Genomic DNA, 130,727 nt, shown 5'->3' with positions numbered 1-130,727 from the left:
ATTCATGCTCAAGGCTTTCCTCAAAATATGTTCCACATTCCTCCACATTACATGCCCATACCATGATAGCCGCCTTCCACACAACTTCTCGGCTATCGGTGTCACTTTCAAACTTCCTCTTATGTACTCATTCCTTACTCTATCCATTCACGTAACACCACATATTCCTCTCAGCATTCTCATCTCCGCAACATGCAATTGTCTTTCAGTCATCCCTTTTGTAGCTCAATACTCTGATCCATATAGAACAGCCATACAATATAAAAGAAATATTACAACGTTAATTTTTCAATTACTTTCAATTAAAATAATAGTATTTTATCCAGTTACGTATGTTTTGTTACATATGTGTTTTTTTTTTAATTTAGCCGTTCGGTACATGCATGGTCTCTATCACACTGAATATATTGTATTGCCAGTGATGTGCGTGTTTATAATTAGATTATGTAATGCCACACAGGATAATACATTCTAATACGCCATCTCATGTCGCATTCAATACGTAACATGCATGGTTGAGTTACAAATTAAGTGACTTTCTAACACAACCAGCTGAAGATAATTACAGATTATGAAAAGAGTTCGTTTCTAAATTCAAATATAATAATCCCACGCCGTATGTCATTAATAAAAGATTATTATCGAATCATGAATGATTATATTATATTTCGTTATTTATTTACGAATTCATTATTATTGATTTTTAATTAAAATATCATGAATATTTTATTAAATATTAGGTTATTTATTTGCATATGGCAACCCATTTATCGTCCTGGCATTTCTGACAGTCGACTCTGCAGCACCAGTGGAAGGTGCAGTTGCACGGTTTGATGCTGGACTTTCTGATGAGTGCGTGTCCTCTCCCGCAGCAGAGTAGGTCACAGGAACCTGTCCGGGACGTTCTGCCAATACGGCATACGCGTCCTGATGTTCCAGCAGAGTCCATTTTGGGGTCGACTTCGCAAAAACTAGGAGATCTACGGACAGAAACGTATTTTATTATTAAGAAGTGGTCTTTTCATGGAAAATGCTGCTAATTTTGTTAAATTCTAAATACACTGAACATGCCCCAAAATAACTAAAGCTGAACCATTGCTGTTTTGTTGAAATTTTGGGTACTTTTGGTAACTACTATTTGTATCATAAGTATTTTCGATCATCTTTTTATATTATTAGTGTTTCCCTGTGCATCTTGTCTGTTGGATGTTCTAAATAAATCAACGAATGGAAACAATATCTTTATATGTGTTTGTTAAGTAACACTTACTTTTCTAAGAACAACAAACTCGTCTTCGGAGCTGGTCTTGCTCGACTTCGCCTTCTACCTCGTGGTCTACCTCGGAGTATTGACGGATCGTTATTCAATTCCTCTTGAGCCACGATAAGTGCCTATCATAATATAAAAAAACAGATTAGTCAGTTAAACATTCACAGTGTTATGAATTACAGTACACCTAAAAAATTAAAGTCTTAAATTTTATTTCTATATTCTATAAGAATATACCATAATATAATATATAAATGTAATTTGTATATTAATTGTATTTAATATTACACTTTGTAATGGGAGGGAACATTAAGCGATGTGTTCAGAGTCAAACTCGGAGTAATCTTCTATGAATTCATGTGCTTTTTTTCACTCAGATTTTATGTTGTGGTCAGCAGCGAAGGAAGATATCCACCCGCATTATGATTAATTTTGTAAGCACATATATTGATTTATTAAAAGGTCAAAATTACTACTGATCATAAGGGCTTTAGAAAGTTTAACTGGATAGATACCAGTAACTATCGACTAATCAGTTATCCAATGCTAATGTTTTGTTATGTTTTAGTATGTTTCGAAGTGTGGTAAGCTATTGGAAATATTAGCACAAGAAATATAACATTCTACATTTGGAAATTGTATTTTTACAGTGAAAGCAATGTTTTATACTTCCTAGTTTTTGAAACGATGACCACCAGGAACTGTATGGCCTAGTTACCAGTCCGTTTACTTGGTGGTAGGGCTTTGTGCAAGCCCGTCTGGGTAGGTACCACCCACTCATCAGATATTCTACCACCAAATAACAGTACTCAGTATTGTTGTGTTCCGGTTTGAAGGGTGAGTGAGCCAGTGTAACTACAGGCACAAGGGACATAACATCTTAGTTCCCAAGGTTGGTAGCACATTGACGATGTAAGGAATAGTTAATATTTCTTACAGCATCATTGTTTATGGGTGATGGTGACCACTTACCATCAGGTGGCCCATATGCTCGCCATATCCGCCAACCTATACCATAAAAAAGCCTTCGTTTCTTAAATGAAATAACATAATACCTTTCGGTACTGTCGTTTGATGCTCGAAGCCACAACCCTGAAATCTGGTGCGGCCCGCCAGCACGTCCGCAATTGACAGCTCCCGGATAGACCGTGACATTTACAGCGTACCTCCATGTGCGAGGCTAATATCTAAAAAGAATAGTTGTTAATTAATAGAAATGAAATATTATACTTATTCCCAAACGGTAATACAATTACATACTTCATTGCACAATGTATTTAGAACTTATTATATTTTTAAGTATTCCTATCATGAAAGATGGTAAAATAAATTCTGTATGTTCTGTATTCTGTATCTTTGAAAGTGGTAAATTTAAGAACTGATTCAGTTAGTTTTTAATTTATTAAAGTTTCTGTGTATACAGGTGGAAATATGACAATGATTGTTAGAGATATAGGAAAGAGAATGCCTACTGGAATCTTTACTGGCGTTATATTACCAATATTAGCGTAATGTAAATCCCTTGCCCGTGGGACGAGATCATTAATTTCTACAGCGACAGCTAACAAAAATGATGAATTCGAGTAATCCCGATACGTGATCGCATATTTGGCACAATTACGCGATCGAGCCACCCACCTCTAGTTCATAACATTTACATAATTAAACGCCTCACTGCAATCACTCTGACGTCTTAATTTCGCGATTGCCGCCGGCGAACAATTTCCCAAATTGAGTCGGAGCAAAAATTCAAATAAATCGGTGTGCCGGACCGCCTTTCGATCCTGCAGGCCTTAATAACGTGGTATTAAGAGCGCCCGCGATAGAATTCGCCACCCAAGACGTCTGTAATACGTCGTAATGAAGCCGGAATATTAAAAATGGCCCCGAACCGCTTATTATGTTCTCACCTCGGCGGGCGGTTCGTGAAATACGGCGGGCTAATATGGGGCCCGGAGCGGCATCGGTCCGGGCCGCGCGCCGCCTCAATAGCTTAATAGTGGCGCTATCTACAACACTTTAGGATCATTTCAAGCGACTATCTAAATTAAATTGAACCTCAAATAAACGCTTGAGAAACCAATACGTTTTTCTTACATAATAAATTGCTTTGTCGACTGTGGGTGGTAGACTTATAAACTTAATCCTGTTTTATGTTTTGGAATTATTTGTCCACTCTCAAGTCGAGTAACTAATTAAATTAAAAGTATATTGTGAGAAAAACTGGAACATTTTTATAAGTATATAAAGCGTGTTGTTTACGACGAAGTTTCATCGCTTTAAATGCGACTATTAAAAGATTTAAAGGTAAAATATTTGTTTACATCTCGTTAATGGACGTATTAACGCATTAACTCGTGTTGCTTTAAGGCGGCAGACTAAATATGATGTCATTAAAAACTGGGTGAGCACCTCGGTAGCAAAAACTAGACAAATAATGACAGATTGAGGCTAACGTATCATTACGTACAATAGCCCTAATTAAAATACGTTCTCTAGTATGTAATTTTGTGTTATGTGAGTTTATAAATAACATAATACCTAGAGGTGACTTTGTCTGGAGGTTAGTATTATCATAAATTTATCATTATTTAAATCTTTAAGACATGCGTGAGTTGTCGTTACTTAAAGTAAGATTACATATATTTTATTTGGATTGTTATTTATTGTTAGTAAATAAATATAGTTTTATGTATATATATATATATATAGGTAGGCGGTGGTAGGAAGAGAATGGTGATAAGTGTTCACTATCGCTCTCAGACAATGGCAGTGTAAAAAATATTAGCCATTCTTTGCATCATTATTGCTCCACAAATCTTGGGGACTAAGATTTTAAGTGTACGGGTTGTTGTGAAAAAGAAACAATTTTTTTAAATAAAACTAAGAGACTCATTGAAAAAGAGAGTTACTCTGGATTAAAAACTGAAAGATAAAATGTTATTTGTCGAACAACGGGATTTATCAATTTCAGCTTATAAGTGATTTCATATTAGCTTGACGGCGTTTCCGTCCTATATCAGGTTGACAAGCTGTCAACCTAGCGAAGCGTCATTGTCGTTGGAGGCGAGCAGCCATCTTAAAAACGAGACGGCGCCCGTTTACCACACTTATGACGAATCGCTGTGATTGCCGCCATATTGCCGTTTTGTTTAAACTATTTTAGTTGATTTTTATGTGAAAGTGCTGTGTATTTGAACTATTCCTGTGACTACAGTGATTATTAAATTGTAATTAACATTTTGGACTGGATCGTTTATTTTACCACGCCCATCTACCCGCTCTAAATAAAATGAGTTCTGGTGACGGCCCTTCTTCTGGTGAAAGCCCTCCTGGCCTTTCATCAGAAGTGGGATTCGATGGTGCTCAAGTTGAGTGTCAACGGACAAAATCGGATGCCGAAAAGTTACTAAGCACTATGGAGGCGTTGTTATCTCGGGTTCTTGCAAGTCAGCAAACACCAACTGCTAACACTACTCATTCTACGCAATTGCTACCTTTTAATCCAGACGACGAAGAATCTGACGTTAAGGCTTGGTGCAATATAACCAAAGCTATCGTTCTTAAGAAAAATTTAAACGGAATAGACTTGCTCATGGCCCTTACCAGCGCCTTGAAAGGACGAGCTGCAGCCTGCATTACTAAAGTGAATATAAACGAAATTACCTGGACCGTGGTCAAGCAATGTCTACTGGCGAAATTTTCAAAACCAAAGTTGCCGCAGGATTACTTCGACGACAAATTACGATTTCAAATCGCTGCCAAAGAAACAGCTTCCGAATCTGCACTACGTCTGTGGAGCTTGATTGAACGGATTCCGAAGTGCACGATGCCTGAAGAAGTAGTTACTGGATTTGTGATATCAGTGTAAAAAAGGATGGACTTATACGTCGCGAATTAAATGCTCACAATATTACGACTCGCACTCAACTATTTCGAGTACTCGGAGGTGTGTCCTTAAAACGCCAATCGGATGGTGGTGAAGATACCAGTAAGCCTGAGATCAAGTGTTTCCGGTCAGTTGAAAGATTCTCAGGCAGATGCAGCTTCTGTGGAATAAGAGGACATCGCTTCGCAGACTGTCGAAAACGTCGTGACAACTTCGGATCTGCATCTCAAGAGGTACCGAGCTCGTCACAAACATTGGAAAACAACTTCCGTGTCTTGCTACACTTGTGGAAAAAAAGGACACGTGACAACTAACTGTCCTGACAAGAAGAATGGAAGCAAGACTGCGGTCAAAGAGGTCCAACATTGTGAGCACCGTCCCTCCAGGGGGACTTTGAAAACATCATCCGGTGAGTCTGTCCCTTTTTTATTTGATAGTGGATCATCTTGTTCGCTTTTAAAAGAAAGTTATTGCAATAAACTTTTGGGTACTGCGCGTAAAGACGTTGTTTATCTTACCGTGGTATCGGTGGTAATGATCTGCTATGTACTACACAAATTCTAAGTGAGGTTGAAATCGGTGCTCTTTCACGTAGTACCAGATTGCAACATATCAAATCCTATTATAATTGGCAGATATATTTTTGATTTAGGGTTATGTGTTAAAATTGACAGTGATAATCTTGTTATATATGCCAAAGAACAATCAAATTTTTGTAATAAATCGGATCCTTTAGATTTATATCAAATTAATACAGATTTACAAGGATGTAATAAGGATATGTTGATTTCAATTTTAAGAAAATATTCTGATAATTTTATCGAAGGTACACCGACTAAACCAGTTAAGACAGGAGTATTTGAGATAATTTTGGTAGACCCTCAAAAAGTAGTGTATAGACGTCCTAACAAACGCGCACCTATAGAGAAACAAATAATTAAGGAATAAGTCAAAAAATTGTTAGATGCTGGAGTTATCCAAGAGAGTTCCTCTCCTTTTGCAAGCCCGATTGTCCTCGTTAAAAAGAAGGACAATTCGTTTAGGCTTTGTGTAGATTATAGGGAGTTAAACTCTAATACTGTATCGATAACAATAATGCGGTTCGCTTGGATGTCGATTTGATTAGGGAGGATGCTTCGATAAATATTCAGAAAGCTGCTGAATCTGAAACTGTTAGATTTAACCACGGTCGCGCAAAAATTAAACCATTTTCTAAAGGTGATTACGTGTTCATTAAAAACAACGAACGCAATAAAACTAAATTGGATAGGAAATTCAGAGGTCCTTTCGTAATTACAGAAGTTTTAAATAATGATCGTTACGAACTTAAAAGCATAGCAGGTAGTTCCAATCTAGTTCTTAAATACTTTCACGAGAATTTGCGCGCAGTGCCCCAGGGACATATCGGATCACTAGAAATCGCGACTAGTCTTTTGAATGAGGATGAGGCCGAGACGGCGTCGGATAATGAAGACAATATATTAGGCTTTAATAATGAGAACGAGTCATTAGACCGTCTAGACACCTTGACCGTATGCTCGGATACCGCTTCCGCGGACTCACGTACTATGTCAGCCAACTCAGACACAGTGAGTGCTCATTCAGACCCCGAAACGTGGGACGTTATTAACGAAGTTAAAATACATTGAAACAAGACAATTCACCATCATAGGTAGGTATTTGTCTACATACTATACTTACTGCCAGGTGTTGAATGTGTAATGTACGTCGTGAATATTTTGAGTATTTAGAAATTTGTTTGATTAGATGATGAACTTCTTAGTCCCAGAGAGTAGACGAAATTTGTCGTCCGAGCCTCACCCATGCAGAGGGTCAGCTTGTCATGTGATGAACCTAGCATCATCTGACGAAAATTGTCGTCCGAGTCGGGTCCATTACGCTGACTGGGCTGGCTTGTCCTGGATGATTGCTAGTTATAAGTGAGACGAAAAGCGTCGTCCGGGCCAAATTCTGCCAAGGATTGGCTTGTCTGGTTATTCGTAAAGACGAAAGGTGTCGTCCGAGTCATATCCTGTCAAGGATTGGCTTGTCTGGCTATTCGTAAAGACGAAAGATGTCGTCCAGGTCATATCTTGGATGAGGTAGACCTGTCATGTTTAAATATGTGAAGTGTGGTGTCAGAGACATATTTTAGATAGAACATTAAAATTTAGGTTCATATTTTCAAACGATTGGTCTATCTGTGGTGCTGAGTAGTTGATAAATAGCATTAAGTCAGGATGAACGAGCAGATTACGCAGTTAACTTAATTTGTTTCAGATTAAACGCCCGTGGACGGTCGAATGTCAGTCTGGCCGTGACGGCGTTTCCGTCCTATATCAGGTTGACAAGCTGTCAACCTAGCGAAGCGTCATTGTCGTTGGAGGCGAGCAGCCATCTTAAAAACGAGACGGCGCCCGTTTACCACACTTATGACGAATCGCTGTGATTGCCGCCATATTGCCGTTTTGTTTAAACTATTTTAGTTGATTTTTATGTGAAAGTGCTGTGTATTTGAACTATTCCTGTGACTACAGTGATTATTAAATTGTAATTAACATTTTGGACTGGATCGTTTATTTTACCACGCCCATCTACCCGCTCTAAATAAAATGAGTTCTGGTGACGGCCCTTCTTCTGGTGAAAGCCCTCCTGGCCTTTCAAGCTGATGTCAATATAATACAACATTCTTGTATAATTTTTTGTCCTGTTAATTAAAAAATAAGAATTATAGGCTAAAGTTTTTGATAAGCAACGTAGACGTCTTTTAATATACTTATGAGTACATACTGAAATAATCATTGTATTAAATAAAAAAATTGAATTATTTTTATCAAATAAACATTTGTCATTATTAGTGTACTTTTCCCCTCGCTTGCGTGGGTTTCACTAATACTTTGTTTTGCTACGTTCCGGTTTGAACTTGGGTAAGCCAGTGTAATTACAATGAGGGCCTAAATAATGACTCCAATGGTTGAAATCGCATCGATGCAAGAACTGGTTTATGTGACAGTGACAGTCTATAGGCGTAAGTGACCACTTACCATCAAGAGGTACTACATTCGTCAGCCAACCACAAAAAAAATTATCAAGTATTTTCGTCAAGTGTTGCCATACAAAATTTCACGCTCGTATATTAACGATTAAAATATATAATAATCGATGTTTTTAAAGTCTAAATTAATTAATTAAAAAAAGGAATGAATATAAATGGGTAATGAAATAATAGAAGTAAATTAATTTTTTTAATGATTGAAACCAATATTATAAGCAAAACAAAAGCATCGTGCATACATCACGTGGGTCCACGATAAGCTAAGTACTGGCCAGTTTTATCTAAATAAAAAAAAAATAGTAGCTGAATTAAAACTTGCACTCGCGTTATCGTTTATTTAAGTGAAGTAGTTCGACGTGAATCAGAGGTTAATCTGTGGGACGATTAGTGAGTGACTAACGCTAATCGGTTTAAGATGGCCGTAGCTAATCCGACGAGACTTAGCTATTGGTGAAATCGCACACGACGTTCTCGTAACTACGTCGATAAATTTTTGTTCTATATCATTGAAATATTTTATTCAGAACTGGTTGCAGCCTGTGGCTTTACTCGTTTTACGGGTTTAGTTGTCATGTGTTAGGCAAAAAAGTAGCCTATGTCGTTCTTTGGAGTTCAAATTGTACCGAATTTCATCAAATTCGGTCTATTGATTTGAAAGGTAACAGACAGACTTTCGCATTTGTAATATTAGTATTGAACGCTTCCCGCTTCGATACACTTGGGAGATATCTTTCCCTATATTATATTTCCATTGCTAATTTCACTAAAGTCCTTTAAAATCGAACTTGATTTAAAAAACTAAAAATACTATGTTTTACATTTAATACGACATTGTATATTACGTAAAGGTTTGTATCGCCACGCAAAACCGTAAACATATAATTGTCACCTATATCGCATTACCGAAGACTTAGAAAAATATTCCGAGGTCGCGATTGCGGGGGATGATTGTATGTTTTAAATAAAGTAAATTCATTAACTGTTATGTCACACACGTTTTAATCGAATCAATTCATGTTAGTTTATTTATTTATTTAATGCTTTATTGTAAAAAATATAACTAAAGGCAAAAATGTCCCACAGTTATACCTGCACTCCCTTTGAGAAGATTTGGAGCTAATCACTATACTGATACAATAAGGGTTAGTTTACAAATTTGCAATTTGTACAATTTCGAGCCATGAGAAGCACCTGAATCTGGTGGTCCGTTAACCGAACTCTTCTTGGTCATTGCTGACTTTCCCTCCAATCCAATTTTGCGACTGATAGAATAAAGAGTACATCTGTGTTTTTCTCACGCATTTGCACCATAATGTGTCGCGACTTGGCTGATCTCCATTGAGAATGGGTGCAGTATTTGAAACCAGATTTCTTTGTCAGGGATTGAGGACTAAAGTATCCCTAGATTAGAAACACCTCTAAGCATTTCGAACATTTTACCATAAATTTAATTAGTTAAACTGCAATGCTAATTAAATAATTTGCAAGATTTAATCTTCAAATGTAAGCTGAAATTTTGATGCCGATTTTTTCGTTAATATTTAGATTTTTATTTCCATATTAAACTTAATTACCTATTTCTTTCCACTTTTTAATATTAGTAAATAATAATTAGTTATTATTGTAATCCCGACCTGAACTACCAATAGTTAACATATCAGCGATTACAAAATACATTTCAATGAAGAAGTTAAAATTAAAAGGGAAAATCAATACGAAGATCTTCGAAAAATGAACAATACGTCGTCGTCGGATCGATTTTTTGTAACATAATTATCACCTCGGCTCTCTAATGTGGTACCTAATTTCTAGTGTGGGTTGATGCGAGATCTTTTATAGGCCCGCTGCAGGGAGACAATGGGGTCACATCACACCGTTACTCTATCGTAAGTTATAAAAACATTTTAATATTATATTATGTTTTGTTCGTTACACATAAAATCTAGTAGGTAATTGAATTGATACGAACTCCTTTACTATTTTAGTTTATATTTGTAAATCCGATTTAGGTTATGTAGCATGTTACTAACATATTATTTAACTAAATTTCGCTAATTTATCCAAGATAATATCCGTAAAACAATGCGTTAAATTGTAAGTATTATGTTACAGTTCATAATATTTCGATGGTTTCGGTCAACATTGATTCCGACACAAGTTCTTGTAATGAAGGCTGTTAAATTTGAAGCGTTTTTAATATAAGTGTGAAATAGTTGGATTGAATTTTATTTGAAATTGATTGTGTGTATCGCTTAATTAAAAATTTAAGAATCAACATGTACATATATTTTTATTTTGTGGTAGGATGAGACGGAAAGTGACTACGCACATCTCAGCATTGAAAAGACTGCAGTTGTTAATTAATAAATATGTATAAAGCATACCTGTGAAATTATCTGTTGGGTACTTTATATACTCATAGTCATTTATATTAGTCATAACACTGATTAATATAATTTTAATAATATTTGTTAGTCGAAGATTATATCAATGTATTAACCACGTTTTGGATTATAAGAGCCTGATTATAAAATTAAGTAAATTATTAAATATTGAGTACAGACAACATAAAAAATGAAAAAAATGATCGACATTTTAATCTTACAAACATGTCATGTAATAAAAAAATCCGTAAATTTAATAGATAGTTAAGATTAAAGAACATGACTATAACTCTAATTATAAAACATTAAAAACAATTAGAACATGAAAACATAACTAATCTATACTTAAATGTTCGTTCACAAGATTAAGTGAATGTTACGCAACGGTGTAAATGCGGCCGATTTTATTTTGACATTAATAAAAATATCATCAGGGGTTATTATAACCGAGCGTGTCTAACAGATCTCTGGGATGCTGTTAATTATGTGGCCACAATACGAAATCTAAAATGCCGATGGAACGTTCGAGTGGGGTCGGGGACCACCGGGTAAGTGGTAGGGTCACGTTTAACTTTATTATTACCAGATTACGATGCAATTAGAGATGGTAAGCCCAATGTTTATATAGATTTACGTAAATACATACTTAATATATATTTGTATTAAATAATGTACTGAAGTATATAAGTTTTGCCGTAACAAAGTAAAGTAACAGCCTGTGAATTTCCCACTGCTGGGATAAGGCCTCCTCTTCTATTAAGGAGAGGGTTTGGAACATACCACGCTGTTCCAATGCGGGTTGGTGGAATGCACATGTGGCAGAATTTCGATGAAATTAGATACATGCAGGTTCCTCCATTCCTCACGATGTTTTCCTTCACGCCGAGCACGAGATGATTTATAAACACAAATTAAGCACATATATATAGTGGTGCTTGCCTGGATTTGAATGCGCAATCATCGGTTAAGATGCACGCGTTCTAACCACTGGGCCATCTCAGCTCTCCGAACCACCGAAGTTTTGCTGAACATTTTGATAATTTAAATGATGATTCTGTTTTGTTTTGTGATGATATTGCTGGGTGAAATGATTTTTCACTTATAGCGTATAGCTTCTAAAATTTAGCGTCGCTTTGAGTATTATACTTTAATGCAGTTTTTATTGCAATTGTATTTTAATACATCTTAATTAAGAAGACTAAAGTCTACAGTTTCGAAATTACAACTAACAACACAAATTAATTTCGAATTTGTAATAGCCGCCCGTCCCGCCTTCACACGGATGGACATAAGACTTTTTTGTTTTTTTACTTTTTTTCAAATACTTTTTGTTATTTTTTTTTAACTTTTTTAAAGATACCACTTTATCTATTTATACTTACAATCTGAATCTGTTCATCGTTTCTTTTATTCAAGTAACGTAGATCTATAAAAAAATAATATGCTCCCCATACTATGTTTTATTATATCTCAAAGGAATTAGACAATGTTTTCCATGAAAACTCCTTAGCGGCTTGATTTTTCCAACATTTTTAACAATTGTCTTTCTATTTCTACTTATTTACACAAAACGTTAATAATTTATATACTTAAACCTTCCTTATGAATTACTCTGTCTATTCATGAGAATCGCATGAAAATCCATCCAGTAGTTTTGGAATTTATCGAGAATTTACAGACAGACAGACGCGGCCGTTTTGTTTTATAGTATGTAGTGATAAGCAATACAACATTCTAAATTACAATTATATCAAACGAACATTTAAAATATAAATCTTACACAGAGATAAAATCCACATGTGACCTTTTAAAACGTAACAATATTGTATATGCTTATCTATATTTTAATATCAACAGCGATATATCAATAATATCCCTAGGCAATCGGTAGAACGCATAAAATAGTATAGATCGTTAAATAACGTTGAAGCAACATTGTATTCCTATCGTAAGTTTTGACTTTATTTTATAGCGACCACAGTGGGAGTCGTTAAATGTCAAAATAAAATACGTGTTAATAGTAAATTATGAAATGAACTAATTAAGCAGTCCAGTGTTGCCCGCTTTCTAATTAAACAAAACCAACTAACTAGAGTATTATGGGACGCTATTACATATTACTAGTATATTATAGATTACAGTAGTTATTTATTAATAATTATAATCTGCATATATTCTTAACACAATATAAGTAAACTAATTTCTTTCTTATGAACGTTTGATCAGGAATTATTATTCTAGAATATATAATTAATATATTTTTTTAGCACATATTAACTATTAATCAACTGGTTTGTTTTGTTATACATAATAATTTTATATTTTGTACGGACGACAGACGATGTAGTCTTATCAAAAAATAATAATAAATATATGTCAACATATGAATTTTAAGAATTAGTATGGCTATTTATTTAAATAGGTGTAACATTTTGTTTTAAAACGAGAATCAAATTAACTTTATTATATGCGTGTTGAATTCTATATAAAATGTTTATTTTCCATAAAACAAACATAATTTTAATTTTAATATTACTATGAAGCGAGGTTGCCTAATGTCGTTATTTTAGCTACCGTTTAAAAGGCTGTCATTCGTTAATTAACAATACTAAATAAGCTAATTTGTTGCCACCATAGACGGCTATGAAATACATTTTACGAGGATTATCTAATTATATAGAGGAAATATTTACACGGTTTTAAATCTTGATGCCTTTTAAATATATTATTAAATAGGTAATTTTTTGTTTGTTAATTTTACAAGTTAATTTAAAACATCTGTTCATTATGTGCTGTTAAAGAGTTATATTTGGTATTGTTGTATAGTTTAGAGCTATCATTTAAATATATAAGGGTTAACGTAGATCTGGAAATGAGAAGAAATCTCCCTGAAAATGAAGATGATGGGGTTCTTCAGGCCGATTTTGGCACTGTGCACAATAGTGCGAACCATTTGCGCAAGCACAGGTGCTCTTCCTTGCTCACTCTTTATCGAATAGGATGGTGACATGGAAGGTCCCCACTACGAGGACTAAACTACATTTGGGAATTTCTTGACAAAAGTAATCCAATACCTAAATTTATATAAATAAAAGCGAAATACCGCTCACTGATTAGTCAAGTGATCTCCGAAACTATAACACCTACAAACTTGAATTTTATCAGGTAGGGTCCTTGTAAGTTGTAGGTATCTGTTAAGACCGGATTTTCTGACACACCACCTCTAATGGGGGTAAAACAGGGGATGAGAGATTATCGGATCGATTCGGGATTAACAATACAGGATCTTTGAATCTGATTTGTTGAATCAACGAGCCAATTAAATAGACGAAAACAACTATTGAAATTTAAATAATACCAACATTTTTACACTGCAATATTAAAGTACAATTAAATTAAATATAGCTATAAATGTCACCAGACGCGTTTAAACAAAGCACCAATATAAACACCCGACTCCAACCTTATAATTAACTACTATAAACGAATAACAAATTAAACAATTTGTACCAACATTTGTGTTCGTATTATAAAAAACCATCCAACTCGAATTAAATTGAATTAATCGTAAATCCTAATAACCAAGCGCGAGACATGGTATGCGGCTTTAATGTCAGATTTTGTTACGGACAGGAATATAATAACCACCAACGTTTCTATGAATTAACAAAAGGAACAATCATTCTTACGGCATTGACTTTAGGGTGATATTCCTTTCGTTATAATTTCATCAAACGCACGTGTTATTTGGCGATGTCGTGTTTAAGATCTCTATGACATTATTATTATTAGGCGGAAGGCCTATTAAATAATTCAAAGTAATCCGGTACCGCGGAGCAAGTATTTTGGCTTAGCTGTCGGTCGACGATGATAGTCGGACGGTAGATTTGTAAGCTGACAAATCACTCCCTGGCATGTTTATGTGACGGCCACACAGTCAACAGTCGATAATATTAGTACGGTTGACTCCTTAAATCTTTATTTATTATTGCAAATTTATATGTAGGGAATAACATTGTTTGTTTATAAATAAATACATAGTATTTTTAAAATGAATAAAATGATATTATTAGTTCTTAAGTATATGGTGACTTTTAGTATTATTATCATCTAGCTGTGTCCGTGATTTTTTACGAGTTTGAATTTAACAAAAAAAAAAAATTAACTAAGGTACTCCTTACTATATCAGTTATCTGCCTGTGAAAGTCCCGTCAAAATCGGTTCAGCTGTTCCAGAGATTAACCGGAACAACCAAAAAGACAAAAGTTGTAAAAAAGGTTATTTTGGTATACGTAACGTGTAACCAATTATACATACATATGCATTGAGTAAGAAAAGGCTATTTTAATATTACAAATATGTATAGATGTACATACTACCACCACCCAGGAAGGGGAGAGCCCACTACGAGTGAACGAAGATTATAATATTTAATTATATATCTGCAATATATACCTACTGATTTTATGACTTGTATAACAAATACAGTACAGGTGGTATTTAGTCTGAGAATTAAAACGGATAACTTTTTTCAATTATTCCTTAATTTCTTTGATTTCCTTTGGAAATATTTAAGTATAATTTAACGGGACTTACAGCATAGGAACAGATAACTTATATATTACGTTTGTATGATTCGCTTTTGGCGCTATCTTTGGGAAAATATATATTTTAGCCAAATAACAGTAGTCAGTATTGTTGTGTTCCGGTTTGAAGGGTGAGTGAGTCAGTGTAACTACAGGCACCAGGGACATAACATCTCAATTCCCAAGGTTGGTGGCACATTGACGATGTAAAGAATAGTTAATATTTATTACAGCGTCATTGTCTATGGGTGATGGAGACCACTAACCATCAGGTGGCCCATATGCTCGTCCGCCAACCTATACCATAAAAAAAAGTTTAACAGCATTTAATTTTTCTGTATGTTTCCTTACATTTTTCAAGACAAGTATACAATTTGCAGTTTCCCTGTAATCGGTTACGCCTTTTATTTTCTAAAGTATAAAACTGGGAAGTCACAAAGCAAGAATAAATAGGGAAATTCTAGATCAACTTGCGTCATTTTAGACTGAATTAATTACCTCAATTAGCAAAAACCCTTTTGTTTTTTAATATATAGTGACTTGCTTCGCTAGTGTGAAATTTATTAATGAAGAATATATAATTATATACTTAATATATCTCTCGATAAAATACGTACTTAAATATAGTTATACCCTTATAAAGTACTTAAATAACATTGTTTTAATTTAATTAAGCGTATATATTATCATTTGTAGAGTATCTTCGTAAAACTCGCACGCAATTGAATATAAAGGAGATGTATTCTCTCGTTCTACTAGTTTCAGTCGGTTTAATACTAAGTTCCATATTGCTTTCTGCCTATCTCCGTAACGAGTAGGATTCCGTGGAATGGGAACCTTCAAAAATAAAATTATGATATATTAATTTATATTTATTATATTCCTAAGCTTCGTAAACTAAGTAACTCCGCGAGATTTTTCAGTTACAATAGACTGCATTTGTATTTGTGTACTTTTTATTCTCGATTGAAAATTTCCATAATGACCAACATCGGTTCGGAAGATATTATTTATTACAACATGGAATTTTAGAATGTTCTTTTACGTCACAGAACCTTTTATTTTTCGTGGGCCGACTTACTCTTGCCTATTTCTTTTACCGGTAATTTAAAAGATGTTTACAATATTTGCGCACGTTTTACACATATGGGATATTTTATTAATGTATAACTTTTGATAATAATTATTTTTATTTTACGAGACTCAGTTATTTTTTGTCAGGTCACACATGAATTTTACATTCGCTGCCGTATTATGGTATGCATTCAATGTTGTTAAACGCATATAATATCGCTTCGTAAATAAACAATTAGCAAAAAACTTGAGCGGCACTCATGAGATGTAGGAAAACGAATGAGATACTTGAATTACTTTTAATATTTGTGTCTTCAAGGAGCTTTAAAACCATTGATGATACGGTTAATTTACCGACAAAAGACGAGTACTACACTACCAAAGATAATTATGTATTTTTAATTACACTCTCGTAATTTATATTCGAAATAAAAGGTCCGTTGTTTGAAGCAAAAAGCTAGTCACGTTACGTCCGTAGCTAGTTTTCTATTTATATTTTACGTTATAACTTTATGCCGATGCATCAACGGACCACCCACAAGGGTCATTACCATACCCCGCCCATTTACGGCGCTTCAAATCGAACTAAATATGTATTTTAACTCATTTCACATCCCTAACGGCTATTCGAAACACCTTGGACATACCATCGTCCCACTTGAAGTCATAAAAGGTTAATTAGTTCCAAAATCACAGGTCAAATTATATGAATATTGATAAAGGAATTTCATTAATTCTACAACATCATTAGTTTGTATGCTTTAACTGTGGTTTAATAAAATCAAAATAGTTTTATTCATGTTTATATTCAAGAATAAAGATTTATGTTGTGATAACTGCATGGTCACACGTAAGTACTTTTATTTTTATTTTGGTACGTTGGATTAAATAATTCTCTCTCGGCATTTCAAAAATTTATTAAGTCCATTTGGCTAGTTAGTAGAAAATTAACTTAGGTAGTTTTTAAATTTGTAAATTTGCTAATTAGAAAATTAGAACGTTCATTGATGAGATTGAAGATTTTTTTCAAAACTTACAGTAAATCTTGTTCGTATATCATATAGACAGCTTATACTTGTATTTTAATGAGTCCAGGACTTAAATTCTATATAATGTATTGTATATAGTACGTATTGAATTTGTTTTTTGAGAATTTTTTACGGAGAAATCCTCATTCTCAAGACGAAGTTTGGAAGTTGGTGGAAATTGGAAATTACACTATCGTGCCTCCATATCATCACTCTATTGGATTATAAAAGTGACGTATGTATTTGTATATACGACTACTAATACACTATATATACTTGTTGACACTTAGAGAGCACGTAAAAGAAGTCTTGAAATATCATCATTCGACTACTAAGACAATATATATACTTGTTAAAACTTCTGTCATCGTAACTATGAGAGATATTGCAAAAATATGCCCTTCTCTGTTTTATACCTGTTATAATTTTATAAATAAATTTCTGTTAAACTTATTCAAATTGACACCTCGCCAAAAATACGCATGCGTTCGAAATTAAAAATATCTTTTCTATTAATTCATTCGTTCAATTTATTAATTAAGTTAATTCTAGTTTGAGACATCAAAAGTTTGAACGTTCATTACGTATTCACCCCTTCGATGATCAAACTGATGTTATGCAGTGCTGCATCTAATAAAGACATTGAAGAGTCGTCAGCTTCAAGTGACGTCATTTCACTCTTTGTCGTTCCCTTCTGTCTGATGACATCAAAACTCCTTCAGATCAACCCTCGTTTCAGACAACGTTTTTCGATAATTTCCATAAAATTTGTATTTCGAATAAAGAAATTTAAAAGCGCTTTTTTTTCCAATTTCAAAAAGTATAAAACAAATTAATTTAATTACATACATTTATTGCTCAGTTACAGTCAATTTCATTGATAAGAGCCGTGGATTAAAAGTCGGGAATTACTTTTTTTTTTATAAAGTAAACTAACCAGGATATAGGACACTTATCCTGTGTTCACAGGAATTTTTATATAATGCTATAATCGTTTAAAGCTTTTAGTAAAACACATTAAGTGACGATATTTTTGATAAAAAGTTGGATGTAAAAATTCGAATTGCGTATAATAAGTAAAATTTGTATCTAAACGATGATTTTAATGCAGGATATATAAAATGTAATTGTTATTAATTAATTAATGTATTATCTGTATAAAAGAGTATTTACTGAATATATTGTACTTTATTTTTAATAAAAAAATTATTTCCTTACAAAATATCTAATTAAAATTGCTTCTGAGATCGTAGTAGTGAAATATAAAGAATGTCTTAAAGAATTAAAATGAAATCATTTTCTTTCTATTTTTCTTTCTATATTTGAATTTTCTTTGTATAATTTAAAGAAGTGAGCTGGGCTGGAAGTATTATTAAAATTGTCGCGTTAGCAACATAAATAAACCTTTCCGTTATAGTTTATGCCAACGTCCAGGAATCTTGATCTTTGTTAAGAAAAAAAGATTAAAAAGTTTATGAAACGATATAAAAATGTATTATATAAGGTACTAGAATAAAATTTTATTATATAAGGTACTAGATGTCGCCTGCGGCTTCGCTCGCGTTTAAGGGAATTGATTAGTCAAGGAATAGGCAAAAAATGTAGCCTTCCTTGAAGTTCAAGTTTGGTTCACATCAAATTTCATCAAATTCGGTTCACCGGTTTGGTCGTGAAAGAGCGACAGACAGATAAACAGAGTTATTTTCACATTTATAATATTAATATAGAAAATATATATTACAAGTGCTTCAGCTACATTGGGATCAGAGTAATGTATGTGATGTTTCATATTTATTATTTATTTATTATTATTAACTGCAGAGCACAAAAAAAGGTTCTCATGAAATTTTCGAATCTCATCGGACAGCTGAGTTATTGTCGAGACACAGATTTTCACAGATTTTAATTTTATCATAGATTATATAAGGTATATAAATTAACTTACAGATCTCCCAGCGTTGTTGTTATGCACGTTTATCTTCGACTGTAGATCATCAACTTGCTCTCGGATGTCCAGAAACTTCTTCGAGAATTCGACACCATACGCCAAGTTATGGGAGCAACCGCTCCATTCCCACTTGTTCGCTCTAGCTCGCCCTCGGTCATGGGAGGCACGATAGCCGAGAGGGTCGCAGCCACAAGAGAGCAAGCGGCCTTGTGCGCAGGCGCGTGCAATAGAGTGTGCCACTCCCGCTGCTGTCAACGCGTACAGGAAGGCTGTCTCACGGAAACCTGTTGAATAATTAATTACTTAAATAACCTTAAGATCTATTTTAGTGTGCTCAGTATGAACGATATTTTGCTTTACCGATTGACAATAACATATTGCGTCGCAATTATTTGATGTTTAGATTCAAAAGGTACTAAGAGCTTAAGACTTGATAAAGGAATGAATTTGAAAACTGACGAAGGTTTTCTTATTCTGACTGTACATAAAAAAAAAAAAATTTTTTTGCAATTAAACACTTTAAAAACATATTGATATAAATATCAAGTGAAAAGATAAGATAAGTTTTCTACAAAAAATAATTACACGCTTATAGAATCGAATGCGAAACGATGTCTTGCCCCACGTTATCATCGCGACGCATCTGTTATAATATCAGCTATGCTTTCTCGTTCACCGCTCCGATCTCCGGAACGCGGACGTCGCGATCTCCATTTATCTATTTTATTGCAATAAATTAAATAGAACCATTCGAGATGCAAAGATAAGCTATTGGACTCGAACAATGTAATCTTTTAACCATAAAGATAGCGATTTGCATTCGACATCGGTCGGATGCGACCCGTACTTAGTTAATTGTATTCGGCTGTAAGTTAGTCGGGCTAATAATGCGCTATTCCTGCTATTTCATTGTATCGAACTCAATGGATCGCTGTGTCGTAGACATCGTTGCGATTTTAAAAGCTATACTCGTTCAATGGGCAATTATTGTGTTGTAATTACGCAGTCACCTAAGATAGATTAACGTTCTAATATACATACTTGTGTTTTATTAGCGGTACTTTGACTGGGTGTTGAAATCAGCTACATTTAATGTACAGTGTAGACTTAAATAAATAATAAATAAATATTGGACGACATCACATATTACTCTGATTCCAATGCAAGTAGCTAAAGCACTTGTGTTATGGAAAATCAGAAGTACCGACGGTACCAAAAACACCCTGACCCAAGACAACATAGACAACTAATGAACTTATTCTACATCGACTAGGCCGCGAATCGAACCCGGGACCTCGGAGTGGCGAACTCATGAAAACCTCCGTGATCGAGTAGTGTATACATACACTACTCGATCACGGAGGTCACCATATTTATAATAAGTTTTATAGTGCTGGCAAGACTGCCAATACTGTACTATAAGAGGGTACCACCCAACAGTAATTCTACCGCCTTATATCAACTTCACTTAATTAAGTTACCTACCACTTCTTCTGAAATTATCTGCATGGGAGCAGCTTAGTAGAATAAGCTCTAAACCTTCTTTCTCCTCAAAGGAAGAACAGCCCTTTTAATATTCAATTTCAAAGTGAATGGTCAATTGTTTTTAGTTTGTCAAATCGAACCGTTTTATTACATTGAAATTTTCTCACGATACCTACCCAATATTATCTGACTTAGTCGATGAATCGAATAAGAATCGATTAAATTAATTCGATTGTGGCAAGTGGTTAATACTGCTACGTTATCTGTAGAGATTAGTGGGTGCAGAGCCTAATTGAGAAGGAGATACCGCTGATTGAAATAATGACTATTTTATTTTTGATATTTGATTCTGTAAAAAGACGAGTTATCCTTATAATGATTTAAGAGGCCCTTAAAAACATTTAATATGACACTTCATTCCACTCATCTGTTTTTATTAGTTAAAATCTTCGTTAATCGACTCGACTTATTATTTTATATAAAATTGGTAGAAAGGCTCACAAATGGTCCACCATATGATAAGTGATTACTGCCAATAAACATTGGCACTCTGAGAAATATTAACCATCCCTTACAGGGTCACTGACCTAGGGAATTAAGATATGTTCCTTTAGATACTTTGGCTCAATCACTCCTCAAACCTAATCATAAGAATACTGATTGCTCTTTGGCGGTAGAATATGAGATCAGTGTCAGTAGTCAGTTCTATCTGAGCTGAGATGGCCCAGTGGTTAGAACGCGTGCGTCTTAACCGATGATTACAGGTTAACCCAGGCAAGAACTACTATATGTATATGTGCTTAATTTGTGTTTATAATTCATCTTGTGTTCGGCGGTAAAGAAAATCATGAGGCAACCTGCATGTGTATAATTTCATCGAAATCCTGCCTTATGTGCATTCCACCAACCCGCATTGGAACAGCGTGGTGGAATATGTTCCAAACCCTTTCGTTAATGGAAGGGGAGGCCTTATCTCAGCAGTAGGAAATTTATGGCCGTTACAGTTCTATCTCAAAGTATACACCTGACGTTGGCTTATAGAACATGTAGGTATAATTTAAATTTAAACATTTATTTCTAGCACAATATATGTTCACAATTTAACGATGACATCCATATTTTGTTGCAAAATATCGTTGAAACAAATCAACGCAAAACTTTTTGTCACGCGCATCTGTAAGCGCATGAAAATGTATAAAACTTTTAAAATATATCCGTCTCGGTTTTAGATCGGCCAACCTCGCAAAAACGAACAGCGCATGATTTAGAATGATTCACGTATAATAATATGATAATCATTATAAATCAACCATTATCTCTGGACTGATCGTTCGTCAGATGAATTAATACGTCCTTATAATGCAAGGCCCCTTTATATATGTAGCACTTTTACGAGAAATCAATTAGCATAGTTTTAATCAAGAAAAACCTTCGACGTAAATCTGAACTCAGTAACGAGCCAATGAATAGGGGACCTATTCCGTGTCACAATTTAGTTTCCTTATTTAAATTCTTAAAAGATTTAAGTCGATCGTATGAATTTTCACTTAACAACGGAATCGTTCGAGATGTAAACGAGTGATAGTTTATATTATATTGGTTCTAAATCATTAAAGCTAGCCAATAAGTCGTTCGATATAAACGACCCGCTACACTATCAATCGGAATTGACTACAGTCGGACGAATGTTACGGTGTGCAAGCCAAGTAGGGTAATGTTATTGTTTATTTATAAACTTGCCCGGCTTTTTCCAGTGACCGGTGACAAATTTATATTTGTCGATCGTTGGAGACGCGATGAAACAGATACGATACGATTTATAATATCGAGTTTGACGATACCAAGACAAGGGCAGGTTATACGCTACGAGAATCTAGCGTGTGACGAATTAGGCGTTGGAGGATTTGTTCTTTTTTTTTCTTGACTATAACAAAAGAGTTTAGTAAATAAACTTAACCGTTTACAATATTCGTCAAATATGATTCGTAAGATAATACTTATGTAATTTGCTTAAGGATATTTATCGTTACAAGGTATTGTTGTATAATTATGAAAATTTGACTATTTTTTTTATTTTAATCATAATAGTTCTCTTATGGAAAATTATTTGTAACCGACTTCAAAAAGAAGGAGGTTATCAATTTGTCTGTATTTTGTTTTTTTTTTTAAACCTCATATTTTTTGGCTTGCCTGCTATTTTTTTTGTTTGAAAGCTAGTTTGTCTAAAATATATCTTGAAAATGTAATCATTATTTCTTTACTTTTCAGTTCATAATAATTTAACTTTAAATAATTTTGTTTAAAGTCGTTCTTTTTTTTATTAAAATGTTTACTTATCAAATTGATTATAAACCAATGACGTTTATTTAATCTCAATTTATTTGTCTCTAGAATTGCGTGATCGTATTGATCGGCGTCTCTTTATTGTGTGATAATTTAATTGCTTGTTTATGCTGCTCGTTAAAGGATAATATGTTTGTGTATTAAAATCGTAAACTAAATGTGATGTATACCAGTGTGAATTGATACTTTATGTATTGTCGCTATTATTTGAAACAGATGGAAGAATTATTCGACGTATTCAATTATTTATTACCGTTTAATTTAATATAATAAAAACAAGTATTGTATTTACAATATCCTTAATCGTATGATTTAATATATTTATTCACTGATACATTGTTTCTTAATAAGGCTGGGTTTTACCAACTCGTTGGTATTCATTCGTTTTAGTTCAGAGTTTCAGCTACCACGAATAATTGCGAAATATTTTGTGTGCTTTAGTTTGTGAGTACTTTCATATATATATATGCAAATATAATATGGATTGTTAGCTTGTCTAAATTTCATTATGTCACATCAATCTAGGGAACGTCGGTGAAGAAAAACATCGTGAAAATACCTGCACACTAAATACGTGTCTAATTTCATAGAAATTCTGCCACTAGTGTATTCCACCAACACGTATTGAAACGGCGTGATGGAATATGTTGCAAACCTTCTCTCCAATGGGATAGGACGGAGGATCTTAGCCCATCAGTAGGAGATTTACAGGCTGTTGTTAACTGTGCTGGTGTTGTATAGTAGCTGATAGCTTAAGGAATTCCAAAGTTAAGTGCTTTAGTCTCTCAGTACAAATCTATTGTTGAAGTTAAAACTGTTACGAACACCGTTATGAGTTTTTCTTGTTAGGTTTAAAATCTGCTTGTCATTGTTATGCTGAGATATTTTCGCATCGATTATTGGTTACTGACCTGGATTATAATATAATCGTGTACCTTACATAATCACTAATGATTTCGGGTAAAACAAAATGACAATTAAATATCTGTTTGGACTAATTAATGTAATAGCTACATTATGTATGTGCGACTTTTTTTAAATATAACAGTATTAAAAAGGAATAACAAAAAATCCCCAGACACACACACAATACACACTAATAATGCGTGTAAACGCAAATTATATGTGAAATAAGTTCTACCTATCATCATTGTTCTACCTGTTATTATCTATACATACATATAATAAAATTGAAGTGTCCGTTTGTAATAAATAACCGCTTTTCAGTAATTGCATATGTATGTGTACACGGTACATACACCAACAACATATTTTTTTACAATTTTTTCAAGTCTTTGGTCTGGCTAATCTCTGGAACGGCTGGACCAATTTTGACGGAACCTTCACTCGCAGATAGCTAATGTAACGAGGATTAACAATGATAACTTTTTGTAAAATTAAAATGAGCATGAAGTCGCAGACACAGCTCGCGTTATAGTGGCTGTTGTAACCCTAGAGAAGCTTATTTTTTACGAATACATTGTATCTTTATTAATTTGTTATATATATATATATTTATGTACTTTATTTTATCTCATAGAATTTGTTGTTTATTTTAAATTTGGTAATAGTTTATACAAGTATTTTTAGTCTACCTCCTCTCCGTAGATCAAAGGCTTGAAGAGATTCCCTATTGGGATAAGCCTTTGTACACATCAAATTACTTGCGCAGTTAAGTTTGCTGTTTGCAACGTTATCTGTGTATAATAAAGAAATATACATCAACAACATCTTCCAATAAATAATTAAGCTATAACCGATTTATCGTATCATTTTATCATTAAAATGAATAAGGCTCAAAATCGCTCGATCGCTTTTAAATACTCTAATGAATTCCATTATTCATTTGTAACTTTTTTTTTATCGAATGCCCTGAATTTCGAACGGGTGACAGATTTTAAATTCTTCCCTTACACTTGTGGCCCCGTCCTTTTTGCTCGCATACGCTTCAATAATGCATGACATGTAATTATTTTCGATAAAAGTTGTGAACGAAAAACTGCTGCCGATTTACGACACGATTTCTGCAAGTGAAATTTTGTCCTCGTATAATTTCGAACGAATGATAAATAACGTGCTTTTAACATAATGTTTAGGTGTAATACTTCATGTACGTTCTCATATTTGGGCGTATTGACGTTTTAGACGTCGTTCGGTATCGGTGGACAGTCGAGAACAAAAACAAGTAACGCTATTCTAGTGTACAGGTGAGTGGAGAGCGCGTCAAGACCGCAGCGCCACCTCGGTTCCTCGAATCGCGGATTAAATTGGCAAATCACCATGCGGGCCATGTACGGCAACTGGGCGCCGGACAGCAAAAAAAACTTACATCGCTCCTAAGTAAATACAAATTTTAATTATCATATTGAACGTTTTATTTTCATGTTCGATTCTTTATTTAAAAATGTATAGTCGAATGTGGACATTTATTTAATGGGATGCGCATATTGATTGGTTTTTCCGATAGCCCCGGCGGTGGTCGCTTTTTCCGTGTCGTGTAACATGGTTTTTGAGGCGCGCTGCTGTGCCGCTGTCGCGCCCACGCTCGCGAACATCTCGCTAATTTACGATTCTCCTCTTTGTTATTGTAAAGTAGTTTTTCGTTACGATTCTCGCTTCCAGCTCTAAGGGCTATAAATTTGGTGCCAAAAATGAATGAACACACGTTTACTTTGCTGATTTCGCAAACGAATTTCACTTTATATGGTAAATATATTCTTGTTAGAATTTTTGTTTTATTTTGATGTAGTTTATTAAGACCTCCCTGGTTGTTTGTTTAAATAGTATCGTATCATTAGAAATGTATTTATTACGAAATCCAATCGTTTGTAATTACGGATACATGAGACGTAACACTTTGGGTTTTATGATTGTTTTTAGGCAGATAACTCACTGGTGGTAAGACTGTGGAAATCTTTTGGGTATGTACCATCACAATCAGCAATTCTTGAAGCTGATAATCTTAAACATATACGGGGTCAGAAGAGGTTGATACTTTTTATAGAATGTCTCGTGATCGTACTTACCACTTAACATCAAATCGTCATTTTTTGCGACTAATAAGAAATAAATAAAATTTTAACAAAAAGAAAAACCGACTTCAAACAAAACACTATTTTGAAACAAATAAAAATGTACTAAAAAGTAATAAAAATAATTGAATATTTAACATATTTTTGAGAGTCCTCCTAGGTAAAATGAAATAAAAATATTAGACTACTTAAAAGTCGATTTACGATTATATAACGTAGTTATAGTTATTGTTATATTTGGAGCCGGTGTCAGCCACGGGTACACGATTCAACAATCAAAAGAAAGAAGCGATACGAGCCTCTTGATTGACCCAGTATAATATCGTATAAAAGGTAATTTGTAAGAAACATATTTCTTAAAGTATTCTCGTATTGTTTTTTGACAGATATAGTGTAGGTTGGCTGACACCGACTCCAAATATAGCAATAATTATAACTACATTATATAATCGTAAATCGACTTTTAAGTAGTCTAATATTTTTATTTCATTTTACCTAGGAGGACTCTCAAAAATATGTTAAATATTCAATTATTTTTATTACTTTTTAGTACATTTTTATTTGTTTCAAAATAGTGTTTTGTTTGAAGTCGGTTTTTCTTTTTGTTAAAATTTTATTTATTTTTTGATTTTAAGTGAAGCTGATGTTGACTAACTAATTTTTTTTAATATGGATAGATTAAGCGTTCCGTTTATATGAGTCAGAAACTACTTCGAGGACAATTTCAAAGGAAACTTGCGAATAAAGCAAAAATAGACTTTCGAAAATGCGGATTTAATACGTCACGCGGCGTAAACTACAAGGATCCCTCGAAAGAGCTGTAATCTAAAACTATATTTCGTACATCATATGACATCACATCACATACACAAAATTTGATTAAAGATAGTAAGAAATTCTGCCCCATATCGCACCCTAACTGCGAGCCGTATAGGAGTTCCATCACTACATAGTATAAAACAAAGTCGCTTTCTCTGTCCCTATATCTTTAAATCTACGCAACGGATTTTGATGCGGTTTTTTTTAAAAGATAGTGTCATTCAAGGGGAAGGTTTGTGTATATAATACATGAACAATATAGTAAAGAAACACTGATAATTTTAGAAGTTTACGATGTGATGTCGTATATAAACAAATTCTGTAGTATATTTAGTATCAGTATTGCACCCGTGCGAAGCCGGGGTGGGTAGCTAGTTGATTATAATATTCGACTATGATAATTACATAAACATAACCACATTACGGAAGGTGACTCAAATATCCAAATAACCTATAAATAAAAGATTCGACCGAGTATCGCTAACGTGCTCCTCAGAATTGTTCCGTTCCCTTCCGTTCCGTTACTTTGTCATGGATCCTGTGCTCAGAACCTTACCAAAGTTTCACCAAATTACCCTTGAAGTATATATTTTATAATAAGAAAGAATTATCAAAATTGGTTAACGTGATTTTCAGTTATTCACCTATTTGTCGCGCATATACATAATGCAAATTTAAGACTTATGTCGTTTTCACATGGATTCCATCATCGGAAAAAAAAAATAAGTAAAAAGTTATGAGGTAACAAACATAAAAAAAAAAAAAAAAAAAAAAAAAAGTACAGACGAATTGATAACCTCCTCCTTTTGGAAGTCGGTTGAAAATAGCTCATATATTATAAATTAATAAGTAAAGTATATACAGTAATTTCTTGCAGTGAGTCTTTGCTCCTAAGTTTGAATTAAAATGATTTTACTAAAAGTGTCATCTGTAAATAATATAATAGTTTAAACCAGTTTATCGTCAGAAATAAAATGAACATTATGCATATGTATATAAGGGTTATTTTGTATAAAAACATAGACATATTTAATTGTATTGGGCTTACCTAATACGTGTATTGTTTATTATAAACGTTGTTACTAATGGATTTATTTCTACAAACGCATATTCAATCAATTATCAATGGATAATTAAATACAATACAAATTGATTATTTTAAAGTAAAGTATGAAGTAAAAATAGTAAATAATTTACAAGGTTTAATTGATGAAAAAAAATTAAGCATCATATTCGCATCGTTAAAACCTCCATTAATTAGAATTTAAGCTAAGAAAAGGTTTTGGTCCAATTAAAGCTTGTAAGTTACCTGGGCGTTGCGAATCGCTAATCGCCGAAACCATATACAAACCACGGTTACAGGTCTTTGAGTTGCTTATGTAAATTAGATATTTTAACTTGACTTTACTCGTTAAGTAATACCATTTATTTAGGGACCATCACCAGTCACTACACTTCACACAACAACAGCCTGTAAATTCCCACTGCAGGGCTAAAGGCCTCCTCTCCCTTTGAGGAGAAGGTTTTGGAACATATTCCCCACGCTGTTCCAATGCAGGTTGGTGGAATACACATGTGGCAGAATTTCTATGAAATTTGTCACATGCAGCTTTCTTCACGATGTTTTCCTTCACCGCTAAGCACGAGATGTATTATAAAGACAAATTAAGCACATTAATCAGCGGTGCTTGCCTGGATTTGAACCCACAATCATCGGTTAAGATGCACGCGTTCACCACTGGGCCATCTCGACACTTCACACGTTATACATAAAAAACATATTTATTTATAAGATTTTAAATTAACATGGTTATTTCTATTATTAAAGTTATTCATTTCGGGTTATTTACCGTGTTTTTTATTTTTTCTGGTTCACGATATATTCACGTAGATAATGTCGAAATATCGAGCTCCACCGAACAAAAATAAAAAACATGGTAAATATCCCGAAATTAATAACTTAAGTAATATTTATATTTAATATAAAGTGTGCGGCCCTTTAAGACGGTCACAACAAGTATTTATAGGTATAATACCTATGCAGGTAATTTTATAATACTAAAATACTACTATTATTTATTTACTACATTTCATTTAAAAAATAACGTAATAATTATTATAATTAAGAAGTTCATCAGTAAGTATAATTCATCACGTTAGTAATACGCAGTAAAATAAATTTAATAAAAAAGTGAAGAGACTTAGCAAATTACAATAACTTAAAAAAATGTATTTACTAATAAATTAAATAGTAGTAATAACTATAATAGAAACGCTATTAAACTCCATTAATCACACTTAATATCATTGGTGTCAATTTAATATTGTCAGTACGTTACCTTACTTAAACAATAAGATTTAACATATAATATAAGTCGTATGAGATTTGGGTGACCACGGATAAAGATGATGGGAACGTAATAGCGAAAAAAAAGCTCGTGAAAAATAAGTTATTTATTTTACTTAAGTAAGCGATTCAAAATTTCTGCAACATCACTGCGCTCGAGTTAATTAACCCTCAAAAGCGGCCTTAATCCCACGGAACAAAGCTAAATAAAAAAACCACTACACGTCACGTCCGAAATGAAGTGCGGGGTAGTGGTGTATTTTGGACAAATTCATATTTTTATGGGACCTCTTTTGTATTGTTTCTCACAGCTCAGAACGGTCTGAAGAAGCACATACAACACCGATTGAGATTTTATCATGCCCATTAGATGGTCGGGCTAAGTCGCCGTATACACATTTCGACACGTCTACTTCTTATTTAAGCCCTTAACATGTTATTTTAGGGCGTTGATTGCATATCTTTTTTAATTTTAACGTAATTAAAGCTGCTGACACAAAAATGAACAGCTCGGAATCGAACAGAATAACTATTGCACGTTTATATAAAGAAGATGTCAATTTGTCCTGAAAAAGTTCCCACGACATGCCGACAGATAAGTGGGCTTATAACGAAACATCTCGTTTTTGCGGCATCATAATCATATTTTGCCGTCGCTACTTCGTCACCTGTTGACACGTGGTTGATATAAAATGCCAATAAATGTCACGTTTTTATAAAACATCCGGCTCGCGTATTCAGGTCACGTGCGCTCGCGCCGCCGTCAGATTTGTATCGAGGCATGCGCGCCAACTCGCCACCCTGACTGGCACGGAGCGCCATTCTCTCATGTCATACCGTCGACATTAGACTCGTCGTCTGACATGTGCTCTTATCTGACTTCCCATCGACGACTATTAACGCTCGAGGCGAAAACATTTTCCAACAATCGTCTCATTAGCTCGACAAAGGTCATAAAATCGTCCACATTGTACCAGCGTCACGTACAATACAAGCGCTAACAACGTGTGGACGATCACGTGGAAGCGAAACGAATCCTGCCGTCTATCCTGAATTCCATCCTTCCAGTTCTTTCATCGATGTATCTACACGATCGGCTAAAAAAATCCAACGGTCCGAATTCATTATTATCTTTCTTCGACGATCATTGATCGCCATTATCCTAGTTAAAAGCCTCTCTTGATTTGTTCTTCGTTTTTTTTTGGTTTCGTTCATCCGACGACGTTTCAATCGGGACTCTAACAAAAGGCATGTTAAGAAAGATGTTTAAGAGTTTAGCTACGCTATTTTTTCATTATTTTTCAATTTAAACGGAATCGTGTCGTTGAAGGGCCGGAAGGTGTCGTTACGGAGTATTACCAATACTAATAGTGTTCAATCCATTGAACAATGGAACTGGTAACACATATAAAGGTAATCCTTGTCGACTTTATGTTTTATTGTTTGTGTAACAATTCACGTCACATTAAAGATTTACTTTGAACGTTTCACCTCATGGTATAAAAGGTCAAAATAAAATTTGTGCATCTGTACAAGTACGAGGAGAATCCAGTTACTTTGAGTTCAGACAATTCCAGTTAAAATATTAATTGGTAAAGTCGGCGGGGCGCGGGGCAGGCTCGCCCGGACGGACCCACACGTAGCGTGAAATCGCGGGGCGCGGGAGCGGCCACACCTGGCCACCAAGGCCTGTCTTATTATTTGTTATCTCCCATCCTCCATGCTCGTAAATTTCCACGTCAACGTGTGCGATGATTGTGGAAAAAATAAGATCGACAAAGCCTTTTCACACTCAGAGATATAGACATAAAGACTTACAGCGATCAGTAAATACCGCAAGAACATAATGCGGTCGGTCCCTTCGTCCGGTGGGTCTTAATATGCGTGTATAATTTTTCGTCGTAATAAATTCGGATTGTAATAGCCGATCGCGATTGGTTTGAATGTTTAGTTGCATTTATTTTAATAAAATTTTCATCTCAACTTTGGGACTGGTCTGGTAATATGTTGATTGTTGCCACCTACGTCTTCTCAATGAATCGTACAGTCACTCGCGAGCCATTTGCGACAAAGTTATATAAATAAGTGATTTTATTGGCGTTTTGAAGGTTTTATTACGCGAGATAATTAAACAATCAGCTTTGTGGGAGGTTGCTTCGAACTGCAGCAACATTTTGGTTAATGTCACTTGAAACTCTTGTCGTGTTTGCAAAATTAATTTTTAAAATATTCCACACTTCGTTTAAGTTTAATATTTTATAAATAACATAGTACCGATTAAGTTAAATAATTAAATTGAATGATTTTAAGAACATAAATATTTTTAGCGTAAAATAAAACGATATAATCTTTATAAAGTAAGTTTTCGTCAAGGTCAAGAAAAAACTTGTGAGGAACCTTGTACGTGTCGGATGAAAATCTGCCAAATATTTATCTACCAATCAAATTTGGATCAGCCTCGTAGCCTTGAAGTATGCTCTTCAAAAGGACAGGAAGCCTTAGTGCACCAGTGCAGCAAATACAAGCTGTTACTTTACTTTTTAAATTGTTTTTATGTACTCACCTCTTTTCATAATGCCACTGGCATGGGGATTGGAACTTTTTGTTAACAGACTAGAGCAGTTCCATCTGTGCCATCGGAATTGGTGCTGGCATTCCTTGACCGCCATTTGTAGACCTTCGAAAGCAATAGCCGCTGTGTCAGGAGACCCGTGGCACACGGTTCTCTGTTCTCTGGTTAAGCCGCCAATCAGACGGCACGTGAGGCTTGAACTCAGCTTGAGCTGGTGAGCGAGAATGCTATCTCTGGAACTGCAAAGAATATTAATAAGAATATAAATATTTCATATTTAAGTTCAATGTATTTTACATCTAATATAATTAAAGAATTAATATATCAAACTAACTGCTCGACCCCACTTCGAGCGGGTACAATTAATATCAAGTTATTCCTTTCATCTCCCCTTAAAAGTTTCCAAATATATTTTCTTATCAGATGGTTGCGTTACAAAATAAATCCATGTACCAATTTTCTTCCTTCTGTACTCAAAAGTTTTGGCTCTGTGTATCAAAACACTTAAATCTACTACGTTTAAGATACTGACTAATTCTATAGTATCAAAACTCTATAGAAATGGAATAAAACGTATATAAAAATATCTGCTCTCATACGATAGAAATATATATAACAGTAAAACCATTTTATAACAAGATATTTTCTTAACTACGTAAAGACGTATAAAGTTCAATATATTGTTATTTATTTATCAATTTAATATATCCAGCATTTCTTGATAAAAAATTAAGTCAGGTTCAAGTATGAAATTAATATGAAACAAATTGACATATTATTATGATATTGTAACTTTTATCATATGTTTACATAATTAATCAGAAGGTTATTTATCTTACGTAATATCTTGTTAATTTCATTAATTTATATTTACGGAAATAACCGTTAATTGGATGCTTATTAATGTCGTTGTAATTAATTTATTTCGAACAGATGCTATCACACGAGCCTAAAATACTTTAATAATGAAATAATTTGTATTCGCTCCCGACTTCGAACAAATATTTTTAAAATATTTCACTGTGGAATTATTTAGGGGATTTTAATTAATATTTTCGTATGGCAGAGCTTGTTCGAAATTCGGAGGGAATTCTCCGTAAATATTATCGAAATAGTTCATGTTTATTAAAATTAGTATTGTTCGAGCTAGATTTGGGAATTCTGTTTATTTGCCTTACTAAATAAAGGAACAGACAACTATGAAAATTATTAAAGAATCTAAACTATACAGTGATATAAATTTATTACAATGGCTCGGTTTTATGGTTTACTAGTTAGTTATTTATCCATACATATAATAATATTGGAGTTTCTGTTTGTAATATCAAAACCTCATAATGCCTCATAATGCATATGTATGTATACAAGGTACATATACCAAACTAACATTTGCTACAATTTTTGTCTATCTGTTCATTCCGGCTAATCTCTGGAACAAGTGGACCTATTTTAACGGGACGTTTAATGGCAGATAGCTGATGTAATAAGTAGTAACTTAGGCTACAACAATCACTTTTTGTAATATTCAAACACTCACGATGTCGCGGGCACATCTAGTATTAGTATTATAAATGTATATCTACTTGTATATCTATGAATGTACACGGTCCAAATACTGTACCGATTTGGATTAAATTTGAAATAAAGAACTATTTTATGAAACATGACGAAAAACACCTTCAACGCGAGAGAACCAGACGGCGTCAACTAGTGTTATTAATATTAATATATTTATGAATATAACATATATTAATGAGTTATATTCCCATGGTGTTTTGAAATGGTCACATAAAAAATATAAGTTTATGATTTAAGTTTTCGAGATTAGCGTTAACCCACAAACAGTATTTTATATAAGAGATAACAGATGCCCTATATATTAACAAATCGTGACACTTTTTGTCACGTTCACGCTTTGAAGGCGTATAAACGTTGATCTGATGACATCCTTCTACGTGATTCGACACTTTACGTTTTTTCACTCGAGAATAAATGTAACTACAGTCGAAAATTACGTCAAAGCGATTTTAAGAAGAGATAGTAAAAGTTTTCACTTTCATTAAGAAGTTATATCCTTATGAACTAAATTAGGAGTTAACAAATACTTGCTACATTATGTTAATTATTATTGTTGTTATTTAAACATCACATTTATTCTCGTAGTATAAGCCATTTCTTTTATACCAGATTTTAGAATGTTTTCCAAAGGTAGGTAGGAATTCCATTACATAGAGACTATCGTTGTTATTTATCACGATGAATATAAAAGTAAATGATTTAGACATATGTCATGATACTTCTATTCAATCCCTCTATTCAATCAAAAAGTTAAGAATTTCATTTGTGCTCAATTATAATTGTATATTTTAATGTATATATAATGTTTTTATTTTCTTTTATATAATTTTAGTTTAAATAATGTTTAATTTATATTTTCAATAATATGCAAGTTGAGACTACCTTTAAATAGTTAAAAAGTTATTTTGATAATTTTGAAATGTTATTTATTTTTCATGTGATATTGTATCTACTGTTGGTTGTCCTAAAAAAAATAAAACTATTTAATTGATTGAGAAAATGATCAATGTTACTCAATTTTTTTTCGTTTAGTACATTTCTAAGCCATATAAATATTTATCAATTAAAAATTTCCTTTACAATCAACGTTTGTGTATCGCGATTTGCAATAAATATTCATTTAAATAAGTGAAATAAATCGACATTTAAGCAGATGTATAAGTATTAATATATATTGTAATGTATGTTTGAAATCTTTAAATATAGTAAAACCTCGTTAATCTTGGAAAAAATGATATAATATTTCGTTACCTTTTAACCAACTTAATTTCTTATTTTTTCTTAGATTGTGGCTTGATATGTTTATAAAAAGTAAATATTTTGGTTACCGATGGTTATCCGATATAAATTACATTATTATCTATGTGATTCTTTTACATAAGTTCGATACCAAAAAAAAGTGACATTAGTTGTAAATACTATGTATATAAAAATTAATTATATAATTAGTGTTGGTTTTTTATACATCATTGCGTTCATATTCAATTGCAAGAGAAGTTAGATATCTTTCAAATAAGCCAGTGACCGTTATAAGTCTCAGTTATTAGTTATTAATAAGTATAAAAAATATGTTATTCCATCTTCTGTTCCTATTAATACTTAATTCGTCACGTGATATATCCTTGTAATCTATTACTTGTTCAAAGTTAATAGCAATACGGTACAGTACAGTGCTCATCATATGCCATATTCTATTTACAAACAGCAATGATTCGTACATAGTGTTCTGTTCCGGTTTGAAAGGTGAGTAAGCCAGTGTATCTACAGGTATTATTCATACAGCTTCGTTCTCAATGCTAGTGATACAGTACTAATATGAATGATGAAATTATTATTATTAATAATGTTACATACACCTAAGGGTAGTTGTGATGAGTTATTGTTAGATAACCTATTTGTCAGTCCGCATACTTTTATGAGAACTCTATTTTTAAATCTGATATTATAGAGCAAAATGTCTCTAGAATAAGGTGAAGTTATCTGTTAAATATTTTATAAATATTTCAATTTGATTTTAAGTTACAACTTGTTTTTTAATAATTTGGCTTACCCAGCCACTAAATGCCTTAAGATTTTTTTTTAACTTGAATTATAATATTAATATACATTAATTATTGCTATTTAAAATATAACATTAATTTCATAAACAATTTTCATAAGAAATAGAGCAAAAAAATAATTTATTTTAAAATGCTAATTACTTACATGTATGTAATTTAGAAAAAAAACGCTCACAAACTAACATATGAAAATTATTCAAGAAACATATTTTAATTATTTACCGGTAATTACGTTTTATATATCATATATGAAAATCTACGAATTTTATTTCTAATTTCAAAACCGGACAAGTAATACTATTTTTTTGCTTCATTTGTTGCGATGAAAAAAACATAATTATAATAACTGCATATGTCGGATGAAAATCTGCCAAATCAACCCGTGGTGCGAATCTGGTAGAGGAAGGTCTAAACCATTAAAAAAGAAAATGATTCTTTAATGTACATCTAACCTACGAATGTATTTTTAAACTTGATTTATTTAAGATTTCAATTTTAAAAATATATTAGATGTAATTGTTTAGTTATTAAATCTTATAATTGTACTAATACTAGATTATAAAGTAAATATTGTATTACTAACACTATATGGGCTAGTCGCGAAGTAAAGTTTCATTTATAGTTAGTCGTATTAGACGTTATTTGAATGCCAGCAATATCTTTATGTCAATGGAGCAGTTCACAACGATAGTACTTTCTCATTTTTTTTTAATTTAAATATGTACATCACATACATTACTCTGATCCCAATATAAGTAGCTGAAGCACTTGTGTTATGAAAATCAGAAGTAACGACGGTACTACAAACACCCAGAGCCAAGACAACATAGAAAACTAATGGTAATCTACATCGACTCGGCCGGGAATCGAACCCGGGACCTCAGAGTGGCGTACCCATGAAAACCGGTCTACACACCACTCGACCATGGAGGTCGTCATTTGTGATGAAAGCTTCAATTTACACAACGTTTACAGAGTTTGATTGTCGTATGAAGATAGTTCAAGATTTGCTTTTGTTCTTAGTTCCGCTTAAAAAGGCTTTATAAGTTACAATTCTGTATTTAAGTTATTTTGAGGTGCGTACGTCTATTTAACTTCTAAGAACATGTACCATCTGTTATCAGTTAATTTTATTTTAAAGTGGTCAAGACGAACTTTTGAGTGCTATGAGGGTTCCGTGGACGTGTTATTATTTACTGTCATATTTATATGTCGTAGAGTCAAAGTAAATATTTAATTTTTAAATTAAGAATTCTATTTAAAAATTAAAAAAACTCTTTATTTACGTAAGGTCTTATAAGCAATATCGAATCATTGTACTACAGATTCAAATTAAGTATTATTTCTGAATGTAGGATGTACCTAGTTGAGTACTTATTTAATGAATGAATTATGAAATTAATGATAATTTAATTGTAAATTTAAAATGAAACTAATAAATATAAGCAGCTAATTACTTTGTTATGAAGTTAATTTCATATATCTATAGTCAACTATCTACGTGTTTATATAAAAACGTATATTTAAAAAAAAAGGTCTTAGACACATACCTTATTTGTTATTATTGGTAATCAAACTTGTTACCTTTTGTTAGTAAGTCAATTACACCAAGTTTAATACTTGTCGTAATATATCTCTTCGTTTTATTCACTTAATACTTATAAAATTCAAATATTTACCGTCACTGTGTTCTGTACGAAAATTAAAAATAAAATCTAATTTAATTGTATCCAATGGTAATATCATATGGAATACGGAACACTAAAAGTGTTAGTAACAAAAGTCAAACAGCGTTTTCCGTCTTTACATAACTGTGTAACTTATCTTAACTCCTTCCCACGCTCAGAGAATGCCGGTTTCATTAAAGGGTTGGGAAGACGAATAACCGACGTTTAATGATCTTAATGATACGCACCCGCCGTCATTATTATCATTGTCGTATCATTTTTGCATTGCGATGCATTTATTTTTATTAAAATTTAACACCTCGTTCGAGTGTGCTTTTGTATAAATAGTTTGTGTTAATGACTCGCTTTAAGTGCTTGAAAAAGTGACGGTATTTTAAGTATTAAATATCGATGAATAGATTATAAGCGCTTTCTGCTTAAGTGTAAATTAAATAAATATTGGACAACATCACATACATTACTCTGATCCCAATGTAATAGCTAAAGCACTTGTGTTTTGAAAAATCAGAAGTAATGACGGTACCACAAACACCCAGACACAATACAGCCTCGAAAAGTAATGATAATCTACATCGACTCGGAAATCGAACCTGCGACCTCGGAGAGGCGTAAGTATGAAAACCGATTTACACACCCCACGGAGGTCGTCAAATTAATTTCTTAAGAATTTCGTTGTGATATTTTTAAACATTTTTTTTTGTGCCATAAATAAAACTAGATATTTTATTTATCACATTGTTGTTATTTTATGTTTTTATCAAATATTTTTTTATATATTTACCGATAAACGTCAGAATGTAAAGATTATACCGTTAGTTTATGTTGAGTGCTTATAACGTAATTAAAATTAATTAGTGTAAACTATCTGTGTTTAATATTAATAAATATCATGTTGATGATAGTGCGTGTGTGTAAATAATAAATATTACACTATTATAATACTATATTCAACTATTATATCAGATTATTCGTTATTATCGGAGAAAGGTCTGCTGTCAGCTTTATATGCTTCTCTCGTATTTATTTCGAGAAATCCATTGGAGAAGATCAAAAATACACCGGGAATTGGACTCGCAATCCCATATGCTGTAGCCGTACAAGATAGCCAATAATCCAATCAGGCAGTTATACATTTCCAACTATTAATGGATGTATCGATTCATATACATATATTGCTTTCATGTTATTGTTTCCGTAATATCAAAAGTAATGGTGATTTGACGTGTTTATATTTGCGATATCTTTGTGTAGTTGGGTAAGCTAGTTTTTCCGCGCTACTTTGTCACGCAGAAGGGAATTAACCGATGCAGCTAACAGCTTTTTCCGACAAGTCGTTAAACCCGGTGATCCAATTAAAACTCCGAGCTGAGCTTAATATAATTGCTTCGAAAATTCCTACCGACGAGATAAAAACAATAATTTCGTGCTTTAAGACCACGCCAGTAAAAAAATAATAAATCTGATGTCGGAGTCGGGCTGATGAAATGCTACGATACTCATTCAGAAAGGTTATTTCAATACAAATTACAGCTACTTGCGTTGCTTCTCTCTGCGTGCCGACAATTCTGCAAATACTTTTCTCTTCTCTAACCCGAGGATGCATAAAGACTTCACCGAAATCCTCCACTACGAAAAGCGACCCTATAAACCTTCACTTAAGAACCAAAGTGCAATAATATTATACGAAGTTACGCTCTTACGATACTCGGGGTCTACGGTCTGATTGAAATTCCGTGTACCAACAATGTGTACTCTTGCTTTATACGTATTTGCTCGGTTTATTATCTACTCTACGGCACATACAATTTGTATATCCGTTAAAAGTGTTACCAATATATGCAATTAGTTATAGATAAAAGATTTTCTGTATCAATGGTTAAATATATTAGTCAAGATAAAGGTTTTTGTAGCGAGAACCTTATAAGGTGAAATGGCATGGAAGCATTATTCTATTTTTATTACAATACGTTTGTATTTAAAACGCTTGATACAATCTATTACGCGAATGATCAAACAACAACAAGAACAATAGCCTGTATTTCCCAGTGCTGGGTTAGGGCTCCTTTCCACTTGAGGAGAAGATTTGGAACATATTCCACCACGATGTTCCAGTACGGGTTACACATGTGGCAGAATTTCAATGAAATTAGACAGATAGATTTCCTCGCGATGTGTTTCTTCAATGCTGAGCACAAGATAATCTGTAAGCACTTGAATATTCAGCGGTGCTTGCCTGGGTTTGAACCCGCAATCGTCGGTTAAGATGCATGCGTTCTAACCACTGGTCCATCGAACGAGAAAGCGCTTTTGTAAATTTTGATATGCGGAAATTAAAAAAATATATCTTAATTACATATGAATTATTTACATTTATGATTTAAATAAGTATATAGGAATCATAATTATAAGTAGCTATAGATCTGAATCACGAATGCGTGGAATGGTGGTAGGAATGCCCGCAACATTTCCCCGTTGAATAGCAAGTCTGATTGCCAAAATGGGGGAAAATTAACCAATCACTATTATATTAACAGAACAAAGACATTTGAAAATATATATCGTAGAAATGTATCTAAATTCATATCATAAATGTGGGAGTAAATCTGCCTGTCTCTCCTTCACAATAAAATCGCTGTATCGAATTTGGTGGTTTTTGGTATGAAACAAACTCTCAAAAACTTTTTTGCTTTACATATGACAACTAACCCCTACTACTAATACACCTATATAGTAAAGAAAGATACAATTTTGATATATTCTAAGCCTACGTAGTGTTTTTGTCCAAGATACAATTTTATCATTTCAATTGTGACTTGACAATTAGATACTAAGTTCTTAATCGTCTTACAGAATAGATCATGGGTTCAATTCGTATATCTCATGTTATACATATACATATATATCCGATACAATTTCAACAGTACTGAAACTGACTCGTTTTTAATAGAATAGGAAAACGGGATTGTAAATAAAGTGAAATTTGTAGTTAGAATTGGCCTGTTCACCACAATAACGCCCCCCCCCCCCCTCCAACTGGAATCAATCAGAATAACTAATAAAAGAATTGTTGTATTCGTTTTTACCTTAGTCATATCACCCACACTAAGAGATTTTGTAAGTATAAGTGTTACTCACACTAAATTTGTGGTGGGGCGCGCCCTCGTGTGTTAATAGATGTTTATAGCGAACAAATATCGGTTATATTGTAAATTAATTGATTATTTATTCAATAACATTGTAAATAATGAACGTGCCCGTTTTGATCGGTTGATTAATTAATTATTTACTTGAGCACTACGTCACGGATCTTCTGACTACAAAAATGACTTCATTATTTATTAAGTCATTTTGTAACGATAAAAATAGATTTGTCATTTTAATTATTTTTACAAGAATAATACTAATATAACCAAAATGTACTGTATACTTTATACGGCTGATATATATATTTTTTTAATTTACTTAGTATAGTACTCAGGCAATAATCTGTAACATACCTGCTTTAAGAATCTATGTGATCTATGATTAAATATATATGTACGATAATATAACCAGTTATAACCAGATTACTGTATAACAGCCAATTTGTTTATTTATTTTTTTAACAGACTTGAATTCCTATTATGTTCAAAAATATTTCTTGCATTTTTGTCTTTTAAATTAAAAAAAAAACGACTAACCAAAGAGGTCGAATGAATCTCCTTATATTAGACTTGCTCACTGCACGTAGAGTTTTAACACACTGATAGTGTATCAGTATATTTTTAATAACATATAAATAACAAACAACTATTCTAACCTATGTAAAGCATACTCACATATATTTATATTTAATGCATCTGTTTTATTGTTGAGTCAAGGTGTTGAATCAAGGTCGGCTATCTTCCAACAAATATAGTTCATTTGTATGATTACTAGGCGTTAGTACAATAATGTTTTTTCAGTTAATAATGTTTCTTAATTTGATAACACAATCATTCTATTTTTAAATTTTTGAAGGATTGTACCATCTCGACTCGGACTGATATGGTGCTAGGTACGTTCCAAATTCAAATTGAAAATATTTTTGTACAAATAGATAAAAAAAGAGTGATGACATATATTTTTTTTAATTTTACATAACGAGGCAAACCCTTTAACTTTGGCGTGTGGCGTACTTTCTTTATTATGTTTTTCAGTTATATCATTATCACATTTCATTGTGTAGGTAATATAGATTATTAAAACATTTTTGTTATATTCAATTGAATAAAAACTTATGTACATAGGTTCGAAATGAGGATTTTTTATACATTAATTATAACTATAAACAAACAATAAAAAGGCTTTATATTGTTGTTTGAAATTAATTATATTGCAGGATATGAAATAAATTGTATATCTACTAAGCTTTAACGAATGTGTGCATAGTCATGAACGAACGTCATAGTTATTTAAAAAAATATGAGTTATTTAAAAATAGAGTAGGTAAGCGGATTTGTTCTTATTTCAAATTATAAAAATGTATTTATCACTTGTCGCGACTTGTTTTTGTTTTTTTTTATGTATATTGTATAAATAAACGTATTAAATACCGAATACTGTAATTTGTGATTCTACCATTACATTGAGTGTGCAGCTATGCTCCTAAATACCATATGATTAGAATTAATATTGTATCAATTTTTTTCTTATTCGGTTCGAACAATTCCAATTTTAAATTCACAACAACTGATAGTAACATATAATAAAGATAAGACTCGAAATATTAAATAGAACTTGTTCGAAAAATATTGGAATATGCGATGATAATTAAAATAAAAAAATGAAGATGGTATTTCACTGTGGGTCGGTTTATACTTTAGAGATGATCGTTCAAGTATCAAGACTGTTTTTATAGAATAAAGCTATACTTTGAAGTGTGACTTAAGACGACATGAGAATACTAAATACATTATTAATAAGTAAGTCTTAAGATTTATTAGACGGATAATTTCAAGAGAACTGTTCGCTGAAGGCAATAGCAATTCAATCGCTTACGTTTCGTTAGCGTGCCTTTGCCGATGTGTAATCAATATTCATAGTTATTTACAGATAAAGAAAATCTGGATACGATGGTCATTTGTTTAAATGGTATTCATTTAAAAAAAAATCCTATATTCAATTTTTTTTTTAAACTTGTTCTGGAATAAGTAGCAGACGAAGTGATGAGGTTTGTGAAGTAAAAAGTTTTTAATGTTAATAAAAAAATTGATTTGAATAAACGTATTCAATTTCATAATATAAAAAAAAAATGTTTAAATGAATACATGAAATCATTAAATAAGCTTGACTAAATAATTTGAGACTAAGTCTATGTGTGATCTTATTATTTTCATATATTTCGGCTATTTTAAAATAGTTCAGAAAATATCTTAAATTTTTAATATACAAGTATGTGCATGGTATATATAAATATCAAATCGCTATTTACATTACAATCACGTTAATAAATACTATTTGGAAATAAATGATTGTATCTTAAATATATGAAAGTAAAAAAATAGTAATACGTTGTCAAACGCTGTTTCTTTTTCTATACAAAAAAAAACTAAAATCATAGACCATCCAGCTAGAAGTAAATCCGTTGACTGAATATCAATCACACAGCAAACAGGCCGACGATTATGCGGCCACGTGCAGTGGCATATCGAGACGCATTTACATACTCAGTAAATCTCCGCGCTATTGGGTGGCCCGACAAATGATTGTCACCTTTTAAATTTGCATTCATTACCATGCATTATTATTACACTATCATTATTCATTAGGCGGCTGTTGCCTACTTAGGCGAGTTTTGCATGATTAGTGTCGTGATGTTTTAGTTACGTATTCATTGCGACGCCCCTATCTGTCTGAAGCTTATTGTCATTGCTATGTACGATTAAGTCGAGTAGGCGGATATAAGCCTAATTACCTTGCCTTTAGAACGAATATTGCGTATATTATCGCCTAATTTAAGCTATCACTGTGTACACACTGGTAGTTTAACGCATAATGTGTTATTGTATCGAATGTGTATTTATAAATATATTTCACTCACCTCGCCATTTTGAAAAATAATAACAGCATAAAATATATGGATGTCGTATGCGTTTTGGGCATTCTGTGTTTTTCATCGACATTAACTTTCAGTTTTTTCATGTTGGCAGCACTACATCTTCTATTTTAGGGTTCATCGTTTACGATGATCACTCAAAATCGCCCGCGAAAATATCGCCTCAAAACACGATACGGATCGAAGCACAAAATGTCATTTGCTCACTCAATTCCATTCGGATATCTTAAAACCGGTTCGAATGCATCGTTCAAAATTTTGCCATAGTTGCAAAAAGCGTTAACTCCGTATCGAAAGTCAATTAAAACGGCGATAACTCGTCCGATTACGGTCGTTAGGAGCGACGCTAATTAGACGAATGGCTCGATTCGATCTGTCGCCGTCCTGGCCGAGGTTTAGGTATTCGATTCGTTTCACCACTTTTTCGCATGATCGTATTAAAACGTTTGTTTACGTCGGTAGCAGGCCGTCGGCGCGGTGCCGTCGGCTTGTCTATAGAGCGTTGGCGGACGCGTTCGAGCGCGTGGGTCTCGAGGCGTGTTCTTCGCGCCGCCCAGACGTCGAGAAAAAAGTTAGAGGGGCGTGCGGACGCCTACCGGCTCCACCTACTCTCATTATCCTTGTTTACGCAATTATTACTCGATATTTCGGCAGAAAACTGTTACACTGATGAGTATTAGGCGGCCGTGTGTTCACAAAGAGGTCTCGTTTGACAGTGGCACGTTGGACGCAATCCCTGCCTATATAAAATGCCGCCCCACGCGTTTTATTCCCGACCATGGGAAACGATATCCCGTTGTTATTGGTTTTTAGATTTTAGATTGTTTTGTTACGAAATTCATTCGATTGTATCTGTTGCATCGCTCGTGGCGTGTTTGCCGAATAGATTTATTCGATTTTTTTTTTCGTACAATTATTAAATAGGCAAACTTTTAATTATGAATAGATATAGTTATTCAAAAATATATTAAATATAAATCACTACATGCACTAAGTACATTGAGGAGAACACTTAAATCTTGCATCCGTTAAAATGCTGCTATAAATCGTAGTAGGTTAACCTACTTTTGATAGTAAGTACATTTTTTTTTTCCTTAATACATTTTATATAATTCTTTCAATGTAACTACATTAATCACTGGCAAATCAATTAAATTGAAGTATATTATTAAATATAAGTATCTGGCAAGTATTATAAAAACTAATCGTTCTAAATGACATGGTTGACAAATAGCCGGGTTAAGATAGATCGTTGAATGATCGAGAGGGTAGCTGTCTATTGAAAGTGACCGGAGGGCGAAGGGCAGAACCCTTCATTAGGGTGAAATAGTCGCGTGCGCATTGAATAATATGCAAATAACATGTCGCATTAACCGAAAACATTAAAATAGGTAAGTACTTAATTATGATGTATTGATAAATTGGGTTTTATATAAATTGAAATACTTATAGATATAGATAAGTTGTCAAATCTATAATAATATTATATATGTGAAAGTAACTCTGTCTGTCTGTCTGACACAATTTCAGGATCAAACCGTTGAATCAAATTTCATGAAATTTGCTATGAACCAAAAATTAACTCCAAGAAAGGGCATAGGATACTTTTTTGCCTAACACATGACAACCAACACTTTAAAACGCGAGGGAAACCGCGGGTGTGTACTAGTATAATAGGTCTATATCGATAAAAATATCGCTAACTATACATATATACTCTCCCTAAGGGATAAACCGATGTCACTTCTAGTAAACTACGCCGTTTAAGTTTTAGATTTATTATATTTAGATTTTGTAGTGTGACACACTAAGACAATACAGTGTCACACTACAAAATAAATAAACAATAAAGCCAACTTTACTATCTTAATATGTGTGACACAAACGCGATATACAAATGTGCATTTATCATATTCAGCTGTGCCCGCGACTTCGTACGCGTTTGAAATTAACAAAAAAAAAAAATTGTAGTCTAAGTTACTCCTTATTATATCCGCCAATGAAAGTCCGTCAAAATCGGTCCAGCCGTTCCAAAGATTAGCCTGAACAAACAGACATATTAATATATATATATATATTGGTATAAGTACCCTATATACATACATATGCATTGAGTAAAAAAAGGGCTATTTAATATTATAAACAGACACTCCTAAATATTATTAACCGGTTAAATAACTAAATGCTGTTTTTGCATACAAACAAATAGTTTAGGTACTATTGATATCCAATCTACCTCATCTACCCGATAAGGCTTAAAAGACCTGCGAATCGGATTCCGAGACAGAATTAATTATCCAGGCTGTATAGCAGTGTAGTGTTAAGCAAACGTGATGACATTACTGCTAAGTAAAATCCAGACAGCTGAGGTAAGCCCGCAATGGGTTTATGTGTTTTATTTATCCACTGACACTGACTTACAAAACGTGTTATCTTGAATAGATTTTATAATAGTATCCTTTCCTTATTCCTTACAATATAAAACGGAGTATAAAACAAAGTCGCTTACAGCTGTTTGTCGCTATGTATGCTTTGATCTTTAAAATTACGCAACGGATTTTGATGCGATTTTTTTTAATAGATAGATTTATTCAAGAGGAAGGTTTATATGTATAATATATGTACAATATAGTAAAGAAATACAGATAATTTTAGAGGTTTCTAAAGTGACGTCGTTAAGCCCCGATCCCCACTAGATATAACAGTTAGTAGTAGTATGTAATAGTTTAGCATACATTATAAAGTCATAAAAAAAGTCATTCAGATATTCTTACTATGAATTCGTATTTAAAATTATATAAGTTTTGCTTATAAACAAAACTTCACGAAGCTTTTAGTACCTACCTATATTATTGTGTTTCAATAATTTTATCCGTGTACTTAAATACACGATTTTGTGCACATTTAGGTATTATATTTATAAATGAAATTATTATACGAAACAGCGAAAGAATACTTTAGCTGTGATTAGCTCTGTTACATACGGTTGCTTATGCGCGGTCAGGGAGGTATGATAATGAACGCGCTTTGATCTGCCACGCGCCTCTCCACTTGAGAGCTCTTCCGTACTGAAATTGGTTTTATTTGCTGGTTCCGATTGATTCTGAGTTTTTTTGTGATGTTAAATCTGTTTATACTTTATTTTTACGTATTGTGTAATTGATTTTAGGCATATTTTTTTTTGTAAAATTTTTGAATGAGTTTCATTTTTATATTGCTAGGAAATCAGATTAATATACCGCCAGAACGAAAATCCAAAATCAAAAAAAGACTATAAAACAATAAAGTACAAACTTTATATTGTTTAACGTGACCCAATTATTTTAGTGTTAATTATTTATGTATACCAAAATTATGGAGAGAGTTTGTCATTTGATTGTTGCAGTCTTTGACCACACACGGTTATGGTACGTCCTTGATTCTATTCCGACCTTCCAACTTTCCAACTATAGGATACGGGAACTGAGGGACAATTCTACTTATTTATAGAGATAATAAAACGTTTCAGATCAAGGCAAGATTTAGCTAGGACAACTACCCTGGATCCACAGGAGTGTAGCCTCCAAAAAACAAAAGAGGTTCGAAACGAGTTAAAATTCTAATATTAATTTTAATGTTTATGTTTAGATATTTCCATGCAGTAAAATTCATATAATATTACTAATATTGATACGAATGAAATTGTTCAAATTAATTTGTAAAATAATAATTAATGGCCTACATTCAGTTGCCAAGGGTCTCTAATCCTTTGTGGCCCCATGGCAACCAGGCCTCAAAATCCGGTCCTGTTCCCGATTATATTCTGATCGAACAAGTGCATCGTCTTAAAATAAGAGGAAAACAGCTGAATGTCCAATATTTCATTTCGATTTGATTGCAATAAAGTAAAACATTGGTCAACAAAAGAAGCTCATATCTCCACTGAAACCGTATTACCATACAGACGTAAGTTCCGTATTACACATAGTCAATGCAAGCGATTTAAATCATTGTGCAATAATAATAATATCCAGGAAAATATAACAGCAACCAAAACTATTGATGTCTCTCGACAAATCCATACATTATCGTCTACAAGTTTATAAATTCAATTGAAATTCATCGTATGACGTATCACACAATCGTGGGGTTTATCCAACCTTACTTGTTACTTAGCATGTCCATTAGACTTGACAAAACTTCTATAGAACTAGTTGGAGCTATAAACCTCTGGTGGTCATTGGACAACATTTATTGCCCTATAAAATCTGTCGGTTATCATAAATGATAATATTAATAACGCAAGACTTTTAAGGCGAATACCTTTTTAAAAGTAATAATTATTTAGAAATATACAACCTTATTTAATTTATTTTTTAATATTTATAAGTAATATATGTACATATGTTTGTGAAGATTATCAATAAACTGTTTAATTTTATTATCTTTTGTATTGATGTGAGCACTAGCAATGATAATAACTGTACAGCCGCGAGGGAAAACTAAAAATACGGGAACCTCTTTGAAGGAAATGAATACTTTGTCTGTGCAAATGGTGAATAAGTTATTACTACTAATAAAATATGATATACGTCAAAGTGTCCCGGAGAATCAATTGGAAATGTATTTTCCGTGTATATCGACAAATATTTTATGAATAATATTAGTTACGTTAGTTAAGATGTAGATGTGGTAAGGATTATACCTACTGGAGAATTTTGCTAATATTAAAAAAATGTAATAAAATTTAGATGTATTTTAATTATGACGGTTTTTTCTGTGGACTAAGGGTCGGTATCGATCCAAGAGGCAATCTCTCAAATCGGCCCAATTACGGCAGAAGTAATGAGACATCAAAAATTCCAAATGTGTAAACAATTGTGTGTGTGTTGTGTGAATTCCCAATACATGCATTTATATGTAAGTATACATATATGTTCATAAGTAGATCACATTGGTTAATGGTCACCTGATGGACCTTAGCTATATTTAACAATTCCTTCCTTTTACAAATCGCTACTAAGCTTGTAAACTGAAATATTCTTTTCCTTGTGGTACTACTTACACACACAACCAGACTAAGCAAGTCAGCTACTGCAAGTGAGTAGAATCTACAAAATCAATGGATTCGTACTTACTTCGTAATTCCATTTAAATTTTTGTACAAATTGTTATCGGTTTATAAATGTAAATTAAAAAAAATACAATTCGAAATTCGAACAGTTCGATATATTTTATTTTTTAATTATTGAACTCACCCTTAAACAACATGAGCACAAAGTACGCGGCCACTTACACAAATACGCTAATAACCGAATGTGTACCGTTATGTTTAGTGTATTTTAGTGTTTTATGTGTGGATTTAACAACAAATAACGTGTAAGTAACACGGTATATGTTTATTAATTAGTATTAATTCGTTCTTTGTGTTTGCTTTTATGTATCATGCCTTTAAAGTCTAGTATTTGCGTATGTGGGTTTATATACATCCTACTTGCTAATGTACGTGTGAATCTATGTAGTTTGTTTGTCCCCTTTTGATATATTAGGAACGTATAGTTTTAGACGTAGATTAGATATAGTTAGGTTAGGTTATTATTCGTTCACATTTCATTGAGCTTCGATAACAAAATATTCATATAAGTAGACAGTATTTTACGGAATAGACAAAAGTTTTATAAGTGCAATATATAAGGCTGTTTAATTGTTAAAGCTGTAATCTCTTACAGGCAATCTTTGGACAGTTATATATGTATTGCATTTAAAATTAATAAGAATATATTTAATGTAGTTAATATATATTTTTCTTATAAGAAGTAGGTATATATGAGCGCGGAAGCGGAGAAGATCATCTGATGCCTGACATGCCTTTGATGACTTTCCACATAAAAAAATCCAGGTAATTCTAACGGCTAACGTTTTATTAAACATTTTAAAGGTGAAGAAACGTATTTATCTATTGGTAACAAAATGAGGATTTTTTTTAAAGAAAAAACCACCGAAAGTAAATTATTTCTCGTAATTTCAATAATAATTATATTAGTCACGTTTAAAATGTGGTCTGGTGTTATTAGAGTTATAATGAATCAGCTTTAATCTTAAAATCGTTTTACTAATAATACACTAGGTATTTAATTTCAGTGTAATTTTCGGCAGAGTTACTTTGCCATAATGACGTCATCGCTTGCAACATCTCTATATGTTAAAACGATGACTAAACGTAGTTTCCAGATACCTGTAACTATTTATTAAATGCGGCCGATTGTCCGCAATGAATACCTATTGTCTGTCATTAGCTCGTAAACACTGGTGTTTAAATAAATTTCCTCGAGACTGCCGTGGAGGCTGTCTGAGTTGCCAGTTCGAAAATTCCCTTATTTGTGTTTTGTTTCGCAATCATTGCGTAGAGGATTAATCATGTCATCTATTTTGTAGTTATCCTTTTAATACTTACCAGTTTAATACTAAGATATTCATTTTATTAATAGCCATTGGCTATATTACCTACTATATTTTAATTACTAAAATACGAAATTTAAAAAAAAATAATTTCGTTGAAATGAGGTTTGTACTACTCTGAGTAACTTTTGCTTGTTGATTGTTACTTATTTTATTCCATATTTGAAAAATACTAATTTTAATAGCATTAAATGCTTAAATATATATACACAAATATGAACTAAAACTAGTTACTGTATAAATCTTTGCCGCGTGGAATGGTGGCAAGAATGCTAGCTTCATTTCCCCGTTGAATCGCAATTCCGATCCTCTGGGCAAAAAATTTATTCCCTATTTAAATAATTATTTGAGTTTATTTTTTCACATTTGAAATGGAACAAAGATTGAAATCAAAAATCGAAAATCGAATTGTTGATTTAAAAAATAAACATGACAAGGTAGTAAGAACAAAAATATATAAAATAAAAAACAGTCTGTTTAATCGAAGTAAATTTATTCATGGCAACACTGTAACTGAAACGCCAATATCAAGTTTGTTCAAATGTTGCACAACAGCGCTGGGAGCTACTGTCATGGATCATTTTCTGTTATTATCAATTACTTTGTGAACGTCTCGCAGCTACGCCATTTGATGGGAAACAATGCGCCATGTATTTGTATTGCAAATGCCAAGAAACTCATATTACTTTGTATTTTATCTTACAAATTGACTTTTGGTTTTGATTTCAATTTTGTATTAATAATAATCCTTTGATTATATATAGGCAAACAACAAAGCAACAGTGGGCAACAGTTGTCCTCTATGTACGTGTACATTTTTAAATAACAACAGTCGTATGACGTTTTGTGAGCATCAAGCGATGATATAAACAAATACATTGCATTAAAATATGATATTGAGCAAGTAAAAGTACCATTAAAATTTGTCCTGACCGGGTATCGAACTCTTTTTTTATGGTATAGGTTGGCGGACGAGCATATGGGCCACCTGATGGTAAGTGGTCACCATCACCCATAGACAGTGACGCTGTAAGAAATATTAACTATTCCTTACATCTTCAATGTGCCACCAACCATGGGAACTAATATTTTATGTCCCTTGTGCCTGTAGTTACACTGGCTCAATCACCCTCCAAACCGGAACACAACAGTACTGAGTACTGTTATTTGGCGGTAGAATAACTGGTGAGTGGGTAGTACCTACCCAGACGGGCTTGCACAAAGCCCTGCCACCAAGATCGCATTCTAAGTATAAAACAAATCAGGGGACAAATAATAATTGTATTAACATGATTCGGCATTTAAGATACGGTGATATCCGTCAATAAATATACCCAATTGAAATAAAAAATTAATATTCCCATAGAATTGTTTTAACGATAATTAAAAAACACTTTAATTATGTTAACAAGGGACATAATATAAACCAAATAAAGTTAAATTCCTTTTAAATTTTATTACTAAAAACTAATGTAGTGAATTAATTTCCATACATTACTATATATTTCACACTATTAACATGTTCAAATAATATTAAAACCATAAAATATCATGGCCGTCGTCTCATCAACACAAAATTCTCATAAGCTAACGCTAATTACAGTAAAGATTGTTGAAACGACGCGACGCTACACACAGGCTCAATTAGAAAACTTTAGGGGGCCATATAAAAGGACTATAAATCAGCGAAGGGTCGATACCATGGATAAGGGAGCGCGCACACTGTGCAAATAAACGCGAAACGTATAAACTGCTTAGTTTTTTTACGGTAATATTTTTTGTATTTAAGGAGATTATTCATTTATTTAAAGTGTTTTGGTAGTCGTCAGCTTTTAGAAATAATAAATATGGATGTGTTCTTCCGTGAAATGCTAGCTTTATACCAATTTTCATCAAGGCGAGTAGACAAGACATCAGCTGTCAAAGCGAATTTGACAGGAAGAATGTCAATAATAACGTTAACTGTGAATGTGCTAATAAGCAACTCTTACTCTTTGTTTTGATTGGCGTGCTATAAAAAAGATTGATTAACAATATTTTCCTTCATCCACGACAAGGTATTTCTTGTCCACTTTTCATAAAGATCGTCGAAAACTGACTGTGACAGTTACTACTCAGTATTAGACTCTTGACCTTGATTTTTTATTTCTACGTTATCTACTAGTCATATACGAAAATCATCTTCTATACAAGAGCGATCCATTCTAGAATGCATCATCGTTCATTGTTAGATTTTCTTACGTGTATGTGTTTTTGTGTTTTGTAGAAATACTCTGCATCAGAAACAATGAACACCAATTTGCCTTTTAAATGTTACTCTACTGGAAAGTAATTAAAGTCATATTTACCTATAAGTTATGCATAGGTATAATAAATAATTGTATATATTATATAGTAATATTTCTTTATTTATGTACATTCGCTCTAATTCTACACGGTTCTTCGGATCATTATAGTCGGACGCTATAGCTCCGGTGTGCGGGCCAGCTTACCGAGCCGAGGTCTCGTTAGTAAGTGCATGAGACATTTCACATGGGCTAATTGCGACCATTTTACCCATCTTGATAAACTGCCTGCGTCCGTATGATTTACATTTGCAGATGCGTCGTTTTTATGCTCAGTGTGCGTTGATTTCGTATTTAACTGTTCCGTTTTGATTGAAAGGATATTGTACTTAATATAAATGCAGTTAAGGGTGGTATTAAAATAATGGCTTTGTGGTATTTGAGTTTATTTGAGGGTGTACGTACTGTGTGATTATCTTGTGGGCATTTTCTATGAAGTGTTTACAAATTCAAATTTAGAACATATCTTAGTTTATTAAAAATGACGATCTTCTAGTACACATATACACATACGCCCACAAACAAACGTGGCGATTTTTACTAATTGGTATAAAGTCAATTACAAATACATCGTCAAAAATAAAACAACAAATTAATTACATTTAGGTTACAATAAAGATGTATCGATAAACCATAGAATGTTTCATTAATAATCGACTTTTTAAAAGTGCAGCATTATTTACTAACAGACTGAAATAAATACATCGTACCGCTTCATGCCTACGCCCACATCTACAGCAAACTAATCACTAAATCCACGGGAATCGAATACACCGATTATTATCGTACATTAGCATTCTACACTCGGTGCGCTGCAAAGATAATTGAATAGGCTCTGAGCTAGCGAATAGACAAGCCATTTCATTAAATATTTTTACGGCGTACTGCATCGATAATTTGTTGATACACGATTGTATGATAATATATAGTATTATCATCGAATGGCCATCATATACTAGTTCTTTATCAATTCTAAGGCCCGGTGTTAATCACGGAACAGAAAGAAATGGAAGTGGCGTGTTACGTTGGAAAAAAACTTGATTTCTTTTGAGTTGCAGTGGAATACGTTAATTTGTTACTTCCCTTATTTATTACTTGCGACCCGCCCGGCCTTGCGCGGGTGTAATGTTGATACTATATTACAGAATATGTTCATTTACGATGTCACATAAGAAACTTTCAGCCAAAATTGTCAGCGTTTCTTTACTATATTGTCCATGTATTATATACAAAAATCCTCTCGAAACACTCTATCTATTAAAAGTCTGTATCAAAATCCGTTGCGTGATTTGAAAGATCTAAGCATACATAGAAACAGACAGCGTTAAGCGACCTTGTTTTATTCTATGTAAAAATATATGTATAGAAGTTTATTTTGTTTTTTATCTGTCTTTGCGTGTGACTACGTATTTCATAGTGCACTTTATTCGATACGGAATAGGGGTTAGAATTGATACGTGGGTCTTTCTGTTGGACCCCTTGATATCACAGATGAATGCTTGATTTTTGTTACTGATTCAAACTAGTGGCTCGCCCGCGAAAATTCCCGTTTATTCAGCAGTTTTTTAGGAATTGCGAAACTTATAAAATACTTTTTTATAATTTAATGTCCTGTCCTCGTCATGTCGTAACGTGCGCGCGCCTCCATACATATTCACGGACTTGACAAGAGTGACGAAACAGTCACCGTGACAAAAGTTACCAGTGCGCGCTAGTTGTAACACATGATAACTAGTCTTCAATAAATAAATATCAAATGTTCCTTTAAAATATCCCATAACACTTTAATTTCGTTATTAAGTCGAAATAAAACGGCTATTTAACGCTGAAGTATAATTACGACCAGCTCTTATATAAAAGTAGGTAGTCAAGTGCGTTGAGATAAGCAGTTAACCATAAATCTGTCCTGGCTAAGCTCTCGTTGAAAAGCAATTTATTGACGTAACTCAACACCATAGTCGATTGCTTAATGTGAGTCTGTATCTATACTAATATTATAAAGAGGAAAGATTTGTTTGTTTGTAATCAATAAACAACTTAAACCGATTTTTGTAATTATTTCACCATTAGTTAAAGTGATTGTTTATTGTATAAGATTTAAGCTTGAAATGATTTGTAATGTAAGTCGAAGGAAAAGCGTTATTGCGCTATTTTATTCGCGTGTGCGACTGTACGTTTAAAGAATTGAATATGCGTGGTTTATCTTACATAGGCCAAACAAAGAGAAGTATCGGTACCAGGGTCAAGGAACACATAGGAGATGTCAAAAATAGGCGTTCTTCAAAGTCTGCAGTCTGTGAACATGCTCTGGATAAACCTAACCATTTTATCCGATTTGATAAACCACAGATCCTCGCTAAAGAACACAGATTCATTCCTAGAATGATACGTGAGGCTATTAAAATTCAAAAACACCCGAACTTCAATAGAGAAGATGGTTGGAGACTTTCTAAGACCTGGGATCCACTTATTAAAAATTTAAAATCCCAAATCCAACAGACTGCAAGACCTAAAGATACAGTTAGTGCCTTCTGCGTGCAACCGGAACGTTACTCAAGACACCAATTGAGAAATCGTTGGCGGTAGTTGTTAATAATATTTCCTTTGTTCTTCAAATAGACAAATGTCACCTTAGTCTACCCGTGACCACGAACGCTGTAAAGTGCTCGAAACGTCGGGATGTCCAAAATAATTAATATACGCGATTAAAATCCGTAATAACTAGTTTTATTTAAATGTGTAATAATCGCGAAAATTTAAGACAACATTAAGTTCGAAATGACTTCGGATTATCCGATTGTTACGGATAGTTTCAGTTACGGATATTAGATTATTTATAAATGAAAATTGCATTCATATATTTGATTTGATTTGTCGGTAGATTTCTATGAAGAGAAGTTGCGATCAGAGTTAGTATATTATAAAATTGTACGTAGTTATGTATACAGTTGTCCTTTTACAGGTAATTCAGTGCTAGGGTCAAAAGGAAAGAAGTTCTGTATCTTGAAAATTTCAGTACTTATTTATTAACAAGCATTTATTACGTTCACATGTTTGTATGCAACTGTTAACTTAACCAGGTGGTCTGATTACTTAAAGAAAATATGTGACCGTGTGCGGAAAGAGGAGAATTGGGAGCTTAGGCGTACCTTAGGAGTGACCTATGTGCAGAAGGGGATGTCGATTGGCTGGTGATAACGACGAAATTGCAACTGATCCTAACCACTATCCTTATATCGTTTGACTGAGCTGAATTTATGCAAACCTATTTGTCCTAGTGACAATATTTACACACTATTGGTACCGACACAAAAATATTATGTCTTTGGGTTCTTACTTATGTGTCAGTTGATTTGACTTTTGTTATAAAGATTTTGTAGTAAAAACTTCGCTTTGTTCGCTTAGTAAATAGAAGATTTTTTTTATTATTCAACAGATTAAATATTCTGGTCGTTAAGTAAGTTTATTTTTAATTCTAACATCGAATTAATATGAATATATCCGTTTATTTTTTTTATATTACAGTAATGTTAATAAAAATAAAAGAAAAAGTAAGTTAGCATAAAAATATTCTCAACGACAATATAATCTTAAAGATTAACAAGGATATCTAAAAAAAAAAAAAGAAATTGTTAGATAAAATGAACACAACTAAAATACCAATGCAAGTATGTATTTATACATATATATGTGTTTCACGAAGCATCGACATCGATGTAATAAGAAAACATTCAACTTATAATCAATTTATCAAACAGAATCGCTTACTAAGTTTCATTAAGTGCTTATATAAATTAATCAAGTACCAAGATCTAGTCACTATAAGCATTCAATGTCTTTTAAGCAGCCAGCAACATATATCAAGACCGTTCGTGATACTACATCAATCGAGCGCAGACAGGGCGTTCAGTATAATTTGTCAGTGGTATCGATACTATCCATTTATCGACAATCGATAGGTTTATCGAGTTAATCGATCTAATTTCGTCAGTTCGATCGGTGAGCGATGGAGGTCGCTGTGGGAACGCCACCGTAGATGCGTAGTCATTCCAGTTGCCAAAGACTAAGCAAGATATAAGTAACAGATATGTCTTTTGTTTAATCACTTGTCAATTAGTTGAGCTAAATAATATTTATAAATAGGACGCAATATACACAAACTGGGTTGGTTAGTTAATCTAAACTTTAACGTTAGTTTAATAATTATTAAAATTAAATTGCTTGTTATTCAAATAGGTACCTACGTCAATTTAGATTGTTTGTATTATATAAAGTACAAATCTATCATATTTATTATTAATTAGTTACTATTGGGTACTTGACGTGACTTCTTTGCATCAGTATGAATTGTATGAACGTACCATTAAATAGATATCATAAAAAATGTTTGTCTCTCAGAGTTAAGACAAAGTTAGACATGAAACAATAGTAATTATGATTAATGATGTTTGTGATTATTTTATTATTGCGACCACCAGCGAGATATCCGCCTAGAATATTTGGATTGTGGTTTAATTACCTCCTATTGTGGTCAGTGATTCGAATCTATTGTGAGCACGATTACCTATATGGTATACATATATACGTGTATGTAATTTTATATGTAGAGTTATGAAACAAGCTAATGAGTGGATACTACAAACTCTTCAGAAGTTTGTTTAATATCTTTGATAACAATTGTGTCTTCAGTGTTTAGATCGTTATCTCTGCGAAGAATCTAAAATTATCATTTAAATCTAAATAAATACTTTAGATGTAAGACCTTTTTTGTGAAAAAACATCGACACGCCAAGAACATCGAAATGGAACGCAGTAATCTCTGAAGTATACAGCCATACTTCGTATGGAATTTTAGCGTCCAGAAATTTCTACAATCGCAGTTCGGAATTTGAAATTGAAAAAGCGGGAAATTAGGCAATCGAATGCGGGGGCGTTGGGCGTGCCGGGGCGTGGCTTGGCCCTTTCGGAGGTGCTTTATCGTGCCATATCGTAACCAAATAACAATGTAAGGTGTTTTAACACGTAGCGATTGGATTTATTGCTAGATGATATTTTATTTATCGCAATAAATTCCATTGAATTTGAAGGTAATATATTTACTCTTAGACATTTAGTGCCTCTCGTGCTGTTTCTCGTATCAACTAGAAACTACCAAATTAGACACAAAATTATGAAAAAAAAATTGACGTATTCGAATTTCAAATTATGTTTAAATATGTATGATAATAGTTGATTTACAGTTTTATGTAGACTACGAATTACTACTTATTATTTATTAAAAATACAATGTATTATTAATATATAAAGACTTAAACACTTTTCCAATGGATAATAAAAATATCGGCAATGATACGCAAATATACATTATGACGCGTCAAAATCACTTTGTCTCAACGTCGATGACGAGAACGATCTCAGAGAACGCTCCAGATACTATCGGTAATATGCACAAACTTATCTTTACGTATCATTGAATTCTATTCAAAGGGAATACGGTTCAAAATCCTTTATTCGCGACGGTATCGATTGTTGTTGGTAAATTAATGTGTCAATCGCCCCTCCTTCGAGAGGTGCGTTATTAATAATCATGTCTATGTGGCCGTGAGAATCGCCCCATCTCAGAGCATCACATCTCAAGTGAGTAGCTATTCTTTTTCTCGAGATTACATATTATAAGGTTATTGAAGGTTTTGCTACGCGCTTATGTAATTAATTTTATTTTATTTTCGTCGTCGGATGGGAATTAGATGAGTCATTGGATGTTCTATGAATTCCTTTTGTTGTGAACGGTTTTTGTTGTGGTTATGTTCTGTTGATGGTTTGGTCTTTGGTTAAACAATGATAAAATGTAAGATTTATGAAATGAATAACCAAGATGGTCCATTAGCTACAACACGTACATCGTAATTGATGGTTGCGGGTTCAATCCAGGCAAGCACCACTTCATCTTAGGCTTATATAATATGACTTATGTCAATGAATTTCTGCCACATGTTTAATCGCCATCCTGCATTTGATTATCGTGGTGGTGGCGTGGTGGTAAGCTCCAAAGTTTCTCCTCGAACATAGAATAGTCTTTGAGTGGTACATGTGTTAGGTCACGTCGTCAAAGAAAACCAAAATATTAGCTCAAATAGAGGGATTTCATAGCTATTAAAGTATTTCACTATCCATCTTCTTGCTCCATTAAATATCAATCGGTTATAATAGTACACAACAGAGCTATACTGTGAATAGGAAAAAGGCTAAACAGCAGCGATTACGTTTCAATCCAATGAAAGTAACAATTTGTAAAAACAAACGCTGTAATTAAAGATTCTGTTACCAGATACTTATAACATTCTGTTACAGTTAAGTGAGTTTCACATAAACAGTGGCAATAAATAAACTTATATGTCAGTGTGAAAGCGGCTTAATGACATAGTGTAAAAAAAAATTGCAAATGACGCACATCAAGATCCGGGCACTATTAAATATAACCTACCTACATTTTTTGTGCCATAATTAAAATTTCCAAAAAGCACAAATGAATCATCAATAAAATTCATTATTCATATCTGAAAGCCCCTGAAATGACTAATCGTAAGCCTACAGACATCAATGACTAATTTAATATAATTTCACACTGAATCTGAGGCCGCCCTAAAATGCCGCTACTGTATACAAAACATACGTACAATTTATATTTAATCCAATAAAAAAATTCTCATAAGTAATATCATACAAGTTTCTATAAAATAATAAAAACGCGTTGTGTTAATTAATTTGTTTAATTATATCTAATTAAAAACAAGTATTTAATCACACCTCGATCAAAGATAAAATAACTGTTAATATGAATTTAAATAATTTAACATAAAACATTTCAATATTAATACATAATTATCAGTAATTTAGGAAGTGTCTACCATTTATCTATATCGAATAAAATAATAAAGATATCGCATTGATATAGGAAATCCAACGTGGTCTTAAAAAAGTTATACACAAAAAAGGTTTTGCGCGATTTTAGCCACCAGTTTAAGGCTATTAGCTATACATTAAGAGGGAAATTATATCGATTCTTGAGCTTACATTCCGATGAAATTGGTAATGATAACATCTCCGGGTCATTAGGACCGTGTGAAGAACTGAACATCCGATCTTGCGGACCGTATCGTGTAAATCGCTAATTGAAACTATTACAAAGAAAAGGTTCTCGAACGAACGCCTGTTTAATAATTCAATTAATTATGTATTATTTTAAGATACGATATAATTATTGTGGGATACAAAGAAGCTAAGCAAGTTATCTCAGGTAAATAATTTACCTATAGTGTATTTTTGTTTTGACCCTTTTTACTTTAAATACTTCGATGGTCTATTCAGTTTGTAAAATGCAGATTTCAATGTTCAACAACAACAACAACGGCCTGTAAATTACCCAATGCTTGTCTAAGACCTCCTCTTCCTTTTGGGAGAAGGTTTGGACTGTATTCCACCACGCTGCTTCAATGCGGTTTCGTGGATTCACATATGGCAGAATTTCGTTGAAATTAGACATATGTAGGTTTCCTTACGATGTTTCTCCGTGTATGGGATGAATTATAAACACAAAGTAAGCACATAAAAATTCTGTGGTGCTTGCCTGGGTTTGAACCCGCCATTTTCGGTTAAGATGTTGCGTTCTAACTATTGAGCCATCTCGTCTTGTGTAGTCAGTTAGAAATTATAGAAATTTCCTGTCAAAATATTGATGGTAAAACGTGTTGTTGTTTTTCGAAAATCAAGCGAAAATTCGTAGGTGAATTGTAAGGTTTTGAATCCGCAGACTTCGGTTAAGATATTCATTACGACAACATACTGTACAATATCGACCATGTACAGAGGTATGTTAATTTAAGAAGCTGGTAAGAGTGATTAGACCACTATTTTGATCAAAAAACGTATTTGTGAAATGCTTGAGAGAATTTGGCATGCTCATTCTGATCGCATGCTTATTTAAACTAAAAGCGTCAAAATTTCGCCTTATATGAATGAATAAGTATTATGCGTATGTGTGTAAGCTTAATGAAAGAATAATTTTAGAATTAGCATGAAAGCAGTACCTTAGAAAATGTTAATATTGTACGAATAAAACATAGCCCGAAAGAATCTGTAATTCGGCAGTAGGTATCTAAATACTTTTATTGATTTTAGAGCATTGTGATATCTTGTTAAGGTATTCATTTTATATATTAGTATTCATTTACCGTTAAACAACTACTGAACTGATGCGTTTCGTTTTGCAGAATAAAGACATGAGGTCGTAGTTCCCAAGGTTAATGGCGCATTGATGATGTTAAATACCATCTGACAGCACCAATGTCTATAGCGGTGGTTGGTAACGATTTACTTTACGATTTATAAGCTGCTTATCTTCTAGCACATCTACCTAATACAAAAAAGTCAGCTGTAAAGTATATATAATATTTACATACACCCTTTTTATTTGATGAAGTGATTTTAGCTTACCGTTTCTAGAGTAATGGCAGTGTACATAAATTATGCTCACTATCACTGTTTATGGACAAAGTGGTCCATTTATCGTCGTTAGGCCCATTTCATCACCTTTTTTACTCATATAAATTAGATAAACATGATTTTAGTGCGACACCACATTAAATGTCCGGTTACACGCACGTTCCGCGTTTACCTACTTATAGAAACCTGTTTGCGCATTTAAGCGCGTGCATATAGACGGTAGCTCGCGCAAACTCGAAATAGCTGTTAGAGAAATCGCTAAATTTATTTTTCCAAGTCTAATAAAATGGATTCGTGTGTACATAAAAATAAAATAAATTAAAAGTGTATACAATGTAGTATTTCAGTTTTTAATCATTATTGATGAGCACACCGTGTTATAGCTTTATAGCAACATCTGCAGGCTGAATCAGTCATATGGAGATTTTCCATTTCTTTTGTAGGAACACAATGCGGTAGGCATTGTAGGTATAGAAGAGAATGAAAAAAGCGAAGATGGAAAATTCTAACTGTCTGTTTAATGTACTTTGTCTTGGCAGAGGTTGTTGGTGAAGTTTCTATTTTTAACCAATTTTATTTGAACATAGAAGTAAGAAATATGTATTTTGCACTATCGATATATTTCAATGCCAATATTTGAATAATCTAAGTTACGAAACTATTACAATAATTGTGATAATGCCAATATAAAAAAATTGAAACGACCTATTTTGTATACGACTTTCTATAACTATTGTGTATATTATTAGATTATATCACATACTTGTAATTATAAGTTGCACTTACTACTTAAGAATTTATGTTGATGTACCTTATAATTATACGCCACTAAGGTACTTCTACGGAATTACCCGAACCTAAGAATTCGTCCGTATTAATGGACGACGAACGACCGCTATAGTTAGGGCATGGTCCTAGGAACTGCCATCACCATGCCCCAGAGGATGAAAAATCAGAGGCCTTGTAAGAATTAATAACTCGATAAATAAATAGACTGTGTATTGTATCCCTATTTAATAAATTAAATAAAAACTTTAAGCGTCGTGAATCGTCTGATGAAATCTAGCCCCATTTATTAATTTTATCGCTTGACACCTCATTCTGTTGCCACTTATCAGCCACTAAACCTATACGATTTACTTTCAAAATCACATTAATGTCAGACTTGGAAACTTCTGCTTTATGTAAAGTGCATTGATAATAATCGGAGCCATTCTCAGGTGGATGAGCGAGATGGGTATACGTTTTTCTTTGAGTGCGAGTGAAACAGATGACTTTGAATAGAAACATCAAAATTTTACAGCGTTTTTATTGCGCTTACGCCGATCAGTGTTTACGTGTAAGCGTCCGGTACAGTTTCGGTCCGTAGTGGTGCAGGTGGAGTTTTAGTTCGAATATTGAGGTAGGTACGCAGTTCTAAACGCGTTTGAATATATTATATATTCGAAACATATGATAATATTAACATATGATCTAAAAGTATGATTAAAACTTATATGTAAATGATACAAATATACCTCTAAGCAAATGTTATTTTTGAAATATTTCAGATTCATATACGGTAAACGATTTTGATTTGATATTGGCAAACGATACCTCACTATTATATTCCGCACACTGTCTCGTTCTAGTTAGATGAACTATACAAAAAACTTTTTTTTAAATGACTAATCCACTAAAATAAACAACTTTATCAAACTTTCTCATTTCTTGAGGAGTTTTGTAGGCTTTCCCATCACGATGCTTCAATTTATCGATAGAAACCAGTAGCAAAATATTATTCCGTACCTGTAGTTTACAATTTGCAATCTTTTATTCAGATTCTCGTGTGTTAACCATTGGGTCATCTCGGCTCCTTGCTGGCGAGACTAGAAATAGTTATGACGAATATATAAGTAAGTAGTATTATAAGATGGTCATCAAAATCGATTCCGAGACTCCTTTAAGTATTTTTGTCTATTCCCCGATATTTCCATTAAAGCTTTCTACGTACACTGAAAAAAAAAATCTTAAATGCATATTCACGGCTGTAAAAATATTAGCCACTTACAACTTATAACGACCCCTGTCACTTTTAGGCTTATTCTAAAATGCTACTCTGGAATTCAGAAGTTATACTACTTTAGTGTAGAAGCAATACCTTCTACTTTCAGCTCCTTTAATAAAAGGAGCGAAAATTAAATAAGAAGAATGTATTACTTTGTAGGTCCTCGATAAAAAAATAGTATTAAATGTTACTAACCCTTTCCGTCATCCTATAAATTATTTTCACTCGAGCGTCCGTAGCACTGCTGGTGTAGTGGTATCATGCAAGATTCCCATTCTTGCGACCCGGGTTCGATTCCCGGGCAGTGCATGTATTTTTTCTATATACTTTTACCGTTTATGTTTAATTTTTATTTTTTTACATTACAGCTATTTTCTATACTGTATATAATAAATATTCAAACCAACCTTTCGCTAGAGGTCATAAATGTCATAATTGAACTTTGAAGTTTACCCTTTCAAGTGTCCTGTCCATATATCCCTATGTATGCTTAAATCTTTAAAACTACACAACGGATTAAGATGTGGTTTGGTTGTGGTTTTAGTAGATAGAGTGATTCGAGAAAGTTTTTATATATAATACATGGACAATTTAGTAAAGAAGCACTGATCATTTTAGAAGTTTTTTTTTTATGTTATAGGTTGGCGGACGAGCATATGGGCCACCTGATGGAAAGTGGTCACCATCACCCATAGACAATGACACTGTAAGATATATTACCTTACATCGTCAATGGGCCACCAACCTTGGGAACTAAAATGTTATGTCCCTTGTGCTGTAGTTACAAGTTTTAAGTTTCTACTATGATGTCATATCATTGCACCCGTGCGAAGCCGGGGCGGGTCGCTAGTATCTTATAAAAGTATGATTACTTAATTTAACCATAAAAATGTTTTATTTTTACTAGTCTAGTTTCATTATACAATTTTTTATTAGACATCAACGTTATAAGGCAAAGGCAAACGTCAGAGGCACTTACTCATTTATCTTGACAAAATACCAATCGTATTTCAAGTGTGATCGCGGTAGGTTGACATGGGAATCGAACCGCTTACAAGCGCCAAAAATGCCACCGAACATTCCAACATAACTATGGGAACTTAACAAATTAGGCAAATACATTTTGGCATATTTTCTCAAATGTGACTCATTGGAGAAAAAGATACATGAATATATGTGTATGTATATACTTAAAGATGTGTTAAGTTAAATACTTGGTGGTAGGGCTTTGTGCAAGCCCGTCTGAGTAGGTACCACCCACTCATCAATATTCTACTGCCAAATAACATTACTCAATATTGTTGTGTTCCGGTTTGAAAGGTGAGTGAGCCAGTGTAATTACAGGCACAAGGGACATAACATCTTAGTTCCCAAGGTTAGTGGCACATTGACGATGTAAGGAATAGTTATTATTTCTTACAGATTCATTGTCTATGGGTGATGGTGACCACTTACAATCAGGTGGCCCATATGCTCGTCCGCCAACCTATACCATAAAAAAAGTTAAATAACGGTTCATCTGAAGAAATCATTTTTCTAGTACAGCAGCTCTTCTGCTAGAGACAAGCCGTTGATCACGTTCTTCTATTAGAATATTATAGTACCAGTAAAGAAATATTCGTTATTATTATGCTACGGTTTCAAAAGGAATGAGATAGTTTAACTACAGACACAAATACATTATTAAAAAAGAGTAACTACTGGGTTGCTTGTCTATTCTCTTCGGTAGAAACTACTTTCCGAACGGGTGGTAGCTTCACTTAATTGTAAAATGATGATTCAAAAGTGCTTGTAAAAGCCTACTTGAATAAAGTTTATTTTGATTTGATTTGATTAATTCCTTAAGTTGATGATGCACTGAAGATGTAAGGTTATAAGTATATTTACAGTGGCAACATCTAAGGGTGGTGGTGACCAATAGCCTTTTTAATAGTCTGCCTGTTAATTGTGATAATTAAAAGAACATGGCTATTACCGAAACTTTCGACACACAATTTTAATACTTCACAAATTTTAGTCATTCATTTTGAAGCTTCATGCTTAATTGGAGAGAAATTCATTGGCGTTCGTTATTTCGATAGTGAAAATATTTTTTTGTTCAGGAAAAATTAAATGATCGGAATATTTTGAAGACTTGTTATTTGCCAACATTGTACGTACGTTACTTAAGTTATATACAAATAAAATGTTTCATATATCTGATACATTATTTTGAATTATAGTGATTCGCTTATTACCATCATATGGCGTACTCTTTTTTATCGTGATAACACGGAAATCATACAAAATATGACATGAAATATCTTATATGACGAATGCAAAGTTTCCTACTGTGTCTAATATGACAGCGAGTTTAAAAGCTTAATTTCTTTATTACAAATTAAAAAAAAAAAAACGTTTACTCATATTTCACTGCGCGAGCGTTTAAGGTGACCAGTCGTTCTTGGTTTTATTAAATAACCTCGCGTAATCAACTCGGTTTAACACCATTGTTTAAATACAACTAATTAAGTAACTCATTTCACCGCGAACTGGAGCTAATAAAATATTATGTTATTATGAAATTACTGTTTGAAGTTTGTGACTGAACAGCTTTTAAACTTTCCGAACGAAAGTTTTACCTGGATACGCTTAATTGGAATATATAAAATCCATAATCCAAGACAGATTAACTGGCAAATAAAAATCATACTGGTTTAAAGTTAATACCAAAATTCAATTGCAAACCGATATCTTCGGTCAAAATTAATGTTCTAAAGAACATATAGGTTTCAAACTTGGGAAATATATTATAATAAATAACGGGATGGGAAGTATGTGATGAATAGCAGACAGCATTTGTGTATCCGTCTAGACCAAAGCAGTCTGCTGAAATTATCCCTGCAAATTGCTTGGCATTGGACTTCTAGGATAACTCGTCTTCGCATATACATTAACATTTTCAAATAAAGGAAAATGACCAAAAAGCCTTTTTGTTTTATAATATTTTTTTTTTAATAAATAGTTATGTCAATGACCCCTCCCTCTTTAGAAGCTATCTTCCCATCATAACAGTTTCAAGAAAATACCTTTTGAAATTACGTAGATAACAAATGATTTTAAAAACAGTGATAACATTTATTTGAGATTATATACATTTGTCTACAAGCCTCTATACTAAAAACTTTGTATCGAGATAAGTTGAATTATATCATTTTAATTGAGTTCAATACATTAAATATAAGGGACTATCCACAAACAACTTTCGCACCATCAAAGAACAATAACTCGTAAACATTTATCACCCGTTACAAATGGACATTTTTCAAAAGGCACTAATTATTTCCACAATCCGTTCAAATCACAAAAACAATTGATTTGACGCCGCTTTTTCACTTTGAGTCCGTTATTATTGCGATTTATTTTAATGCGATTCGATGTGAAAACTACTCGTTATATTATTCTTATGTTATAAAAATTATATGACAATTAAAACTATGTACAAAAAACCGGTGCTGTGTTTTGTTACTTTTTGTTTATATCGATTTGCGTTTGACAAACACAGTTGATGGTAAATCATTATCACTACATAGGATAAAATAAAGTCGCTTACCGCTGTCTGTCCCTATGTATGCTTAGATCTTTAAAATCAACCAACGGGTTTTGATACGGTTATTTTTAATAGATAGGTTGATTCAAGAAGAAGATTTATAGGTATAGTAAAGTAAAGTAACATCCTGTAAATTTCCCACTGCTGGTATAAGGCCTTCTCTTCCATTAAGGAGAGAGTTTGGAATATATTCCACCACGCTGTTCCAATGCGGGTTGGTGGAATGCACATGTGGAAGAATTTCGATGAAATTAGACACATGCAGGTTTCCTCACGATGTTTTCCTTTACCTCCGAGCATGAGATGAATTATAAATACAAATTAAGCACATATGTATAGTGATGCTTGCCTGGGTTTGAACCCGCAATCATCGGTAAAGATGCACGCGTTCTAACCACTGGGCCATCTCAGCTTATTATATATGTATAATACATGCACAATATTGGAGAGAAAGACTGATAATTTTAGAGGTTATGCCGTAATTTAGTACCATATTATCCGTTATCATATTGCACTCGTGCGAGGCCGGGCGGGTCTCTAGTATTTTTAATGACACAAAACGCGATTTCCTAAAAGATACCTATCCATCACAGATTGCCGTTTTGTAATGCTCAAGAAACACAAACATTGCAACTAATTATCACATCATAACTCAAGCTTATGAACATAATTGTTTTGTGCATTTGACTGGCACTCTTATAATCATCATTTTTATTCAAGAAAGTTACGTAAGTTTGAAATATTAAAAAGATGTATCATGAGAAAATTGAGTATGTTTACGAAAACTAAAATGAAATTAATACATACGCAAAAAAATGTTCCGATATCGCCCGCCGGTATAATTTGCGAGCATGTATGGACGTGTTTAAACTAGTACGAATTAGACAATTTCTGAGCGCAAATTTATTATTAACATTCAACTTGTTTTAGATTTATAAAAATGAAGTTTATAATTAGAAAAAAATATTAAATACGGTATTCCGGTATTTAAGCGAGAAGGTTTGTTCCTGACTTATTCCAAATTTAAATTCTCACTCAAAATAACGAAAGAATACATCTGTATATTTATTTATCTAATCTAAAGTAACCGATTAAATGTTATAAGCGAAAGTGACAGCTGCGTCCCGTTGTCCTGGCGTTTTTACACCAGTCTGACCGCACCTTAACACCTCGACACGTATCGCGTTGCAGTTTTTCTCACAATCATCTTGCTGAGAATATACTTTATGAACGTACAATATTATGATACAATATCAATTACTCTGTATCTTTTCTTTTAATGGCCCTTATTTGGTTCATAAAAGAAAAAGCAAGTAAGACATCAGGTAAGATGAATTCGTAATGGATTCTCCTATGACAGATGGAATTTATTTTTTGCTCGACTATCGGGTCTCAGCATTATGGTCTGTCTATAATGTTACAACTCTATAATTTTCATAAAAATATAGACTCGCTTTAAAATAACTTAGTGTTAATTGATGTTTTATGCCACACACACACACATAAAAAATAATATAGGTATAAGCACACCCGTTAATATCTGTAGATTTGGATGATTAACTGTTACTGTTATATTTCTTACTAGTATTTAATAATTAAAGTTATTAAACATAACTGTTATAATAAAATAAATAAACAATTAAACAAATTCATCATTTAATGGTTATGAATTAATGGGTTTTAATTAATTACAAATTGTATAAAGAAAAGAGAAATTTTGAGGGACCTCTTCGGTTGAAACGAAGTTGCATTCGTTATACATTTTGTGTTAATTAACAGATACGATGAAATATATACTTATTTATATCAATTTAATATACTTTATAAAATTAAAACAATCATAAAATTAATATAATAAATATAGTTAAAAAGAAAAGGGAGGAAGGTTAATGGGACATAACGCTTTCGCCTGGATAATTACCGGAGACTCATTAGATATTCTAATGCAAAGCAATACATACTTTATATTGTCCTGTTCCAGTTTAAAGAGTAAGTGAGCCAATGGCTCAGGCACAGGGGACATAACACCTTAGTTCCCAAGGTTGGTGGCGCATTGATGCTGTAAGAAATAGTTAATATTTATTATAGCGCCATTGTCGAGCGATAGCGCCTCACTAGTACTTCATATATCATAATAAAAAAAAACGTGCATTTTGGCTGATTGTAAGTTAAAAAAACCATGCTCAGCTCTAAAAGAAACATTCTGCACGTATTTCTACTAACCCGTATTAAAACACCGCAGTTAAACAAGCTGCTACATAAATTATCAAATTTAGTTTTATAAATGTATGTTTGACCACTATTATTTCCTACACTGTAATGCATTAGTTAAATTAAATCTTTACTAATAATATAAATGTTATAAATTCTATTAATCTGTCTCTTGCTCATTTACAGCCAAACCACTGAAATTAGTTTAATAAAATTTGGTATAAAGCAAGCCTAAGGCCTGGCGACCCTCAAAATGCGTGCGAAGCCTCGAAGATCACTATGGCTACAAATTAAGCGAACATCAAATTCAAAAACGCTTACTTGAATATTAAAATCAAAAATCAAAATGAAAACGTACTTTATTAAGCTATATTAATTGAAGCTACCACCGATTCCGAATCGGTGGTAGCTTGTTGTATGTAGGAGGAACCGGCAAGAAACTTAATGTTACTATTTTTCAACATTTAATAATACAAAGTCATAATATATTATCCCCTTACCAGTTAGAATAAACGCATTGCATCCACTGAGCTATAGGGATTCCCGAGGATCAATATGACGTATAAATTATTCTAACGTTAAAATATTCGATACTATCTCAACTGTTCGTCCATTAAACTATCCGCAGTCAATATCCTTTCTACTTGCGTCATTATAAGTCACAATTCATTAGGTTTTTCGTCAAGCTCACGATTTCAATAGGGATGTCGAGTGTCCGCTATCGCAGATATCGACATCGAGATCTAAGATCATTATCGACTTATTCCTGCACAGTCACTTGACTGGGGTGGCATCATGTCTCATTGTATTACATCTATCTAGTACCACATTAAGCGTTTAATGTATGGAATTTAATTTCTAAAACCTGCGTCGGGTCAAAACGACAGGTTGTTTTATTAACCGTAATGGCGTTTAAGACGTTTGGTTTAGATTACAGATTATGACATTGCTCGTAAGTTGAAAGCTAATCAAAATGTTTTAATCGATGACGCGATAAGATCAGTGATGTGCCTATTACACTAACTCGTTTATCGATAATGTTGTTTTATAATCGTACTTCTTCATTTACAAGGATTGATATTTCATGTCTTTATTTAGAAAATAGATTTTAAATATTTTTAAGCCTTCAATTGTAAAGTGTATAACTGTTCTAATTAATAATACAATTTCTGAAAAACGAAACCATAGTAGGTATATAATATAACACTGATATAAAAAACATATAAATATGTTTAAATAAAAGTCGGGATTTCATGAATATCAAATATATTTCCTTGTAAATAATTATTAGACTAATAAATTGCAACTAGTATATTACGTTAATAAATAGAATTTAAATATTTCAAGTTGATCAATGATTCAATTTTGTTGCCATTTTAGAAATTCCATCATCGTCACTTATATAATTTATTTAAACATTTTTAATCTGCTTTTTATTTAATATATACTTGTTAAAATACGGAAAATCAAATTAAAAGTTTTATCTCAATTTTATCGGATATATTATCAGAGGCAACACTATTTATGGACCTCCGAGGTATTTTCGATATCATAGAGAATGTTGACATGAAATATTCAAAGGTGAATGAATTCTTTGCATTACTTTAATTGATTTGTATGATATATCTTGTTAAGTGAGCTTCTATTAATTGGTATCGGATTCCTGGTTAAGATACAATTCATATAAAAATATTAATAAAAATTCTTTTGAAATCGTAAATTTAATTTTTATGATGATAGATCACTTGTATATGTAACTGTTAACTTTAAGTGGGGTGTTATGGAGTTATTGATTTTTAATCGACTCGTGAACTTTAGTTTTTTTTACGGAATTTGACGAAGGCTTACATTCAAAATCCGAAAAATAATTATTCGTTTCAAATAAAGAATTATGTAGCATGTAATTACTAAAACTTTTTTTTTAAATGTGTGTATAATATTTTTATACCGTACCATTAATTTGAATGTTTATAGTGTAATGAGCAATTTGAAAAGACCATAGCTTGTTCCTAAACTGTCTGTAATTGGGGTCGTTACCTTAATTAAGCCATTATAATATAAAAATCATAAATATATAACCGCTTACATAATTCTCTTAACTACCGATACCCTTCAACATATCGATGTCTCGTAAAACTGACCATCAAACATCGATACGAATGCCGATCATTCGATTAGTTAGTTTTACGGTTGAGAAGCAAAAAACGTTGAGCGTTAAGTTCGACATCGGAATCGTTTTAACTCGAGAGCACTCCGTTTGTTTTGTTTGCGCGGGAGTGTTGGCCCTTTGCATTCTAGGGCTAGCAAGTGGGCTATTTAGTTTGTCGTGACAAGTGCCGTCGGTATTATGTGAAGGCTTATGCTTGAAAAAAATATAAGATCGATTTTTAATTGATTTAAATTTTTATCGATATAGTTCAAAAATGTGAATTCGTAGATTATTGTTATTAGCTATATCGACTCGTTATACGTCGTAACAGATTTTCAACGGTCATAAATCTGTTTGAAATTGGAACAATTTAAATAAATACATTTACAATAACGTTTTAAACTATACGTGAAATGAAACAGTATGGTTATATTTTTTTAACGATATAATTGAAATTACCCATAACTGCCAATTGGATCGTACTCAATCAATGAAAAAAAAATCATTTCTAGAACTGAAAATAATAAATGACTATTATGGTCTTTAATTAAATAACATATTTGAAAATTGTTAAAATCAGTTATAAATATAGTACAAGTCGATATGGCCTAGTGGTTGATGATTTAAAAATTTAACAGAGAATTGAGGGTTCGAACCCAAGCTCTACTGAAATTTCATTGAGACATTATCCCAATGGTGGGACATATACAGAGTGTTACTTTTATGTAACCTATGTATATAGAATATGATCTAAGATTATTATGTAACCGCAATGTAAACGGGATCTCAAATAACTTTATGAAGTATCTAGAAAACAGCTGTTTATAATCACCTGAAGCTCAAACATGAAAGCACTTCTGACGGAACGAGATATTGTTTTATTTGATAACATCCTTTGTCGAATACTTTTCAAACAATTGTTATGAATACTTTGATGTTTCATAAAGACGAGATGAATATTCTTTTGAAAGTTATATTGTAAACATTTGGCATTTCGTAATGGATTCCCGCTAATGGTGCGTTTGCACTGACATAGTTGGCAATATCTGTGTTTGCAACTGTTTTAAATTTTTCAGTATGTCGTCAACAATTACATAATAGTGGATTGGGCGGGGCGCTTAGCGATGTTATAAGTCGCAGTTTCGAACTTGACCTATTGGGTTATTCGTCTCTACTTCTTTTAAAGCTTAAGATGATAAGAATTTAAAATAAGAAGTTACAAGTGTTATCTAAAAAAAAATCAATACAACAAATTTGTTTTACAAATCACTATAAGCCTAATAATACTATAAGTGTGAAATTATATATACATTTTCGTACCTACACCTAGTAAAAGCTTTAATTTTCATTGTAGGACATTAAAATTGGGAATGGTCAGTATTATCTAAGAAAAAATCAATACAATAAATTTGTTTCACAAATTACTGTAAGCCTAATAATATTCTAAATGTGAAATTATATATACTTATATTCGTTTTCACGTTAAAACGGAAAGACGGCTACTGCTGATATTTGAAATAGACATAGCTTATTTATTCCTTGCACAAATAGGCTTAAAAGAATCAATTAAATCGCTCTTCAATAGATAAAGTAACAATGAAAAATATCAAGCTGTAACCTTTTACAGATCAACAAATTCATGACTTTAATTGATTTTATTTGAATATCGAATTTATAATTTACATCAAATATCTGCTAAAAAAAGAATGAAAGTAAAATAATTAGTAAATGTTTATTATATTTATAAATTCTTTCAAATAGATGTTCAAATAAAACCTAATAGTTTTTACTATAATATTATCCGTACAAGTTTAGGAAAGCGTGCCGCGGCAATAAATATATACAATGTTTATAATTAAGAATGCTTTTGACATTAATAGGGTAATAAAGGTATTTATCAGTTAAACGGGTTTTACACATTTCAAACTATTATACTCGTTCGGTAATCTTGATACTTAATAGAATGAGAAGTTAAAACAGATTTCATGTAAGTAATTTTCAGACGTTTTTCTAAATGTTTCTTAATAGTGTAATTTCCGTGAATAAAATAACTATGATTTAATATATATAACGTCAAAAGTACAAATTAAGTATTGACCTGATTGTACGATTGACAGTATACATGACCTAAGGCGAAGATGGGAATCCGTACAAACATTTTACTTTATAATTAATATCAAGCACCATTATAAAATCGAGATGGCCCATTGGTTAGAACGCGTGCATCTTAACCGATGATTGCGGGTTCAAACCCAGGCAAGCACCGCTGATTCATGTGCTTAATTTGTCTTTATAATTCATCTCGTGCTCAGCGGTGAAGGAAAACACCGTGAGGAAACCTGCATGTGACAAATTTCATAGAAATTGTGCCACATGTGTATTCTACCAACCCGCATTGGAACAGCCTAGTGGAATATGTTCCAAACCTTCTGCTCAAAGGGAGAGGAGGCCTTTAGCCCAACAGTTGTAAATTCCCACTGTTTCCCATTATAAAATTAATATCATTTCGTTTACCAATTTATACTAAAATTTCATAATTCGAATACAGGATCTTAAAAACGTACTTGTCATTTAAGCAACTTAGGACCAATCACATGCGATGCTAGAAACCCTCGAACAACCTACCAGTAGAATTAACTAAAAATAATGGTGTCGGAACAATCTGCCAAAAATATCACTAAATTAGTTTATTTTTAGTATTACAATTGATACTTTGATAAAAATTACTTTATTTACGAAAACGAATATCTTATTTTGTCACTCATAAAATAATGTCTAAAATAATAAGTAGTTAAAAGCTATTCGATACATTTTTTTGTTACCGACCTAAATATATGCAAAAAATTACTCCGGTGAACAGTCACTTGTCGAATTTGGCATCGCTTTTCTGAAACAGCACACTGCTGACGTTTGCACTCGATGTATCAATTAATACGAATTAATAACAGCCGATTTGGTACCACGACACCCATGTGGATATGGACCGGACACCAAAAACTCGATCACCAAACTGACGTATATTAATAATTTTTGTTAAACTTATAATTTATCAATCCGTATAAATATTATTGGAACACGTATCGAATTTAATACAGCGCTTTAGTATAATGCTGTGTTGCTTTTTTTGTTTTTTTTTTTTTTATATTATTATTGGTGCACAAGTTAATTCTGCCCAATTTTGTCTCCCACACTAAATCGGTTGTAGTGATCGGATTATGGTGATCGCGTTTGACTTTAGTCATTGGCATTTTAAAGTGTATCGATTTCTCAAATTGCCAAAGCTCTGCCAACCATGAGATCAAAGTGATTTTTTTTATCTACACTTACTCATTCACCCTTCAATTATTCAAAATAGTTTGTGAAGTAACTCCTGCATCTAAGGAGTAACTCCTGCATGGAAGAAATGTCAAAAGTTTAAATAAGCTTTAAAAACAAAACGTTTCAGTAGGAAAACTGTTTCACTTCTGATACGTGTACTGAATATTTTAATGTTTTAGTTTGTTTATTCTTCTATAAACACTTTAAAAAACTATTAATTAAATAAATAAACGACACTAATCATACATAAGATGATAACTTTTTTTATATAAATAATAACAATAATGTAGAAATTAAAATAAACTCTACATACAATAATCACTATGGAAGTTAATTTGACTTAATTCAAACAAAATGAACTAGTTACTGCACTGATTAGTGAATTAACAGATGATTTGATTCCTTACTTCCTATTTAACGTCTCACGGTGTAGGTGAGAAGCAGGTGTAAGTACTGAGACTGTTTGTTTAACACAATTAGTTTCGCACGTGTTGTACTTCGCTATTAATAGACGAAGCTATCCCTTGTCCATCACTCCGATATCGTGTTAGATCTGTTTCGTATTAGTAGCTATTCGATTTTCGAAAAATATGCAGCCTATTAAACTGCTGTTTATAATGTCGATCAAATTTACAATTACCAGGCTTTCCTGATGGTATAATTAAAGGGGCTAATTATAACTCACACGATTGTTACAAGCAAAGATCTTTCGAAGAACTAGTTTTATAATTATGTTATTCTAAATTCAAATATTTTTTTTTGTTTCGTGTTTTTGTTTTGTTTCAATTAAAACATTATACTGCGTTTATCTTAATAACAACAAACGTATATGGTCTCCGTTTTGTAAAATAAAAACGAAACGAAAAATAAAAACCAAAAGCATCTGTTAACGTTCCAAGAGTTTATTGATGTCATATCGAGAGAACAACGTTTTGATACGAATTTAATTATACCCAAAACTAGATTATCAAAAACTCGTTCATTAATCGCTAAAGCGCATACCCGTATATCAGATCGCCCACGCGTGTGGTCGCAGTATCCCCACCTTAGTATTTCTAATCACGCGAAGCCTAATCCGCTAAATATTAGCCAAAATAGCGCGAAAATCGTTTTGCGCTGCGCGTGCGGCGGGGTGGGCACAGGTGAACGTCAGTCCGCGCCGCGATCTCCCGCCGACAGGGATCCACGCACGCAACACCGCGAAATTTCGGAACCGTATCGAAAATCGAACGATATTCGTTCTATGTACGAGATCGATATATCGTATATGACTCGATTAGTTATTATACATGAGGTATAATAAATGCATGAGGTGCTGCCACAGTTAGGGCCTCGGTGTAGGCTAGTGATGTCCCGAGAGCAATGCGGCCGGTCCTCATAGCCGCCTGCCTACTGCTGCTTGCGCCCATCACCGACTCTTGGTGGTGAGTCTGTTGAAGATAATAGTGTCACTCGCCCTTATAAATAGTTTAAATTGTTAGCGCGTTGAGAATTTCTCGAAAAGCATGCTGCTACGTGATTGAAGTTAGATTGCATCAAGGATGCTGCGTAGCGAGATTTATGAATACGGGGGTATATTCTCGTGTTATTGCCTTTTTACTAGATTAAAGTAAAGATTATGTTGTGTATTGCATGAAAAAAGGCAATGCGGTATTATTTTATATTGAGAAATCAGATCATTCGAACCGGTAATTTTGTGAAATATGCACGAATTATTTAACGTAAAACCAGGGAAGTTAATATGAAGCGATCTTAAATGCAATTCCTCTATATTATCTATAAATCTAAATAATTATAAAAACTTATTTAATTTGACGTGATATAATTAATCAAATTAAAAAAAAAAATAGATAAACGATATGACTTTCCATTAAGACATATAATAAATGTTCTATAATATATTTTTAAATTTCGAATGACATTTAACACGTATCGTATTAATGGCAAAGATTTTTTTATTTGGTCGAAGCATTAAAATTGCAGTTATACATAATTATAGGCTAAGCACCTTTTTATGGAGTCTTGATTATAATGTTAACTGAATTGATGGTTACTTACAAATATAAACGTGAATTTTAAATTTAACTTTAATACGTTTAGTGAGATCTTATCTCTTATTTAATAATATTAGTTAATGCTTTAGGCAATGGATAGGTCAAACGTTACTGGGATTAATATTTCTAAATTAACTTTTAGGAACAGTCTGTCGTTATGATGACGTGATCTGAAAGTTCTTTTACCAAATTTCGTATATTATTTTGGGTATTGTGCAGACGCTGAGGTCCTCTGTCTCGCCCGTTTCTTATGATCTTTTCTCCTGCCAATTCTTGGTGATTTCATCAAAAAGAGATTGAGAAAGAGCAATTACAAGAACAAGAAGCGAGAATTGAAAGTGTTAGAATTTTTGTTATAATTATTTAAAATTATAAGGTGTCAGCTTTCTATTAATCTACATAAAGGTATGAACATTAGATAATAAAAAAATAGAGGTATTTCTTATTAATACGATATACTAAGAATCTTTCGACGGCCGATCATCAATTCACACGCATTTGTTCCGGGCGCCAAAACAAAATGTCAGGAGTTAATGAACAATATACGCGCTTAGTCTGCCCGTCACCCAAGAACTTATAAACATAGAACTAGACAAGCAGCAGACGTACTACACTTCGTTGCTTGCATCTATTACAAAATCATCTCACACACAGCCAACGGCTTACTTCCTTTCAAATATTTTTTTAAAGAAAAAATAAAACTGAATTTTTTTCGTTCGTGATTCGAAATTCAAAATTTGACATCTCTAATATACATTATTGCTTAACTTTTCTTTTTTTTTTTTTGAATAAACTTTAGCTCACTTAGCATATCCCTTTATTACATTCCTGGCACTTGTGAAACTTTAAGTATGAAAAATAAGATATGAGTTATGTTATTAGTGTTTTTAATAAATTTATCTTCGTACTTATTACCACGGCTGACATGCGTAGCATAAGTGTTAGTATTCTTCACCAGCAAGATAAGCCAGTATTATTCCACTGCCGGACGTAGGCCTCCGAAATGAGCGCCACTGAGTCCAATCTTCGGCTCTTCTCAACCACGTTCTATTGGCCGCCTTCCGTACATCATCACTTCCAATGTACCACAGTTCATCCCGCACTACTCTTGCCAATTCACGGTCTCTACTCTAGAACCTTCTTGCCCCAGCGGCTATCAGTTCTTTTACAGATATGATCGGCCCACTGTCAGTTCAGCTAACTAACCCTCTGAGCTATTTCGACCACCTTCATTCTCTGCTGGATGTTATTACTCTATAAGAAGACCTAAGATTCCGACGTCTTGGGTTTAAGCTACGCAGGGCGTTACATTTTCATTGTACTTTTATGTCAAAGCATCCTCAACACAGACTTAATGTCTGGATAATTATTATCAGTGCGGTCCCGTGCTCTAGAAAACATAGAAAGGTCTTTATACATCTGCTTTTTTCTAATTGTGCCAGATTTACGGTCTCATGTTATGAGTATATTATATATGTATATTATAACATATTTTGCACTCTTGTGTAGTCTTCATACATAATTGCCCTGATAGTCGAAAACGGGCAAGAGGATATGAGCCTCCTAACTTTTAAATTCACCTGGCTCTAAGACCCTTTGACATATATTTCGAGTAAAGGTGATGATAACAAAGTTTTGCATCTTGAAGCTGATTTTGTTACACTGTCGGTCTTTTGACCTTTTTCACATACTTACCTCAGAACGATGTGAAACGGTTTATTTCGAATTTAATTAAAAAATTCTGATGATAATATTTTGCTTCTTCACTGCCTTCGAGAGTTTGACCATTTGACGTGTAACTTTTTATAAAATACAAATTTACCAACAAAACATTGGTTCCTTAAGAAATATTACAACAACGATTCTAAGCATCACCAATGCACCTCCAACTTTTGGCACTTAGATTTTATGTGCCTTGTGCCTGCAGTTACCCTGGCTTATTCTTAAATCCAACCTTTGGGGCTAAGATTTGTTGTGTCTTGTGCCTTCAGTCACACAAGCTTCAAACATGAACGTAATTCACAATTCAAACTTGAACGCAACAATATCTACTGAGTATCGTTGTTTGGCGCTAGGATGATGGTGGATGGTGACTGACGAATGGTCTTATCATCATGTTTACGACATTAGCCCCTTTCAATCGATAGCGCCTTTAAATCAAATTACATATACATGGTAATGCTTTCGTCTTACAGAGTTCGATTGTAAGAGGCTAACTGTTAAGCTACTACTCAGGGTGGCACAGCTTGAACTGATAAATCAGTGGAGCCCCGTGGAATAAAGTGCATTATTTAATATTGAAATAGTTTAATTTATATATCATTAAGTTAAGATCATTGAACTATAGGGGTCCACTTTTATCAGTTCAGATTGTGGCGGGAATCTTTTATAGCTAACAAAGAAAACACAATTTAAAATGTACTTACTCGTATATTATTGCAAACCTTTTGTTTTACAATTACACACGCCTCGTATATTGTTGTACACGTTTTATATTCTTAAGTTTTAACTGCGATTTTTACAAGTTTACAACAATAACCACCAAAGATGAACTTCCGAAGTTGACGCCATCCAGAATAATCATTTAACTTGCCCGCCAAGAAAAGAATTGGCGGCAACCGGAAGATTGTCTTTGGTATTACCATTTACAAAAATACATTACTTGCAGATTATTTATCACGTATTACCCAAAATATCCTAGATATTTAATAGATTATTTAACAATTGCTAACAGTCGGCCATCCAATTTAAGTAGGACGACCTCGTACTACAGAACTGACTTTAATGTACATACATGTTTTAGTTGCTTAATATTTGTTATAGTTACATAGACACAATATTTTTGATGTTTTTTGAAACACTAGCAAATAGGGCAATAAACAAAGGCCATCAAAGCACAATATTAAACGTATACATAATAAGAATACACATTAAAGGGAAAATTAAATTTTACACATTATAAATGCATTTTTAGTTGATAACAGACCAAATTTTTATTTAATGTCAAATAAATGTAATGAATTAGACTATTTAATTGACAACAGGCCCACTACGTCCTGAATGCCATAACATAAACATTGGGTTGACAACAGGCCCCACTACGTCCTGAATGCCATAACATAAACATTAGGTTGACAACAGGCCCCACTACGTCCTGAATGCCATAACATAAACATTAGGTTGACAACAGGCCCCACTACGTCCTGAATGCCATAACATAAACATTAGGTTGACAACAGGCCCCACTACGTCCTGAATGCCATAATATAAACATTAGGTTGACAACAGGCCCCACTACGTCCTGAATGCCATAACATAAACATTAGGTTGACAACAGGCCCCACTACGTCCTGAATGCCATAACATAAACATTAGGTTGACAACAGGCCCCACTACGTCCTGAATGCCATAATATAATCATTATTTTGACAACAGGCCCCACTACGTCCTGAATGCCAATGACCTTCCGCGTTGCATAGGTAATGTTTGGATTCTATATAACGTGTATTAATTAATTATTTTAAAATAGTATCTAAATTAGCGATATTCTGACTGTAACATGACTTACTACGCGGAGGGTTATATTATTTAATATGGACGAAATGTTACTGTGGATAAAATGTTAATAAGTAATTCATTGAGTTAATCAGTGTCACTAATATCACTAGACGATGACATGTCTTCGGTATGAGGCCTCTTAAAATTAAGCCAAGGAGCAATTTTATCTATAGACACGATTGTGGTAAAGCGTCGACCACATTTTCTCGTTAGTGGAGTGTCTTCCACTTGAAAACGGTCATGGTCTAGAATAGCCGTAATTTTGTAAGGGCCCTGAAATCGCGGTACTAACTTTTTACTTTGTCCAGTGGCTGGTACCTGTCGTTCTACCCTAACTAAATCGCCCACTTGGAAATCAACGGGCTGACATCTTTTTTTGTCATATGTGTTTTTCTGTTGTTTTTGATATGAGTCAACGTAAGTTTTCATTTCCTCTCTAATTTCGGATCTATCCCTTTTTAAATTATTATCAATGTCTTCGGATAATTCATTTTGTAATCTGCTGTCATTTTCTCCTAAGGGTCTTATACCGAACAACGCTTCGGCAGGACTACGATTAATGCCCTTATTGAGAGTGTTATTCATACCCCATTGGACTTCGGGCAGGAGTTCATCCCATTTATTGTCCGATGTTCCCACGCACTTGGCCGTAAGAGCATCAACAATAACTCTATTGTATCTTTCTACCTGCCCGTTGGCCCGGGGCGTAGCAACGGCGTTAAGTATATGTTTGACGCCCTTGTCAAACATATACTTTTTGAAGGATGTACTTGTAAATGACGTACCACGATCAGATATTAGTCTTCTTGGTACCCCAAATAACCCAAAATATTCTTTCAATACCTTTATAGAAGTATGAGATTTAGTATTCCTAACTGGTTTTAGGAAAATAAATCGAGTAAATGCGTCGATTATAACCAGTATGTGTATATTTCCCCGACTACTGCGGACAAATGGTCCCACATGGTCCACATGGATTGTATCGAAAGGGATGTCGACTTTCTTTATAGGATGCAAAAACCCTGGCTGCTTACCTCCCCTTGATTTGGCGTATGTACATTCCAAACATGAATGGACATATTTTTTGACAAATTTCCTCATCTTAGGGAACCAGTAAGCAGCCATGATCTTTTCTAAGGTTTTGTCAAAACAGAAATGGCCAACATCATCATGGTTCTGCTTGACAATCTGCCAACGAACACCTTTCGGCACAACCCACCTGTCTCCCTGTGGCGTAACTCTAAATAACCTATCACCCTTTAACTTGTAATTGGTTTTTATATCCATCACATTATCTAAGTCTGAGTTTTTGAGAATGCCAACAATCCTTTGAATTTCAGAATCTGCACTCTGAACAGTTACTAGCCAGTCTGATTGGGATCCCTTAATTGCGGAAATTTCAAAAACCTTATTAGGGGAACCATGTATTGGATTCCGACTTAGAGCATCGACATGCGCCATAGCCGCACCCGGCCTGTAGTCAATACTAAGATTAAACTCCTGCATTTGTTCCCACCACCGTGCGACTCGTGGGATCATATCTTTCTTTTGAAAGGTTGCGCGTAAGGAATTGCAGTCAGTTATAACCTTGAACGGGATGCCAATAAGATAAACCCTAAATTTCTGCAGGGCTGATACGACTGCGAGTGTTTCCAAGTCGTATGACGAGTAATTTTGCTCTTCAGGTGTTGTCTGTCTACTGTAGTAGGCAACGGGTTTTAGAACATCATTATCGTCACGTTGCAGTAGAATACCGCCAAGTCCTAGCTTACACGCATCCGTGTGCACTTCAGTCTGAGCTTTCGAATTGTAAAGAGCCAAGGTCGGTTTCGTTATTAACTTCTCCTTCAAAGTCCTAAAAGCAACTTCCTGCTCTGCTCCCCAAATCCAGGCCATATCCTTTCTTAGAAGATTTGTCAAAGGTTTAGCAATTATAGAGAACCCAGGTACAAATCTTCGAAAGAAACTAGCTAGCCCCAAGAATTGGCGAACGTTATGCTGACTGGTGGGGACAGGAAACTTCTCAACGGCTTCAATTTTTTTTGAACCAGGCCTAATACCCTCACTGGACACCTCAAAGCCCAGATAATCGACGGACTGTCCAAAAAACACGCATTTAGGTAGTTTGAGGGTAAGGCCTGCGTTAGAAAACAACATCAGAGTATTTTCTAATCGTGCTAAACCTTCAGCAAAGTCTTTAGCGGGGATTATTACATCGTCTAAGTATGCTAGAGCTTCTTTATGACGTGAAGAACCTAATACCTGATTCATGATGCGCTGAAACGTAGCCGGCGCGTTTGCTAGACCGAAAGGCATTCTATTAAATTCGAAATGTCCATCCGGTGTAACAAATGCAGTCTTGTACCTATCCGCTTCACAAATCGGTACTTGATAATAGCCGGAGGCTAAATCTAGTGTTGTATAAAAACGATGTCCCGAAAGAACATCTAATTGATCGTCTATAAGCGGCATGGGATAGTTTTCCTTAACTGTGCGCTTATTGAGGGCACGGTAGTCGATGCAAAGTCTATATTCACCCGTCTTTTTGCGAACAAGAACCACAGGGCTGGCGTAAGGTGACGTAGAGGGACGAATTATCCCATTATCTAACAATTCGGTGATCATGTCTCGAACTACACCCTTTTCGTGAATTGCTAACCTATACGGCCTGTAAACCACAGGGTCGTTGTCATTCAACGTTATGGACATTTCACCGACCGATGTGGTACCTAGTTCAGCTAAGTTAAAAGCAAAACATTTTCTGTACTTATTCAACAAGGCTACCAGTTGCTCCCTTTGAGATCGAGTGACTTGTTCACCAACGCGGACGTTTTCAATATCGATCTCCAACATTGCTTGTTCATTTACAGTTGACACTCGCATTGAGTGAGAGGAAGGGACTTTAGTGTCTTCATTAGCTACACGGGCCCGTGCCAATAAAGAACCCCCTTTTAATGTAACTGGCTGGCCCTTTGCTACGTTTACTACCAGTTTCCCTACTCCCCCTCTATCAACTTGAAATAACCCAGAATATACTGAATAGGTCGCGTTAGACTTCAATCTTAGACCACCTTCAACATATACATCTCCAACAAATGATGAATCTGTGTATATATCAATAATCGTAAGTCCGGAAATTACAACGTCATCTTTACAGAACAACTTTATCTTTTCGCTGGTTATGTCATCGCTTGTTTCGTTTAACATAAGTAACTGTTCATTATTTTTGTAGACAACCACATGTGGTTGTTCTGTGAAGGACTGTCCTATCATAAGGGGTACATCCATGGCACAGTCTGGAACTATATAAAGATCTACGTCACCCTCTATCTGATCAATAACAACACTAACTCTACACCGCCCTAATGCGTGAACGACAGAACCACCAAACCCCTTTAATGATGGTAGTGAGTCAGTATAGACTTGTTTATTTATGGTTTTAAAATCAATCTCCCTAATCATACAGCATTCACTGCCGAAATCAATAAACGCCCTAAACGGTATGCCGTCCACTTCGATCGTTTTCATATATTTACTCCCTGGACTATCAGTATTAGCCACGCAGCAGCGAACTGTTTTATCAGTGGCTGCTGGTGTTGTTACTTTAGAATAGCATTGTTCTGCATCGTGACCCAGCTTTGAACACTTAGAACATTTCTTTATAGGTAAGGTGCACTGAGAGGAAACGTGGCCATCTTGTTTACAGTTATAACAACGCGGCTTATTAGTTCGAGCTACAGTTTCGTGAGATCTCGTATTAATTGTATTTTTAGCTACTTTACGATCAGGAACTGGTTTTATATTTCGGGTGTTACGTAGGTATGCCAATAGCTTATCAGGATCATTGAATTGAGCTGCTTCAGCTCCTAATCGTATAGAACGATCGTCTATGCCGTGTAAAATACATTCAACAGCTAGCCTACCCGTTATTGGTTCGTTAACCCTATTAACGAGCGCTACTTTGTCGTAAAAATACTCCTCAAGCGAATCCCCGAAACGCGCTCGTCGGGCAAGCATGTCGCTAAGCATCTGTCCATAATTCTCCTTAGATGGAAAAGCTGCTAACAACTTTGCTTGCCACTCCTCCCAAGAAAACAGAACCGATGTCAAGCCCTCGTACCACCTCTGAGCTAGTCCCCGTAACTTAGGTAAAGCATAATGTACTAATTGCTTTTCAGACCATCCGTATATAGATGAACATTCATTAACTTTATGTAGCCACATAATCATGGTTTGTTCTTTCTTCGCGGGGTCGAACTCAGGGATGGTATTGTGCATATTTCCTATCTTATCTAAAGAATCATTACGCCCTAACGATTTCAATGCAGTAAGCAATAACTTAAAGTTATTACCGTCGGTAGTGGAAGAAGGCGACTCATATTTCTCCTTAGTGCTAACCTCTGGCTGTTTCGATCGACTGCGCGTACGTTGACTCGCCTGCCTGCGTGAACGGCGGCTCGTCCGGCTACGTGAACGGCGGCTCGCTCGGCTGCGTGAACGGCGGCTCGCTCGGCTGCGTGAACGGCGGCTCGCTCGGCTGCGCGAACGACGGCTCGCCCGGCTGCGCGTACGGTGGTTCGCCTGGCTGCCTGAACGGCGGCTCACGCGGCTGCGTGAGCGGCGGCTCGCTCGGCTGCGCGAACGGTGGCTCGCCCGGCTGCGTGAGCGGCGGCTCGCCCGGCTGCGCGTACGGTGGTTCGCCTGGCTGCGTGAGCGGCGGCTCGCGCGGCTGCGCGAACGGTGGCTCGCCCGGTTGCGTGAACGGCGGCTCGCTCGGCTATGCGAACGTCGGCTCGCCTGGCTGCGTGAACGGCGGCTCGTCCGGCTGCGTGAACGGCGGCTCGTTCCGCTGTGCTGACGCGATGCTCTGTGCATTGCCGGCCGCCTCTCAGGACTGTGCGACCGCAACGCGCCTCCGGTGGGTCGCGAGGGAGAGTACAAACCCAATGGACCGGAAACGTCTTCCACTGGAATTTTGAAAAAAATCTCGAACAGTTTATCTATCAAAATAAATATTGAACAAATTAGTAAGTACAAACAATTAAACAATGGTTGTAATTATTGATATATGTGTCACATTAAGTATTACTGTTATAATAAAAGCTGTGTGCTAGTTACATTAATTAGTTTCATTTAGTTATCCATCTAAATCATTTGTACACTATTTAATCTCAAAATCAAACTAGCAGTCTTGAGAATGAATGTCTTTCGCAATCAATACACTCTTCAATCGAGTGAGCAATATGTAATTTGATTTATGTCAAAAAAAAAATGTATAATTTCAAATGTAAGTAAACCATATTAAAGAAAAAAAAGAAAAGAAAAAAAAAACAAGACGTTCGTTTGTTCTTAAATTCGTTTAACATCCCAGAATTAACAATAGGTTCATATCCCACTTCTGAAATGTTTACGACATTAGCCCCTTTCAATCGATAGCGCCTTTAAATCAAATTACATATACATGGTAATGCTTTCGTCTTACAGAGTTCGATTGTAAGAGGCTAACTGTTAAGCTACTACTCAGGGTGGCACAGCTTGAACTGATAAATCAGTGGAGCCCCGTGGAATAAAGTGCATTATTTAATATTGAAATAGTTTAATTTATATATCATTAAGTTAAGATCATTGAACTATAGGGGTCCACTTTTATCAGTTCAGATTGTGGCGGGAATCTTTTATAGCTAACAAAGAAAACACAATTTAAAATGTACTTACTCGTATATTATTGCAAACCTTTTGTTTTACAATTACACACGCCTCGTATATTGTTGTACACGTTTTATATTCTTAAGTTTTAACTGCGATTTTTACAAGTTTACAACAATAACCACCAAAGATGAACTTCCGAAGTTGACGCCATCCAGAATAATCATTTAACTTGCCCGCCAAGAAAAGAATTGGCGGCAACCGGAAGATTGTCTTTGGTATTACCATTTACAAAAATACATTACTTGCAGATTATTTATCACGTATTACCCAAAATATCCTAGATATTTAATAGATTATTTAACAATTGCTAACAATCATGATAATTTGATTAGAGAATCTTTCAAGTATCAAATAAATACTGAAAGAATAAAAAGTTTACGAATCGCGACTTTTTTATTTTCCGGCGATAACAGAACGTTACCTCTTCGTTTTCGAAATTTGAAATATATTTTCGATGAAGTATTTTTTTTTATATACCTACCTACGTAGACTTTTATTTTCGATAAATAGATCGCTTAGCGTTCGAAATTTGAAATACATATATTTTCGATGTAGTATTTTTTTTTTCTGATATACGTAGACTTTTATTTTCGATAAACAGATCGCTTAGCGTTCGAAATTTGAAATATATTTTCGATGTAGTATTTTTTTTCTGATATACGTAGACTTTTATTTTCGATAAATAGATCGCTTAGCGTTCGAAATTTGAAATACATTTTCGTTGTGTTTCTGATATATGTATTATTTTCCGTTCTCGTTTTCCATTAATGTTTGTCGATCTCGGTAAAACTATTTCCACGCTCCTTTATGAAGCATCGCTCCATTAATCTGATTAATGTTTAAATTAAATGTAGCAATCAACGCTGTGTCACTTTATTTTTAAAACAGAATTAATTTGTTTTTAGATTACGATAAAATGGTAATGTATACTGGTATTATAAAAAATAGCGATCTGGAAGTCTGTAAATTGAACCTACATTTTATAAAATGTTGTTAAATTATTTTTAATATGAAAATAATGTATTTATTTCGCTTGACTGGGATATATACATATACTACATTTGTCAAAATGGTTCTTATGATTTTTTTGAATATAAAGCTTGAATTTCAGGAATTAAGATTTTCATACTTCAAATATTCGGTGAATACTTAAGAAACTTAAAAAATATAGCAGTTACTTTTAATTTAGCAAAGGTTTTAAGCGTGGAAAAATTAAGATTTCTTTACTTCTTATGCGAAAAAAAATGTGTTGTGCTTCATTTTCATTTATAGCCATATTTAATAACTTATTCCTGTATTATAGAGCTTTGCTTGTATTTTTTATAGATTTCCAACTATCAATTGAAACATATTTAAACGCCTTTATTTTTTAAGCCTATTTTCTTTAGCTAATTCAAGTAAGCAAATGAGGAAAACAAAGAGGAAATTTGTATATGTCATTTTTTAAATATTTATTTTTAAATCGACAAGTTTATTAAACAAAATTATCAGCAAAAACGAATCACTAGGCTGTTCAGAGACATTTGTCAAACAAATTAGATAAATAAAACGATATACTGAATATGTCATATGCAGACAGAGTCCAGTGAAGTTTATTACACAGGTGTACAGATAAGGATCAGATTTGATAATAATTTAAAGCTTAATTATAAAATATTTTCATGAATATCTCTATATATCTAGAATAAATAATATTGTTGCATTTAATTAAAGACAATTACGATCGCTCCGATCAATATTTCAGCCGTTATCGTTTTAGAATCGATACAAAAACAAAGCAAAAAGTACACATTATGGTCTTTTAAATTACAACTATATTAAGATATTCCATTAAATTACTTCCAAAGCGATATGCAGCTTGTACTGGTTTTCAACGTTTTGATAGAAATGTCCCTTTTTTTGTTAAAAACCGGAACCAAATTCATTAAATATAATTTTCTATGTTAGAAATTTTTGCTAATATATTTACATTATATTTATATATTTAAAAAACTCATATTTTCTTAGTCTGTCAGTGTAATCAATTTTAGAACGTCATTGGTATGACTGTATAAAATAATACGTTGTGTATGGTATGTTTTCACTTATTATTAAAAAAAATAAAAACAAAAGAGAGTCGCGCATGGAACGACAATTCGATATTATTGTTAATTTGATTTTTTAAACTTTGGGGCAACAATATTTTATAAAAAATAATAAATAAATATACATTCTACTGGTGTATTATGTTATTCGACATAATTTTATTAATACATCGTCAAAATAAAACCGACCTTAAACACACACATTGACATATAAGTTATGTTGATATTCGTATGAGATTTATTACTGGGAAGTGTAATAAAAGCGATTCCGTACGGACTCAATTCGTGCACACCTATGCTGATCTAGGGCACTCTTGTCTTTTATTGTTTAAATTTGATTTAATGACTGCCGCTCGTTATTGGTCGGTTTCAATTCATTATGTCGCTTATTTGATTTATACGGTACAGTAATGATGTAAGATATTATATCATATAGATTCGTACGAATTTGAGACTTATTACAGCTACGTAGAGGATATTTTTGTGTAATCAATTAAGATTTTGATGACAATGGGTGTTTGTTTAAATCGGTTGTTGCTATTTATTCTCTTCTATTATTGTCCCTCTTACCGCAAAAGAAAGTATTCTATTAATGTTAATTAAACGAAATACTTTTTTGTGAAAATATAAAACTTCATTTGTAATCTTTACAAAGTATAAAACAATGTCTCTTACAACTGTCTATGTACAGGATTCGTAGGTTTTTGGTATCAAAACACCGTTCCTTGGACTTCAAGCTTGCTTGATTCAACACTTTCAGCGTGAAGCGGTAACCTATTAAATTTTTTTTAAATAATATTATTATAGATGATTTCTTTCGTTACTTGAAGCAGATTTTTTTTTCGACATTTATATTTTTTGTTCAAATAAGAGTGATTTACGAATAACATCAATAAATTGCAATTACAACATACAAAATCAATGCATCGAAAACCAACTAATTTTTATAAATTTTCATTTAATGGTTTTCTCACTCTCCAATCAAGTATTAACTGTTAAATAACCGATGACTAGAATTCTACTAACTTACCATCCAGACAGTACCATAGGTTCTATACAATGCTTATCCTGATGACAGCTTTTTATTTATATTGATTAAATAGTTCTACTTTCACAAACGAATATTTTGTCGATACTTACAATACGATTTGAGGCGTTTTGTCACATTATGAGATTTTATGTCCGATTTCTGTAGTAATATTATAAAGTTTCTTCTTACAATACCTAAAGATGACATTCTTAACAATTCTCCTCAATGAAAACTTCATTTCGAACCGGTGTTGAGTAACCTCGCTTGATTTAATTTTTAGTTACATAAGTTATTTGTATATAATATTTTATATATGTACGTATAAACACAAAACGTATATTCTTAAATTATTATAATGAGGTCTACACTATTGGCTGTATAATATCTACACTGGCACAAACAACGGTATAAAAAGTATCAAAATTAAAAAATATAACATCTTCAACATTTTCGCAATTACCGTTCAACTTTCAAGGAGGTAATCGATACACCTTATCCGATAATAAATTCGCGATCCGTACAATAAATCACGGTGTATGAAATTCAATAAAGTTATATCGGACGGGCAACCACCGCGGCGGGCAGTTTAATTTGCAATTAATCAAGAATGAACCTTAAATTAGGAGTTTCGGAACAGTCAATAAAAATTTATGCCGCATAAGGCGTTGAATACAATGTTATGCAGATGTTGTATAGCTTATATTCATTAATTTTTTTGAAACTTATTAATTACTAGCTTACGACTTTGGTTTCGCCTGTTTTTAGGGCAAGAGGGGTAAACGATACTCTATATATACCCTTTCCAGTTCTCCTAACAATGTGTTTGCAAAAATTTATTCCGATCGAATTAATAATAATATTAAGTAGAATTTTATATTAAGCCTTTTTGATTGGGCAAATATTCTAGCGTTTATTATATAGACGCTTAAATTTAACATCTAAGTACGAAAACTTGATTGCTATATACAAGATGGTAGAGTCTAATATTGTGTAATAAATATTGGTAAATCATTTGTATTATAATGTTTATTAAAAATATATAAATTTTCAACTTAAATTATTAATAAAGACGCATTTTTGTTTAGATTATTAATAATATCGTCTCTTCGTTGCTTTATAACGAGACTCTAAATTATGTGATGACTAACTTAACATTTTTCTAATCATTTTGATAAAAATCATAATTTATATTATTTGTAAGATTACTAATGAGTCAAACACACACATATAGTTCCTCCCCCTTTTTAAAGTCGGTTGGAAATGAATAAGTTTGAAATAAAATTGCATTTTTAAAGTGAATTTGAGATATTCTTATCTTATACTAGGTCCTTTTAAATAAGCTTTAACCATTTTATACTAAAATAAAGCACCAAAAAACACATTACCACTATGACGTCATTAACTACAAAATAAAGATTCTTACAATATTTAATTGTATATATTTTGAACATAGATTTGAAATAATCGATTTATCAATACTTTACTTATATACATGGTAATCGTGTCAATGAACCCGAAAGAAAACTTCGAGTAAAAATGTAATTTTGACAAATCACTTAATTGTGCTTTAACATCGCTCGAGACATTGATTAATCGATATTAATGCCAGGGGAGAGCGTCAACATTTTTTTTTCAATGTAAATTTGCTAATGAAATCAACACAAATCAAAATATCATCTTTGTGTGATCAATGATTCGAAGGGTTTCATATACATGTATTTATAAATTCGTTTTTAATACGATAAGGAATAATATAAATCAGTGACTCAATAAATAATTTTGATTTAAGATTTTCTAACAAATTAAAAGAAAAATAGTATATATTAACCGAAAACTTGCACATGCAGGTTTCCTCACTGTGTTTTCCTTCACCGCCGAGCTCGAGATGAATTATAAACACATATTAAGCACATGAAAATACAGTGATGCTTGCCTGGTTTCGAACTCGCAATCAGCGGTTAAAGTGTACCCGCTTTGGCCACTGGGCCATCTCGGTTCAATAACATTTTTTTCTGGGGCTTAAACCCTGAACATGGGGACCGCTATATGTCTAGCCACTAGATCAACCTGGTAAAGTTGAGGATAACAAATATATATTACACAACTGGAAATCTTGGACATTACATGAGAACATGCAAGTACCTCATTAACTATAAAGATTTGTTCAAGCTTAGGTAAGGTTGGTAAACGTTAATGCAGATTCAATCCAGAATCAGAATCCAGCACAAACAGTGAATTATTCAGTGTAATAAAAGACACATTGTTTAAATTAAACTAATTATAACGGATGAATCGCGTATATTAATTATTTTTAAACATCCTGACGTTTCGAGCACTTTGCAGTGTTCGTGGTCACGGGTAGACTAAGATGACATTTGGCACATGGTGTGTGCTTTGGTGGTAAGAAACGATTCATGTTGTTCGCCGTGGAAGCTATGAGGTATGGTGACCGTACGCTCTTGTGTATTCGTCTGAACTTAAATATTACGGCATAGTAAGTAAAAAAAAAACTAAAGACACACAATTACTAGCCAGTATTTAAAGTATATTGTAAGACTTACGATTTTTAGTTGTGAGGGTGAAAATACTTTTAATTAATTATATAATAGACATGTTTTTCTATTACCATTATTCTTTTTTACATAAAGAAGCGGACTGGCTACATTAAGGTATGTGATCATTACTATACTCGACATTCGTAATGTAAGAAATATTAATCATACATCATATACCATTCACATTGGTATTTCCCCTTTACCCGTACATTTGTTCATTCATTCTTAAAGCCGGAATACAGCTTAGTATTGCTGTTTGGCTGTAGAGCCTTTTATAGAAGATGATGCCTACTTAGACCCTTGCTTAAAGCTGCGAAGTCAATAGATTAGGCAAAAGAATATAATAATATCTTAAAAAACTACCATTTGACCGAATTTGTTCGGGTGGTTGTGTTTTTTATTTTTATTAATTAATGAATGTAAACTATTATAATATGTCTTCAATCACACAAGATATTTAAAAAATCTTTATGTTATATAAAAAAAAAAACGATTCTAAGACCGTGAGCATTCTTCCTCGGTTCTATCAACATAACACTTAAATTTATCAAAAGATACTTCCTAATTTATAATACTCATTTTATTAAGTGCTAGCGAACACATGGTGATTTCATATGTATACGTTATATTATGACTAAATTACATAAAATCTTTATAAATTTTAGCTTATGAGACATAAGCTAAAATTTATAACCTCTATTTTAACTTATAACCTATATTACTGTAAAATTTCATCCAAATCCGTTCAGTAGTTTTTTCGTGAAAAGGTAACAAACATACATATATCCATATTCACCAATTGACGCTTTTAATATTAGTAGGATAAAAAAATTAAGTTCACACATTTAATTATTTGAAATAACACCATATTAGATACATCTAAATTATTTTATAAAGATAACGTTCCGCGTCAACATTAAAATAATTTAAACAAAGTTCATGATAATTTCACACAATGAAACAAAGGCTTTCGTTCATAAAACGAAACACCTAATAGTTCAGATAGGATCGCAGTCATGTCAAAACGGCTCTAAAGTAAGCTGGTCACGTCTGACGTAGAACCAGATCATCGAAGAGACAATTTGATTACATCCAAGGCTCAGATGAATCGTGTGATAAACAATATAAGAGGTTTTGGGTTTGATATAATAACATTTAAACGATTGGGTACATCCTTGATAGCGACTCTTGTTTGTTTGGATTATGAAAATCGGATGTCTGGCGCTATCATGCTAGCCTGCCAGAAAAACAATAATTTATTATAGTTACTTTCATAATTATTTTTTCTCATAGTAAAAGAATAAGCGCGGCGATGATGGTCCTTACAAAACCCTTCAAACGGCACTACACTGCACATTTTTTTGATAGACAGAAAGTTAAAACATAACAGTATCTACTTATAAATCACTAATAGTTGTGGAAAATTTAACTTTAAATTATTGACACTTAGGACATTTCGAAATCTATGCACGTTTATATTCAATCCATTTGGCAGAGTAAGTACGCGCAATATAAGTTTGCCGCTCGGAAATTAAAAGACGGTTGAATGCCCTTCGTGGTAAAAAAATTTACAAATTGTCACTGTTTGTTATATAAACGCTTATGTATTTAGTTCAAAATTATAAAACCATTTTTAAATGTACCGTCAGAAAAATATTGCAATATAAAAAAAATCGAGCTCATAATCGAAGACCGTGTTAATAATCCAATTCGTGGCGAGTTGATTGATTTCAACGATTTTCAATTTAGTTGATGTAATACTCGACTTAATCATTGAACCAATCAAGCCTTTCATTAAATCATTGACTATAAAAGTTGATGTCAGCTGTGGACGTGGGTGTGGCCGATGTACGTACACACTTCGTGACTTTGATTTCGTTTGTGACGTAATTAACAAAACGTTTACCTTTTTAAAAGAATTTTTATGATTGTGTGTCTGTTCCGATCAAAATCTTGACATGAAATTATTTACACCAATCTATATTGAAATTATAAATGTGAAAGTAACTCTGTCGGTCGCTCTTTCACGACCGCTAAACCGAATTTGATGAAATTTGGTATGAAGCAAACTTCAACTCTAAGAAAGGACACGTGCTCCTTTTTTGCCCAACACATGAAAACCCACACCCTAAAACGCGACAAAGCCGAGTGCCATTACTAGAATGCTTAGTTAAATACTTTTATAATCTGATAGGCTAATAAATGTTACTCAATAATGAGTTTTTTAATGGTTTTTTGTACTGGAAAGATTATATCATCTGTTCATAAAAAGAATTACAATTTTCTATCATTTGATTGTATTTTTTTAGAACTTTGTTCTAATTCTTAAAACCATTTTCAAAACATTATTTCTATTTGCCAGTTAAATAAATCATAAAAAACTATGTATAACAAATTGAAAAAATCAACCCACTGTGCTATTCTAAAGCGAATAATTAATCGATTTATTTAATATTTGTATACCATACATGTACGAGTCGATATCATTCGCCCACGATTCGATATAGAGCTAAAACTTCGATTACCTAATTAATTACATTTTTATTTTAATGTATCCATCTGTATAACAGCGGATCTAACACACGACAACATTTCCAATTATATCAAACTAAATATCCAGAGCTTAGATAGTCGTAATTAACGTCCAAATCAAGTGGTCATTTATTTGATTGATACAATAAATTACTTATTAGAAAGTTTATTTTATATTATGTAATGTTTTTGCTAGCTGTACGTGGGTTTGTTTGTAATTCTTTTTAAACATAAACATATAAATACAAAACAGCAAAAAGGCTAATTGATGGTCCCTTTTAACCACATTGTAACTGAGGAACAAAACAGTTCATCTAAGATGTTTTAAACTTATGAAAATAGTGCGAAATCGGTGAGAATTTGGAGATAGACTGATTATGTGTTGCTGACACTCCACTTACCCGGATGATCCTTAACAGGTACATATCATTTATCGTTCGTAATCCCTGTTGTCTATTTTATAGATCTATTCAGGTAATCGTTTAAAATAAAAATAAAATATTTTCCTTTCAGGTCATTGAGACCCATAAAATTTTGTAACAGAACCTCTTAAAACTATGTCAGTAATGAATAACGAAAACCCAGACTTACGCATAATAAATATCCGTAAAATGCCAGACTCGACAGAGCATATGATGTCATATACGTTTTATAAACCTTCATACATAATGATTATTTAATATTGTACTGATGACGTTCTCAATTAACTATCTGTTACAAACTTAAAAATTAAAACAAAAAACATGTAACTTATTTTTTTATCGAATGTTATCAAAAACCAATCAAAATGACACGCTTATAACATTAAATTCTATAATAGACAAAGTTTTTCTAAACCATTATTACAATATATGAATAAAAAAAAAGGTGTCAGTGAATCGATATATAAAAACGTAACAAATTTTTATGACTCAATTTCCTATAATTTCATATGATAAATATTAAAAACATATGGCGTTTTGATACAAATAATCACTAATAAACAATAATATTTAAATAATTCAGTCGTTCCCATTATATTAAACAAAGTATCTGACTCCTTAATGAGGAATCTCGAATCCGCATCTAAAAGATTTATGGGGTAATTAATTTATTTATTTAACATTAAAAGCCATTTGGTCTATTAAGGCGACAGTGTTTGGAAACATTTTTTTAATTTTATCAAATGTTTAAGTTCAACCTTTTTTACGGTAATACTCATTAAATATTCCAAGATAAGGCGTTCGAACGGTCAAATTTTACGCTCCGTTTTGAATATTGTGTTATCTTTACATAACTTTTGTGTTGTTATATAATTATGCAGTTTTACTAAATCTGAGCCGAGATGGCCCAGGGGTTAGAACACGTGCATCTTAACCGATGATTTCGGGTTCAAACCCAGGCAAGCATCACTAAATATCTGTGCTTAATTTGTGTCTATAATTCATCTCGGACTCGGCGGTGAAGGAAAACATCGTGAGGAAACGTGCATGTGTCTAATTTCATTGAAATTCTGCCACATGTGCATTCCACCAACCCTCTCCTTAATGGGAGAGGAGGCCATTAGCCCAGCAGTGGGAAATTTACTGCCTGTAACTTTAACTTTTAACTAAATCTAAATTATCTGTATTATATGTAAGATAAAACAATAAAACGGTAAGATAAAACAATGAAATTATTATTTGGGTATAAATTTGATGAATTAATTCTCGCTTTTTAATTTGCTTATATAACGTATATATAAGTTTCGCTCATTCAAGTCCAACTCACCTAATCTAGTCTTCGTATCGTCGTCGTTCTAAATAATTTTGAACAAATCGCTATTAAAACTATCAAGAAAGTATTACATACGGAACTTCCGAAGTAAGTTGAAAAGAAATTGTAAAAAAACTGAATAGATTAAAAAAGTATTTAAGTTTGTTGTTCCAATGCATGCTTCTTTATCACTTTAAAAATTAATAAAAGATACTAATATAAGAACTACTCAAAAAAATTATGTATAATTTAATTAAGTAAGTCTTCGACTTTAAGGAAAATGTTCATAATTTCATCACCAACCATTAACTGGGTGTGTTTAAGAAATATTTGCGTAAGAACAGTTCACGACATTTAAGACTACCGTCGACAAAACTTACCCTTTTCGATTATTAAGCTAAAATATTAAGTAACAACCTTTATTGAGTACTAAATTAAATTGTGTATAGCATAACATAACCTAATAAACCTATTTGAATTTACCATAATATATTGCCGGCCCTTAATACGTAATTAATAAATACAACATCCGCTGTCTTTCTTAGCGCAGTCACAACACCGGTTTCCTAATCACGGTATACTTGACAGATAGCTCAATAATTACTGTCTAATTAGAAACTTATATTTTGCTCTGCCCCAGTAACATATATTGATAACGCGTGCTTCAAATACCGTTTAAATTAACGCAACCTAAAGAGGTTATATATATGTTAGTTTTTTTTTAATGTTTTGTTGGTGAATTGAGTATCGATTTTCTTGTTTTTTTTTTTATATAAAACTTTTTTGTGAGTTATGATTTCATAATTAGAATGTTTAGGCGCAACTTTTTTTGTAATGTGTTTTTTTTACTATAAACGATTAAAAATTAAAGCAGTTTCACATATTTTCGTGTGACTTTTATCACGTTTAACTGAACCAAAATTTGGTTTCATTAATCGATAATAAAAAACTAAACATGCGCATATATGTTTAAGAAAAAGGCGAAATTCGTTTAAAGAATTTCTTACTTATTTTTTGGAGATAATTAAAAATTATATTTGCTTAGAAAATAATTATAACGGAATGATTTGATATTAATTTTATGAGCATTTGTAGCTAAGATGGTTCAGTCGTTAAAACGCGATCATCCTAATTGATGATTGCGGGTTCAAAGTTAATTGGTAATTCATATCGTTATGATAAGGAAACCTGTGTAGTGGTAGTGGTAAATGAGAACCTACCACGTATTAGGTCTAACCTACATTGGACAAGAGTGGTGGAATGAGATCCATAATCTTGCGAACTGAGATCATTATCCATTATCATTATCATCATTAGTGTAATCAATGAGTAATATCACGTTCGAATATTTTAATGATATTTTTTTAATTATTATATTACATACATAGCTAGACTGCACCAAATTTACACTACTACTAATTTTACACTAGTTATATTTACTAGGTATTGATAATGCAATAAAGTCATAAGTGTGTGTACCACAGGCTTAGAGCTGACTAGATACCACAAGTAGAGAACAAGTCAATACTAAGCGTAGCGGAAGCTTAACGTACAAAAGTAGCGCGGTACTACTTACTTTGGGTTACTATAATTGTGCCGTTAAAAGCTGTAATCTGTTAGAGCAGTCGAGTGCACCTACCGTCGTTTGGCTGGGTTTCTTATGCTAGCATAATTCGTCTCAAATCTGAGGTGTTTATTTCCGAACCGATGGTAGATTCTTGACAATCAATAAGCAAGCGTAATTTGATATTAAATTTTTGATTTTGACTCGTGGTAAGTAATTTCGTAGCTCACATAACTGTGATTAGGCATTTTTTTTATTATTATGTTCAAGTATTGCTGTGGTGACGTCATTGTAGGCATAAAAAAGTGTCATCTTTTAACATGCTCGTTTATCATGCTATCCAACGAACAAGCGGTATCTAGCGTATTTTAAATCTGTGCTATGTACCAACATTACGCCGTTAACAGTCTGGTATTTCTGAGACAGATTGAAATGTGGATGGGCATTCAAATTTTATTACTTGCACCATTTCTGTATTGATCCAGAGTTGGTTAATTAGATTCAGTTTAATCATTAATTATAACTGCATTTCGCCATATGTTCGTTTATTCTATAATTTTTATGTTCAATTCACTTTCGAAAGTTATATAATCGTTCTGATTGAAATGCCCTAGTGGTGAGAATATGTGGTCATTATATTGTTATAATTAATCTGGTCTATTTGTGGTGAAGGACATCGCGAGTTGTGTTGTCGAATTAATTCCAAATCTTCCTCCATAAAGGATTAAGAGAAGAGAGAGAGAGATTTACATTTATGTTTCTTATTTTAGCCATTACTAAATTATTAGAATGCCTCTACTTTGTTTTAATAGAATATCTGTGGTAATAAATTACTAATGAGACTAGGATAGCCCAACTTTTTAATAAGAAGGGTATTGTATTTATTCAGTTAAAAAATCCCAATAGCAGCTCAGAATTTGGAAGTCTCCATAGTTGAAAAAAAAGCGCACGGATCCCAATCTTTAAAAAAAAATCGATTAAGTAATTTTGGATCGTGATTTAATAACGAAACCCTTCCAACTTACACGTACTAAACTCCATAAAATTTAACATAATTGCGCTATGTGTGACCACCCCCGCGAAGTGCCAGTCGTGAGACCATACGTGTGCACACTCATCAGGACAGATTGGTTCTCATTCAACGGGTGACAATGAATGAGATTGTTTGCGGACACCGGGCGAGGCGCTAACTCGCGACTTCGACACGATTAGCGACTACATGACGACTTAACTGTAAACATCATTACCATTACAAACCCACCAGCTTATCATGCATCTATACATGGCATTTTTAACTTTATTACATTAATAATACGACTCATATCAATTGTTTATTATTATGTTGTAGGGTGCGATTGTCAACAGCCTGCAATCGTCAGACTAGATAGTTCTGTCACTGTATGTGAGCAAACACTTTTAAAAGTGTATGTGCCGATGAGCAATGTTGTCGCAGGGTTTTAGTGGTCACATCATATATATTTATGGTACAGTTGTTTGTATGTCTATTTAAAAATCGTTTTAAGGGGACTACAGGAGCTAATTGCCCTTGAGAATCACGCGCACACACTTACACTAACGACAAATTCGGCATGTCCTCCCGCGCGCTACGCTTAGCGAGGCGGCGAGGTTACGCCTGAATATTCCAATAGATGGCGCCGAACCGCCGCGCGCCGCGCCGAGCGAAAGCGAAGCGAAGTCAATTCTATCAATTCTATCAATCATAGATTTCATTAAAATAGACAGGACAACAGAATTATTTTAATTTCTTTGTGTCATTTAAAAAATTATGATAAAATTAAACTGAATGAATTAAACTCAAATTATTATTATTTTATGTACAAAAAATAGTTAATTTAAACATTTTTTTCTTTAATTTTTACTGTATCAATTCAATTAGTTGTAATACTAAATATTAAATCGTACCTATTTTTAAATTTTGTAAGTTTGTTAAGCGATTTATTAAATAAAATTGGAACTGTTCGTAATTTGTACACTGACAAAAAGCGTAGAGTTTGTTCGTTTTACTAATATCGGTACACAAAGAAAAAAAATTAAGTTAAAAAAGTCAGCATCAAAAAGTTACTATAAAAATAATATCGTCAAGTCGGTTTAGTATAATTATTGGTTAACTCGGTCAATCACAGTGGGTTTAGGTCATAAATCTCATAAAAATAGTTTGGATATTAGAATTATTTGTATTGTTTTTGACTGATATTTGAAATAAAACTGATTCAATTAAATTCAAATATTTTTATTTATTTTTGGTTTAACAAAAAAACAAATAAATTTCGTTTCAATTTTTTTATTAAAATATTTTTTTTAATTATTCGTTCGTCGTCGTTCGTTATTAAAATATCTTGGATACTTGCAATCAATATTTCACCCACTTTCACTGAAGCTACGAGCTAAAATTTTTCAATTGATACTATTTCCAATCTTTAAAAAATATTGAATTACGTATATGACACTTCTAAATATTTTAGTTCTTTGGTTCACAACAATTACATATTTCAAGATGGCCCAGTGGGTAGAACGCGCGCATCTTATTGCGGGTTCAAACCCAGGCAAGCACCACTAAATATTCATGTGATGTGCTAATTTGTATTTATTTATTTTTTTTTTATTATTAAATTTCATCCATACATAACTATATTTCCTATTATAAACAAAATTGATAAAATTAAACTCTAACGTAATAGAAATAGCTTCCGTGTTATTTTTTTTCGATTTTCTTAATTCTGAAAAAATAAATGCATAGTTGTTAGGAATTAAATTTTAATAATTATAAAATATATATATATTTTTAAATATAGTCCTTTAAAAATAATAAAATTTTAGTTCAGAGTGCGGGGATCGAACCCGCACATTCTTCTTGGACTTGCTTGCATTGACCAAATACTCCATGGTGGTTGTAAGAAAACTGTCGAAAAATCTGATTCTATGTGAACTAATTGCATTATATTTAATAAATGTTTCCAATAATCATTATTTATAAAATATATATATGTATATGTTTACTAATTAAATACTCTTACCTTTTCATATTATCTTTCATATGTTCGGCTTTTTAATTTATATGAACGTTTTTTAGTTTTCTTCACAGATTGTACTTTATTTCCCATGTTTACAAAATTAAACTTTATAAAAAATAACTTAACAAAAAAATAAATGGCTAACTACAACTAGACTATTTTAACTTAATATATTTATTTACATAAAAGAATAATATTCGACAATTAATTTACAATTAAAATTACACAAAAATAAAATCTACGAGATTTTATTCGCAACGATGCGGTGAAAAGAGCGACACGTCTGTATAGCAACAGGCCTCAGCCGGCAGTGTCTGTACGAGGCGCTCACGCACACATGCTTACGCATTTTGGTCGAAAATTAGAAAATCTGATTTAAAAAAAATCTATTGATTTTACTAAATAATTAAGATAATAAATTTTTAGTATATTGTTTGTAGAATAATCTGACAAAAGACCAAAATTATTGAAGGTATATAAGTGTAGTTAAAAAACAAAAAAAGACTTTTTTAGAGGTAACTTTGCGATTTTTTTCTATCGTACCAAATTAATTACATCATGTTTTCAACACAATTAATAACTAGCATCTATCCTGAAGATTAACATATATTTTTTTCATTTGGTTTATTGCATTGGATTATATACTTTTTGGCATTTTAAAACTTGCATTTAGCTCATGTAGTCCCCTTAAGTCGTTCGTGTATTGTCAACGTTTTACGCTTTCGAAAATGTTATGTTAATAAACTCTAACATATACGTAGATTTAATACTTTTAAAGAATATTAAATAGTAATTAAAAGTATGAATAATACAATTTATATTTAATCTCGTTTCATTAGTTGTTAATTTTGAATAAAGAACGTTTTATCAATGGCGTACATTACGGATGTATTATAGGTATGGTACGACATTGTATATAATATTTTTCATATTTAGAATAGTATTCTAAATATAAAAAATGATGATTTTTTTTTAAATAAATTTTATGAGGCTGGCAACAATAAATCGTTTCAGTACCAGAGTCCACGTTTATAATGGGTTCGCGCGATAATTGCTGAAGCTACGCACAATGGCGCGGTACATCCATTGAATGCGTACAGATAGATTATCATCGAAGAAACGACAATTCATCTATAATAATTTGATTTCCATTTATTTTATTTTATTATAATATTATTTTAAATAATCCTTATTTCGGAGTTAACATTTTATCAAAGGTATATTGTATAAAAAAGAATTTCACAAATTTAAAAAAGAATATATTGTTTGTGTCACTAATTTTTTATTACATAGTCTACAAGAGTCTATCGCCTGTGATTACAGCTTTGTATCTACTACTGGGTAGATGTTACTGGTGGCTACTGGTAGTTTTTTTTCTGTCGCGCCAACCTTTGCGGGTCTTGCCTTCTTCTTGTTGTTCTATGAGAACCGATTGAAGGACTATCCCTCTGTATACGATTTTCTTTCGTCATTTTCCTGGTCATTTATTTTTATATAAAAACACCAGTCTATAACAAAATAACGTATAATATTCAGAAAAAAAAAACATTTTATAGATCTTTCCGCTTAATATAAAAAATGCGTAACAAATACAGTAATCATCTTTCAATAAGAGTGGAAGTGAAATCGCTTCAAGAAATGAGAAAGAAATAAAAAAAAACATACACAATATATTTACAATTACAAAGAAAACACAACTTTTATAAATTTCTCGTATACATATTTCTTCTGGACACATTCAACCAGTCAATCGTGACTCAGCCAGAAATACGTAACTCAGCCACTGGCTCTGTTTAATTATTTAGTCTTTGGTAGTCCGTATCAGAACGACACGTATGTTAGCGAGGGCACGCTAAACGCAGCACAAATATGCGGGCGGCCGCCGTGCGCGACAGGCCATCGCACTATCGTCGGTGCTAAGTGAACTAGTTCAACTTGGTTTGATTGTGACTCGACGACGAGATTTTGGATAAGAATTGATTTTAAGTATAGATAGAGTAATAAGCTACGTAAGTGACCAGGAGAATATCTGGAGGAAATCGAAACTCACTAGAGAACTCGATCGTGAAATTTCAGCAATTTGGGATTTTATAATTGTATTATCATTAAACGACTTTCAATATTACCGAAAATGCATTTAAATTTAATATTAATGAATATATAAAAAGCAACCTTAATTTCATTCGCATTGATATTATATGTAAATTAAATAGTAATTGTTAATATATGTATCGAAATAAGTCAGAATAAAACATTCCGCGGAGCTCTTTTTGGTTTTTCTCATTGAATACAACATTCCGAAACGATGGTAGCTAAACTTACATGGAAATTAAATTGTAATTGACTTGTAAAATTACAATTAAAAGTATTTTGAAGAATGCTTTGGAAGCGAGTTTCGTAGGGTTTTTTCTTTCATCAGAGAATCACCAAATTCTGCGGCGTTTTTCAGATCTCCACATCGTGTTCAAGGTACTGATCCGAAATATCATACCAGCTGAGAAAGGTCTCGTTACACTGGTAAATAAAGATGAATTTCACCACGATGCAATACTACTTGGCCGTATTTCTGAATTTTTGATGTCCTTGTGACTGATTTAAATTGCGGTCAAGAGCGACACATCTACGCAAATCATACAGGTTCAATTATTTTTGAAAAAACAAACAGAGTATCTCTATTTCTCCCCTCAAAATCTGATGATGAGGTAAATCCGAAACGACCAGACAGACCATGAGAACACAATTAGCTTTATAAATATAAATCACATTTTATGTTTATCGATTTGAATCAGACTTCTTATCGAGTGGGACAGCTTGGCTCGTTTCATCTTCAAACTGAATTAGCTTATTACAATTCAACACTGTTATAGCGTTCAACTAAAACCTATTTACTTCATACGTTTTTAAACGCGAGCAGAAATACATCATAGAAATGTCATCCTTTGATAATATCTATAGTTAATCCATTCGTCACAGACGGACGTGAGATTGCAAATGCCAACATTAGTTTCAAGAAGCATCACGAAAATCGGCCAACGAGAACGAACTTAAAGAACGTAACGAGACTAAGAAATGAAAGTGGGCTAAATAAATCGCAGGGTAATTAGTGACTGTAAATATATCTGTGTGGTCTAATAAAACTGGGCGGTGCGTGCCAAGTATTGTTGACGTAGGTCACGGCTCGTTCTGATGTCACGATAAAATAGAAAGGGGGATATTCAGGGAATCCCATTAATGAAAGGTTTATACAGAACGATAGACTACAGGAAATAGGCATCGCATTTGGACCATTCATCGTTTATACCTATTTTATATTTAATTAAATTAGTTTAAATAAACTGGTTGATACAAGAGTACAATATTTTTATTACTAATTAAATTTAATTATAAATAAAACGCACACTACAATAAAACCAACAAGTATTTGAATAGCAGCAGAGACAAATATTTCAAGAAAAAAAGAGACGCTTATTGGATCAAATATTGGATCAATTGGGTCAAATATATTTCGGAAATTATACTAAATCACTTTTACTTTAAAATGCGATCATTTGTAAAATTACACTTAAGATTATAAAACCATTAAAAACACGCATTCGTTATAATATTCGCGTGTCCATCGTTAGGCCACTTCCTCGCTGCGCTTAGCCGACTTTCTCACCAGATGGTGCTTTGAAGAATAATTAATTGACATACAACTTATCACAGTTAATTTATTCGTCTGGATAGACAGAGGTTTGTCACTGATTTGGCAATATTCCATTAAAACTACGTTCCAGCAATTATAATGCTTACAACTATAAAAATAAAGTTGAAAATCGTTTAACAGTCAACGATACAATTTTCTTAGTTCAGTGAAACTATCCTGTCAGTAAGATACACTTAAATTGAAGCCAAAATAAACCGAAACTGCTCATTGACGTATTTCGTAACTGTTCCTCGGATGCGGTGTGACAATAATTATGGCAAATACGTGACGGACTAACTGACTCATTCAGCATACTATTTGCTAAGGAATATTATTGACTACTTTCTGTTTGTAATCACCTCTGTAAGTCTTCATGACTGGTTCTTTTTTAGCTGTCTTATAAGGCCTAATATTAATTCTTGCTCTCGAGGTTCTTTTCGTTCGTGATGGCTCAGTGGTTAGAACGCGTGCATCTTAACCGATGATGTTCAAACCCAGGCAAGCAACGCTGAATTTTCATGAGCTTAATTTCTGTTTATAATTTATCTCGTTCTCCGCGGTGAAGGAAAACATCGTGAGGATGCATTTGTCAAATTTCATAGAAATTCGGCCACATATGTATTCCACCAACCCGCATTGGAACAGCCTTGTGGAATGTGTTCCAAACCTTCACCTCAAAAGGGAGAGAAGGCCTTAGCCCAGTAGTGAGAAATTTACAGGCTGTTGTTGTTGTTTGTTGTCGAGGTTCTAGGTTGCACTCTGAGTTACGTCACTAAAAATTTAGGAGGTTTTTCTAAATCTTTATATTCTCAATAGCAAATCGGAGGCTGCTGTCTTTCGTACCATCCCAAACACGTTAACATGCTGATTTTTTGGATTAATAATCTTTCTGGATTACAAGGCAATATATGAATACATATATGTATATATGTATCAAAAGGTTCGCAGGGTTATTAGAGTCAAAAAATTTAAAGACAGTTGCCACAAATAAAGACTCCTTAAACAATCGTAAAAAGTAAATCGTTTAATCGTATGTTAAATTAAATGATTGTGCATACAAAACTACTACCATAAAAAGGATCGAACAATTCAGAAATCTTGACTCGATCGAGTCAGAATCTCGTATTTTGAACGGTGCGTATCTCAACCGAGACGGACGTCGCTAGGTGTCAACCGGAGCGCATTCAGCCGCCACTCGTAAGCGATTGATACAACTAATGTAAGCGTTGGTAATGATTCTCCTGGAATCGTACCACCGTATCTGTTAGAGATTTTTAAATTAATGCGATTAAGTTACGATATTTTAAACTTGTACCATTATATACTGTACTAGTTGTCTTCGCTTAGAGGTTTGGTTGGCATGTGTTAGACAAAAGTAGAATGTAGTTCCTTGGAGTTCAAATTTGCGTCGTATCAAATTTCATCGAAATTGCTTCAGCGGTTTGGTAGTCAAAGAGCGACAGATAGACATAGTTACTTTCACATTTATAATATTAGTATAGATTATGTTAGGTTTGCAACCTTAAGCGTGTGATTTAAAGGTTACAAAGTTACGCGTGCATCTTAACGAAAGATTCCAGGTTTAGCCTCGGGAAATTATTGCTGAATTTTTAAATGCTTATCTCGATAATAAAGGAAAATTTTGGTCGACACTCACCTCTGTTAGGACAGCGTAATAGAGATTGAAAAACAAATGAGGTCTTATTCCAGCTGGAACATGATTAATTCGATCACAATTTTAGTTTGACTATGACATAAATCAGGCAAATTACGAAAAGACCGTAACCGTCCATGTGTTGTAATTAAGAACTCACTGCTTTAAAATTCCGATGATGAAATCAGTTATAACCGCGTAAACATCTTCGGCGTATGGGGTTAATAAAATCATTTCATGTGAGCCTTGCATTTCTGGAACGAGTCATAACTTACCCAGCTTCTGACTTTTACTGTTGTAGATTTTTTTACTGTTGTAGTAAAACCACAAGGTCGATTACTAGTTGCTTATAATATACGATCGATACATTTTCTATGTAAATTCTTTGGCTGTTTTGATAATGAGTGAAACAGGTAAAAACATCCTGACTCATACATTTTTGTAGATATTTATAAATCTATATATTGTATGATAATTTTGGTTTCAGAATATAAAATCTGTTAACGTATATATATCATGAGACATATTTATATATAGGTATAAAGGCGAGAAACATCATGATCCACAGAAATTGGCGCAGAAAGAAATATTAACCATTTGTAACATCGCTAATGCGCCACGAAACCTGGTGACCAAGATCTTATCTCTTGGGCCTGTAGTTACTGTTTCACTTACTCCTCAAACGGGAACACAAAAATACTGAGTACTGCTGTTTATCGATAGATTATCTGATGAGTAAATTGTAGACCAATTTACTCATCAGATATTCTATCATCAAGTATAATTATAATTAACACGCTAGATACTCGCCTATTTTATTTCGAGATATTTTTGGAAAAATAAATTGGATACATTTAATATTTAATTTCCTTACTCGATAGTTAAGAATAATAAATTATACAATATATTGTAAAAGCGTTCCCAACCATTTGGATGTGATGTCATCTCCCTAACGCCGGTAATTCATTGAAGTCACCAACTTCAAATCAAAAACACTACAAGTACTACTTGGCGTCAGAATATTTCCTTGTGTAAAACTATAACGTGATTTTAAGATTAATAACAATCAATTTAACTTGATATATGATAAGAAACACGTGTTTTACATCCTAACGAACTAATATACACTAAACTGATAAGGATAAATCGTTCTGAAAGAAATGTTTCGAGGAAAACTAGATTTTAACAGGAAAATGAATGAATGAATGAACTAAACGGAAATAAATATTATCAACTTGTCTATTTGTGACTTATATTAATTTATTTATTTTCTATGCGTTCATGCTTTCGATTGATAGAAATTTTGTCGATACACTATTAAAACAATTTTTTTTATGAAATAATTAGACAAGAAAAATTTAAACTTGGAGTCAATAATTTTCACTGAAGACAGACGACACGAAAGACTTATAGACACACATACTTACATGAAAACTCACACAATGATATGTTATACTTACAAACATAGATACGAAAATATAAATTTTCATTTTCTATCATTGCTACCATTATAGTATAGTATTAAGAACATAGCAGTATTATTAGTACTATACTGTGTCACTGGCAACTTTATTAAAAGCAACCTAATTAAAAAATAAAATCATTGATATTTTTGAATTTAGAATGTTTATATTTTCTGTAAATATTCATCCAGTACGTACAAATTTCGTCAAAGTATTATGCAACATCGAAAACGCGACGCAATTAAGATTACTATCGATAACATATACTTTCAATAATCACTCTCAAATCAATACAAAATTAATATTTTTTTTCAACCATACGTTTCTTAGAATATTCTATGCCGTTGAAAAGCTTATTGAACGACGATGGAAACCAGTTCTGTATAATAAGCGACAATCTGAGTTGAATTCAATTCTAATCGGATTCCTTATTATCGAATCGTAAGATTAAAATGAATGTAATACTATCGATCAATATCGAACGAGACCCGATTCCCGGTAAGTCTTCAGACACGTCTAAATTTATTCGAACTAGCTTCGCACTCGATGCTCTGACAATGAACTCTCATTGAGTAAACAATTGATCACTCAGCGCGACCTGGCGCTCGTCTCTCGTCGATCCCCGTGGCGGATCGTAAATCGATATTTACCGGTTCGGAGTACAACACTACTTGTAGTAAGTCGGTTTTTACGACCGTTTCTGTAATTAGGAACGTTCTGATTTTGAAATTGACGCGTGGATAAGATTTGTGTTTTAATCATAAAAGGAAAAAGGGATTCGATGCTTATATGAAATTTTATATTCGTCTCCACTATGCGCGGGTTAAATTATATGGTATATTTTGAAATAATTATGTATAAGTAACTATTACTACAGTACAATCAATGTAAAAAAATGATCTATGCGTCAGTAATTCCTTAGACTTCGTTATTACAACAAATCTCTTAAATCAAATCCTTTTTTAGTATATATTGTAAATAACACTAAACTTTCTAGACAGCGTCGTGTAAATGGATAGAAAGGCCATACACTGATAGATACAAAGATTTTAAAAAATACGTAGCAATATCAAAATGCATCTATTTAATTAAAATATATCTCTATTAATACTGACATAATTTTATCCACCAAAGATTACAGAAATAATATCGTGAAATAACCTCCAAAACACTCAATTCTAGAGACGCTTAGCTGTATTGACAACTATATTAAATGTGACATATGTTTTAGGGCGTCTGGCAGCGCAGTGATCCTGGACCCTCGTATGGTTTGCAAGAAAAACCGACGCACGCGCGGCCGTCTCGCTCAGATCTGCAGGAACGAGACAGGTCTGCTGAAGGAGATAAGTCGAGGTGTTACTCTTGGAGCAACGGAGTGCGCCCACCAGTTCAGGAATCGTCGTTGGAACTGCACAACACAGAGACGAAGCATGAGGAAAATACTCATGAGGGGTAAATATACTGATTGTTTAATACTTTCAACGGCTATTAGCTAATCATGTGATTATTTAATTATGAATACGATATATCTACCAATCCGCAGAGAAGCAGTCTAAAAGTTACATACATAGAACATGTACTGTTGTACTGTTTATACTACAAAAACAGCCTGTAAATTTCCCATTCTGGGCTAAGGCCTACTCTCTCCCTTAGAGGAGAAGATTTGGAACATATTCCACCACGCTGTTCCAATGCGAGTGGTGAAGTATACATTTGACAAAATTTCCATGAAATTAGAAACATGCAGGTTTCCTCTCGATGTTTTCCTTCAATAGCGAGCACGAAATGAATTATAAACACAAATTAAGCACATAAATATTCAGTGGTGCTTACCTGAGTTTGAACCAGCAATCGGTTAAAATCGCGTTCTAACCACTGGGCCATCTCACCTCGTATTGTTTGTGAACTATTAAAATACAACACGTATTTATAATATTGCTGTTACTTATAAGACTATTTACCCACAATTACATTATCAATATTCATGGGTAATATTCACATACAAATTTGGTTTGATTATTGTAATTGTTAAATGCCAACTATACACCGGAGTCTTAAGAAGGTATGAATACGATGGCACTTTGTATTAATTTCTTAGTTTTGTAATCTTGATCAAATTTAGGGGTTCTTATTAAAATTAATAATTTCGGGATATTTACCATATTTTTATTTTTGTTCGGTGGAGCTCGATATTTCGACATTATCTACGAATGTCTTGTTCCCGAGACTGAAGGGTTCTTTACTGCACTTTACATATTAAATATATGTATGTAATCATTACATAGTATAAAACAAAGTTCCTTACCGCTGTCTGTCCCTATGTATGCTTAGATCTTTAAAATTATGAAACGGATTTCGATGGGGTTTTTTTAATAGATACAGTGATTTGAGAGGAAGGTTTTTTTATATAACATACGGACAATATAGTAAAGAAACGCTGACAATTTTAGAAGTTTCTAATGTATGTAGTATCAGTATTGCACCCGCGCAAAGCCGGAGAGAATTGCTAGTAATACGATAATATAATGTATATTATTAAAATTAAATGCTTAAATTTATTTACTTACTTGATGGTAGGGCTTTGTGTAAACCCATCTTAATAGGTACCACAGATCTACCACTTATTCTACCGATAAACAGTATTAGTATTGTTGTACTCCGGTTATAAGGGAGAGTAGGTAAGTGTAATTACAGGCATAAGGAACATTACTTTTTAGTTCACGAGGTTTATAGCGCATTGAAAATGTAAGGAATGGTTAATATTTCTTACAATGCACTCTTTGGGTGATGGTGACCACCAGGTGGCTCACTTGCCTTTGCCTTTATCGATTATTTATTAATTAATAAAATATATTTATTTTCTAGAGCTATTTCTTAGTTATAAGATTTAGGGTTTACAAGTAAATATTTTAATTTTATTATTGATATATGCATTCAGATACAGATAATTAAATTCTTATTTATATGTATGTTTCTACGGAACTCCGAATTTATTGTATATTGTTTATAGTATCTATCACATTCGACCACCGTTTGTATTTAACTTTATAATTTTATAGCTCCCCTCATAAAACTAACTCATACGATTGTAACACGAATTTATGGTGATAAAAAATTCTTAACAATAAAGTTTAACATAAAAAGCATATTTTGTTAGTTATATTAGAGTTCGGCTTAAAAAAATAAATAGTTTAATTAAGTACAGTTTTACATTTAGAACTTGTCAAATACCATTACCAACTTCTAAATTAGCAGATTGCGTTATTCTGATTGAAAATAATTACCCTTTTTGTCTTTTTAGTTTATTATAATGAAAAAAAGAAAAAACTTGGCACATAAATAACAGTAAAGATGTGACGTTGTTTTAAATTTCGAACGGCTAATCCTATTAGTTTATAAATGGAACACTATTTTAAGAATGATTCGATTCCACTCACCGAATTCGAATGTTATTCCTTAAAAACAAACCGTTGACAAACGACATTGAATATGATAATTATGATAATTAAAGGATGCAAGCATTAATGTGGGTTATCTATATGTTTCTTCACATTTGAATTTCGAATTCATCGAACAGTTTGAAATATATTCTCTTATTAATGGACTATTGGTGATCAGTGTAGACGATTCATATTTTCAGTTATGACAAAGTTATTAATGTCACGGGTAATATGTATTTTCGGTAAAATTAATATGTCTTCATATTTTCAAGTTTTACAAAATCTAGAAAGTTGTAAGTAACAGCCTGTAAATTTCCCACTGCTGGGCTAAAGGTTTTCTCTCCCCTTAAGGAGAGCGCTTGGAACATATTCCACCACGCTGTTACAATGCAGATTTCCTCACGATGTTTTCCTTTACCATCGAGCACGAGATGAATTATAAACACAAATTAAGCACATATATATATAGTGGTGCTTGCCTGGGTTTGAACCCGAAATCATCGGTAAAGATGCACGCGTTCTAACCACTGGGCCATCTCGGCTAGCAACTTCTAACACTTAAAATATTGTGTGATAGCCTCTTCCTCCAAAGCTGAATACTCCAAGTAAATCTGATCTAGTTCTGACGAATTTTTGGACAAAATTAATCTTACCAAATTTTTATAAAATTTATGATCTTGTTTTTCTTTTATACTTGACAATTATAGTGCAAAATGATCAGCTTCTAATAGAAAATCGAAACTATCATTGACGAAGGAACAACACACCAGCTTTATTGTACAGCTCCAAAGGTTGAGGGCAACATTAATATCTTTGCACAATAAATATAAGTATAGTACTAATAGTATTATTAATAAAATTACTTAACAAAAAAAACTCTAATTTACTGCATCGATCCAAAATTGAAACAAACAGAAATTCATTAACTTGTTTAGGTAGAACACCGGGCAGAGGATCGCTACCTGCCAGCTTTATTAGTCGATGGACAAAAGAATGCAAAATGTGTTAAATCGCACAGATAACTATCAGTGCCTAATTCGATTAGGCCAAAAGAGTTGATTTTTATGCGACCGCTCGTTTATCTAAATTCATTTTAGTGATGCGATTAAACATAATCGATAATTCTGTGGGTCTTGACTCCTTTAAACGATTTAAATTCAATAAAATATAATCAGTAAATTTAAATTACCAATTTGACATTTTATTAAGGATGATTTTTTTTTAAAAACATAAAACCTTTATGTTTGCCTCGAAATTGTACCCTAAGAGATCGTTTATCGCGTTCGAATAACTTAAATCCATGCATAAAGCTCTCTGAATTTGTCAAATGGAATATATATGTTGTCGATATAAAATTTTGTTTAAATTAACATCACTATGGCTCTGAACGCTGACCATTAGTTGTCGACGTGCATTCATTTCGTATTCATTAGTGTAAATTAAGTGGTATATGTCAAAAATTCGCCTGCATATTGAAAATATTTATAAACTTCACCTTAGCGAAGATCTTGGGACGTTTTTGGGTCTTATCGCATCGCACATTATCGTTTACTTTTTGTTTATAAGAAAAACAGAAACAAATTATTTTCGTCTATATATTATATCGATATAAAATACGACTCGATTTAAATGTCAGCGCTTCTTTTTTGCGGCTTTTTTTTTGGGTTATCGGGAGCCGTTTTGCTAATGTAAGATACATAATAAACTGCTTTATTGCTCAAAAGATAGCTTCATTTAATGATTTTGTTTAGGGGTTACGACGTATTTGGTGAAACAAGATAAGAAGTGGGAACGGACAATTGATTTACGTAATTACGATCTGAAACATTACAATAATTTAAAATGAATAAAATTAAAACATTTTAATATTGGTGATTCAAATATTATCTTGGAACCTGTACAACTTTGCTGATTTGAAGTCTAAAGATTCTAATTATTATTGGTAATTTGTGATGAGAAGAATTATCGGGCAGCAATTTTAAAGCAATGGTATTTATATTTATAGTTTAAGCCTGCTGTTTAAGTTGTTAGGTAAGTGGGTTATAGCGAGGAACCTACTAGTATACCTAACCTTCTTACTCTTAAGGATGTTTAACCGTGCTGCTCCATTTGGGGTAGGATACAGAGTTATGATTAGTAGCAGAACTTCTTCAGAAAAATGTCGGTGTAATTTTGTCTCACTTAATTGACTTGTAAACAATTTGTGCATTAATAAAACCTACTATCTCCATTTAAAAACCATGCTCATAGTCCACGGGATCATCTGCTCTTATCATTGGAACAAGCTTATCAGATTTGATACTTATAATCAAATCAGTTTTTTTTATTAAAATTGACTTACTACAAATTTCTAATCTTCGTCGTACGTAGGTCTTATAGTTCCGGGGAATTTCTCATGAGTCTGCTTTTATGTTATTTATATGTATGTAATTAAATCTTTATACATCATGACTCAATAGTTAGTTTCTCAAAACTTATTTGTAATACTGAGATCAATCAATCCAACATTACAATTTTATCAAATACATAAACTGTTCGTGGAATGTGATTCATATATCGAACACTATTTACGAAATGAATCCACTGTAACTCATAAGAAAAACTTGAAAAACTTTCCTTTAATGTATACTATGTAACATTTTACAAATGCTATAAAAACTCGTGCTTAAAACGATCTTGATGTCAATCACATCTATATCTATTGGTCGAGAAAAAATGCAGTAAAGATACTGATCAAATCGTTTTAATTTTAATGTTCAGTGCTTGCAAAAACATAGGAATGTAGTAGAAATACTTCGCTTTAAGTAATCTTGATATGTATAATGTATGTACATTGTACATATTAGCAGTACGTATGTTTAAACATTTCTTAGAATTGTTGTGTTCCAGTTTGAACGGTGAGTGATCCAATCCAATTATGGACGAAAAGATCATAACATTTTAGATTCCACGTAATGTGACATATTGACAATATCAAGGGGCGAAGATGACTTCTAACCATTAGCCATTATTACTTCTATCTATTTGCCAGTCTGACTATGTCAGTCACTGCATTTTTTACCAGAACATCTATCTTTATTTGTCTTGGTACACCAAAAGATACTTTGATCTAGTTGTTTGAACTTGGATTTTCAGTAGCTCAGGTGCTTATTTGAAGTTGGATTTTCGAAAAAACGTAATTTAAAAACGTACTGATTCAGTCCTTATTTCATGGCTTTATTAGGGGTTTCTAATTGTGGAGCTGGTTTATTTGAACATGATATTTCTCTATTTGTGATAATTGATTTATTATTCGAAAGAAGACAAGACATTGTAAACAAAATCACAACCAACCTATTTTAACAGGTAAAGCTTTATACTTTAAATTATTGAGTCAGATAGGATTATGCCTTTTAAATAAGTTGATATATTAAGACATAAAGATGCAATCATTTTGATCCTCGATGATATATCAAATGTAAAAATATATTTAATGTAAATAGCCTTTAATGAATATTGAATTAATTTATTGATGAATATATGTATTTGAAGAGTAGGTTAGGTAGGTACTTAGCCGTAAAGCAAATTAGATTTTTTACGATAATACCGCGAAATTTGAATAATTTTCGTGATTACAGAAACTTAAAATAATGTTTTATTTTATCTGATAATCTCGCTTAATTTATTTTATTCATGAGAAAACGTAATGTGTCGGATAAAATTCTGTCACATGTATTTACCAAACTACGTATCAGTTGCATTGTTATTTTACATTTAGTGTGTATTCCTTCACTTTTTTATATAGAATATTTTACTATTTCTTATGTATTAGACGACCTCTGTGGTCCAGTTTTCATGGGTACGATACTCCGAGGTCCCGGGTTCGTTTCCCGGCCGAGTCGACGTAGATTATCATTAGTTTTCTTGTTCTTTCTCTTTCTCTTCTTTCTCTTGGGTTCAGGTGTTTGTATTACCGTCGTTACTTCTGGTTTTCCATAACACAATTGCTTAAGCTTAATTAATTAAACATTAGGATCATAGTAGTGTATCTGATGTTGTCTCATGTTTATTTATTTATGTATAATTATAGCGAAGAAGAACATGTGTACCTTGATGGCTGATTATGAATGATTACTATAGCTCATAGACTAACTCAACTTGACTATAAGACTGAAGATCACGAGGTTCTGGTGTCAAGCCCTAGATCAGGCTGTTAAAAAATATCTGTAAATTGGAGGTGCGTACACTGCCGTGACATGGAAAGCGCGTAACTGCCCCTACGGATGAACTCTCTAACGTGTTGGATTTTCCATCCCATTCCAATTCCATCCAGATTTTCAAAGTGAGGGAATCTCTTCAGATTTCCGCCTTGCCCAAAATCGGTTAGGACAATATAATCATCAGATACCGAAACCGTGAGAAGTGCTAAATATTCCTGACATGTCCAATACCATCTTGTCGACCCTGCGTTTAAACCTGACTACAGCATGTCATCTCAAATTCGAATAATTAGAAAATTGGCACTATTTGGCCTGTATAGAACTTATTTCAATTATGAAAGTGTTATAAATGTACACTTTACTGCCTTATGAATCTATCATCTAGATTATAAAGCTTAAAGCCCGAAATCTCGGAAGTCATGATAAGAGATTCAAAGTCGAATCAATCAGAATATATTGGTTTCTTATGCCAATTTTTTGTCAAGTACAGCCGCACTAGATGTATTGGTTTGCGCTTAAACTTTCTCCAGTATATTTTTAGAAATATAAAATCTCTTACAGAATTAGCTCCTCATGAGGGTTATGGCCTTAATTTACAAAGTATGTCTATATGTTAGGCTGTTTTGGATTTAGGCACATCGTGACTGGTGACATCTTAATACGTTATCAATTTCAAACTTCATCCTAATCCAGGATTAAGTTTCGTTGTGAGATAAAATTGATTCATTAAATCTATCAATAATTTAAAGGATAATTCATTCATTGAAAACTTGATTTGAATGAACGAGGGTACGATCGTGACAACCGATCTCTAATTTACTGCTATTTAAATATATCTTCGACATCAATTGAAAATCCATCTATCTTTTAATCTAGACTAATAATTCTTTTATCTATTTTGTTAAGATGTTTTACCAATTCTTTGCAAAAAAGTTGATCTCTGTCTGGGTCAGTATGTCATTTACAATTTATTGCAATTACAAATCATAATTTGGTAATGTTAAGCCCTTTTAGAATAAGCATTGTTATTATCTTAATACGTAGTATCACGTTTTCATCATCCCAATACCACGAATGCATCTAGGTAGGAAATATTTATACAGAAACATACCAAGTCGATTTATAGCTACCTCTATAAAATGATTACAACTAGCTCGCATCAGTTGTAGAATAAATATTTATCTTGCATAATTTATGAAGGGATATGTAATTAATACCGATCGCTAAACAAAGATGGCAGTCGCGTGGGCGGTTAATACGGGGGAAGCAAAGCAACAAATTAGGTTAAAAGCCCATAAATTGATGTGAACAGCTATGGGTGGCGCACACGGCACTGAATTAGTCCCGGATTTTTATCACTTGGTGACAAGAAAAAGTTGAATATACAGCGTGCTCCGAAAGTATACGATATTATAATTAAATATATAATTAAATATATTTTGGTATTTACCAAGATTTAAGGTTGGTCGCATAAGCAAAACATTTTCCTCTTTAAATAATAATCCTTCTATTAATTGAACAATAACAACACCTAAAAATAAATGGTGTTTTATTAAGTAATGACTAACTTTAGGTATATTAAGATTATGTATCTGTATTCGTTACATATGAATGCAAAATATTTATCTTGTTTGGTTTGGGACAATAATAAACACAGTTCGTGTTAACCATAATAATTATAATCTAATAAGATAACTTTAAAACCACCAACCATTGGTGTTGTCTGAAGTTAATTTGTTGAATATTTACACCTATGAAAGTTTTAGTGTGAGCTAAAATTACCCAATGGTTAGGAAGTATGCAGCTTAACCGATTTTTGGAACTTCAAACCCTGGAACAGTGTTATAAAATTTCCTTCAAATCTTTCAATGAAAGGAACAGGAGTCCTAAGCCTAGCTAAGCTAGCAGTCATTGAGACACAGTTACATAAGTTTTTGCAATATGTTTATTGAATCATCTAACTGTCCTTAACAATTAAGGAAAACGATGTTTGTGTCTACAAAAAACTGACTTAAGCCGATTTGTAAAACGACTCTTCGCCCGCCAAAAAGGTCAAATGATACATAAAACACTGACAACTGATCTATATTTAATCTTTTCTTTTTCTTCGATAAAATATTTTTAAGGAAATTTTCATGATTTTAAAATTAATTAAAAACAAATTTTGAAAGGTTCTCTAGGAAATCCTCTATCATGTTACATATCATAAGCCTAGTAATAGTTACCAAGTTGTTACTGGACATATATAATAAAGCTAAAATAAAAAAATATACATATAAATAAAATTAAAAACCAATATCTGCACTTAGAACCCGCTGTATCACATTAGTCATGAGAAAAAAATAATCATCGTTAATTGGTCCCTTTCATTAGTAAATCCCTGCATTCTTTACTTCGTTGTTTTTTCGATGTCAAATCTTTATCAATGAAAAAGGATTTCATTTTTATTTAAATTACCTTATCATATACCTATACCTTCTGTCCAATGGCCGGTAAGCGGTAGTGACGTGAACCTTAATGAGTTTTCTGATATATATTTTTAGTGATAATACTATTTCTTTTATTTCAGATAACTCCAAAATATCCTACAATTCATACAAATCTATAATTTCCAATCCATTCAATATGTGTACAAAATATCATATCGCTTAGAAAACTATGACATTATGTATTTCTCATGGTAAAAAAGTTGAATAAATTATATCTTATCAACAAATGATAGACAGGGTAGATAATTGAAAGAGAAACGTTAATGTTTACACACGGAACCATAAAGTCATGAAAATACATAAATAAACCTTTAAAGCTCCTAGTTTCAATGGCGCGGTGACATAAAACTCGATCACAACAAAACGACTACACTGTAGCCATAATCAAAGGCAGTCGACGATATCAAATCGTAAATACCTCGACACCTTATCTGGCTAGACCGACGACGGTACCAATTCCCACTTAAACAAAACAGCCTAATTAAGCTATAAACAAACCGAAAAACACGGACTCCGAAAATATTGGGGTCTCGAACTGTATACTAATCTGAGAGAGCCATTAAGTGTCGACAGGTCGCCGAGAGGAGTCAGCGGGGACTCGTAAAGATATACCACAAGATAACCCGACTACTGCAGCATTCGGACCTCACACGTACCCGAACATCCTCACATAAATACCCACCGATGGCTTCATATCGACAAAAAACTCGGCGATAAATTTGGCGCCCCTAACACGTAAATGTTCTTAATTATAGTGTAATATCCGGGGAGTGTTTTCTTTATATCTAATCTGTTCACTCTTATGGTCGCTCCCATCCAGCCTCCATGCGGATAATGGTCGTAATTTCGACGATATCGATTATCATTTCGGGTTCAACCACTTACAATACTTAAAATTTAAGTACATCTTAATACGTTTCCAGATATGCTAATGGCAATAATCGAACTGGTGCTCGATACGTTAGCTGCTTTAAGGAATACGTTAAAATTACTACGGCTGAGCTCATCATTATTCTGTACGATAATTAGTATTATATATATAATTATGCACATGTGATTTAAAACTATGTCACAATAAATAATGCCTTCATTGGAAGATTTTTTTTTGTGTTTTAAATAAAATGTCTAATTTAAGAAGATTCGAAATTCGAAAAATATTTATGTTTATCGTACACTTGTTGTCAGCTCCTTGGCCCGTGTTGGCATACACAATGGCTCCAGTGAGTTATTTGAAAGTCAAACATCAAGCTCGAGAAGTAATCGACGTCTCAAGCACAAAATTATTGGTAGATATCTCGCGACCATCTCCAAGAAAATCCCTGAGCTTGTCTCTTCAAAGTCGAACGTCTCGTTTCATCCTCGTTTCAGAAACGTATATCTATCTCACTTGCAATGAAGTGCAGGGTTATTCCACTTTTATTTTTTCCCTTTCTCGGCGACAGCCGTCTGTCCGTCACGAGTGACAGGCGCGCGCGAGCGCTCGACAATCCGCACTTGTCAATGTCGCCAGTTGCCGATGCCAAATTAAAGAAAATACCCTCACTACGCTAAAATAGTCTGCGAAACCGCAATATGTTTTTTCTTTAAACGACATTTAAGGAAATACAGTACAGGCTTTGATTACTCCTTAAAGCGTTATTAAGTTAATTGTCGTGGAAAAACATTACTGAGGTCATTTGCGGTTTTTAGGCTCGCGTTTAACATCGACAGGTGTACGCTTGTCACCGACATTCCTTTATCTTTAATAAATCTACCGACACGCGATGACTAAGATTACTTTTAAAACTAAGTGAATTAAAGCTGCTATAACATTCCAATTTATTTCATTTGGAATATTAAACAGTTTACACGGACCCAGTGATGTAATCGCCATCAATTTTCTCCATGTAAATGTGTAAGGAGCTAATTAGGCGTTAACTATGAGAACAAAAGTTAGCTGCACGAATCACTTACAACGGAGATGTACCTTCGTTGCCGTACCTTGTATTAACAGGGCTAATTATTCCCATTAAACGGGCACAATCCATTCAAATTAACCATTGGACGTAGTTTGAATAAAATATTCGCGTTTTGTGTGCGGCTGAATGACGCTCGGCCCCTTCCGGTGGGTGGTTGCTGTCACAACACGCAATGCGCGTCGCGGACGCACCGCACCGCATAATGAGACGTTTACTCGCATTAGCTAAAGAAATTGACAAGTGAACAATAGCGGGTCGAGGGGAAAAAGGAACGCGAAAACTGCAGAAAGAGCCGGACAGTGTCGTATCGTATTACCCGACGTAAAATATCTGGGGGAAAGGAATGAGAAACGATCGTTCAATTTAAATACGGGTACGAGACGGGAGCGTTCGCGTGCGTTCGGTAGCGTGAGAATGCGCTTTATTCGGGCGGCGACAGCGGGTCCCGTCGGCCGAGCCTCGGCGGGACGTCGATAAATCAGGTGCACGGTCGACGGTCGTTGTGACCGCGCGACGCTCGTATATCGGCCAAAGGGGCCACAATGGCCTCGTGCTGTCACACTGACACTGACGCAATTGCTCGCATGCGCCGTCCGCCGTCCGCCGTCACAGACAGCCTCGACAGCGTTACGAGCAGCGTCCACCCCCACTCACCCTGCGCGTATTTATTGCGCTAAATATTTGAATTAATCAGATGAGATAAAATGTTCGCGTTCGTTTAAACATTCCGATGCGGTCGCGTTGACAACTCGATGTATTGTCCTTGTATTTCTGATCCGCTTTTTAGTTGCTATCACTCCTCTTTTTATCGTGCTACATAATTGCATTCTTAAAATTTCTTCTATAATCATATAAATAGTAATTCTACACTATTTTTATAATTAAGCTTTGTATGTTTATACGGAACCTGTTTTCATCTATTTAATAATACGTGGTCACTGCTAGCATAATAAAGATAGTGAGATCGTTTTATGAGCGGGTCACGGTGCAAGCGCGGTGGTAAGGTGGCATACATGTTTATGACAGAGAGTTCGCACGACACACGATACTTGACAGCCCGGCTAGGAAACATCACATCCCATGTTTCACTCATGTCCTAAAGGTACAGGATTGAAGACGTTACGTGCAAGAATTCCCTTTGAGACACTTGTTTGAGATATTTTATGTGTATATTGTTAACAGTTTACAATCTGACGAGGGTGCTATTTATCTCTCTCGTGAATAAAAAAATTATAAATGCCTAATGAGAAAGGTCAAAAAAGGTCAATGAGATCTACATAGATGTAAATAAACATCGTAATTGGATTATGGATAAGTTTCCACCTGGTATTCCATTTGGTTTTTACTATTCTACCAACAATAAATAAAGAAACAATTTATTATTTCTCGGTGAAGAATTTAATGAATCAACGACTAAAAACAATTTACCTTCCATGTAATTTATCACATAATTAAAATAAATTATCTTACACGAAATCCATTTTACAAAAAAAACCTAACACCTGCATCAGCGATACAAACCGTAACTGCAAAGGGCAGGCAAGTGTCGGTAATGTCGCGACCATATCAAATCTAAAATTCCACCGGGTAGCGAGTGAACGGTTAATTTAAAGCAAGAGACTAAGAAAGCGATCGGTATCGGGAGCGAGTTTTAGTTCATCGGTTCCTAGCGGGCAACGAGTACGTCCGGTCGTAATGTGGTATACGCTCAATACAGAGACTTTAATAGATATTATAATTAGAAATCATAAAATTGTATATGGATTCATAATTCCGTTTATTTAAAGACGCTTCCACCTATTTAATTAATCTTCTCTTTTCTCTATAAAGCCACGTGAAACCATTTTTGTTTATTGCGAAATTAAATACCCATTCTTCAAAATAAGCCAAAAGACAGACAGACGTATGGAATAAAATTAACACAGCCTCAATGAAGAATAAAGAACCTGCAATCAAGTTATTTGTAAAAAAATTAGTTGAGTGCAATAATTACTGGAGCAAATATAGAAAAAGCAATATTCGAAATATATTTCTCGTACCATCATACGCATTTTCCAAAAATTTGGGTACATCATCGGCCTGACATTGTATCTGCGGAAGGGATACTTTTATTAACTGAGATTAAAAAAGTTTGCAACCAACTCGCTAAAATATCTAAGAAATATTTTTTTAACGAATAAATTTAGCCAAAGAATATTTAAACAATACAATGAAATAGTTCCATTTACATCTATAACGCTTCTTCTTCTAACTTGTACATCATTGTTATAAATAAAATTAAAATTGCAAAATTCCCAGCGATTTCACATATGGCCTGCTGTAGATGATCTCAAGTCCGTTATCAATTTGACATCCGCGGTGTTCTCACTCGCTTATATCAATATAATTTATGTCGTCAGTGCTATTGATTAATGTTGTAATTGGCTCCGATACAAAATACAATCATTAAAACATTGGAACAGTTTATTAGGGATAATTATGTGTGATTCATACACGGTGTTGTAATAAGCCTTGAAACTGTTTGGTTAAAAGCTTGTTATTTTCAATACTTCATTAATGTATAAATAATGATCGACTAGATATAATATGTGCTGAATAATACATATGATTTATATATTACACAATGTCAGTTATAGGAAAAATATTAATTAAAGCTAGTTGCAATTTTAATTATTTATATAAATTGCAATTCGAAATCTTATATCTGATTTTTGTGTTGTTTTTGTCAATGTATTATATTCAATGATCATTAAAAATCACCAAACTTTAAATAATGTAAAACTGAATATGAAATCATGTAACAAATTTTTGAGCTGTTTTTCTAAAAGCGGTCACTATAATGGTTGATACTCTTACGAATAGATACGCCCATTACTTAAATATAAAAATTGAAAACATTCTAGTAGTTGATTATTTCTACGATTGTTTCCTGAATTGAATGTTGGAATTGTGCAAAACAAAGAAATACTGCCTTATTTCTTTGTTCTTATGCCCTTGTATCTTATTCATGCGCTTCCCTCGCATTTCCTGCAAGAACCGGTCGCGGAGTTCCACCTACCGTCATCGTAGAAGGCACTTGTTTCAAAACTAGTTGTCAATTATCCAATCCAAGAAAAGAGCAAACAACATTTTCATGAGATGGCTTCTGAGCACGTGCTTCTGATTGACTGGTTGTGAATGGCGGAACAACTCTCGAGTATTTTGACACAGCAAAAACGCGCGTGCGACGCGTTATGGAAGCCATACAATCTACAAGTGTGAATCAATTTCATCCATTGGTTTTATTGATTGATTGACAATTTCGCTGAATTATTCAGTTGGACACGAATACCGACATTCCGCGCGCTTGTGGTGGAGACGACAAAAAGCAACATCACGTAACCCTAAATATAAAGCTTGATGGACGTCGTGGGAGTGGCTCGATACGGGGCATATTTCGAGATTGGAGACGCTAGAAAAACGGGAACGTTTGGTGATGAGAATGTCATGTCCCTCGTTCCCAACGACATATTTGCGAGTCGGGACCGCGTTTTGCGATAATTACAGCGCATAACGCGGGAAGAGCGCGAGGAATGTTCCGCTCTGAGCTCACCGCCTCGGATTTATAATGACGGTCGAGTGTCGCGACCGCGCTGTCCTATCGACAGCGCAGCGTACAGAGGAGAAAAAGCGTGGCGTCCGTAGCATCCGCGCGGGGCGGACCTGTTCTGAAGCCGCCGCTTCTCCTCCCCCTTCAGCGACGCCATTTTTTCCCCTATGGATTGCTAAGCGACTAGCGAAATATCTCGAAATTGACATTCCTCTCATAATTCCATCCGAGACATATCCTCGCCGATGTCGGACGAAATTTAATCTGTCTGATAAAAATACTCATGAAATTCACCGACGACAACAGTGACGTGATGTAATTACCGTCTGAATTCTGAGTCGGATGGGTGTGCACTCTCGCTTTTTTGTCGCACGTCAATTATATAAATTGTTTGTGCAATAAATTTCGCTGTATCTCTTTGGACGGGTGGCGGTCTGGTCATGGTGGAATGCGACGACGATACAGCGTCGCTCCACAGTATACGGGCCCAATTAGCATGGGATCGATAGGCGCGCCCGATGCCGATCTGCTGTCAACTGCACTGCACTGCGTAAGCCTCGGTTATCTAATCTGAACTTAATGAATGCCTCGCTGCTATCACAAAAATGAGTTAAACCTTATATAAAAAATCCGTGACAGGTAAATTGAAATTAATTATGATTTCCTCAAACCCTTTACTTGAACGCATAATCGTTTACAAAGTTATTGGCTTTTATAAGTATACGAAGAATAGTGCGAATGTTTCTGTTTTGTTTGCTAATTGAAAATCGAGATGATGAATGACGTAAGTTTAAATCTGCACTGATTATATTAATTTTCAAAATGGCATGCTTTAAACGGTTCAGACATCGATACAAAGAGAAAATGAAAGTCGAATTCCTTAAAGGTAGCAATGTCTGCAATTTCCTACCCATGACTTACCTACAAAAAGTATATTATGTAACAATTATATGACATTATTCAATTTCAACTTCCTGGTGTCGTATCAAATGAGATCCATTCATTTGCTTCATTAACGGAAACCTTTTGGAATTGACGAGATAATTAAATATAAACAAAATTAAAGTATGATTATTTATACCAAAATACATATCCACCGGGTCTAATTGCTTTTTTTTTATTAATTTATGTAATTGTAATGAATCTGCTTACCCGTAATTAGTATCTTCATCGTATTAGCACTTTTTATAAGCACCTCGAGGAAAACGAAATCAAAACGACATCTTCGAAATTTAAAATTAAAAAAAACGATATATATCATAAAAAGATGGAATTTTTTTTAAATAATTTCGATCATCGAGCGTTAATTACGTAGTTTAATAAAATCCACAATTAATTTAGTCACGCAAGAAAAAATCTATAGAACCAATCTAAACTCAAGCCATCGATATCCAATCATATGAAGTCATCGACCTAAACAGAGACCATTTAGTCGATGTCCGAAGCTCATTCAGATGGGCACAACAATTTTCACATTATTCATGCCATCTGAATATTCCAACATCAGTTTCACCCAACATTAATTGTTATAGCCAGGCCTAAGCGGACACACTGTTCTTGTGAGCAATGAACTTAAATGCGTAAAACGTAGTCTCCATAGAACCTATTTAGGTTTTTATTTTCTCAATTGTAGTCTCGAACTTTTAAAATTGTTCCTTAAAATCATTGAAAATCAAAGAGTCAGTTAAAGCAGAAAGACACATTTAATTTAAGTTAATTTTATCATAGATAAGACGCTAATAAGATCTTCAAGGGATCTGACAATTTTAGATTAATTTAATATAAACTTAGCTTAGAAAATAGAGTCGCAAAATGTATACAATATGGTAATACTTGTATTTAAAAAAGATGATTAATGTTTAGATAAATTAAGAAAAATATAAAATCAATATTGGTTCCTAGTGATGCTCCTCATTCTTAAGGTCTATGTATCACGTCAGCATGTTTTATGGATGCAGCCTTCGATTCGTGAAGCCCATCGTTGTTTATTACAGCGGCCGTGTGAATATTGATTTTTAGGTCAACAGCTTAACTCTGTATTGTATCGGTGCTTTATGCTTCAGGATTTTATTTCTTTTTAAGCCCTAGAACATAGCTGTGACGAATCGACACCAGAAGTATTCATAGTACTCTAAAGAGTCGTTACACAATTTTTGTTAGGTTTACTGCACTTTAAATATTTCATTTGAATAATGCAAATGATATATATATATATATATATATATATATATATATATATATATATATATATATATATATATATATATATATATATCGTTATGTTCATATATATATATATATATATATATATATATATATGAACATAACGTAAATTAAATTTAATTTACAAAATTTGTGTATGAAATCAAAAATTTCCACCAACCCGCATTGGAACAGCGTGGCCTAATATGTTCAAACCTTCTCCACAAAAGGGAGAGGAGGCCCAGCAGTGGGAAATTTACTGGCTGTTGTAGTTGTTTTTGTGTATGGAATGATTTTATAATAAATACGTAATTAAAATATGTCTATTTGTCTGTTATATCTCCTGAAATTGTTTCAGATACAAGAGAAACTGGATTTGTGAATGCCATAACTGCAGCCGGCGTTACGTATGCTATCACAAGAGCATGTACAGCGGGATCGCTTTTGGAATGCTCTTGTCAAAAGGTTAGTTTAACTTCTAGTAAATCCTCCGCTAGGTAAAGACCTCCGTCTCTTATAAGAAGCATTCAAGTTTAGTTAATCAACATCTTGTAGCATTATGCACTAATCTTACGAATGCATTTCCTGAAGATAATTTCGTTTATAACCGAGCTATTAACAATTACTATAAAAACTAATTAAGCAAGGGTAAAGTCGTTTAAAAATAATATATATCAAAGTAATATTTGTGTTTGAACTATAGATATTCTGTTAAAATCTCAGCCTTCAGTAGCCTTTTCATTTTCATCTAGGCCGAAGTATGATACTTAAGTATCATACATAAGGTAAGGTATAAAACTCAGCAAATGTTATGGATGTTTCTTAAGATTACGTTTATTCCCTCTTTTTTTTAGGAAGTTCCGAAACCCCGTCGCGGGAGAGTAGCTCAAATGCCACAGCCTCCGTCTCCAGCGCAGACTGACAGGTGGCAATGGGGCGGGTGTAGCGACAACGTTCGCTTCGGCTTACAAAAGTCAAGAGAGTTCATGGATAGCCGATACAGAAAGAAAAGTGACATAAAAACTCTAATCAAACTTCACAATCACAACGCTGGGAGGTTGGTTAGTAAGATTTTTCTATATAAATGTCTAAATCGTTTTAGTATAATAATAATTGTCATGTGTTAGACAAAAAGTAGTCTATGTCCGTCCTTGGAGTTCAGGTTTGCTTCACACCAAATTTCGATAAATTTGATTCAGTGGTTTGGTTGTGAAAGAACGACAGCCAGACAGACAGTAACTTTCACATTTTTAATATAAGTATAGATTATCACCCATAATTATTCAAAAAACATTGTTATCTACTTTTACTATGATGGGGTAACGCTTTAGGAAAATATTATGATTGTAAGTGTATGGAATCTGCCTTTGTATTTCTAATTATATAGGATACAAACAACGTCTTAAAATTTTTTTTATGCGTCATAAAATATTAATTATTATCATTATTTTGCTCCAGGCAATAAAAAATAATATGAAAGTGGAATGCAAATGTCACGGGCTATCCGGTTCTTGTACTCTTCGGACTTGCTGGTGGAGGATGCCTGCTTTCAGAGAAGTGGGTGACCGGTTACGCGACAGATTCGAAGGGGCTGCTAAGGTATAAATTATTTTACATCACAGTTGCATCATATTAAATAGACAGGTGAGAATAATTGTACAGTCAGAGTAAGAAAACCTTCGTCACTTTTCAAATTAATTCCTTTATCAAATCTTAAACTCTTAGTACCTTTTGAACCTAAACATCAAATCTTTGCGACGCAATATGTCATTCTCGCTCGGTAATGCAGATTATCGCTCATACTGAGCACACGAAAATAGATCTTAAGGTGACGAACCTTTTCTTACCCTCACTGTATATGGGGATAGTATTCTTGAACTAACTAACGTATATATTATAGGTTATCTCAAGCAACGATGGTGATAGCTTTATGCCAGAAAGCCCCAACATAAAGAGACCAGGCAAGAAGGACATCATATATTCAGAAGAATCGCCAGATTTTTGTTCGGCAAATATGAAGACTGGATCTCTCGGCACCGAAGGACGTCAGTGTAATATAAGTTCTGCAGGTACTGACAGCTGTGATCAACTTTGTTGCAGAAGAGGTTACGTACAAACGACTATAAGGGAGGCTGAAAACTGCAATTGCCAGTTCAAATGGTGCTGCGAAGTCATTTGTGAAACATGCTATGTTAAGCGAGACATACAAACATGCCTTTAATGTGATAGATAATAATAACAATTATATTAAATTTAAAATAAACTAATTTTAAGTAAAACATTTGATTTTTTCTTTTATATATTTTTTTCATGATCATGTTTCATTGCTGTCGTAATCTGTTTCATAATCTGATTCATTTAATATTTGCTGCTTATTACTCAATTTATGAGATAAAAAATTTACAACTTTATTTTTTGGAGAGATATCTGGCGGAGGTTTTTCATCCGATAAAAGTAGATATCTGTTTGGTTTTTTCCTCGGTTCTACTTCAAGACTGTCATTTTTACGATACTTATCAAAATTAATTCCTGGTGCAAAAAGCTTTTCACATCCTTTTAGTTTTTTTGGAGTATCCTTTCGTATTATATAATTATATAACATTTTAATTTTCTTTACATCTGTGACAGATAAACCAATCCCTTTTTCATGTAACCAATCCTGAAATAATGTTCAGATAGTATTTATGGACTCATATACTTAAGTAGATAAAAATCAGATAACATTTAATTGAAATTGAGAAATTACCTTACCGGTATTTGGTATAACTATAGTTTCACCGCCATTAGATGTATACTGATGAGAATTGTAATGCCCAGCACTGTTGAAATCGTATTCCAATTCGTAGAATAACCATTCGTCATCTTTTAATTTGTCAAAAAAGTACAATTTATCTGTAAGAAAAAAAATTATAATAAATTTATTTAATTCAATTGGATTCCTAGGTTGCTCTAGGTCTAGTAACTAGCTCAAATAATTTGACTTTCCAAAGACGCCAAAGTTCTTTAATATCATTTCACTAGAAAAATGCACATGGGATATAATGCCATAGGGACTCACTCTTTGGGGGTTTCACTGAATCGCCTATGCATGCTTCTATAAAAACCCGATGCACTAAAATCTGGAGTATATATAAGTGCTGCGCCTAAATTATTTCTGATCGTGCCCAAAGGCTTGTTAGTCAAATTCTGTGATGTGGGGTGTAAATTGTACACCGTGTACAAACACACATTTGCACAAATATTTATATACCCTGTGTAGCTGGATATTGTCTTACCCGGTAAAACGTTTTCTGGAATTACCGTTATCTTAGTATCTCTATCTGGTTCGTTGTGTTGTGGAGGAACACCAATCAGAGAAAGGATGACCGCGCTTATTTTTCCAGCTGCCAGACAGTCGTAACCTAGCACCACTTTCTGTTCAATAAATATTGAAAAAATATCATCAACGTTACTTTAGATGACTCATCATACAAATGGGGTTATAAGGCAAACTAAACCACCTGGAAGGCACTAGGGTCAATTACTCACACTAATTTAAATTGCCGAAATTTAACGTGAAGGCACGCCTCCAGCCTTTTTTAGTTCTTTAGTGTAAGCATTGTTGTGTTCAGACACAAGGGACATAACATCTCATTGCTAGTGGTCGCTGGTGCAGTAGTGATTTAAAGAATGGTAAAATATTCCTACGACACCCATGTCTATAGGTAGGTAATACAGACCACTTACCGACCACCACCATTCAAGAAGTAAAGAAAAAAAAGTCGTCTATAGATTGATTTTTTATCTTTTTCATGAATTATAGTAATCATAAAATGGGTTTTTTATATTTTTAAAATAAAAGGGTTTCGCAAGAAACAATCAAGAACGAAGTCGCGTTTCCAACTACATAAATAAGTACCTGTACGCCTTCAATGCTGAAATTGCGAAATGGAAGATCAACACAGCCGAGCTGACCTATTCTGTTGATGAAGAGGACCCATCGACTCGTGTCATCTTCAGGCGGTTGTAGTATTTCAGTAAAACTTAGTCCAGTCACGATGTTTATATTGCTGAGATAAAGACGAATCATGTCTTTCAATACCTTGTCTGATATTAATTAAAGGATCATTCATCATACTATTTAGATACATTAGTATTATGGTAAAATTTCTCTAAGTAATTTTGTCTGAACCTCAGGCCGCACACGTGGCTTTCGTTTGCTTCACCCTATGTGTTAAGATATATATTTCTTTTTTAATTAATAATTGAATAAGTGATATGTTACTATGTCTCATGTTTATGAGTTTCGCGCAACTTACTTTAAACATTTTTTGAGTTTGCGATCTCTTACATGAAAAGTAACAGACAAGTAACTTTAGCATTGAATATTAAACTATGCTAGGCATTGAACTGTGTCACCACAGAATTCTCCTGATTATATGTGGTAAAGGAAAGCGTCGTGAAAAAAACTAAAAAATAGAAGATTATGCAAACAACACATTTTTTAAGAGAGGGAGAAGGCTACTATGAACAGTACGCCTATTGCCTCGGCTTCGTAACAACAAACAACAAAAGTAAATAGATTATCGAATTTGGTATCAAATGAATGTATTCAATTTAGAATTTATTTATTTTCAAATTTCGAATATGTAATTCGAAAAAAATGTAATGTTAGTATATATTCTTATCTTATCAACAAAAGTAATACTACCGAATGAAAAATCGTCAATAAGGTACGGTATGATCCCTGAAGGCCAAACGTGAAATTTATGCATATCTTCATCATTAAGGTCGAAGCCTGACTCGTTGCTATAGTCTGTTTTTTGCATTATTATCTCAGGATCGTTTAAAACTTGCATCGCCCATTCAGAAGGAAATCTGTAGCCTGTAAATTAACATTGAACGTTATAAATTCTAGTACAATAAGCTATCTCTGTTATTTAGTTAAGTATATTGGCAGAAAAAATGTAAAATGGTGACTGTCCTGATGAAAAAATTAATCAAAGTTGTTAGGCCAACTACAAGCACTAATGATTTACCATTATACCATTATACCATTCTAGGATACATATTATACCATTTCTAGAGACACTTCCACCAACCCGCATTGGAACAGCATGGTGGAATATGTTCCGAACCTTCTCCTCAAAGGGAGAGGAGGCCTTTAGCCCAGCAGTGGGAATTTACAGGCTGTTACTTTTTTACTTTAGAGACACTTCAAACCGGAACACAACAATACTGAGTACTGCTATTGGTATTTTGGTGGTGTCTGCGCAAAGCCCTACCACCAAGTTATCAAACCTCAGAAATAATGGTACATCTATCTATCCAGCAATTTGTGTAGTCATTTATTTTTGGTGTTTAATGATGTAACTTAGGCTATCAAAGATAAATGAAAAAACAGTGAAAGAAGTGAGTACGACGACAACACCCCCAAGGGATCAGACTCCAATGGACTTTCACGTCGCTTGGTGGGCCGAATACTATTCAGCTATTGTCATCTTAAATTATGTTTCTTAAAAATGTGTTCTAAATTTAAAATAAAAAAAGGCCCCGACGAATTGAGAACCTCCTCCTTTTTTTGAAGTCGGTTAATAACAAAAAAACAGCTACGATAATTTCATTAAATACATAAACTTACTTAGTACGTGTTCACAGGCTATTGAAATTACAAATAACGATATTACGATAAATTGACATAACATAGCGTGACAAATCTCCTTCGTTCTGTTACAATTTTCACTAAGCCTTACAACCTATAAATAATTCAATAAAATGTAGTACTAAAATTTCAATTTGCCTTGTTGAAAATATAATGAAATAGTTTGTTATATCAAAATGGAATAGTTTTATCGTAATATTTTCATTGGTCTGTATTGGAAGACGTAGACTTCATTTAATTTTATCTTTTTGAATGGTATCGATTCAATTTCCTTTTTATACTAGTTGTTTTAAAGATTGGTCGTCAGGGGGTAACTATATTGCAAATTTCAACAAATTCGGTTCTGCGGTTTGACTTAAAACTACAACGGACAGACAAAGATAATTTCGTATTTATAATATAATAAAACATATATAGTGACGATCTACAAATATATTAATTGCTCATTAATAATAATGTTTAACTTCAAATGAATTAGATCACTCACTACAAGCTATCTTAATAATTCCAAACGTATCTTGTAACATAATTTGCTTAACTAAAAATTAAATAACGTGACATTATTGGAATAAAACATTAGCTGTTAAAAACTGAACTAAACATTAATTTAAAATTTGTTACATGACATTATAATATATGCTAAACACTTTGTTACTCTGAAAAACATTGCTATATATGAATGCTGTGCCAACAGCTCCTATTTTCTGTTGAATAAATACAAC

General features: G+C 33.2%; 3 protein-coding genes and 1 non-coding gene across 4 annotated transcripts; 2 read left to right on the top strand and 2 right to left on the bottom strand.

The window, feature by feature from the left end:
• Window positions 1-573: 573 nt before the first annotated feature.
• On the bottom strand, window positions 574-43,936 carry LOC124531350 (protein Wnt-10a). The gene is made up of 6 exons (XM_047105886.1): window positions 43,220-43,936; window positions 31,824-32,071; window positions 19,232-19,518; window positions 2,326-2,457; window positions 1,271-1,392; window positions 574-980 (listed from the first exon to the last, which is right to left on the bottom strand). Exons 1-6 carry the CDS (start codon window positions 43,318-43,320, stop codon window positions 746-748), a joined length of 1,125 nt encoding a protein of 374 aa, XP_046961842.1. The 5' UTR covers window positions 43,321-43,936; the 3' UTR covers window positions 574-745.
• Window positions 43,937-62,804: 18,868 nt separating this feature from the next.
• On the top strand, window positions 62,805-62,875 carry Trnag-ccc. Its single transcript has one exon. It is a non-coding gene; the product is annotated as a tRNA-Gly (tRNA).
• Window positions 62,876-74,958: 12,083 nt separating this feature from the next.
• On the top strand, window positions 74,959-126,622 carry LOC124531379 (protein Wnt-6). The gene is made up of 6 exons (XM_047105942.1): window positions 74,959-75,257; window positions 107,719-107,939; window positions 124,723-124,829; window positions 125,219-125,425; window positions 125,823-125,963; window positions 126,265-126,622. Exons 1-6 carry the CDS (start codon window positions 75,196-75,198, stop codon window positions 126,583-126,585), a joined length of 1,059 nt encoding a protein of 352 aa, XP_046961898.1. The 5' UTR covers window positions 74,959-75,195; the 3' UTR covers window positions 126,586-126,622.
• Window positions 126,623-126,678: 56 nt separating this feature from the next.
• Window positions 126,679-129,172, bottom strand: LOC124530926 (zinc metalloproteinase nas-1-like). The gene is made up of 5 exons (XM_047105298.1): window positions 129,055-129,172; window positions 128,263-128,450; window positions 127,640-127,778; window positions 127,111-127,256; window positions 126,679-127,023 (listed from the first exon to the last, which is right to left on the bottom strand). The coding sequence occupies exons 1-5, from the start codon at window positions 129,170-129,172 to the stop codon at window positions 126,679-126,681; spliced, it is 936 nt and encodes a 311-aa protein (XP_046961254.1).
• Between the last annotated feature and the right edge of the window lie 1,555 nt (window positions 129,173-130,727).

This window comes from Vanessa cardui, chromosome 7 (assembly GCF_905220365.1).
Source record: "Vanessa cardui chromosome 7, ilVanCard2.1, whole genome shotgun sequence".
Taxonomy (NCBI): Eukaryota; Metazoa; Arthropoda; class Insecta; order Lepidoptera; family Nymphalidae; genus Vanessa; species Vanessa cardui.
The sequence above is the reverse complement of the archived record's forward strand: the minus strand, read 5'-3'. Positions and strand labels throughout refer to the sequence as shown.

Coding starts and splice junctions, on each gene's coding strand:
- LOC124531350 (XM_047105886.1), bottom strand. CDS start 43,320: ATGAAAAAACTGAAAGTTAATGTCGATGAAAAACACAGAATGCCCAAA. Junction 19,519..31,823: donor CAGTGGCATTATGAAAAGAG/GTGAGTACATAA, acceptor ATTATTCAACAG/GTTTCCGTGAGACAGCCTTC. Junction 2,458..19,231: donor ACAACAACGCTGGGAGATCT/GTAAGTTAATTT, acceptor TATTCTTTTTAG/ATATTAGCCTCGCACATGGA.
- LOC124531379 (XM_047105942.1), top strand. CDS start 75,196: ATGCGGCCGGTCCTCATAGCCGCCTGCCTACTGCTGCTTGCGCCCATC. Junction 125,426..125,822: donor ATCACAACGCTGGGAGGTTG/GTTAGTAAGATT, acceptor ATTTTGCTCCAG/GCAATAAAAAATAATATGAA. Junction 125,964..126,264: donor GATTCGAAGGGGCTGCTAAG/GTATAAATTATT, acceptor TATATATTATAG/GTTATCTCAAGCAACGATGG.
- LOC124530926 (XM_047105298.1), bottom strand. CDS start 129,172: ATGCAAAAAACAGACTATAGCAACGAGTCAGGCTTCGACCTTAATGAT. Junction 127,257..127,639: donor TCCAGAAAACGTTTTACCGG/GTAAGACAATAT, acceptor TTTTTCTTACAG/ATAAATTGTACTTTTTTGAC. Junction 127,024..127,110: donor TTATACCAAATACCGGTAAG/GTAATTTCTCAA, acceptor ACATTATTTCAG/GATTGGTTACATGAAAAAGG.